Genomic DNA, 102,318 nt, shown 5'->3' with positions numbered 1-102,318 from the left:
TATAAATAGTATCTCGTGTATAGTACTGTAGTGGAGTTAATTTTATTAGTGATTTTTCAACTATGTTAATGGTTATAAGAACAAATTTATGTCCACATAAAATACAGCGTTGCATCATGGCATCTGGGCCGCGTAACCAACTCTAATGTGATGCGAACCTGCCTTTTTGGCTGCTACATTGACTTAAAGTGATGCAGTTCACAGATATCCTCAGTCGAATTCTCAATTTCTAAATGCTCATAGAAGATGGCTGAAAATATTTCTTGGCGTTTCTTTACTTTTTCCCTCTTACCATAATAACATGATGATATTGAAGCATTTATGAAGCATTCAGCCCTTTCATACAAACCTTGTTACATTATGCAAGGATCAGACAAAGAAGAGGTTAAGACCAAGAGTAGTTACAAGTCTTGGGTGCTTTATTTGGTTGAACTATTTCCTGGAACTGGTAGCAGCCAGTCCACCATGGCATTCAGACACGCAGTAATTAGAGAAAGGGCTATTCAGCAGCTCTGAGCTTGGTGTCTGGGGTGCTGAATGTCCAGCGACTACAAAAGACATGCTCTAAAAGCTTCGCCAGTTGCCACTGGTCATTTTTCCAGGAATCAATGTTTTTAGCCACGCATGCAGGATCAGCATAAATAGCATCATCATCAATAGCACCTCTCAGAAGACAGCCTCTTATTCGCGTCTCCATCCCCAGGGACAAGCACAATGCCTGGAATCTAGCAGGTGCTTAATGAACATTTTTATATGAAAAAAAAAACAAAGATCTATAGTGATAATACAGGAATTTTTTTCAAGCCACGCTCTCTTCCATGTTTTCATAGCACTTTTCAATGACTCTGCTATAGCTCTTAGCATGTCATGGAATTGCTAGGCATTTATCTGTTAGTTTCCTCCCCTAGACTGAACTGTTCTGAGACAAGGACTAGTTTTTGTTCATCTCTGGGCCCCCAGGGTCTAGCAATAGATCTATCACAGCAGACACATGGTCAATATTTGTTGATAGAAAAAAAAAACAGTAGCCTTAATTTTCATTGATCTCATATCATCTGAGGAAATTCTTACTCTAGACGGATTATCATTCTGAGAGTGGAAGACTCATTATACTTTAACAATTATATTTAACGAGGATCAGATACTGATGACGACATGGCTGCTTGCTGAATTCATGGTAGTTCTGCCTGAAAAAATGTCACACAGAGCAGTTTAACAATAGCTTTTAAAAGTTCATCACAAAATCAAAGCTCTGCTTATATATGACAGCACATCAAAATGAGGAAAAACAGCAAATCAGTTGTATTCTTGATTCAAGAATAGAGAATAATTCAATTAATTTTGTCCCTGATATGATAAATTATGTTTAGGATTTAGTAAGGCAGAGAACCTTTAAAGATGTCATGATGAATATTTCAATATTAATGTCAGAACCCTGAAGAATATGGCTGTAATTTTAAAAAGCACTTTGAGGCTATTTCTTAATGCATGGCATTTTAGATTATCCAAGATTTCAAGGAGGCTGGCATCGTGGCCATTTTGGTGAAGCAGAGAAAGAGTGACATACAGGGGCACCTGGGTGGCTCAGTCGGTTGAGCGTCTGACTTGGGGTCAGGTCATGATCTCACAGCTCATGGGTTTGAGCTCCGTGTCAGGCTCTGTGCTGACAGCTCAGAGCCTGGAGTCTGCTTCGGATTCTGTGTCTCCCTCTCTCTCTCTGCCCCTAACCCACTTGCATTCTGTCTCTGTCTCTCTCAAAAATAAATAAACATTAAAAAAAATTTAAAAAAAAGAGTGAAATACAGTGACAAAAACCTGAGTAATTTTAGCACTCATTCATTCATTCACCAAATATTTGACTGGCTACCTCATGCTCGGTACAATTCTAGTTTCTACTGATACATCAATGAATAAAAGACAATAAGGACCCTGCCCCCTTGAATTCTACAATGGGGGAGGCAGCCAATAAACACAGAAACAAGTAAAACTCTAGAGTACAGGGAAAGGTGGTTCAAGTAATTGGCAAAAAAATAAAACAGAGTGAAGCAGGTTGGAGAATTTGGGATTTGACTGGAGGAGAGGGTTGCTATTAAGTTTGGATGGTCCAGAAAGGCCTCCCTGAGAAGGTGATGTATGAGCAAAGAACTTGGAGGAGGTGAGGGAGGTAACTACGTGATTCTCCAGGGAGAGGGGCAGGTGGTCCCAGGCCCTGAGACAGGAGTGTGCTTCCTGTCTTTGAGAAAGTGCAAAAGGCCAATCTGGCAGGAGCAGAGGAAGAGGAGTAGGGGATGAGTCACGGAGGCACTTGGGGCCAGAGTGGGTAAGGCTTTATTGGTCATTTGTGGCAACTTCAGCTTTTCTTCTCAGGGAAAAGAGAGCTAGCTGTTGGAGGGCTCTGAGCAGAGGAGACCTGGGCCGACTGTGGCTGTAATGGTCGTTCGGCTGTCTGTTGCCAAGAGACAGAAGTGGGGCAAGGGCAGAAGCAGGAAGGCCAGCTAGGAGGCTATTTCAGTAATCCAGGTGACAGATGATGGTGGTTTGGACAAAGAGGTTGCCCACAGAGGTGGAGGGAAGCGGACTGACTCAGGATACAGTTTGAAGGTAGAGCCATTAGGTTTCCTTTCTATCTCTGTTCTTCAACTCAGCTCTTGAAGGATGCAATGATACAAGAAAGTCCTCAGTGTGTTTTGCAGAGGTAGAAAAATCTACTCACTTTTTTTTTTCCTGTTTCATTCTTGAATAACAGATTTTCGCTCATGAGTATTGTCAGAACAGTTCTTAACGACGTTTGAAAGGACAAGAGTATTTTGATGAATTTGTTTGGCTTGGTTGGTTTAAGGAATGTAAGTGTTGTGCAAATTTTTAGAAATGTATTTCTGAAACAGATTATGCTTCTAAAGTCAATCTTTGTGACAAGGCTTTATTTGTATGCACATTTGGCAGTAATACGCCTCTTGTAGGCAGACATAAAGCAAGAATCTCATGTGGAAGTATAACCTCTACCAAGGAAATATGATTGTAAACTATTACTTTGTGAACTATAGGCTATAATTAGATAGTCATCACACACTTGTTAAATTATACAGAGTAAAAACGTATACTGCATCAACACGACTCATTATAATTACAAGTTACTCTAGAGGGCTTCTTGAAGTTTCCAAGTAGTACACTTTTCATAATAGTAATTTACTATATTGGAATGTGTATTAAAATCACACCTTGAAAAATTAATTTCAACTTTCCCACATTCAGCAAAGAATTGGGAACATCTAGAAAAACATCAGTGGCAAAGAGGCAATTGCAAGGGAAGGAGAGGTTAGGAGGATTCATAGTGACTGATGATGCGTGAGACCGCAACACAGTTTGAAAAGATCTAAATTCTAGAAGCAGGCTCTCACTGAAGCAATATAGCATGGGGATTTGGAGCCTGGACTTCTGAGCTGGATCTGGGTTCACGGCCTGGCAGGACCTCTTTAGCTGTGCGATCGTTGGTAACTTAACCTCCCTGAGCCTCAGATCCCCTGTGCACATTGGTTAAACAGGTAAGTGCCCTTATCTTCCAGGCACTGATTGTGTTTTGAATGTTTGCAAGTTTGCCTTTTCTCCTCTATCCAACTCTTCGTTTCTGTCCTTCCCTCCCTGCCCAGGTTTATCGAGGTGCAAGTGACAAATTAAATTGTATATAAAGTGCACAATGTGATGGTTTGCCATACATGCATTGTGGAATAACTACCATCATCAAGGGGTGTCGGGGTGTTCTTGGGAAGATGAACTGAGCACATGTTCACAAAGAGGCACACGTGCCTCAACTCAAATGCTCCTCGTGCCCACACGAGGCACGCAGTAAACGATAAAGGGAAGCTGCAACAATAATTACTATTGTCGTAGGTCCAACCCAGTCTCCTGTTATGTGTGGGGTGCTACGCCACGAATGTTATTGAGAGAGGCTGGGCTACTTGTTCAAATGAGCCCAGGAGAAAGGCAGGACTGGAAGGGAGGGTCATCCATGGGTAAGTATTCCGTGGGAGCAGAGCGACAATAGGGAAGTCTGTATGTGGACAGCTTGGGTAATTACGTAGGAATTGTGGGCCCAATAGAAACAAACCACAGGGAGAGAGAGTCACGGAAAACAGGCTCATTGGGAAGCATGATGTAGTAGTTAGATACGGTGAAGTGAGGGATGATTGCCGGGTGAGGACATCAGGAAGAAGAGCAACTATGCCCAAGGACAGGGAAGAAGAAGGTGACTTACAGGTTTAGAGCAGAGGGAGGAGACATGATTGGCTTCAGCAGGGATTGAACGTGTTCCTGTGAGACACTTGTTCCATGATCAACAGCATTCCTAACCTTGACTCGTTGTTCCGTCATATACTTATACTCATCACAAGGAAAACCAGAGCCTAAGTAGATCGGCGTAAACCCAGCCCAACACATTTTAAAACAACTCCAATGCTCACCCATCAAAGGACTCACCACGATTTTCAGGGCTCCCTACTGGTATACGCGCTCTCAGGGCCCCTGCCGGGGGATTCACAGCATTTCACCTTTTTGCTAAGGGATCTAGACCCCATTTGCGTAAGTCTCTTTCTACTCTGGCTCCCCTTCTATCGCACTGCCTCTTGCATGGGTGGTGCTGGAGTGACTTGGGCATTTCTGGGGCCCAGTTAAGGGAGATTTAGGGAAACATTTTCTAAGTATCTGACTCCATTGTTTGATGCTTGGTTGCTGACAGCTTTTAAGCCTCACCCTAACCGCCTTCCTTTCTGCCCGCATCTGGTAACCCGATAAGAAAGATAAGGATGCTCCCCCTTTGTGGCATGAGTGAGAAGTCCAAACATGGAATCCCCTGCACATACATGTGTGTGGGAGCCCTTGCCTCGGCCCCACCTCCGAAGCACCGTAAAACCTCCAAGCCAGTCTCCTTTTTCTGGTGATTTTTAGACCAGCATGGGTGTCACCCTCGCTCTCCCCAGTGATGCATAAGGTAAGCAGTATTAGCTCATTTTGTTCTCACGAGTCCCCACAAGGTTGCCATTGTATTGCAGTTTTTCATTCAGATAAGAAAGGTGAAGTTACAGAGGTTAAACAAGTAAACCCCAAGGTAATTATGAAAATTGAGCTAGGAATTGAACCCAGTAAAGCCTCCAAACATCGCCCAAATGGTCAGTACCCCCTGCCCTCTCTGCTGTATTTACTTTTTTCTGGCTCTTGAAACACACCTCCTTATTTTCTGTTTTCCTACCTATTTTTTCTATGGATTCTCTGGTTCCATTGCTGGTGGCTTTTTTCAATTTTTTTTTCTTATTCTTCAAATACAATATTTCCCCCAAATTTTCTCCTTTCCCAACACGGTAGATTCCTAGATGTTTCCACCAGTGGCAAGAGCATCCCCTCCTAGGATTTCACGTTTTGTCTCTATGTGAGAAACTTGCCTCCATCGTCTTTCCGAAGCTTCTGGCCCAGCAAGGCCAACTGTCTTCAGGACCTTTCCAACTGGGTGTTTTGAATGAATCAGAGAGTCATCCCATTAAGCAAAAAACTCTTTTCTCTCCAAGGAACTCTTCCTCACACCTTCCCTGTTTCTATTGTAGGAACTGTTATTCTTTGAGTCATGAGCTGGAAACATCCAAAGCATCTCTGATACTCTCAAGGGTCCTATGGGTTCTTCCTCTGTGGGGTCTCCCTCCTTCATTTCCTGTGAGACTCACCATCACAATCCCCGGTCAGGACTTCATCTCTTGCCTGAAATTTTGCTCTTCTCTCCGCAGTCATGAATTCTAGGTGTTATTTACAGACCCACCATCTTGAATCACATCTCCCATCACATTCTCCTCAACGTCTCTGCTGAACGAAGCTGAAACTATTTAACTTGGATAAAGGACCTCCTTGTCCTCCACTCAATTTAGCTTTTGAGCCTTCAAGTCCACACCCCTCCACACCCATTGCTCCTGTTGACTTGCTGAGGTTTTTGTTCCTGCTCGGTCTTGCACCTTGATGGCCCTTCCCCACCTTCTCTATATGCTGAATCCTCCTCATAATTCAAGGCCCAGTTCAAGTGGGACAGTATATTTCCTGAATATTTCTCCTGATTCCCTCCAGTCATATAAGATTTCTTCAATTTCTGAATACTCACTGTAACTTGTATTATTTTTATTCTTATAACTTTTCATTGTTATTCATAATTTTAATATTGTACCATACCATTGTGTTTTCTTTTTTTTTTCTTTTTTCTGTTTACCTTTGACCCCCAACCCCCTTCACCCATTTCTCCCCTCCTTCATTCTCAATCTCTGGCAACCACCAGTCTGTTATCAGTATCCATGAACTTGATTTTCTTTTTTTTTTCTTTATTCCACATATAAAAGAGACCATAGGTATTTGTCCTTCTCCGTCTGACTTATTTCACTTAAGCATAATGCCCTCTAAGTCCATCCATATTGTTGTAAATGACAAGATTTCATTCCTTTTTTATTGCTGAATATTATGCCATTGTGTGTGTGTGTGTGTGTCTGTGTGTGTGTGCGTGCATATGTGTATACCACAAATTCTTTATTCATTCATTTATCCACTGATGGATACTTGGGCTGTTTCCATATCTTGGCTATTGCAAAACAAAATGCAAATAATTATTTTTATCCTTCTTATAACTTAAAAAAGTCTCCAATTATTTATTTTTTCATCTTCACTATTAAATTGTAATGAACTACGTTGTAATGTAGTAAATTCAAGGCCAGGGATATATATTTGTATGCTTATTATGATACCTGATGAGTACAGTTTTTTTTTTTTTACAACAATGATCTTTTTTTTTTAAGTTTACTTATTTATTTGGGGGAGGGGGGAAGGGCAGGGAGAGAGGCAGAGAGAGAGAGAATCCCAAGCAGGCTCTGAACTGTCAGCACAGAGCCTGATGCAGGGCTCGATCTCACGAACAGCAAGATCATGACCTCAACCAAAATCAAGAGTCAGAAGCTTAACCAACTGAACCACCCAGGCACCCCCACGTTTGATTACTTTATTCCTCTACTTTGTCTAAGTCCAAATTCACCAGCATATGGTGCATGGCCTTTCTTACACTACCCCCTTGGGCTTCTTCCACCATTCCTCACTTTACATGCCCTTCAAACGGAACCACTTAGAGCACTGCAACAAGCTAGCTCTGCCTTCATTTCAGCCATTTTTGCAACACTATTTCCTTCCCTCCTCTACTGGGTAAGATCTTAATCTTTCATCCAAATCCACTTCAGGTATTACCTACTCTCTGAAATCATACTCAACCTTCAAGTTGCATATCATCACTTACTATGGGCTCCCCCATACTTTAGAGACATCTGTAACTCTGACACTATTACATTATAATTAGTGACATGTTGGACTGTCCCACCTGACCCCTCCTTGAAATTAAGGAAATCAATGCCTCATAGTTGTCTTTGTGTTTCTCACTACCATGTAAGGGGCCTGTCACTTGGTGGGCACTCAAAACTTCTAGAACAGATACTTGAATAAATACATGAGTGAAAGAATAAACAAAGGAAGGAAGGAAGGAAAGAAGTGGTCTAAATAAATATTGAACGGGCTCATCCTGATTTTGCTAAACATATCAAAAAAATAGAATTCTTGCCAATGGTCCAAATTTCTATTAGTCTTCAACAACTTTTGGGAAAGGAAGCAACTCTATGAGTTTATTCATTCCATTCTTCATGTTTCTAGTACATGAGGTTCTTAAAAAAAAAATCAACTGCAGGCCTGGTTTCCATTCTCAAGGATCACTGTTATGTATTGCTCTCCTTGATATACTAAATAGGTATGTGTATCCCAATGTAACAAATGTATATATTTCCACAAAAAATAATTCCAAGAATTCAACTTTGGTATTGATGATCATTTGTCGCTAATCAGGCTACATACTGATTATTTCGTTAATTTGATGAATATTATTTATTTATGTTTCCATATTTCCACACTGTCTAGTTGCCATCTTTTTTTTTTGTTTTTAACTTTTAACTTTTATTTAAATCCAAGTTAGTTAACATATAGTGTAATAATGATTTTAGGAGTAGAATTTAGTGATTCATCACTTACATACAACACCTAGTGCTTGCGCCAACAAGAGCCCTCCTTAATACCCACACCTGTTTAGGCCATCTCACCAGCCGATACCCCTGCAGCAACCCTCAATTTGTTCTCTGTATTTAAGAGTCTTTTATGGTTTTCCTCCCTCTCTCTTTTTATCTTATTTTTAATTCCCTGCCCCTGTGTTCATCCGTTGTGTTTCTTAAATTCCACATATTAGTTGCCATCTTAATGAATTTAAATTTTCTGAGACAAAGATGACCTATGGGTAACTTGAAGACAATTGGGCTTTCTCTTTTCACAAGAGACGCAGTATTTGGGCTGTTATAGGGAGAATGGAATGCTGCTATTTGAGGTTTATTGAATACATATATCCTTAAGCTCCTTATGTGATAAATCACAAAACACATTTTAACCAAGTGCTTATTTCCCTCTAGCAGATTTTATATTTAAATTTTACACGACAGTACATGATATAGAAAAGACAACTCAATTTGACATCTGAAGAGAGTTATGTGAGAAAATTCTCTGGATACAGAGGGATACATAGAAAAAAAAGGTCTTGGTCTCTATTTCTGATACATCCTCTAGCTAGCTATGGCCTAGGAAAATAGACACTAGGTCAATAGACATTTTTTTTGGCCATACTTTCTGAGTTTAATTTTCTTCTCTATAAAATGAAGAAGTTAAATGTTGTGATCTAAGCTCCTTTGTAGCTCTCAAGCAGTCTAAGCTTTAAATTCTAAGGATCACATTCTTAGATACTTGAATAACGTCATCTTGTGAGAGAAGGAAAAAATCGACAAATTTGTCTCCCTCTCTCACAGTAATGCTTGTGCTTTAACCATAAGACCAACCTAAAGTATGATTATTTCTTGCTGTCTATGCTGACGCAGTGTTTATACCAATTAGGTAGTGTGACTCTTGCCACCACCCAGACAGGAGCTCCTCTGTTGGGGCAGGATATCGTTAAATAATTTTAAGAATTGGGTGGCTCAGTCAGCTAAGCATCCGACTCTTGATTTCAGCTCAGGTCATGATCTCAGGGTTTGTGGGTTCGAGCCCTGCACTGGGCTCTGTGCTGATGGTGTGGAGCCTGCTTGGGGTTCTTTCTCCCTCTCCCTCTGCCCTTCACCCCACTCACACTCTGTCTCTATCTCTCAAAAATAAGCAAATAAACACTTAAAAAAGTGAAGAATGGGGGCGCCTGGGTGGCGCAGTCGGTTAAGCGTCCGACTTCAGCCAGGTCACGATCTCGCGGTCCGTGAGTTCGAGCCCCGCGTCGGGCTCTGGGCTGATGGCTCAGAGCCTGGAGCCTGTTTCCGATTCTGTGCCTTCCTCTCTCTCTGCCCCTCCCCCGTTCATGCTCTGTCTCTCTCTGTCCCAAAAATAAATAAACGTTGAAAAAAAAATTAAAAAAAAAAGTGAAGAATGAAAGACTTGAATTTCAACTAAAAAAAAAGGAGAAACAAAAACAAAACAAAGAATCAGTATGTCTTGATGAGTAAAGGGACTGATTTAGGTTCAGTCAAACCTGAGACCTTGCAGTGGCATAAGGAAAATTGAAACCACTGTTATTTCAAAGGAACAGGAATTGAGATCAGCTTTTTCCCTTCCCATTGTGGAAGGGGATAACAGGGAGGCAGTAACAAGAAACTAAATACCATTAAGCTCCACTTTAAGGATGAAGCCCCATTCTTGGGCTGAGAGTTTTCTAAGAAAAGAATGGGACCAGTTAACAGAAGATTTCAGGGGGAATTTTCTAAAAAGAATGTGCCCAAACTTGTTCATTAATCACTTCAATAGTATCTTTGAGAACCTTATTGCAGGGAAAGCACTTGTTATAAATAGGATATTAGGGATTTAAATATTGAATCTGCCCTCAAGGAGACTATAGTTTAGTAGAAATCATCTGCCACATACAGTAAAAACTCCAAAACCAGACAGAAGGTAAAATTTATGAACTGAGTAGAAAGGTAATAAATCCAATGTCAGTGACAATGTTCAAGGAGAGGCTGCATGACTGTGTGGGGTGACGTAAGAGAGATTTATACATCCGGTAGGAAGTTAAACCACATGACCTTCAAGATCCTTTCCAACAAATGCTTTGTGGTTTTATTAAGACTGTCACTATAGTAAGGATTTTTTAAAACACAAGATTGTCTGATTTTCTGTTCTAGTCACATCTCAGTTAGACGTTTTCCTCGTACAAATGTATCTCTATTATTTGGTATCTTTTTCCAACATTAGTTTTTAGAACAAACATTCTTAATTAATTTACTTAAAGTATGTCTGAGAATTCAATCAGAAAAAGTCAACAGAGATAGTTAAAACTATTTCTAAAAGGCTAATATAAACATTTTTTCCCAATATCATCACGATGGATTTTTTTAAAGGAAAACTTAATTATTTTATATAATACAAACCAGAAAAACAGGACTAATATAATAATCTGACATACATTCATACTTTCCATTCACTCTTCATACTATTTTAGCTTTAAGATTAATTGTTCAGAATCTTATTTCACAGCCACTCAACTTTTATTGACTTCGATATTGACAGACTTGGTACAAGTTATAAAGCCTTATGTGGCGTGATATATAATTAAAATACTTTGTCTCGTAACTTATATTAATGGGTGCATGGCAGAGAATGCTGATTTGCCTCTGAGAAGAATGTAAACCTCCACTAATGAATTTATTGTGGAAAAGCCTATTAGGGCCATTAACCACCTTGTCTTTGCCTTCCATAGTCAAGTGCTAGCAGCTTAAATTTTTCAGAATGTAAAGCCACTGGATCTGGATTAGATGAAACTTAAAAAAAAAAAAACTAGTAAAAAGGCAATTTGGTTTCTAAATTATTGCGGTAAGGAAGACTCTCACTGCTGTTCCTAAATATTCAGACGTGAATTCGGTTGAATGGCACTGAGTTATATAAATAAATAAGTAGCAGGATATGGTGCGTTGCTTATAGGTCAAGATGCATACTCTGTTCTTATGCCTGAGGGTGATAAGGCTTTAGCAACTAATTTAGCTACCCAAACTGACAAGAGGATGCTATGTTAACCGGAAAGCAAATTTATTAATGTGTAGGAGAGAAATTCACTTTTGAGGAGAAAAGATACTCCGGTGCCTAGTCTGTCCCCCAGGCCAGATCAATAATGTTGCCGTTGCTTGGTGAGCACAGCATCTGATCAAGGATAGCTAGCTGAATGATATTTATGGCTACTGTTATCCATCTAGAAAAAGACCAGCGCATCTATCTCCACAGTAACAATATCCTTGAGGCCCCTGGTTGGGACATTTTTCCCCTAGATAGTGCTGGAGACACTCTGACAAATTCTTGCTATTTGGAATCTCTGCTTATAGATACCATAAAGGTTGTTTTCTTTAATACAGTCTTCCATCAAAGGATGATTGAGCATCATATAGAGGCATAGGTCAAAGCCAGAGTACTCATTCAAATGCCCACAGAGACCAGCTAGTCACAGAAAGAAGTGAGGTAAACAAGATGTGAGAGAAGTCAAGTGTTGGAAAATAACCAAACTTACTTTATTTTCCTTGAATATAGTGCGAACTGGTATGTATGATATTCTTAGAGATATTTGAAATTTTAAAATACAAAAAAAATCACAGAAATAGAAATGTTTCATTACTTGAGTTCTTTCTCATTTGTTACTTCTGGACTTATCATGGAGACATAAGATAATTACCATCAGATCATGTCAACCTACACCACAAGTCCGTCGACTAGGTGTACTCAGTGTCATATGCAAAATGTACTCAGTGTCATATGCAAAAATGGAGTTTACAGGGGCTCCTGGGTGGCTCAGTTGGTTAAGCGTCTGACCCCTCGGTCTTGGCTGAGGTCACGATCTCACAGTTTGTGACATCGGGCTCCGCGTGTCAGTGCAAAGCCTACTTGGGATTCTTTCTCTCTCTCTCTCTCTCTCTCTCTCTCTCTCTCTCTCTCTCTCTCTCTTTCTCTGGCCTCCCCCGCTTCTAATTTCTCTCAATAAATAAATAAACTTTAGGGGTGCCTGGATGGCTCAGTTGGTTAAGCGTCCAACTTTGGCTCAGGTCATGATCTTGCGGTTCCTGAGTTTGAATCCCACGTCAGGCTCTGTGCTGATAGCTCGGAGCCTGGAGCCTGCTTCAGACTCTGTGTCTCCCTCTCTCTCTGCCCCTCCCCTGCTTGCACTCTGTCTCTCTCTCTCTCTCTCTCTCTCTCTCTCTCAAAAATAAATAAACACTAAAAATTTTTTTTTAATAAATAAACTTTAAAAATGTTTTGAAAAATGGAGATTACACACATTGGTGCTACTTAGCATGTATAGACTCTCTTTACACAACGCTTTGGGTCTGGAAATGTGTTTGTTCAGTTCTGGCATTCCAATACTATTGTATTTAACTTTCAGTTATGATATGCAGTTCAATAGTGTTAGTGGGTAGCTCTTGTTTTCATATTATCAGTCAGTCTCAAATTATAAAGGTAAACTTTCTAATGTTTAACTGTTACTTTATTTTCCTAAAGTTTAAAACCCAAAAACCTTTTCGGAATTCCATTTTCAAGCCCCTAGTTTTGGTAATGTAGTTCTAGCCATGATTTTCATTTTAGGCAAGTGATTTCAGTGCAGGATAATGGGCCAGATTATTCTTTGCCAAATTAGTTTCTTAAAGACACAGTTTCACTTCAAGTGAGCAAATTGAATCCTACGTTTGTGTAGCTGTTTGTGAATGCCTTTGTAGAGAACTATTCAAAAATGATAGGTTCTAACATCCACCCGAAAGGCCAAGACTTTAATCCACTTTTCATTGTTAGAGATTGAGTAGAGATTTTCTCTTGAATGACATAAAATTATCCAAAAATATCCTTTAGCCCTCAGCCACATAAGTCCATGTACTGCAACAGGCTACAACCGTATACATCTAACTTATAAAAAGAAGCCCTGGAATATCTGTATTTCATGCTACGGGGATTATCCAGTTCATGGTGTTAATTACAAGCACATTCATGGTATATTACATTTTAAATTCTTTGGCACAAAGAAATTCCTGGAAAATGATGTAATCAGGAGACCTCAATCCTAGGTTTCCTGGGGAATGATCCTTGCCTAAATTTAAGTTTTCACATTAACACTGTCCGTTGCAAGAGCTGAATCACACTGACTTTGACCAACTGCGTTGCCTTTTGCAAATTTCCCTAGACAAAGATCAGTCATTTGCTGAGTCCAATCACAGCCTGTCATCTTCTGACACATAAGCATTCTTGTCAATATCACCAATTCAATATAGCTGACGATGTGATATTATTCAAATCTGTGCTCTCATCATCTTCAATAGAAAATGCTGCAACTGATTTAACTTTTTTTTTTTTGGTACAACTTTTCTGTAACTGCTAAGACATAACTTCAATATTCAGGTCAACAGTACTTCCAGTAAGATTTCAATTTACAAATGCTTGTCTCTGCGCAGAACCCACAATTTCTGCTGTATTCTATGATGCTCTTTCATAAACTTGCCATCCATAAAAGATTTTGTGGTCTGGGTAATTTTTTCACTTAATATATAACCTCATTTATAGGAGTATCAGATATTTTATTCATAATCAAAAACAACCACTGACATTTCAATCCTATTCTCAGGTTAAGTTTTTCATTTCTCATCTTCTCCATACACCAGTCATAAATCTTATTATGATTTGTTTCATAATGGTTTCAGATGGTTTATTTCATATGTCACAGCCTCTTAAGTTGTGGTTCTTTCAATACAGATATCTTTTATTTGCATGTTGTATATGGAATAATATTCTTAAGTTAATCAAAGAGAGATGATATCTTCCACTGTGCCTGAATCAAACATCTTCTCCCATATTTGGTGGAGGTAGGCATATAGAGAAGCAATTCTCTTCTAGAAGAAACAAGCACAAGTGGCAACTGAAATGGGCTTCAACATTAGAGAAGCAATAGAGGGTGATGGTGATTGTGGCTATCAGAAGATCCAATGCTCCATCTAAGGTAAGAGCTGCTGCTTCTCCATATAAAAAAGGTGGCTAATTATTTTCATGCAGGAGGGCAGATCTAGTAATGCCAACATTTATTTTTTAAAGGAGAAGCTCACAATAATTGACTAAATTAAAAAAGGAAAGGAAAGGAAAGGAAAGGAAAGGAAAGGAAAGGAAAGGAAAGGAAAGAAAAGAAAAGAAAAGAAAAGAAAAGAAAAGAAAAGAAAAGAAAAGAAAAGAAAACTACAGGCCAATAGGCCAGACAGAATAGATCAGCAAGTGGAATCAGTCCCATAGGCAATCAGTATACAAACTGCATTGAAGTGTTAGATATTTTCATAGAATTTTACTTTTCGGAGACTATATCAATCACTGTGATTAGGATATTATATATTCCCCAGCATCTCAAACATTTGCAAAATAATTTATAGATATCAGTTCATAGTGTGAATCTCTTATTTTCATCATCCCTCTCTCTACTGGTAGGGATGTCGATCGCATGGACCTGCATTCTCTGCATCCACCGTCATTTAGAGAATGTCATGTGATACGGTCTAGCCATAGTTCTGAGATTTATGAATGGGCACATGACCCAAGCCAGGCCAGTCAGAATCCTCCTTGGGTTTTTGTTTAAACGTTGATATACTCATTTTTCTTGGGGCTCACTACCAGAAAGTGCCATGACATCTAGAATTACTTAAGGTCATTTTTGGCACAACACAAAAAAAGATCATAATTCAAAATTATGCCAATATGGAGAAACCTATCAGAGCCTAAAATCTGAAGAAAAGAGATAAGTAAGTTGATCATAATATCATTTGAACTGTTGAAGCACACCATCTCTAAAACCAGAATTTTCCTTGGTCTTCCTAGTTACCTAAACTTCTTGTCATAGGCTGATTTAGTGTGGGTTATGTAACGAGCAGAGAGTCTTTACTCCGTCTGACTAGCATGGATAACTAATATTACCCATTATGTCTGAGTTGTTTGGCAAGCTATATAATCCATCTAGTCCTAAATTTTCTCTATTACAATATACTATACTTAATTACAATCTGTATTTAACATCAATTTTATGTACTAGATTTGGAAAACTTTATCTGTAAAGAACCAGATTGTCAATATTTTAGTCATTTTGGGCCAGAGGTACACTGCCACAACTAAGTCAACTCTGTCTGTTAGTGCAAAATCATCCATAAACAATCCATAAACAAATGAACCTGGTTAGGTTACAATAAAACTTTATTAATGGCACTGAAATGTGAATTTCATATAATTTCACATGTCATGAAACATTACTCTTCTGTTGATTCTTTTCAACCACTTAAAAAATCATTCTTCACTTGGGAGCCATATTTGGCCTGCAGGCTATGGACTGCTGACCTTGTCATAGATTATAACCTTCCTAAGGTGAGGAGAGAGTCCCATCATCATCGTGTCCCCAGTAGTAAGAGACAGTGCTTGCATAGAGCAGCCTATCACTAAATATTGAATGGGTAAATTAAAACTCAAGGAAGATCAAGATTGTGGAAAATTCAGTTTTCACACACAAAAAAACAGTTACACACTAGAAATCATTAAAGATTTAAGGAACCCAGGGGCGCCTGAGTGGCTCAGTCAGTTAACCATCCGACTTCGGCTCAGGTCATCGTCTCGCAGTCAGTGAGTTCGGGTCCCGCATTGGGCTCTATGCTGACAGCTCAGAGCCTGCAGCCTGCTTCAGATTCTGTGTCTCCCTCTCTCTGCTCCTCCTCTGCTCACGCTCTCTCTCTCTCTCTCTGTCTCTCAAAGATGAATAAATGTTAAAAATTAAAAAATAAAAAAAACTAAAAAAAAAAAAAAAGATTTAAGGAACCCAAAGGAAGGTCATCACTTCTACCCAGTTGTCAGGTCCCTCCTCTCCCCTTCTCAAATCTCTTTACAATCTCCCTCCTGAATTTCCCAGGAACCTCAACTTTTTCGTCTTCTGTTATGCAGATCCATTTTTTTCTCTTTATAACTTTTACCCCTCAGCTTGCATATTGAAACCAAAGTATTCGGCTGAACAGAGGGATCTACTCTATAATACATGACTAACCTTCCAGTTCTATTAGTGACGTCCTCAACAGGTCATTGGTCTCAGGCAACACACTTAAAAACGTACTTTTTTTTTTTCACACATAAAGTGGAGATGGTATCACCTATTGAACCAACTCCATACGTTTTCTTTTTTGGTTGTTTGTTTTTAAGTTTATTTATTTATTTATTTTTGAGAGAGAGAGACAGAGAGAGAGAGCATGAAAGGGGTAGGGGGACAGAGAAAGGGAGAGAGAATTTCAAGCAGGCTCCGTGCTGTCAACGCAGAGCCGGAGGTGGGGCTCGAACCCACGAACCATGAGATCATGACCTGAGCCGAGATCAAGAATCAGACCTTAACCTACTGGGCCACCCAGGCACCCCTGAACTCCATACATTCTCTTAAAAGTTTCACATGAACTAGTAAACATATAGGATTCATAGGTTTTTTTTTTTTAATTCTCAAAAAAAAATTAACACATGAGTAGATTTTAGTAGTTTTCACGATGATCAGTGTTTATAAGGAATGTGATCCTGCCTGCTTAACAAAATAGATCGAATCTGTTACAAAGGGGTGGCCATCGTAATGGAATTTCTTGTCCTAAAAGAAAACAAACTGGACTTCACAGGCTTTCTAAGAAAAAAAAAATCAACTACAACCAGGATAATTTTCATACTATATTTTTTCTTAACTGAAAATCTTGTATTCAACAAATTTCGAACTATTAACGCATAAAAATAAAAAATGACAACATCTAAATTTTAATTGTGTAAAAAAAATTAAAAACTCAGCCAGTCTAATCTCAAAAATATGAAAATTTACACTTTTAGAATGTTATGCCCTAGAAAAATGTGCATATTTCTAAACATCTTTTAAAATGATATTTGATTCTAGTGGAATCTTTTTCTCTTTCATTAAGCTAGAGGATAAATTTAGGATTAAACTGCCTCAGATTCTGTGTCTCCCTCTCTCTCTCCCCCCCTCCCCTGCTCATGCTCTGTCTCTGTCTCTCAAAAATAAATTAAAAAATGTTAAAAAATTTTTTTTTAAAGTTTTAGTCTTTCATACAATAATGAACAAATCTCTTTTCAAAATCACCTTTAATGTTTTGCATAGCTACTGTTGCTAAGATTCTTCCTTGTTTCTTCTTCTTGAAAAAGAGTATTATGTTATGTAGCCTATGGGGCCCTCTTATCTGATCTTAACTTCTGCTATCATAAGTACATAAAACTAAAAATCTACACAGACATATCTTTGTTTAAAATAAAGAATGACACATGGAAGTGGTTAGATTTTAAATTGCTTTAAGTATCTGCATTATTGTCCAAACCATAAATTCTCACAAATGTAGAATTTGGGTTTCTAGTCCATACCCTCCAGTTAATCTGTCCATTTTTGCACTTGTCTGTTTACGAAGTATGAAGCTAAAATATAAAATAACTAATTCTAAACAAATGTGGTTCCATTATTTAAGAATAAGATGAAAATAACTGGTTGCTTTAAAACTAAATAGAATTATAATAGCTCTCACTGGTTATCTCTGTTTGGCTCCACAAAATCAAGTGTGGACCTAGGATGAATATTATTTCTCCTCCTCTATTACTGTAGTAAGTAATATCATTTTCCATAGCTGACATGGAGGAACTTTTCAAAAGAGACTTTACTCTCATCTTTTTTTTTTTCCCCTTGAGGGGGTGGCATGGGGAAAAGAGCAACAGAGGAAGGAAGGAAACTAAACCAAGTCCAGCTGATTTTCCAAAAAAAGATAATGTGTTCTCAGTACCTCTCAGTTGTAGCTCCTAACTGGTAAAAACCAAAGTTGTTCACAAGTCTAACTTCCCCGTTACACTGTGAGTTCTTCAAGGACAGGACCCTGTTTTACTCATCTTTTTTTACCCCCCGTGCCTAGCACACATGATGCAAGAGAAGTAGGAAGAGTTTAGCAAGAGTGTTGAAAGAATTAATGAATGGGCAAAAGGCCAATGGTTAAGATTCTAATGGGTAGCCACGGCCCTATGTCCCTTTAAAAGGTAAATAAAGACAATGTCTCATTAGCTAGGACTGTAGGGTAAGCCCCCCCAAAAGAATAATAGTTATTGTTATTGATATAGAAAATAATTAGTGGAAGCCCCTCAAAACTTTGCATTCATCTACTGAGATCTGAAAGGTTGGGTTGGTTTATGATTGATCACAGGATAGTAGGGATGAAAGAAACGTCATTGGATTAGAAACTAACAAAAATTTTGCATGTCAAAGACCATTTTAATCAATTGTTAGAATTTTCATTCCTTTTGAATTCCTGTGTTGCTTATGACAATATTTTAGAATGAGGCAGGGTTAGAATCACTTTTTCACTAAGTAAAGAGCTGCTAGGAAAAATTGGTTTATCTTCTATATACTTTCTGGAGACAAAGGTGAGATTCTATTGAGAAGAAACAATACAGGAAAAGGCATAAATAACTAACTCATTCTCAGTATTCCTGGTCTCCATCCTGGTATTCAAGTAGATCTTTTGTTTTAAAATGAGCACTTTGGGACACACTGATGAGTTTGACATTGATCAGTATATGTCCTAAGATTTCCTTTGCACGAAAGAAATAGATGTCCCTGGGCAGTTTATGGAATCTGCTCATGTATTTGAATAACGCCTCCCATCATTATTGCTTTACTTAGAATACTACCATTGATTATTACAGCCACAACATCATACATTGCTCAGAGATTATACCTTCAAAAATAGAACCAAAAACTATGCTGCTTATGGTAAAGGCTGGTATATCTATTTCACCATTTAACATTTTTGGATCTCTTTGACAACATAGGACAAAAATCGAATGTGGAGTTACCAATAAAATCCTCCCAAGTTAATTTCTGACTGAACTCAGCCCAATTAAGTTCGCCAGCCAATGAGACCCCATAACCAAACACCACAATAAGTAAAAAACAAAAACAAAAACAAAACAAAACAAAAAAACCCCCCATATCCTGACACTAATGTTGTCCATATCACACAGGCAGAAATCTGTTGCCCACAGAGTCAACAGAATGTAGGAAATTCATGTGTCAGAATGCAAGGAGACAAGCCAAATCTGGCTTTGATTATGCAGGACCTAAAGCTTTATCTGACTAATTCAAGGATACAATGTGTCCATCTTCTCAGGACGTGCCACTTTGAGTAAACCTGCCCTTAGGATGAAGACTTAGCAATATTATAACAAAGTCTGGAACTGGATGTGAATATTCATGTGAACTATAAACTGTTCTTACTCAGAGGTCCTCCACCAGGGCACAGGTTTCAGGACCTATGGCATAGGTTAGCAGTAGCCCTTAGAAATGGCCGTGACTTGTCTACGGCCATATCACCCTGAACGCGCCCAATCTCGTCTGATCTCGGAAGCTAAGCAGGGTCGGGCCTGGTTAGTACTTGGATGGGAGAAATGGCCATGACTTGGAGATGTCCACTGCAGTTCTTGGAGTCAATCAACAGTGAGTACTTCCTCACATGGTCTTTTGCACTGATGAACATCATATCTGACATGGCTAGAGACAGTGCAGAGAGCTGCAAAGGGAGACACAGCTTACAGGGGGGCAAATTACAAAAATGTCTTGGGAAAGACATGATTCATTAAAAATCCAGGTACAATAAAAGGATAGTATGGCCTCAGTTGTTGAACAATTTCCCAAAATATAATCTGGGGAAATGGGCACTTACAAACTGTAATTCTATCTAGGTTCAGATATTAAGCCATTTTACTTAAAAATGTGTATCTTTTTTGGGGGGGGGGACTGAAAACCAATTAAATTAATAAAAAAAGGGGGGTATCAGACTAGTGAAACAACCCCGCAGGCTCTACCCAAGGCCCTACAGAAAGGTTTCAAACCTAAAGCCACAGAACATTTTGAGAGGCCACCAATGATCCATCAAATAAGAATCTAAGCACCCATATTCAGTGCTTCCAAGGTACTCAGTTTTTACCATATTTTCATTCAATAAACATGAATTACTGCAGAATTATTTTACAGCCCACAAGAACAATGTTGTTCCATGATATTAAATTTACCAGCACAGAGATGCTGTTTGGAATATCAAGCAGGTACTGAGTTCTGAATTTGTGCCAGAACATTACAAACACAAACCACAATTTCTTCGGCTTCACATTAAGAAATCAGACGGGGCTGAGGGAGAAAATGTGTATTCTTAAGGGACAATGCCCTCCAAATAAAGGAAGCCCTTGATACTATCTCAGAGTCAAGAAGTTCCAGAATTATGTCTGCAATTATGTCTATATAATTTACATTGATTACAAGCTGTTTTCTGGGCTGCAAGGAGGAAGCCTGGTGGGAGTAGGAAACGGGTGGTTAGATAAATAGGACTTGAACTTTCTGACAGGAATCGCAAGGAGAATCTCAGCCTTATTCCCATGGAGTCAAGTGTCAGTGCCTCGGTAGGAGGAGAGATCCAGAAGAGAATCCTCAGGCCCAGGAATATGTCCTTTAGTGGCCAGGACAGTGTCCAGTGATTGTGTGTGTGTGTGTGTGTGTGTGTGTGTATGTGTGTGTGTGTGTGTTTTCCCAAATAGAAAGGAGACCAGCAGGCTGCATCAGAACCAAGTACTAGAGATTTACAAGGGAGGAAAAACCCACCTGACAGAGGTACATCAGTGTCACCCATACTTCCCCAATTTCCACAATAGCCTACAGAGGAGGGCAACCCAAAGGCGGAAAAAAGAATGATCTTTGGCTCTGAGCCACCGGCAACAAAACAGACCTTGATGCCTCAATTATAGTGACTAGCAACTGACAGATGACTAGATAGGACAGCTTCTGACTCAGAATCTGAGTGAATGAATCAGTTTGTCTGTGTTGGTATTAGACAGTCTGTGAACTAAGGGGTTATTTGAACTGCCTTCATGGTTGCCTCCAGCAAATGGTCAGGCAGAAAGGATGCTGTAGATAACAAAGATTATCACAATGAAGAAGACTGCTGTTAAGACTCACTGGGTTTTGCATCACTCCAGGCTCATGTGTCCCACATTAAAAATCAGAGTCTGTCCAGGGCCGCCTGGGTGGCTCAGTCAGTTAAGCATCCAACTTCAGCTCAGGTCATGATCTCAGGGTTTGTGAGTTCGAGCCCTGCCCACATCATGCACACTCCTGTCAGTAACAGTGCCTGCTTCGGATCCTCTGTCCCCCTCTCTCTCCGCTCCTCCCTCCCCCTCTCTCTGTCAAAAATAAACTAAAAAATAAAATAAAATAAAATAAAATAAAATAAAATAAAATTAAATTAAATTAAATTAAAATAAAAATCAGAGTCTATCCAGTGAAGACAAGGGGATGGTGCCTCACCTGGCTTCATCAGTCTCTGAGTAAACTCTTGAGAATTCACAACACAATCCTAAAGGCTGTTCTACCTGTTGTACCCTCTTTTCAGTCATTTTATAATAGTGGGTTTTGTAGAGAACTCTGGAGTTACCAGGGTTGTTTTCCACCATGGATATTGAGGAATCCAACCTGGAAACACACAGTACAGTATCCATATATCTCTACACATCTTTAGGCATTCTATAATTTCTCAAAATAACACTGCATACTTTTCAATGTAGAAGTTGTGTACATCTTTTGTAATATATCTGTATTTTCCAAAGTATTTGATGTTTTTTGATGCCTTTGTATTTAGTATTATTTAAAATTTAATTTTTTAAAGCTTATTTATTTTGAGAGAGAGAGACTATGAACAGGGGAGGGGCAAAGAGAGAGGGAGAGACAGAAAATCTGAAGCAGGCTCTGCACCATCAGCAGGGAGCTCGATATGAAGCTCGAACTCCTGAACTGTGAAATCATGACCTGAGCAGAAACCAAGAGTTGGATGCTTAACTGACTGAGCCACCCAGCCTTCCCTAAAATTTAATTTTAAATTGCTCATTGCTCTTATACAGAATACAATTAATTTTTGAATACTGCCTGTGTATCTTGTCTTCATGCTAAATTCACTGGTTAGTTCTACTATACTTTTGGATGATTCCATAGAATTTTTTAAATACTCACTGATGTTGTCTTTGAATGAGGATTTTACAACTTTTTTCAAATTTAGATGTCTTTTGGGGTGCGTGGGTGACTCAGTTGGTTGAGCATCCAACTCTTGATTTTGGCTCAGGTCATGATCTCACAGTTTGTGTGTTCAAGCCCTGCCTGGGGCTCTGTGCTGGCAGTGCGGACGGAGCCTGCTTGGGAATCTCTCTCTCCCTGTCTTTCTGCCCTCGTCTGCTCACACACTTGTGCTCTCACTCTCTCTCTCTCTCAAAATAAATAAATATAGAAAAATTAGATGTCTTTTGTTTCTTCTTCTTGCCTTAATGCACTATCAAGAACCTCTAGTACGCTGTTGAATGCAAACGGTGAAAGCAAACTTCCACACCCTGTTTCCAGTCTCAGGAGAAAGGAGTTAGCATTTCACCTTTAAGTATGATGTGACCTGTAGGCTCTTTTGTAATGCCTTTTACCAAACTGAGGAGGCTGTTGTCTATTCGTAGTGTGTCAAGAGGTTTCATCATGATGGAGTATTGAACTTTGCCAAGTGTTTCTCTGCATGCGTTATGAGTTTTTCCCTTTATTCTATTAAGGGGTGTACTCCATTCGCTTGGTGTTCAAGTGTTAAATCAACCTTGTATTTGTGGAATAAACCCCACTTCACCATGATAAATTATCCGTTGTGTATATTACCAGGTTGTTAACAATTTTGTGTTATGTTCGTGAGAGTTATTGATCTATACTTTGCTTTTCTTGTAATATTACTGTTAGGTATCTGGGTTATTCTAGCCTCATGAAAGAAAGTATGAAATATTCTCCCCTATTATACTTTATGAAAGTTTGTGTAGATTGGTTTTATTTCTTCCTCCAATGCTTGGTAGACCTCATAAATGAAGATATCTGGGGTGGTTGTTTTCTTGGTAGGAAGGTTTATGATTACAAATTCAATTTATTTAATAGATACAGGCTATCTAGCTGTTCAAGACGTATATGTTTTGGTAATTTAGTTTTAAAGAAATGTGTCTATTTTATGTTGCAAAATTGATTGGCATAAAGAAGTCTGTAACATTCACATTATTCTCATACTGTATACAAAATCTGTAGTGGTGTCTCATCATTCCAAACATTGGTAACTTGTGTTTCCACTTTTCCTTGATTATATTTGCTGCAATGTATCAATTCTATTCGTCTTTCAAAGTATCACTTTACAGGTTTGTAAAGTATTATTGTATGGTATTTTCTAATTTGTTTTTTGTTTTTTGTTTTTTTTTTTTTTTTTGCTTAAAAATGTATCATGGACATTTTCCAAACTGGTAATATAAATATTCTTCAATTTTTAATAGTTGTATAATATGCCCTTGATTCCAAATTTAAGTCATTTCCAAATTTTTCAAAACTATAAATGTTGCTGAATTCTCATTTACAAACGTTCACACAACCCATGCTTATAATTGGTAGTACCTGCTAGGTTATGAACCACAAATTGAAATGTTGAGATTCCCTGAAAATATCGTAAGAGGATGCTTTTTTCTTCCTAACTTCACCAATACTGCTATAATCATTTTTAAAAAATTTTTGCCAACTTCCTAAGTGAATTTATCTTGTTTTTATTTGCGTTTCTTTAATTATAAATGAGTTTAAGCATCTTTTTATATGAGTACCAGCCTTTGTATCTTTTTCTATTAATTATTGATATTCCTGGCCCATTTCTTTTTTTATTAAATTTTCTAAGTTCTCTCTGCATTATTCATGTTAACCCCCCTACTTATTACCTGTTGCAAATTCATCGTCCTGGTTTTGTGTGTTCATGTGTCTGGGCGTTTGTGTGTGTGTTGGATGTTTTTCGTTACAAGTATCAGAAATGGATGAATGCTTATAAAGCACCTGGCATGGTGAATAGCAGGCATCCAGTGATAGAACTACTGTTATTAATCCCGTCATGTGAATGGTTGATGCCAGGAGCTAACCCTGTTCCTTGTCCTACTGAAGTCTGTTAGGAAGCTAAATGCTTCATTTTCTACACACTTCTGACTTATATCCGACTCCTCCCCCCACACCAGTCACGGAGAACGACTTTCTTACTTCCACATTCTGCTAACCAGCTAACTTTAAATCTTCTACAGGAAACGGAGTTTTAATTAATATAACCCAACTCACACTAAAACACTGATACCGATTTCCATGACAAGCATCAGAAAACAATTTAAATTCTTATGACTCATCCTTGAGAACAAAATGTCCTCAGACAGTGGAACACGGGTGTAACAGGTGTCGGTCAGCCCTGCAGTCTCTGTCTCGTGCTCCCCAGATGAGAAATCATAACATACTCTGGATAAGGGATGAAGAAATGTTGACATAATTTGCTGTATTCCCTGTGTACCTTCTGCCACAGGAAAATATTTTCGTGGACTATCTTGCTCAGCTTGATCTGACAGGTCTCAATGACATAAACTGTTTGTGCAGCTGTTATTAGGTAAGATGGGCATTTACAAAAAAAGAATCACAGGACGCATGTGAACCCAGGTGAAAAAAGTGGTGGTTTCCATGAGCAATCAAGAGAGTGCGAGAGCTGACAGTTAACCACACTTGGAAACAAGACTTTTCAAATGGGAAACACTAATTACTCCTGTATGCTCTACCAGTAAATCCTTTACCTAAGACTGATACCTTCCTTTGGCCCAGATTGATTAAGCCCAAACCAATTTTCTGTCATTGAGATGGTTCAGCTGCTAGGAAATGTTGAAAGCTGGGTGAATATTAGCTTTACAATGATGTGTGTCCTTACATATTTTATCCCATCTTCAAGCAACCTCATCTACATTTTTTTTTAAAGTTTTTTACATTTATTTGTTTTTGAGAAACACAGACAAAGCATGGGAGGGGGAAGGGGCAGAGAGGGAAGGAGACACAGAATCTGAAGCAGGCTCCAGGCTCCGAGCAAGCGGTCAGCACAGAGCCTGAACGAAGCGGGGCTCGAACCCAGGAACTGTGAGACCGTGACCTGAGCCGAAGTCGGACACTCAACCGACTGAGCCACCCAGGCGCCTGACCTCATCTAAATTTTTAACAAAAACAGTTCATTCAGTGACTCATTTATTCAACAAACGTCTTTTAACCACTCACTAAAATATTTTTTCCACTCTTGTATTTTTAGTACCTAGCACTGGCCCTGGCATAATCATTGTTTAATAATCATTTATTTGACAAATAAAATAATAAATGAAATCAGGTGCTGTGCTAGGCAGGATGGGTAGGTTTTCATCCCTACCTTTGTTGACAGCATTTGAAACAGTTGCCTACCCCTTTCTTCCTTAAAGTTCTGTTTCTAGGCACACTCTTTGTCACACTCACCTGTTTCTGCTCCTACCTCTTGGGGAAATCCTCACTGTTCTTCCTCACTGTTCTTCCCCGACTCCTCCTCTACTTGCCCATTACCTTTTGGGAGTTCCTTCAGAGTCTGTCATAAGCCTTCTACTAAGTCTACTAAGTCTACTCCCTCTCCCCCGGTCATTTTATTCACCTCCAAGTCTTCAATTACTGCTTCTATGTGGACAACAAATCTTTATTTCCAATCGGTCTCTCTCTTGAGTGACAGATCATAGATCAAATTGTCTCTGGGTTTCTCCCCTTTGATCGTACAGACACCTCATATTCATCTGCATCAAACTGGAGCTTATCCTTTCCTCTTCACCTTGCTTCAACATGCTTCTAACCCACAACAGCAGTCCCATGCAACCTAGTGTTCAAGCTAGAAAACTGGGAGTCATGTGTGAGTCCTCTGTCTTCTTTACTTCTTTCTACTTCGTTCTATGCAACCAATCATGAAGTCTTCTTAATTCGAGGGCTTAAATTTCCCCCAAATCTGTCTCCTCTTCCCCAATCTTCTTTACAATGATTTTGGTCCAAATTGCTCTCAATGTTGACCTCCTCCTACTACAGTAGGGTCCAATCTCTCTGCCTTCAGTCTCGTGCCTCTTCAATTTCTTACCCATACTGTAGTAGGAAAGAATGATTCAATGTAAATATGGTCATATTCTTCTCCTTCTTGAAACTCCTTGCCCAGTGACCTCTAAGTGAATGCAAACAGCTGAAACAGCTTAATAATGCATTCCAAGATCTGGCCTATGCTGTTTCCGTACTATATGAGGTTCAGTTCCTTGAACACTCATGGTATCGTTTCTTACCTCAGAGCTCTCACCCAGGTCCTTCTGTCTTCCTGAAACAGTCACCTCCCATCTCCACAACACCCTTCATCGTGCTAACTCATTCATTCTCTCCGTGCCTATTACCACAGTGCTCTTACAACTTGTGTCACACAATTTAACACATACTCTGTAATTTTTTTCTTCCCCATTAAAATAAGCTTTGTTAGCGCAGGGACAATATGCTTATTGAAATCCACCATCTTGCTGGCATTAGCATCAGTCATGTCCAGTACATCGTAGCCACTCAATAAATATCTGTTGACTGAATGAATGAAAAAAATGGCATTCAAACAAAAATAAAATACAGTCTCTGCCCTCAAAGAGGCTGGAGGAAACAGAGAGGCAAAATGATTAATTATAACTGAGCCAAAATTATGTGTCATGACATAGATATGTGTAAAAGTTAAACGAGGGGTGAAGGGCTGATTATTTTTGCCTGTATTGAGAAGGACCCAGAAAGGCTTTATTGAGAAAGTGACACCTGAAGCAAACCTAGAAGAATAAGTAGACGTTCACAGTGCTTGGGATACAGAAGAGTACTTTTGCTGGTAATGCCCAACATTAATTCTACCTCCTCGTTGTAACAGCACTACCATTTTCTTTTGGAGAACTAGCTTTCTCTTTCCTCAGTGGACTGATCTCATTCCTTGGAACCCCCCCCCCCACCCCCCGCCAGCCACCCCAGAGTGGCCTGGCCAATCAGAATCGTAGAGAGTGGTTCAGGTGCAGGCACCTAGTCCATGCGGGCCAACGAGAACCAGTTCAGAGACTTGCCAGGACTAGTAGAGAAGGAGCACTCTTTCCATGGGGATAGCTAGACTGCGGATAAAACCCTGAAACTGCTAGTGGCCATCTTTGCCACCATATTGGCAGAGTTCACCGGCAGATGAAGCTGCAAGAGTGGAAAAAGTGGATCTCGCGACGGAGACAGAGTGTGGTCGAATTCCTTTGTTTAAGCCCTTGGACCTAGCTGTGCCGAAGGCTAGTACGTATTCCAGGACTTAACTACTTAAGCATGAGACAGCACATTCCTTCTTTGTTTTTTTAAGCTAGTTTGGGTTGGATATCTGATCTTTTACAAGTAAAAGTGTCCCAACTTACTCAACATTCAGTAATTAACTACTTGAACGTGTACAAAAGTAACAGGCAGAAAACACAAAACAAGGTTTCAGGTCAAAGGAATAAATGGCATTAAGCGAAGGAGGAAATTAAGTTTTAAACAGCTTAATTTAACTTCTCTTAAAAATGGGGGAACGTATATATAGTTCTGTTCTCAGCAGCCCATAGATGCAGGGTATTTCATGCCTCTTAAGGCACCTATCTGAAGGTTCCTTTTCCCCTGTCAAATTGTCATACATAATAATGATACATTATAAAGAAATTGTCCAGTTTTGTTCAAAGAAGGCTATGTATTTTGTTCATGTTCTGAACAAAAAGATTGAAGGCAGGGTTACAGAGCTCATTTATTATCTCTATTTTCAGCTATTACAATCAATCCTTAAACCAACCATTATGATGTCATTCCTCTTGACACGCACCAGGAAACAATTCCTATTCTTAATTTATAACCAAAAGATTTGCATAATCTGTACTATATTCAAACAGCATATATTATGACTAGAGCATTGCCAGCTTATGATGACGTAGTTTCACTACCTTTCCTATATGATCAAATTACACATCTACTGAAGTAGATCTTTTCAACTTGTCTTGTGTAACTTTAGTATCGCAACTTTTCTATACACACAAAACCTCATTTCTCTTTCCTAACATAGTTCAAACATGGTTCTGTTTTAGACAGTCTTATGCCTGGCACACCTTTCTTTTTCTTAATTGGAAATCCAAAATTTATATACTAAAGAATTTATGTAACAAAAAATATTAAAAGGGCCCGGTTGGCTTTTGTATCTCTACAACTCAGGTTCTAAATTAACTTCAGCATTTGCTAAAATGCTCTAGTAGACAGAAGTTCATAGGCTTAATACTAGTGCTGAAAATTATACCTGGAGATCCCACTAACTTTAAACATCATGATCTCTATAATCTTAAGAAGGAAACTAAATGTAATATAAGGGAAAAATAGATATGCCTTACTTTAACCGTAGCCTTGCCTAAACTTCCTCTAGTCATAGTACCCTATGGCCTAAAATATCCCATACTGGGTACAGATGTTCTAACATCTATATATTATATAGTGAGATATCTATATCTATATCTCTATCTATCTATCTATATAAAATAGTGAATAATAAATGAAAACTAGGAAAGTTTTTGGCATTTATAAATTAGCTTGATAAATGAGACCTCATGGATTCCCGGTTAAAATATTTAATTTGTTCCAGCGTACATTAAAACAAAACTTTCAAAGATAGAAACTTATTATATAAAGCCTAATTAATAAAGGACTGATCATCTCACCGCTTCTCCATTTAATAGTCCAATTTTTGCCTGTTTTTACATTTTTACCTGGAAAAAAATAAAGCACATTCTGTGGTGGATTACTATAGACTGTAAGTTATCCATTAAAGCTCTATCCCCAATATCCAATATTCTTAAAATTACTGATTCCATCCAGTCAATAACTATAAATGAAATTGTTCTATCCCTTGCTTTGTGTAGAGATTACATGGGTGCTTCCATAGGTAAACACTTATCAAACTCCACTCAAAATCTGTGCATTTTATTGTATATGAATTACATCTCAAACGGTGACTTAAATTTAAAGAAAAAACAACTGCAAAAAATATATAGAGCCTTGTTTCACATAGCAACAGTGTGCTTTTCACGTAAGCTACAGAGGACTTTTTTCCTTTAAAAACAAAAACAAAAACATGTACTTTTACTGAAGTCATTATAAGCTGATTTATACTGCCTTGCATGAGCCCATTGTTGTATTAGGAACTTTGTGAGCCAGCTGTGAAGCTATTGTCATCTTGAAATTGGCCATGGTGGTAGCCTTTACAACACATTACAAATCAGGGCTCCTCCCACCCCCATCGTCTCAGAGAGCTGGTTTACTAGCACGTCACCGTATTTGATTTATATTAAAATAAAGATCTACTTTGCATGTCATGTTTAGAATTATGGTCCATAAACAAAGCAAACTTCCCAAAAAATAGTTTTATAAAGATTATTTGTATTAACATAGACTATCAATCTCTCCTTGCCTGCTCCCCTTTACTGCTGCCAGGCAGTAACTTCAACTTTTTTGGCTGTTAATTTTTTTTATGTTTGTTTATTTTTGAGAGACACACAGAGAGAGAGCACGAGTAGAGGAGGAGCAGCGAGACAGAGGGAGACACAGAATCTGAAACAGGCTCCAGGCTCTGAGCTGTCAGCACAGAGCCCAACGTGGGGCTCGAACCCACGAACCTTGAGATCATGACCTGAGCCAAAGTGACCCAGGCGGCCCTGTGGCTATTAATTTTTGAATTTGCTTTCATGTCACTAAATAACATGCTTTTTTTTTCCAGTTTTGGCATTATCTGCTGATTTTCTACATGGAGGATATGAATTTAGTCTTTTTTCCCACAAAACATCTACCATCATCACAAACACATTTCTTCCAACCTCTAGCCTTCCAACATTGTGTTATACTTTAGTTAGATCAATAGTCAATGTTTACACTGATATGATTATGAAAATATGTACAGACAAGCTGTGTAGGATTATGATTGGTATTACTCATCCTTCCTTGCACACCTTTTTGTTTTCTCTGGAGTTAGTAATATTCTTGTGATTTATTTTATTTACTGAGTTTTCTATATACTTAGCACTGACCAAAACTCTACTCCAGTTGTTTAAAATTCCTCTCAATATTTCCAACATGTAAGTATCGTAGAAATTCCACTTTGGAAACACCTCTCTAGAGGCTACTCTCATTCAGATCAGTTGCTCTCCAGGCTGATGCACAGCTTTGATCCTGAGAGTTATCGTCTCCTTATCTATAAGATTCTCATTACCTCTCTTGTGAATTGGTAAACCAATTGTTGGATCAGTCATCCTAATATTGTTGAGAAGTTCAAAGCATTCTGACTCCTGATCCCTTAGAGGTGACCTAGTTTTCACTTTGTAAGTTCACAGGATCTTACTTTTGTCTTTCATATTCTAAAATCTTGTGATGATGCCATTTGGACAGCAGGTCTATGCATTGATTCCATTAGGCTCTTAATGGGTTCTTTCAATCTAAAAACTCAGGTCCTTTAATTCTTGAAAAATTTCTCTGCTTTTTCTGTTCTCTTTCCAAACTCCTATTATTTAGATATTGAACAAAATGAACTGATTCTCAAAATTTACCTTTCTCTCCTAGTTTTCCTCTTTTTTGTTTTTATGCTCTACTTTCTGGGACATCTCCTCAACTTTACCTTTTAGCTCTTTTATTTTAAAAATCTTCTGCTAACATTTTAAATTTCATTTATTTGCATCTTATAATGGCAAATATCTTCTTATATCTCAGGATATCAAGGATTTTTTTGAAGTTTTCACTTCCCTGCATACTGTCTTCCAAGTTGCTTTTCCCCCTATTTGTTTGGATACGTCCTCTTCTTGTTAAAGCCATGTCTTGTGGATATTGATTGATTCCATTTAAGAATGAGGCTGTAAAATGTTTTAAAATTTCTGGACACATGGGTGGTACTTGTCAGCTGTGAATTTCACTCTAGAGTGATCTGGCTGGACTGTTTCATTGAAAACTTTCTTTCCTTAAGTCTTTTCTGTTGAGCTTCCTCAGAGAAGGATATTCCAGTCTTTTGCTTGGAGTGGTGTGGTTCTCAAACCTGAATGTATATCAGAATCACATAGGTGGCTTGTTAAAACACAGAATGCTGGGCCCCACCTATAGCTTTTCTGAGAGCCCTAAAATTTGCATTTCTAACATGTTCCTAGATAATACTGATGCTGTTAGTCCTGGGACCATCCTTGGAGAATATTGGCTGGCCCTTTTAAAGGATATACATTTGATTGTCCAAAACAAGACCTAAGTTAAAGAGTTGGACTTACAACATTTAGAATGTAAGCTTTTCTTAATCTCTCTGTTTTCGGTAATTATACTCCATCCTCAACAGCGCCTGGTACTCTCTGTCCAGAGGCCTTCTGTTTTACAGTTTCCAGAAAATAAGCCTAAGATCTTTTGCCAGAGTTGGGGAGGGGCTGTTCCTAGCTGGAATGGCGAAGAGGATCTAAGGGTCTCAGTGTTTCTTAAATACACATTCAACCAACCAATCCCTTTTCTTTTCAATTCTACCTTTACCTCCCTCCCCTTATAAAGGTACATAAGATTGGCAATTTCCAAGTGTTTTGAGAATTCTTGAGGGGAAAATCAAGACGGTTTTCACCTTTCTCTCGCCAGTTTTGGAAACTGGATCTACTTTCTCAAGTTTGCTAAGTCATTGGCTAAGTCATGTCCCACTCATCCATCTACTTCCAGCTTCCAAATTGTGTCACTACCAGCTCTTCTCCATCGTTTTCTCTTTGCCCTTTTATGCTTTTAAAAGAAAATCATTAGGTTAAAGTTTGTGTTTAATCTGCTGCCTTTAACTGGAAGTTAGATAACTCTTTAGTATCCAATAAATGATATTCCCAGACTAATTGTATTTCAGAATATAGACGTGACAAAAGCAGATTGAACCATCCCCTAAAGTTCTGCCAGGCTGGTCAGTTCAGTTGTTGCCGACTTGGCAAAAGCTATAAACTATGTTTGCATGGGAAAATCTGCTTCACAGCTTCAGACTGCACCTCTCCCACAGCCAAATGTGTCATGGGTCTGGGATACAAGCCACACATAGAAATCCTGGTGTCTCAAAGCAAGACATCAACGTGATTGGACTAGAAGGTTCATCTTTGCATACAAAGAACACTAAAAACATTAATACCATGCTAAGGTACTCTATCTGTTCCACATGGTCTTCTGCCCAAGAACAATGAAAATGACTCACTGAGCATAATTATGCTAGCTCCTAAGGTCAGAATTATGCTAGCTCCTTTATACGCTCTGTCTCATAGAATCTTTACAACAACCCCACACAATAGGTATTATTTTACTCTTTTATTACCAGTTAGGTAACTGAATTCCAAAAGGGTTACGTAACTAACCCAAGGCCACATAGGACAGGGCAGAGCCAGAAGAGGAATGCAGGCCTGTCTAATTCAAAAGCTACCACATGACCATTTTGAAATTGAGTGAGTTAAAAGCAAATGCAAATATTTACTTTGGACACAAAACCCAAGTGAATTTCATAAGGCAACACAGTGTACTTGAATTTAAGTTTTTTACAGATTTGGAACACATCTTATTTTGTGTAGGTGTGACCTATACACCATCGGAGCAAAACTTCAAGAAACACTCATTAAATTGAATTGAAGACGGTTATAACATATTTAATAGCTCTATGCATAATACACAAGAACAGGTTCATTCAAGATTATTATATCTATGTCTGGCAAGTCACTAGACAGACTTCTGCCAAGGGAAATCAAAAGGACAGATAACCCCTCAGAGAAGTAATACACAGAAGTAATAAAAGTAATATTACTTTTATTATTTACCATTACTTACTTACCATTACTTTGCAATATCTTCTGTCTTTCTAAATAAAAAGATTCCAAACATTTGAATCAACAAGGTGGTTTTTCCAAAGGGTACTCTGAGGGTGGATAATTTTGCTTTAGTATATAAAGGTCACTCCAAAGTTTTATGTTCTTTGGGGAGTCCTCCAAATGAGGATTTTTACCAGAGAAGAGAGATTAAACTGGGGGTAATGATCACATTTTCCAATCTAAAAAGGGGACCAAACTCCTTTTATTATCCATGAAAGTAATCCAGTAAAACAGATAAACAAGATAAGAGTGGGCAACAAGGGAAGTGAAAAATAAGAGAAAAAAATTTATTAAAACATATTTGGCAGAAACTCAGAAAGACAGAGATGTTAACAATTAGGACAAAAGGAGATGAAGGAAAAAATGCTAACTTAGAACTGCCCATGAAATGTCTTTGTTATAGAACTACAGGACCCACTTGCCTGGGAGGGGGGGAAATCACTCAACTACATTATGTTTTCACTTTATTGCAGGCCAGAAGATGGGCCACAGAATCATAAAAAGTAAAATGCCATTAACTAATATTGAATTTTTCATTCAATTTAAAAGGACTTGCTAAGAAACTGAACACAAAATGTGCCACACAGGTAAGAAGGCGGCTTAGCCTGTTTTAGAGGGCACAAACATTTCATCGATGTGCTAGGCAGAGTAATGCCCCCTTCCAAAGACGTGCACATCCTGATCTCCAAAATCTATGAATATGGTGAGTTATGTGGCAAAGAGAAACTGGCTGACCTTGAGATGGGGAGACAAGACCGGACTGTCCAGGTGGGCCTCATAATCACAAGGGTCCTTGTAAGTTGAAGAGAAGGGCACAAGAGGGAAACCAGGGAGACTCAACGTGAGAAGGACGTGGCTTACTGGGCTGGCTGGAGTAAGGTGCAGGAAGGGGTCATGTGCCACAGAATGTAAGCGGCCCCCAGAAGCTAGAAAAGGCAAGCGTTCTATACATCCTACCCTAGAGCCTCCGAAGGAACGCAGCTCTGACATCTCGCTTTCAGTCCAGTGAGGCCCACGTCACACTTCTGACCTCCAGAACTGTAAGATAACAAATGTGTGTTGTTTTAAGCCACTAAATTTGTGGTAATTGTCACAGCAGCAGTGGGAAACTAATACATCTGGCCAGCCAATGCATGTAAACTCATTGTTAGTCTTCCCTTATTCTTTAAAGCAAGCCAGCAGACCCTCATGTTTTGCACAGCAAAAATAAAACGATCACTTTTTTGTTACAACAAAAATTGACTCTATTTTTCAGTTTCAAATAAATGTATTCCCAGTTAAACTCAATTAATGAGGTTTTATGAAAACAGAAATCAGAACTGAATTAAACATGTATTTGTAGCCTGTTAAGTACATCATCATCATTGCATAGTATCGCTGTAGCGTAGCCAAATCTGCTTCTTTCCTCACTTGCAGAATGGAGTAACCAAACACCCTTCCCTAAGAAGAACTTCCTCCACTGGTTTATATGTAGTTCTTAATGCTTTAATTCTAGTCATCTGTCATCAGCTATGTTTTTCTAGATGCTTCCTCCATTCCTTCTAAAGTGTTCCCATACTGGTGAGTATTCCCAATTTCCCTTTTAACAATATCAAGCTGTGAATGTGAATGGCCAATGGTAATTGGTTGTACTGAGAGCAAATTTGAATTTGGGGGTGGGGGAAATCACCAGAATAAGAATTTGAGAAAGAAAGAATTGTAGGTACCTATTCAAAAGTTAATATTAAGTAGGTTGTTTTTTATTTTGTTTCAAGTTTGTATTTCAATTCCAGTTAGTCAACATATAGTGTAACATTAGTTTCAGGAGAAGTACGTTGTTCAAATCTTCGCATTCACCTCCTTTCACCAAGAGTACTGAAGATGATTAAGTTTCAAGCCAATCTAGAAAACTTAACCCGTTAAGTATGTGAAGTGCAAATTAATCATATGCATGAAGTCTTCCACACCTACTGGGTACCTGCAATGTGCAAGGCACTTTTTTTTTTTTAATTTTTTTTTTCAACGTTTATTTATTTTTGGGACAGAGAGAAACAGAGCATGAACGGGGGAGGGGCAGAGAGAGAGGGAGACACAGAATCGGAAACAGGCTCCAGGCTCCGAGCCATCAGCCCAGAGCCTGACGCGGGGCTCGAACTCAGGGACCGCGAGATCGTGACCTGGGTGAAGTCGGACCCTTAACCGACTGCGCCACCCAGGCGCCCCTGCAAGGCACTTTGATATGAATTCGAAATGCAAAGATAAATGAAAATTCTTGCCCTCATATAGTTCACAATCCAGAGGAGACTAATAATTATACCACTGCTAGATAGTACTATAATGTGCATTTAGCAAAGGTTCAGTGGGGCAGAGAGGGCATGCTTGATTTGCCTGATGGTATAAGGAGACACGTGGCAGAGAAAGAAACACTTGGGCAATATCTGAAAGGAATGAATATTCTTATTCCAATTACCTACACTTGCTGGGAAGGAGGAAGCAGTGGCCACCATTGGAGAAGAGGCAGTTTAAACAGCCCTGGTACCTGGTTAACTTCTCTCTGCATCTACGAAAACAAAACAAAACAAAACAAAACAAAACAAAACAAAACAAAACATCTCTTTGTTGTATTTCTAAACCCAGGCTACGTTTTATGAATTGGGAAAGATAGCACTTATTAGAGAGCATTGAATTTAGGTAGTCCTGGGTTCAAATGTGCCTGGAAACTGTCACTGCATTATCTTGGTAATTTTCTCAGGCTTTCAACCTCTGGTTTCTTGGCTATAAAGCAATCACCAACATCACCATCTTCCAAGATAGTGGTGAAGAGTAGAGATGGTTTATATAAGTCACCTAGCATGAGAGATCAAAAATGGAATTCTGAATTCGGATTCTAACACCAATCCACACATAAGTCAAGCGTTCACGGATCAGGAAATTCACCGAACTCTTCAAGAATCTCTGCCAAGTTTAACCCAGGCCCCTCAGAAAATAAAGCAAAATGCAACACAACTAAATCCATCTCCTATTTAACTGAAGAATAAATCTAGCAGCTCTGAGTCTGAATTGTTTTGTCACTTGACAACAATTGAAGAAGTGTAAGTTCTGTAAGCAAAAAGACCACATCTTCATCACCTTTGGTCCCATACTACAATTATCATGATTTCTCGTGTAGTAGGTGCTAATTTTCCACCTTAAAATGTAGTGATAGTCTGCATGCATGTAAACGATAGAGATTATACTTTCTTGGACATTATAATTTTGAGCTAACAGCAGTGCCAAGAATATATCTCTACTAAATGATTTATAATGTGAGACGAGGAAAATCACTCAAACTAAATCCATTTATTTAAGAAATAAGCTATTTGAGTACATACTATATGTCAGGCACTGTCCTGGGCACTGGGGAGACAGCAGTGAAAGACACAAAAATCTCTAACTTAATGAAGCATATATATTCTAGTCTGAAAGACTGAATATGACAGAATTTATAAGTAATATAAATAATAGGATAAGCACTAAGTGAAAAAGCAGAAAGGAAAGGCAGGTTATCAGGGAGACTACGTCAGGGTGGTAGCCATGTTGTGATGGCAAGAGCTCCCCAGATTCTATAAATATTTTGAAGACAGAAACAACATGATCTGCTGGTGGACCGGTCATATGAAATGCTGTCAAATATTCAACAACTGGGATATTCTTGGAGTCAACAGAGATTCACCCCAATTTCCCTTCATCAACAGAATTGTGCTAGAAACTATTTCAATCACTTAACTCCTGAAACAACATGAATTCTGTAGATAGATGTTCAATGACAAGGAGACAGGAATTTTAAAGTAAAGCTTTAAAGAAAACACATATCTGGTGATAAAGGTGATGGGCAGGTCAATTGCCAAAGATCTTAAACAGAATGACTGCACTTCATTTGGTGGTCCACCAATTCATGAGTGAATCTTTGAAGATTAAAGATCAACACTAAATAACAAAGGTTAACAAACTCAGAGGTTATATAAACAATCAATTTAATTTTACACTAACTTTTCATGCGGTGTCACAGCGCAAGTTTTATGTTTTTTAATTCAAAAATAAAGAAGATGTCTTGATTAAATAAGCTAGGTTCTTTTAATGTTAGCAAAAGTAGAAATAGTAGTATTACTAAAATTTCACTATTACAGCCCTTAAACTTTATATTTTCTGTAGGATCCATGTCATACTAATTTGAAAATTAGTATCAAATACATATTTGAAAATTATATGTGGAACAAATGAAAATTATAGATAGAGATTTAAAATCTATATCTACATAAATGGGGGAAGGAGGGAATAAAGGAAGGAAAGAAAGGAGAAAGGAAGAATCACTTGTTTATAAGGATTTGTCATTCCCAAATTTCCTCCATTTTTAGCTCATCTTGTTCAAGGTAGTACCAAAGAAATCCAGCAGATGGCATTCATACATTTTTCTAAATATGGTGCTGCATAAAACCAAGATTGCTTAAACATTGTATTTCAGACCAGAAAGAGCGAGTAAATCACAGTCAGAAGCAAGTGCATTTCAAAATTTTCTATTACCATGGAGAAATAATGCTTTTAAGCTATTCTAATGCACATTCATAGCTTGCAAGCAACTTACAATTTTCACTTCCTATTCTAGTAGCTGGTGGAAAGTAGGCATTCAAAGCCATTACTTGCCAATCAACAGCTTGATAATAGAAAGCTGTAAGTAAACACCTAGAGACCTACAAACTTTTTCCATGATGGGATATGGAGTCATTATTTTCTTCTAGTTTCTTTTCAACACTTTTATTGGTTGTTCTACAAAGATAGGTTCTGAAATTAGCAAACATTATTACTGCCAATTTTTAGCTAAGTAAACATAAGCTCAGAAAGAGTAAAAAATGAGAGGACAGAGTAAGAATCTATCAGCCCGGAAAGAATCAACAATAAATGAATCTAATTTCTTTAACTAGAGAATCAATAATTTGTGTTCAAATTCTCAATTAATAAATATGGGTTACACGAACAAGTTAATTAAGGAGCCATATTTTCACATACGCTTATTGAACACTTCCTAAATGCCAACACTGTTCCAGGCTTTGAGAAAAAAAAAATGACGTGTAAGTAATACCCCTGCTCTCATGGAACTTGTGTTTCAGTGGTTAGAAACAGAAAAGAAAAAAAAGACAAGAAAGATATCAGAAATGACAAGTAGTATGAAGAGCATTAAACTTGAATGTGAACATGTGACTACTTTAGATGGACTGTTGAAAGGAGGGCTTCTTTGAGGAGGTGACATTTCAGTTGACACCAGAATGATAGAGCAGAAAACCATAAAGAGATCACGAGGAGGAGCATCCCAGGCAAGAGAAACAGTTCCTGAAATGATCCCAAGGCCAGAGTGAGCCTGGCCTATCTGGAGAGCAAAAAACCCAGTGTGTCTGGAGAGGAATGTTCAAGGAGGAGAGTGGCATGATACGAGTTCTGAGAGGTTGCCAGGAGTTGGGATGGATGGATGGGAGAATAGAAGGGGAACAGAAAGAAATGAACAAGAGTGCTAATTTCAGGTTAATCAGAGATTCTTTAATATGTTGCTCTTTTTGGAAGTTTTTCTGTTAGTTCACAATCCTGCCTTAGCAAGTACTGAAACATGAATATAACACTTATTATTTGATATTTTAAGAAGATGCCACCCCTTAGGTTATCACCCTAAATTATCAATGACCACAGGGTAGCACTGAAAAAAATACATCTGTACAAAGTATAATAAAGTGGGATGAATAGGTATTAATTTCAAGCGATATCCGGGAGGTGAATTTTCAGTAATACTTGAATTGAGTCTGTTTTGTACTGATTTGCCCTTTTCTATTCATGGAGTGTAAAAGATATTCTTAGTTAATGATTTAGATTCACAGATTCTGATCGATGTTTTCTGGTCCAAAAAGGTGTTTTAAGGGATTCTCAAATTTCTCTTATATTCTAATATTTACCTGTTGGTTAAGATTTTATTATAAGCAAATTTTCAAAAGCAATGTATTTTTAAGGCTGTTGGAACTGAAGCCCAAGCAATTAAAATGTAAATAAAGAGGCCCACTGCCCTCTGTGACCTCACACAAATCATATTATCAATCAGAATCTCAGTTCCTCATGCAAAAACTGGGATATATGTTTAGTCTCCAACTAGAATCTCAATAAAGAGATTTGATTTTATCGGATAAAATTATTTTTATAAATACAACATTGACATTTTACAAATTTTAATTGGCAATAGATTCTAGAGCTGACATTGCACTGACCTCAGGATTACTCCCATGTCATCCATTCCCAACCAGAAGCTTTCTTGTGTAAAGTCCACAAAAACTGTCAACAACCACACCATGTAATGGTGGTTTGAATTTGCAAATACTTTCTCTCAGCAATCACAAAGCCATATCCAGAAATATTCATTAGTAATTATATTTGCATCTATTAAATGTAGATTAAGAGGATTTTATTTTAACAAGATTTTATTTACCAACTAATTAGAATGACAATTTATTACAAGTATGAAAATAATTAACTTAGAAAAATAGAGTAGTATAGCTTTTCTGGTTGTAAGAGAGAAAATCATTTCTCTCCCACTCTGTGGGCCTTGTTTTGCAGCTACTTGTATCAGTCATTGTTATTAATTTCACATTTTTACTTACTCTTTATTTTCCTAGACATTTGAATTCTGGTGCTGTCAATTTCATAAAGGTCTTTTAAAGATAAATGTGCTATGTATCAAAAGCAGTTGTTTAAATAAGCTTTCAGTTCTGACAGCTTTGCTCTTGATACTTTTCACAGCAGCAGCAAGGAGAGCATTTTACCGTCAGTCATGGCTTTCTTTGTAATGCTTCCTTTTTCTTCCCCCAATCAAAGTAAATATGTCCTTACAACTAGCATTACCCTGCAAAATGTTTCCTCATGTTTAATGAACATGACCCTCAGTATAATGAACAACAACAAATAAACAAATGAAATCCCGATACTCCCTTATAGAACAGGGAGAATTATTACATTATTTCCTTCATACATCAGTCAGTGTCATCTCCATATTATTTGGTCAAATGTCAGTAAGTGAACTTAAAAAAAAAAGTTTCTTTGCTGGCATGATAATTAGACCATTAGTTGGCCAAGCAGAAATTTACTTGACTTGAAAATATAATGTTTAGAAAGCGCAAATGCAAGTAACTATACATTCCTACCTCTGACATTTTCAAATACAACTGCATCTTCCCCTTTCTTCCATCAAAAAAAAAAAAATCTGTTGTCTTAAGATAAAAGGGCCACAAAACTCCAAGACTTAATCCCTGCTTCAGGCTAATGACAAAAAAAATTTTTTCATTTTTTTAGTTCACATCCTGAAAAAAATTCCCTTGACAGAAAATGCTCTGAACTAGACTCCGAAAGGCAAATGCATTTGCTTCATTTCAGTTTTTCAGGATGACAAAGGAGAGAAGAGTCATGAAGAAAGACAGAAGTTGACCTCAACAAAATCTGTGTCAAATATTAATATATTTTTTAGAACATTGGACAACTCCAAATTTCAAATGTTATGCTAGAAATAAATATTTGAATGACAGAACACCTTACCCATGTACACCCAGGATTAAAAATCATATCATATTTATTTCTAATCATGTCACCGAACTGCTACTGTTTTCTAGGCTGCAAATAAATGACTTATTCATAATAATGTGACACAGTTATGTATGATTGATTGGTATGAAATAGAAAGGGACTTTGTCCTCAGTGTAAGCTTAGAACAGGGCCTGTTCAGTGCCCGCTATCCGTCCATCTGCAACCAGCCAGCTGAATTACCCTTCTGGTAAGAGACTCAGTAGATTTTCTCACAGTATAATATCCACTCTACAATAAACTACCAATCCCAATTGCCTCTGTTTTAAGACATTTCTAGATTGCAGTTCATCATAATTCTATACTTGAACCTTATTTAGGACTTTTAACCATCTCATCATAGTTTTTCAAGGTTCAAGGAGAAAAAGACAAGCAGACAAAGTACTCCTCAATTTTTGTTTCTCTTATAAGAGAAAACACTGCTATTGATAAAACAATGAGTAGTATAGAAATCTTCTTGACTCTCCATACCTTAAAGCTTTTCCTTTTCTTTGATTTTTTTCCTTCCGTTTCAATAATTAGGCCAGGGAAGGAAGAAAGGAATTTCTAGTCTAGTGGTCACGCTCCACATACTATAATTTTGTTGCTGTTTTTTCCCCTAGCCAAATAGTGCCATTAATCAGCAGGAAAAATATGCAGCAAAGTATCTATACATCCTCGTATTATCCCCAACAGAGAGCTGAGAATGAAAAAGTTGCTTCTGGAAGAACTTCTGTCACAGTAAAGAACTATGGTGGCGTGCCCAGAACCTTGGAGCAGGATCACTGTTACTCTGGGTTAATTTGAGCTTTGGTTATAGATCAGTACAAGGAAAATTTAGTGAATTCACTTAATGAATGAGCATTCATTTAAAAACTGCCTTTCTGTATAGCCAAAGTCTTGCTTCCAGAATAATTAAAGTCAGTCTGAGACACATTTTTACCCAGAAATTTCAGTTATTTATCCTACTTATGAGGTTTATGAATACTAATTCTTAAAAAAACTAAAAACTGACCAAATCTACTACTGATATTTTACTTTGACAGTACAGTTCAGTTTAGTACACTGTGATTTCTATTGATTGTTGTATTTCCTTTGTTTGCTAAAACTCTTCCTTTGATTACATTGATTCTAGAAGTCCCAGTTATTTTGTCTGGAATCACATGGGTAGTGCTTTGAATTACTCTAACATGTAACACTAAAATATTCATTTGATTGTTTGAAAATTACCTTAAATCTTAAAATATGCATTTTAAGCATTCTGAAATAATAAAAATACTGCATCTTCCATTTTTTCTCAAATTCAGTTCATATGAATCCTGATTCCATTAGTGAATATTTAATCTTGATATTCTGGATGATACACATATGAAAAGATAGTTGTATCAGTAAGAGTTTATTCTGCGTGTATGTCATTGCATGTTAGTTATGCAAATAAGTGGCATATCTGTAGTTTACATTAATATTTAGCTACAAAACCAATAACGAACAAAAATTATTGGTAAGTGTAAGAGGCTTTATGTGTAAGCTCAATCTGCATAGTAATCATAGAATACACATTTAATAAGTAGATATTCATGAGACTTAGAATTTAGATAGCTAAATGGACTAAAAGAAGACAAAACTGAAGCCACGACTAATCCCAATAACCACTTTCCGCTTTATATTTGCATATAAAATAGGAAGCAACTCCCTGGTACCATTAATTTTTTTCTTCTTAAGCAAAAATAATTTACTATCAAATATTTAAGGAATCAAAATAAGAAATCACTTCTGAAAATGCAAATTACTTAAACAGATAGCAACTGCTACACATCTCAAAGGAGAAGTTTAACTTTACTAATTAAAAAAAATAAGAGTACAAAACAACATACACAGAAAACTATACCAAAATAGGACTTGCCCTGAAACTAGCCCACCTCACTGTCGGTAGATAGAAGAAATCTGTAAACATCTCATATTTGATGTTAAACTAATTCAACTACAGCCGCAAAAGAAAACATGATTCTAACATTTGCACTCTGAACTTTGCAATATATCCCCAAATAGGTTTTGTTCCCCTCCCTGATTCACCACAGTTTAGGGCATCGTTGGACAATTTCCATCCACTTTTTTTTTTAGAAACTAGTGAAAAAATACACCTTCCTAGGCGGGATTGCTAACTGTAGGAAGCTACGTGTTGCTGCAAATTTTGTGGAAATACCACGTTTGATCCAAACGTGAGTTTTAGTTGCGATGTTTCAGTCCACCAGCGAAATGAATCCTGATGGCCATAAGGAGATCATGCACCTCCCCAGGTGGATGACTTACTTCATTCTAACCAACACCGGCACTGGGAAGAGGACAGCAGGCACAAAATGCTGGGAAATGGCTGCGGGAGCCCCAGACTTAACTCTACAAAAATATCTAGAGAAAAGGGGAGAAAACTGGCTTTTGCAGATGAAAGGCCTCAGAAGATTTCTGTCAACAGACATTTTAAAGATTAGAGAAGGATTAAAATGAAAGTGAGCATCTTTGTTGAGGGAAATGGCACCGACAAAATGGGATCAATAATCTGATCGTTTCTCCCCACCAGTGTTTGACCAGACCCAAGGTAAACTGCAATAAAGAATGAACATCACAAAGTACAGATCAGCTTAAGGGTCAGGAGAGATAAGAAGCGGAGAGCACAATATCCACCTGTCCCTTTTTCTTCCTTTAGAAACAAAATCAAATCCCATAAGAAGCTTTAAAGTTCAAGCAAGTAACAAGACATTACATTTTATAAATGGTAATATGCCAATTCTAGATATCAACAACTTTGAACATTCAGAACCTCACGTTTTCCACAAAAATCTGTTATAATGGGCACTGTTTGTGTATCCGTCACAGGATTTGATTTTAAGGTGCTTTGATCAAACCTTGGATAGCTTTGGTCAATTGTCCACAAGTTATTTGTTTTCCTGAAGATCTTTCTGTGCCAATGTCTGAAAAGAAAAATATAATAATTTTTCATGAGGAAAAATGAAATTCTTATTGAAGGAATTCCATAAAGTTCATGTAAATTTAGCACAACAATAAATGGGCTTTTCTCAATTTTATTTATTTTTTTTAATTTTTTTTAACGTTTATTTATTTTTGAGACAGAGAGAGACACAGCATGAACGGGGGAGGGGCAGAGAGAGAGGGAAACACAGAATCGGAAGCAGGCTCCAGGCTCTGAGCCATCAGCCCAGAGCCCGACGCGGGGCTCGAACTCACGGACCGCGAGATTGTGACCTGAGCCGAAGTCGGACGCTTAACCGACTGAGCCACCCAGGCGCCCCTCAATTTTATTTTTGAAAATTTTCATAAAAAATTTAAATCTTAACATAAGCTATTGGAACACTTTTAAAAGAAATGTTTACAGAAAATAAATATGAAACAAAATGTAATGTAATAAATTAAAATGACATTTTAACATATTCTAAAGTTAGCTATATATGTCTTCCATTAAAATAGAGCATGGCAAATAATGCATTCATTTTATAAACAACCAAAGAGGTTAAAAGCAATTTAAAGTGCTCCCACACAATCCGAAAATAAGTTTCCAATAATTGAATCCAAAGTTCTTGAGATCATAAAAATCTGTAATAAAAAAGTTTTAAGATCAAATATAATAAAAGTATAATTTGTGCCTATCAAAAACAGAAAGCTTTTAAGCATTATGATAGTTAAAATCCTTCAGTGCATTAATCCTCTAACAACTGTTTCAGTCAAGGGAATGTTGTGAGGTCAAGTTTGAATTTTTTTGAAACTTAGTTTGAAATTGTATGTATTCGCTTTGAAGAGAACTTGCTTTATGTAGCACCTACCTCTCCAGGAACTCAAAAGACTTCACTGACTTAGATCCTGACTTTAGCCTGGTTCGTTGGTGCAGTTTTAATTTTTGTATCTAGTGAAAATCCATGTGAAGGGCAAACCACTAGATTGACGATATGTCTCCCGGCAAACCCATTCTCGCCAATGGGTACAATAATACTGGACAGAAGTTAAAGAATCACTTGGTGGCTTACCAACTCCAGAAATTCTATTTCTGTTTGGAGAGCTTCATAAGCACTTTGCATGTCGTCTTCCTTACAAAGTTCTAATTCTTTCTTAAGTCTGTTTTAAAGGAAAAATTCACTCTATGAGTTCAGCAATAAACTTTTACAGTAAGTTTTGGTTATATGGATAGTGGCAGATTTGAGTTTAACACTAAAGAGTTTGGAAAGAAATTTTAATTCTCTAAAGACTATATAAAATTTGCAGAAGAAAAAAAAGCTTCCATAAAGAAAAAGGCAGACTAAATGCATAATAGGCAATTTTATGTTAGTTAAAAGAGCATCGCAGCTTAGTGGGAAAAATATGGTACTGTCTGAAGAGCTCTGTATTAGTCCTGGCCACTAACAAGCTGAATAACTTGGCTAACTCATTTCGCCTCTCTGAACCTAACCTGAAAAATTTAATTACAGAAAAAATTGACCTCTGAGATTTCTTCTTGCACTAAAATTAAACATTAACTTTATAGTACACACATGTAATTAGAATATATTTTAATTTTAGAGTAAGAAAGCAATACTTCTTTCTTCCAGTTAAGTCTTTAATCCTTAGAATATTCTGAAATTAAAAAAATATTTTATGTCTGTATTTCATGTAAAAAATAGTGAAAAGTCTTCTATTTCTAGCATTACAGACTTCCAAAAAGAAAAACATAAGCAAAAGCCATGAATGGCAGTTGGAGAGGTAGAGAGCAAGGGCAGCCAGGCAGGTGAGGCCAACCTAAGGGCGGATACCAAGAGCAATCCTGATCTCACAAACCTAAGCCAGTTGGGCCAGCCCCAAGGTGCAGAGACTAGATCAACTCGAACCTCTGCTGAGCTCCAACCCTTAAGGAAAGTCTGAAGGGGTCCTAGGCCAGTGGCATTCCCTGTATGCTAGGAGAAGCAAAAGAAAATCCTTTTGGAAGGAAAGTTGAACATATTTAGACCTACAGGCCTCCCACAGATTAAGAGGAAACCATGAGCTCAAAATCAGAGATCACCCAGCGTCCAAGAAGGCAAGTAAAAGTTAGAAGACACAATAAATAATACAGTATATCCATAATACATGAAGAAGTACAAGTCAATAAGAAAAAGACAACACAATGGAAAATGGGCATACAAGCGCGCGCGCGCGCGCACACACACCCATACACACACCTCTACCAGATTATCCACAAAATGTGCTCAACTTTGTTAGTTATCAAAGAAACAGAAAAGAAAAACACAATGAAATGCTTGACACACATCAGAATAGCTAAAATGTAAAACAAGCAACAAGTATTGACAAAGATTATGACCATATGCCATAGGGGCTGCTTCTTCATATTTGGTTGCAGAATGAAGATGAGGAGAAGTGTGGCTAACTCCCAATGAACATGTAGTGTGATTAAGAAATAAACACTCACTGCACATCACTGAGATTTAAGGGTTGTTTGCTTCTGAAGCATAATTTAGTCTAGGCCGTTGGGGGTGGGGTGGGGGGCGGAATTAGAAAGTCTGGAGAAACTGAACATTGATGGCCACTAACACTCAAAAAACAAGAGGCACAAGGCCTCCTGATGGGAAAACATTCCATCTATGCTATAGCTTTGCCAAAAAATTTCAACCTAAATTTGATCAAGCTTTTAGATCCAATTACCAATTTCCAAAAAATATATTAGGTCAAACAAATACATTTAACCATACAATGGGAACATAATCAACTACATCCAAATTGTGGGAAACTCTACAGGATAAAAAAATGTAATTTCCTTAGGGTGCCTGGGTGGCTCAGTCGGATAAGCATCGGACTTCAGCTCAGGTCATGATCTCACAGCTCATGGGTTCAAGCCCCACATCAAGCTCTGACATCTCAGAGCCTGGAGCCTGCTTCAGATTCTGTGTCTGCCTCTCTCTCTGACCCTCCCCCACCCATGCTCTGTCTCTATCTCTCAAAAATAAATAAATGTTAAAAAATGTGTTTAAATCTTAATTTCCTCAACAAATAAATTACAAGTTTAAAAAATAAAAGAAAATAGGGGAGCTTCAAGATTAAAAGAGATTTAAAAGACATCAGGTCACTGTCATATGTAGACCTTATCTAGAACATAATACAGACAAACAAAAAACTGACACCTATAAATTGTAAGTGTGAATACTGACTAGATATTTGATATCAGTTAATTATTATTTGTTCAATTGCTATTAATTATTTTATGTGTAATAATGGACTCCATGGTTTTTAAAAGTTATTTCTTAAGAGACATACTAAGATAAATATATAATAATGATATGATGTATATGATTTGCTTCAAGTAATAAGAAAAACAAGTGGAGACATAGATGAAACATGACTGGCCATAAATTGATAACTGTTAAAGTTGAGTGATCAGTACATAAGATTCATTATATTTTTCTTTTTTACCTTTGTATGTGCTTTAAATCTTCTAAAATAATTCTCTTAAGAAACAGAGCTTAGCAAAGATAGCGGTCATAAAGTCAAAACACAAAAATCTGTTATATTTCCATGCACCAGCAATAAACAATTAGAACATGTCACTTAAACTAAAACCACCATTTTCAACAGCATCCAACACTGCAAGGTACCCAAAATTAAAACTTACAAATGATGTGCAAGATCGACAAACAGAAAATTCTAAAGTTTTATTAAAAGATATTAGAAAAACAAATTGAGGTATCCTAAGTTCATAGACAGGAAGTCTCAGTTTAATAAAGACATACAGTCTCTCAAAAGTAACTATGATAGTAAATACAACTGTAACCAAAATCACAACAGATTTTCATGGATATGATAAGTTGATTCAGAACTGTATATAAGGACACCTGGGCTGGGTGGCTCAGTCTGTTAAATGTCCTACTTTTTTTTTTTTTAAGTTTTTTATTTATTTGGAGAGAAAATGGGCAAGCAGGGGAGGGGGAGAGAGAGAGAGAGAGAGAGAGAGAGGAAATCCCACACAAGGCAAGGCTCAATCTCAGGAACTGCGATCATCATGACCCGAGCCAATGGGACACTTAATCGAATGAACCACCTAGGAGCCCCGTAGCATCCTACTCTTGATTTCAGCTCAGGTCATGATCTCAAGGTTCCTGGGGAGAAGCCCTATGTCAGGCCCCACACTCTCAGCACAGAGCCTGATTGGAATTCTTTGTCTTTCTCTCTCTTTACCCCTCTCCCGCTGACACATGCACACTCTCTCAAAATAAATAATAAAATAAAAACATTAAAAAAAAGAAATGTACATAAAAAGTAAACAGCCAAGTATAGCCAACATGCTCCTGATGAAGACCAAAAAAGACAAAGGGGGTGTCATACCTTGTATCATGACTCCTTATCAAGTAATTAAATAGTTAAAATGGAATAGTATGCATTTAGTAGTAATTAACACAGTCTTACGCAGAAATCAACAAACTGACCAATGAAACAGAAGAGAAAGTATAATATGAAATATATCCATGTTATTTTATTATTTTTAATAAAAGATGTGACACTGTAGATCACTAGAGGAAGAAGAAACCATCCAATAAATGTTGCTGGGACAAGTGGTTATCCATGTGCAAAAAAATAAAAATGGATCTTGTTATACACATAAAATCAATTTCATATAAACTAAAGACTTAAATGTGAAAGGCAAACCTTACAAATTGTTAGAAAAAATATAGGACAATATCCTTCTGACCTCAGACGGGGAAAGAGTTCTAGAACAAGACACAAAAATGCTAACCACAACAAAAAATGACTGATTAATTTAAACCACAGCAAAAGTAGGAACTCCAGTAAAGCACAACAATATAAAGAACTCCAAAACACAAAGCAAAAACAAAAAGCTTCATAAGTTGGGAGAAGATATCTTCAATGTGTAATAGACAAAATCCAAAATTATTAAAAAATATAAAAATAAAAAACGTCTAGAAACCAGTAAAAGACAAATACTCAAAAACCCAGTAGCAAAATAAGTATGAAGCATTTTCCAGAAAAGAAAACACATGGTCTATTAACATACGAAAAGAAGCCCAATCACATAGATGGTAGGGCAATGCAGATCAAGACCACAAAATGCCATCTTATGTCCCTGAGATTGGCAAAAGTTAGTAAGTCTGAAAATAAAGTATTGAAGAAGTTGGAGATCAGTGGGAAATTTTATCATGTGCTAATGGAAATAGAAACGAGTTTAATCACTTTGGAAAAATAGTTTGTTGTTATCATGTAAAGTTCAACATTCATGTGCCTTATATGCAGCAGTTCTGCCAGGAGTAAAACTTTAACTCTTACGCGTGTGCACCAGGATGATCACCTGAGCACTGCCAGTGAAAACAAAAACTGGAAGCAACCCAAATGTGCATTGAAAAGAGAAAAGAGTGGCGCCTGGGTGGCTCGGTCGGTTAAGCGTCTGACTTCGGCTGTCATGGTCTTGAGTTTGTGAGTTTGAGCCCCGCATCAGGCTCTGTGTTGACAGCTCGGAGCCTGGAGCCTGCTTCGGATTCTGTGTCTCCTTCTCTCTCTGCCCCTCCCCCACTGGTGCTCTGTCTGTCTCTACCAAAAATAAATAAAGTATTAAAAAACAAAAAAAAAGAGAAAAGAAAGTTGTGATATATTCACATATCTACACTCAACAACATAGGTGAGCTTTAGAAACTAAGTTGAATAAAAACAGTATCATACCATTTTTACATAACTCAAATATAAACAAAAATAAACAATATGCAGACATATATATAAATGTATGGCATAAATTTAAATAAATCATAAGGTAACAAAGAAAATTATATATAAGAAAATGGACTAAATGCCATCACACACACACACACACACACACACACACACACACAAGGAAATGAAACACAGTGTAGGACAGCAATTACATGTGGAGTAAGGAAGGGTATGGAATAAAGGAGGAGCCATGGCTAAATGCAACGTCTAGTTTAGTTCACAGGCGCCTATTATATTATTATACTTCATAACTTACACATAGTTAGGGAAGAAAAACATAATTGTAGGGATGGAAAAGGAAACAATACCCTATATATGTGAACTTCATTGTGTTCTGAACTTCTATGAATTTAATAGTAAATAGGAATCCTGAAGGAATGCTTACATAGGAAAGATAGAACAAGTTATTAATTTTTGAGCATTAGATGTTTACACAAGCATAAAAGCCTTATAATGAATATTTTTAAAAAGTGGAAAACTGAATGGAGAGTTACAATGTACTGTGGAGGCTGCTCTAAAATGTACTTCAGACCTCATTTGAATATATTTATCTTTTCAAATAAAATAGTAGAGATCTTTCTTCCCATCATACCATCCATACTTGCTCCTCCCTCTTTTCAGTTCAAACGGACTGCAGGTTCCCTAAGACTGTTTATGCCCATCAGAACTGGGCAGTGACCACTTTCCCTTCCAGTTAGCTAACAATAAAAATGAGAGACTACTGAAATTAAGGAGGGCAGTTAGAGCAAATTATAGGAAGTATTTCACTATTCAGCATATAATCAAGCTGTAGAATTTAGATCTGCACTTAAAGAAAAAATTGCTGTTGCTAGCTTTAAAAGAGGCTAGATAATAATGGTATGAATATTAATACATTTGCAGCTAGCCAAAGCCATATAATGGTAAGCAGATCTCATGCTTCAGTGCATAGACTGATTGCCTATAGGAGTCAAGAAGGACTTCCTTCACCTGCTGCACAATAACTAAGGGCAGTTTGCATTGGTTATTGTCACCTTTCTCTGAATCATCAAATAATGACAAGGATGGGCCAATATTGCTAGTTAGCTTTGCAAAACTTATGTTCCATGTATTTTTATGATTTCCTGCACCATTCCAATTTTTGTGTTACTTCTGAGTGCTAAAGAAAAGCCTTTACTGGAAGAACACTCTTTTAAGCTATAGAACTGTACACAAGTACTATTAAAGTGGAAAGAAGGAAGAACTTCACCCAAAGTCCTAGTACACAAAATCAAACAACACTAAAATTTAGGTATATTTCATCACGGTCTTTTGTTTCCCTATAATAGGGACTATGTACACTTACTTCCTAGTTTTTTCTTTTGCTCAATGTTATTACTTACATTTCCACCAGTTAATTACACATGCCATTTCATACCATATAAGAAAAACATGTAGTGATCCAAGTGACTACATCAGAGTTAACTTAATCATTCATTTATAAGTTGTTTTCTATGTTTTTCTACCATAAATGACATTTCTATGCACACCTTTGTACATAAAGTTTCTTCTGTACTTAGAATTGTTTTCCTTAAGACAGAGCTCAGAGGTGGACTCTTAGATTAAATGGCATAAATATTTTTAAGTGCTTACAATGATTTATTTTATGTACATAAAATTGCATTCCAAACATATGCAATGAACACTGCCACAGCAATGTATTATCTCCATACCATACTCTTGTCAATTTTGATATGGTCATTTAAGAATGGCTTTCAAAATTTGATAGAAAAATTGTATTTACTGGTTTCAATTTGCATTTAATTGGTAAGCAGTATAACTGCATTACTATTTGACTTACTTGCCCTGTTATCCCTACTAACTTGTATAGTGTATGATACAAAGTATGCCTTCTATGCATATTTGTTGGATAAATACATGAATAAAACTATCGACTTTAGTGTTTTCTGACTGATTTTTCATCAGCTGATTATGTGGTAAGCTGTTATCTGTTGTTTGTCATAATTACTATAAATTTCTCCCAGTTTATCATCCCATGATGCTGACTTTTTTGACACATGAAATTTTAAATCTTACATGCTAAGTCTATTAATCTTACACATTTTGGTTTCCTTGATCACACCAGAGGTTTAACAAGTAGTTCTGTCTACTTTTTGCTAGTGTTTCCTTGGCTTGACTGTCTTAGTATTCCTTCTGTATATTAACCATATGAAAATTATATTAGCGCCACTTAAACACATACTATTTTTTAAGACATGTAGGTCATCCTCTCTCATGTACAATTTATTTCTGAAAATAGGCTTCAAAGTTGAATGTGTGAAATCAGGGTTTTGGTGTCCTAATTATCCTTTCTTCAGTCCAGGCCACAAGCAGACAGTTATGAACCTTCACAGGTGTGTCAGTCTGAACCAGAGAGATCTGTTGAGGAGGAGGTAAAAGAGAGTGGGGTCCTGCCAACAGCTATTATTGCAAATCCTGGGCGAGCTGAATTAGGCATCTTCTTTAACCACATACTTTCTATCACCTTCCTTACCCCCATGCCAAAAGGGGTTATTCGTAAAAGTAACATATGAAAACGGAAAAAAAAATCTGTTTTCCTTCAAAGACACCAATGATTTTTGAAAATGATTACTGTAACATTATACATGGCTTGTACAATAAATAGGCAAAATTATTTCAAAGTTTAGGAACATTTACGAATAGTCACATTTATATCAGAATATAATGTTTAAAATAATCAATTGACTCTGTCATCAAAGTTTCCCTTGTATTTACTTAGAAGCTTTAATAACTATAGAATGTGCCAAGAGTTCACAAAACAGGAGATTTCTATTAGCTTGAAGGCTACATAATCAATGCTGTAGAGACACTTCTGTTAGTGAATAAATGATGAAGTTTTACTAGAAAAGATGCAGAGTCAACAGAAATATTCAACATGGCTAAGAATAATCCTGGAATTAAATGGAGATTTTCATTTTTTTATAAATGCTAAAGAGAGAGAGAGAAAGAGAGAGAGAGGGATGGTATGGATTGGCTATAGATATATAATTATTTGACTAGTATTTTCCAGAAACTTTACTGTTGAGATCTTGTTATACTTACCCACATAGAGTTCATTTTTATTGATAACACAGAGTACTGCAAAATACATGTGCATTATTTTCTCAGTGTCACCTGAATAACAATTCCTGTTACTCTACTAAATAATGCTTATTCTGTTTTTTTTAATGTTTATTTTTGAGAGAGAGAGAATGATCAGGGAGCAGCAGAGAGAGAGAGAGAGAGAGAGAGAGAGGAACAGATCCCAAGCAGGCTCTGTGCTTGTCAGCATAGAGCCCAATGAGGGGCTTGAGCTCATAAACTGTGAGATCATGACCTGAGCTGAAATCAAGAGCCAGTCGCTTTATGAACTAAGCCATCCAGGTGCCCCAATAATGCTTATCCTAAATAATGCTATAGAAACACCCCCATAAGTATTTAGGGATACATGTATAAAAATGTTTTCAACTATGAAACTTTAAAAACTCTTGTTACATCCATCAGAGGGAGAAAGGCTACATAAATATGGCATCTCCATGCATTAGCAGTAAAAAAGAATGACACTGATCAGTACAAACCAACATGGGAAACGTCCATAATATTTTGCTAAGTAATAAAGCAAATTGCAGCCCAGTAAGTGCTAAACACACACACACACACACACACACACACACACACAGATACATAAACCCTGAAAGGATGCATGTCAAACTTTCAACAATGGTTACGTTGGGGGGGGGGGGGGGTTCTGGAGTAAGGTGATAAGAGAGGAGACTTTGATGTTTTACGTTTTTGTAGTGTTTGAATTTTGGATTCAGTCAACATAACCTACTCTCAAAATTTAAAAACACCTCTACACATTTGGTAAAACAAAAAATATAAATGTGTGTAAATATACACATTTATCTGTGTATCTTTCAGAGAGGTTGGGAGTGTCTGAATACCATCCTGTATTTATGCCTTCTTATAAATTGAAGGACCATCAATGTGACCTCTACATCCAACTTAACTGGATGGCTTTTTCACTGAAAAGGCAACAGCACTGATTTACTACTTCATATAAATGCATTTAGAGTCTCTCAGTAGGAGGTGTATATTAACTTTTGTGCAGTTTCCATTGCAAATATCTCTTCACAAAGCCTCACTATCTTCAAATGTTCAGAAGGACAGCCCCATGCTGTTGACTCTGCAGCTTTGTTTCTGAAATAAACTTCCTGTTGTATTAAACAGGCACAAATATTGGTTATAAAAAAATGTAAAACCTTCTAGAAAGATGTTTTGCGGGTAAGAAAAATGCCTGAAATGCTTCAAGTTGTCTGGCATGTCACTATTTGGAGCAAATAAAAAGTCATGATCAAGAGCTGTATTTTGTTGACCCTGGTGTTGGGTAATAATAAAAAAAATATTTTCTGTTGGGAGTTTGAAAGGGCCCAATATATAACATTCTTCTTTCCTCGCTGAATTCTGCCCTATTGAGAAATAAGCAAAGCAGAAGATATCGCATTTACTACGAATATGGCAGGTACTGGAGAATGTGGCTTATATCTGCAAGCAAAGGACTGACTAATATTGAGCCCCAGAATTAGACTAAGGTAATACACACACCATTAAAGGCACAACTGGATGCCATAAGCTTTCTCTTATGTAGTCCTATCACTGTGAAGCTTATGGGACAGAGGAGCAGAGTGGAACATACACTATGTGAGGTAGGCCACCTTCCAAAGAGACAGGCCAAAGAAAGGGGCTAGCTCCAGCTTACCTTGCCAAACTCACCAGTCAGACTGAGTTGCTCGTCCTCACCTTCGAAAAAGAAAGGAGGGTGTTGGGGAAAGGCTGGGGGGGTTAAACCTGTAAAAGTCAGGAGTGAAGAAAAGAATTCCATGGGGCTCTCCCAGTGGTGGGAATATACCATGCCTTTGTAAATAACATTCAAAATAGGTGAAGGACTTTATCTTCTTTGTAGTGAAAATAAAATTATATGTAGACTCAATCGCTGGAACATTTATTGAACACCATGTGCCCTTGATTGTGCCAGATGTGAGACTGATCGAAAAATGAACAGGAAGTAGAGGGAATCCTCAGTCAAGTGGGATAGGTTGACACACATAACTATCATAGAATATGATTAATGATATAACAGAATTACAAACATATTCTCTATGAACACAGAGAAAGGAAAAGTAGAGGAGAGTTTTCATAATTTATTAGAATCATTTATTCATTTATTTATTTAATGCCTACTATATGCCAAGCTCTGTACCAATGTCTTGGATTCTGAGTATGCAATGGTAAACTGAGTAGACAAGATCCCTCTTCTTGTTGAGCACATGGCAGAGAGAGATACTAACAAGATAAATCACATAAATATGTAATTACAAAATAGAATTCGTGCTATAAAGGAAAAATACAGGTTGTTATTTTTAAAAAATAACAGAGGGAGGGCTTCTCTGAGCAAACATTTCAACCGAGATCTAAAGGACAGGGTATGTTCCACCTAGGCAGGAGACAGGCAGGCAGAAGGGCTGGCAGACAACTTGGGGAGAAGGAAAGGTAGAGACAGAGGTCCTCAAATGGAAAAAAAAAAGCTTGGATTGCTTGAGGCAGCATAGTGAAGAGGGGACCATGGCTGAAAATAACATCAAGGAGATGGTCAGAGGCTATATTGTGACAAGGCCACACTAAGGACTTTAGGTTTTATTATGTTCATTATGAAGTCATTGAATGATTTTAATAAGGGGATGACATGATTCAATTTACAATGGATCAGCCTGTGCAAGAGTGGATGAGTGGGAGAGAAGAAGTAGAGAAGAAGAGAGACTTACTGTGATCCAGGTGAGAGAGGGTAGTGGCTAGAACTAGGATGTTAGCAACGGGGAGAGAAAATTGGAAGGATTCAAGAAATATTTTGCAGACAAATCAATAAAACTTGGTAATGGATTAGGGTAGGGTGAGAATGATGAGGTTTGTAAATATGTCAAAAATGCCTGCTACATTTTAGGTTTGAACAAAACCCATAAAAAATGACACGTGAGCTGGGCCTTAAGGACTAAGTTAGATTTTAGCTCATGGAGAAGAAAGATACTGAGGTGTGAAGAAGTCCTGTGGCATATTTGGAATTCCTTAAATGGTATTCTGATGCAATAGTAGTATAGGGCACAGATTACGAAGACCTTTGAACTCCACTTCCAAGTACTAACCAGGCCCAACACTGCTTAGCTTCTGAGACCAGACTAGAACAGGCATGTTTGCAGTAGTATGGTCATAGACAAAACCTTTGAACTTCTGATAAAACTTCTGTGTTTGCTTTTTTGCTTATTTAATCAGGGCAGCATCACTTCAGATCTATGATTATATCAAACTGTTGGGTATTCAGGACCGGAACTTAGGAAAGAGAGATTCAGGACAAATATTTGGAAATTATATGTGATCATTAAAACAATTACAACATACGAGCCACCCATAAAGAATACAAAGGAAGAAGACAATCAATGATTAAGCTTTAGGGATCCCCTGCATTTAAAGGACAGGTGGAAGGAAAAATGAGAAAGAAGCTTGAAAGTCACGAAATCCACATGGATAATATGAAGTCAAAATGTAATCGTAAGTAATTATATAATTATACCTAATTATAGCGCATTTCTATGTTCCAAACACTGTTCTTAATTTTTACTATACCCTTGTGAGGTAGGTGCTATTATGAACCTCATTTTATAGATCTAGAGACTGAGGTACAGACAAGTTAAATTGTTTGTCCAAGACTACTCACTTAGTAAACAGCAGAGCTGAGATTCCAAGGGGTTTGTAATCTTAATCTCTATGGTTACTGTCTCTTAAGCACCTGAGATTTATCATTTCTATCCTCCCTGAACTATATGAAAAAACAAAACAAAACAAAAGAAACAAAAATCACAACAACTAGATCAGTCATTATTGTACAACCTTCTGGGAGCTTCTTAGGGATTAACCCAACCTTTGATTTAAGTGTTAATCACAGCAATATTCTACAAGTTAGCTGACTTAACATGATCCCACACTCTTCAAAATAGAACCTTTTAAATAAATAAGCATCTTGGTATTTACAAAGAGGAAAAGATTACCTAAAGCAGAGACCATCAAACCACTGTGAATGTAAGTACCGAGTCTCTACAATAATGGATGACATCACGATAGTGTCCAACAAATAACCTGAACATGGCAGATTGACTTAAAAAAATAATTATAAAAGAATTCCAATAATGTAGACAGAATAAAATATGTATAAAAATTTCCAATTACTAAAAGTAGAAACAATAAGCTCATACAAATAAACTAACAGTAATTTTTTTTTATAATTGCTTTCTTACTGGTTCAAGTTTAATAAAAGTAGAAGTACAATTATAATAACCTTAAAATAAAACTGGTTCTCAACTGGGGACAATTTTACCCACCCCTCTCTGCCCAGGGGACATCTGGCAATATCTGGAGACATTTTTAATTGTCAAGGCTGGGGGTGGAAGGTGCTAGTGGCATCCAGTGGGCAGAGGCCAGGGATGCTATTAAACGTCTTAAATTGCATAGGACTGCCCTCTCACAACAAAGAATAACCTGGTGCAAAATGTCAACAGTGTGAAGTTTGAGAAACCCTGCCATAAATATAGCATCTATACCCATAGAAGTTAAACCTGAAAATTTAGGAAAAAGGCAACAGAATTCAGTATACATTTGAACAGAATGTTCAAATGGAACAGAATATTCCAAAGTTAGGGATAAAACCAACTTAATTTTGGCCTTCATAGTATGGAATAAATGTCATATCATTTCTTGCCATCATAAGACTCTTGTTATACTAATTATGAGACTTATGGCCTTATTTCCTAAAATCTTTACACTCAGTACTTTGACTTGGTTCTTTATACTTGAAATAACTTTTATAGAACATACCAGTTGGCAAAATAAGCTACACATATCAAACAATTTAAAGTGGGAACTGGTAAATAACTGCTAAAATGCAGAAAATGGACAGTGTATACAGACTGATGTTTCTTTCTATTCAAATTTCCTGTCACCATCTGTGAAGGAAAAAAACACTCTAACAGACTTTGTGTGTTTAATTTTAACCCAGGGCAAATTTTTATGACTGAGTGATAAACCCACAAAACTGGAGTTCACATCGGAAGTCCTTACACTACTAACCATAATGATACCAGTGGGCATTATCATTTTTAAAAGTGCAAAAAAAAAATCAATGAGCAGATTGTCATTACAGAAACGCATTCTGCATCACACATATCACCCAAGAGATTGATATTTCATGCTTATAAAACTTAACATAAAATTAAATTGCAAATATTTTCTCACAATCTACTACAAGTATGGCCTAAAGCAATACACTGCTAATATGAAGCATTTGTTCAGCTCTAGTGGACATATTTCTATATGATTTACGTAAAAGAAGACTTCATTTGCTTCTCATAGATTCAGTAATGAGGTTTCTTTCCTTATATTTAGCCTAGAAAGTATATGAACTTCTTTGAAATTAAGCCAGAAAATATAACATTGAATTATTAATAAATAATAGTAAAATTAATAAACCGAAGGTTTTCTCCTTGTGTGTATGACTGTGTTATTTCAAACGCCAGCCTTTCTTTCATTATCCAAATGCATAAAAAGCATCTAAACGTTCCATACAAAAAATACATTTCGTTCTTTCAGCACCAAACCGGTAGTAATAAATTTCAAGAAAAATAGGAATTTGTGATTTTCCCCCCTTATATCTAAAAAGATAAAAAATAATTTCAATACTTTTTTAAAAAGTTATGAATAGGGGCACCTGGGTGGCTCAGTCGGTTAAAGCGTCCAACTTCGGCTCAGGTCATGATCTCCTGGTTTGTGGGTTTGAGCCCCGCATCTGGCTCTGTGCTGACAGCTCAGAGCCTGGAACCTGCTTCAAATTGTGTGTCTCCATCTCTCTCTGCCCCTCCCGTGCTCACCTCTCTCTCTCTCTCTCTCTCAAAAATAAATGAACATAAAAAAACTAAATAAAAATAAAAAGTTACAAATAACAAAAAGGGGGGTTGTGGAACCAATACTTTGTCTTAATCTATTGGTATGTGAATAGCACTGAGTCCATGAGGCAGAAAGATAAAACTGATTTCAGGATTATCAACCTGATACCCTGTGAAACTTACATATAGTTCTTTTTAGCTAGTGAAGCGTTTTCTCATTAGCATGTTTCATAATACACATAGAAGGAATTAATGTCTTTATTTGGAACTTAAATTACACATTCAGTTTTATGCTCAAATCTCTTTGACAACTTGAAAAATTACTAGATTTTATACCAAAATGTAATAGGCAATTCTTACCTTAAGCATTCAGCATCATTTTGAGGCTTTTCATTGATTTTTACTTTTTCTGCCTCTAGGTATTTGGTAGTACAAATGGCTTCATTCTTTTTATCTTCAAAAACTAAACAGTTAAGAAAATGCTTACAATCTTTAAAAAATAAACAGAAGAGCTACCTTCATTCATTCATAAGAACAATACTCTAATTTTTGGTGCTTCATATAAAATGTATGTACTAATGATTTTTATTTTTCTACTTTAACATAGCAACTAAAGGCACAAAAAAGATCTTAACAAAATTTATGACATTAAAAATACCAGATCTAACACTAATCATTTCAGTATTTTACCTATTCTTTTTTTATACCAATAATAATACTATATCCCAATAAATTAGTACAATCTGAAAGAATATTATGACCCTGTTATGTGTATATAACTATATTAATCAGCAAAATAAACTAGCTCATAAAGATAATACCTTTAAGTTTTCTCTGCAGAGTAAATAATTCTTGTATTAATTCATCCTTTTGTGTTTGAAGTTCACTTAACTGGCCACTATTGTGTTCCATTGTCTTCATTTCTAGAAACAAATAGACAAATAAAAATCACATTTTAACTATTTAGGCTTTGCCTTAAATATGTCAGCAGGTATTAACATTGTGTGTGCGTGCACACACGTGTGTGTGTGTGTGTGTGTGCGTGTGTGTGTAGTAATAATAATAATTTAAGCATTATATGGTCAATTCTAGGCCCCAAAAGGCTTCCTCTGGCCATCTAGATACTGTTTCTAGTAAACTGACCAGGATTCATTAAGCAACAACCAGGTACAAAAGAATTCGTTGGTGGTTGGACCACCAAGAGATAATTCCAAAGAATGTAATATCACTAAGTAAAACAAGATTCCAAATAGGATAGTAAGAAAACTCTACCCTTCATAACTAAAGCATATTTAAAATAGCATTCCCCAGTACTCACTATATGGCTATAAACCTCCATAGTATTGGTAATACTATTTTTTCTACCTAGAATGCCTTTCCTCTCTCTTTTTTTTTTTCCAACGTTTATTTATTTTTGGGACAGAGAGAGACAGAGCATGAACGGGGGAGGGGCAGAGAGAGAGGGAGACACAGAATCGGAAACAGGCTCCAGGCTCTGAGCCATCAGCCCAGAGCCCGACGCGGGGCTCGAACTCACGGACCGCGAGATCGTGACCTGGCTGAAGTCGGACGCTTAACCGACTGCGCCACCCAGGCGCCCCAGCCTTTCCTCTCTTTATTCCCACAGTAAATTCCAATTCATTCTTTAAGATTCACCTAATTTTTCAAAAGGTAAACAATAAATCAGGACACAAAATTTCTAGCACACGACACTAAATTAGTAGCCAACTTCCTCAATGTACTAAGAGCTCATATAAATCAGTAAGAACAAAAGTGCAGAAAAATGAACAAAGAATATGAGCAGACTGTTCACAGGACAATAAAAATATAAGCAGTCAATAAATTCAGAGAAAGAAATTCAACATCATGCAAAAATCAAGGAAATGCTAATTAAACCAACACATAAAATAATATTTTTACCTGTCAGATTGGCAAAGATTAAGGTCAGCGATAATGCCCAGACTGGTAACGGTATAGGATAATAATATAGGAAAACAGGCACTCACTTATAGACTTGGTAGGAAAATTAATTAATTCAGTGCTTTAAGGAGTATAATTTGGCTTGAGTCCCTTAATATTTTCTTCTGATCTAGCAGTTTCTTCAGTAGATTTTGCCACACAAATATAGTCACAGAAGTATAGGGAGATATATACTCAGATAGTGAGAGGCCCTTATTGATGGTCATGCTGGTTGTTTCTTGATTTTTATTTTTATTTTGTTTTGTTTTCTTCTGAAATCACCACCAGTCCTTCTACCTGTGCACTTTCCCATCTTCTCTGGGAACTGAGACGTGCACACTGACGATGCGGAGACTGCTTGGGATTCTGTCTCTGTCTCTCTCTCTCTCTCTGTCCCTCCTGCACTCTCTGTCTCTCTGTCTCAATCAATCAATAAACGAACAAATGAATAAACAAACCTGAAAAAAAAAAGAAGTTGAGTCTAATCCCCTCCACTTGAGTGTGGGCCGACCTCAGTGATCTGTTTTGAATAAACGGAATGAGGTAGAAGTGATGCTACCCAATTCCTGAGTCTAGATCATACGATGATAGAGCTTCTCTCTTGAATTTTCAACTCTACTTCTCCATGGGTTTTGATCCATCAGCATTTAATATATTCAAATATCTCCCGTCTCCAAAAAACACTTCCCCAGTAAAAACCCTCCATTGACCTCATACCCCTCTGGGTTACTGGAGACTCTGTCTTCTCCAGAGAAACTTCGCTTCAAGGACTTGTGTGCGCTCATGATCGCCATTTCCTCTGCTGCCACTGCTCAACCCGTCTTACGACCTGGTTCTTTCTTTCTTTTTTTTTTCTTTCCTTTTCTTTCTTTCTTTCTTTCCTTTCTTTTCTTTTTCTTTCTTTCTCTTTTTCTTTCTCTTTCTTTCTTTTTCTTTCTTTTTTCTTCTTTCCTTCCTTCCTTCCTTCCTTCCTTCCTTCCTTCCTTCCTTCCTTCCTTCCTTTCTCTTTCTTTCTTTTTATGAAATTTATTGTCAAACTGGTTTCCATACAACACCCAGTGCTCATCCCAACAGGGTTTCTGCCCTTTCTTACTTCCTCCATCTGTTGCTTTCTCTAAAGCTCACCAGGGACCTCCTCTTGCTGCTTCTTAGTCCTTATGAGTGACAGTTTGGCAGCAAGTAATGTGGGTCGATCACTCCCTCAAACACTCCCTCCTGTAGGTGAATTCGTTGTCACACAGTAATGTTTCCTGCCTACCTCTCACATTGTTCTTTGCCGTTTCCTTTTCCTTGCTTTGAAAATCCTGGGTTCTATTATTTTCTTTCAATACATTTTTCCTGGGTGACGCTCAAATTTAACAGTTCCAGCCAAACCTCTCTCAGCACTTTTGACTTATAGACACAACTTTTCAACATTTACACTCAGATCTGTCACTTGGCTAATCTCTATCGGCCTCAGACTTCAGTCTGGACGTCACTTGCTCGGAGAGATCTTCCTCAACTCCTAGTTCACATTAAGTTCCCTTATTATATGTTCTCACACCATTTTGTACTTCTCCTTTTGAAGCAGTCATTAATTCATAATTATCTCTTTCATAGTGTTGGAGACAGAGCATTAAATAAAACAAAGTCCTGCCATTACAGAGTTTAAAGTCTCATGTAAAAATGTTAAAAAATACTTAGAGACAGGCTTTGTGAAAGTACAAAGACCAACAGCCTTGGTCTTTGGTCCAGGTACCATGGAGGCAAATCTATAAAATAAATTCATATTTCTGGAAGAAAGGATACAAAATACAGGGCTCCTACAGTATTTGTGGTATCAAGGACTTTTTTCTTCATCATTTTTATAGACGAATAATTTACAGAAAGTACATCCATTTACAGCATACAATTCTATGAGTTTTGGCTGTCACAATACACTCATGAAACCACCGCCACAATCAAGAAATTGTATATACACTTCCTATCAATTCCTAAAGCTTCCTCTGCTGCTTTGAAATTTATTCATTCTCACCCAGGCAACCACTGGTTGACTTGTCACATGCCTGCTTGTGTCACACACAGTTTGCATTGTACGTAGTGTGTGTTCTTCCGTATCTAGCTTCTTTCACTAACAATATCATTTTGAGATGCATCCATGATGTCTATGAGCAGATTTGTTATTTTTTACATCACTGAGTATTCCTACGGCATGGATATACCAATTTTGTTTATCCATTTACCTCCTAATGGACATTTAAGTTATGTTAAGTTTTTGGCTATTGTGAATAAAGTTACTAAAAAGTTAGTGTGGACATATGTTTCAATTTGTTGGTGTATCTAGTTGTAGGATGACCGGGTCATACAGTAAATGTATGCTTAATGTTTTAAGAAACTGCAAAATAATTTTTCAAAGTGTGTACCATTTATTTCACATTCCCATCACTACTATACGAATTCCAGATGCTCCACATTCTTGCCAACACTTGATATGACCAGTCTTTTTAATTTTAATTAAATGAATGTACAGTGATATTGCATCGTGGTTTAAATTTGTATTTTCCTGAAGACTAAAGATATTGAATATCTTTCCATATGTCATTGGTTATCAGTGTATGCCCTTTTGTGAAGTTCAAATCTCTTCCCGCTTTCATAATCAGTTGTGTTACCTTATTAACTTGTACGGGTTCATTATATTCTAGATAACAGTACAATGGCAGATATACATATTGCAAATATTTTATCCAAGCCTGTGGTTTGTCTTTTGATTTTCTTAATAGTGTTTTTTCAAATTTAAATTCAATGTAATTGTTTTTTCTTTTATGGTTCACGTTTCTGTGTCTCATCTCATTGCCTATCCCAAGATGGCAAAGATTTCCTATTATGTTTTCTTCTAGAAGTTTCATAATTTTCGCTTTCATCTTTAGGTGTATGCTCATTCTGAGTTAATTTAATATGGCGTGAAGATTTAAGAATAATTGTTTCACAACGGATGTCCAATAGTCTCAGCACCATTTACTGAAAAGACTGTCCTTTCTCCCTGGAATTGCCATGCTACCTTTGTTGAAAATCAATTGACCCTACATGCAGAAGGCTATTTCTGGACTCCTTCATTCCAGTGGTACATATGTGCCTATTTTTAAGCCAATGACACATTATCTTGGTTACTATACCTTTTTAGCAAAATTTGAAATCAGGGAGTATAGATCCCTAAATTTTGTTCTTTTAAAAAATTGTTTTGGCTCTCCTAAGTAATTTGCATTTCCATATAAACATTAGAATCAGCATTCAAGGCATAATAAAATTTGATGGGATTTTTACTGAGATTCTCTTGAACCTATGATCAATTTGAAGAGAACTGTTCTATTAACAAAATTGAGTTTTCTAATCCATGAACATGATAGATGTATTTATTTAGGTCTTCCTTAATTTCTATCAGCAGTGCTCTGTGGTTTACAGTGTAGAAATCCCTGATGTCTTTTGTTAAATTTGTTTCTATTTTGTTTTCTTGATTCTGTTTAAATGGTATTTTTATTCCACTTTTCAATTGTTTGCTGTTAGTATGTAAAAATTCAAGTGATTTAAAAACATATACCTTGTAGTCTATAACCTTATTATATTAACTTACTAATTTTGGTAATTATTTTGTAAATTCCTTATAATTTTCTATATAATCATGTAACCTTAAATAGAGGCAATTTTATTTTTATATTTTCTGATCTTTATACCTTTCCTTCTTCTTGCCTCATTGAAATGGTTAAAATTATTAGGACATCCAGGGCCATATTGAATAGAAGTGATAAGAATGGGCATCCTCACTTTATTCTCAATCTTTGTGGAAAAGTATTTAATATGTCACCATTATGTATAATATTGGTGTTCAATATTTCATCATTAAGTGTAATAGTAGCTGTAGGCTTTTCATACAGGTTCTTTATTAGGTTGAGAAAGTTCCCTTCTATTCCTGGTTTTCTTAGAGTTATAAAGGACTGTAATGATCCATTTACCAGTCCCCCTTTCCAGTCCTTTGCTATAGCTGTCACATATGCAAGTGACACACATGTATACAAATCGTCTCTACATACATTATAAATTCCACAAGATGATATATTATTTGCTTTAAGCAATCATATGCATTTTTTAAAATCAAGAGAAAAAATAGGTATTTATATTTATCTTTATATTTGCAATTTCTGATTATTTTAATTCATTATGATCTGAGTTTCTCTCTAGTGTCATTTTTGCTTCTACTTAGAGGACTTCCTTTAGCATATCTTGTTGAATCATGATGGCATTGGATTCCCTTAATTTTTATTTATCTGAAAATGTCTTTATTGTAACTTCACTTTTGAAGGATATTTTCACTGGATAGAGAAAATTTTCTTTCAATATTTTCAAGATGTTATTCCACTGTCTGCTTGACTTCATCATTTCTACTGACAGGTACATAGTCATTAGATTTATTGTTCTCTGTTTTCAAGATTTTCTCTTTATCTTTGGCTTTTGAACTGTTTGACTATTATTATGTGACCAGGCCTGGATTTCTTTGAATTTATCCAGTTTGGGTTTGCTATTTTCTCGAATATGTAAATTACTGTCTGTTAGAAAATTTAAGAAATTTTCTGCCATGATTTCTTCAAATATATTTTCTGCTAATTCTCTCTCTTCTCCTTCAGAGACTCCAATTACATGAATGTTAGACCTTTTAAAACTGTCCCACAGGTCCCTAAGTTTCTATTTTTTTTTGTTTCATTTTAATTTTTCTTTGCTTTTCCAGATTGGACAATTTCTATCAATCTATCTTCATGTTCACTGGTTCTTCTATAAGCTCCATTCTGCTATTAAGCTCATTTAGAGACATTTTTTTAGGTAATATTATCCTCATTATATCATTTTTATTTTCTATTTTTATTTTTTAAATTAATTTATTGAAATTCAAGTTAGCTAACATGCCATGTAGTATTGGTTTCAGGGGTAGAACCTGTGATTCATCATTTACATTTAACACCCAGTGCTCATCCCAACAAGTGCCCTCCTTCATGCCCATCACCCATTTAGCTCATCCACCCACCCACCTCCCTCCAGCAACCCTCAGTTTGTTCTGTGTATTTAAGGCTCTGGTATGGTTTGCCTCCCTCTTTCTTTTTTTTTTTTTTCAAGTTTATTTATTTATCCTGGGGGGGAGGGGCAGAGACAGAAAGGGAGAGAGAGAGAATCTTAGGCAGGCTTTGCACTGCCAGCACAGAGCCCAGCACAGGGCTCAAACCATGAACCCTGAGATCATGAACTGAGCCAAAATCAAGAGTCAGATGCTTAACCAACTGAGTCTCCCAGGCGCCCCCTTCCTCACTACTTTTATCTTATTTTTCTTTTCTCTCTCCTATGTTCACCTGTTTTGTTTCTTAAATTCCACATATGAGTGCAATCATATGATGTTTGTCTTTCTCTGACTTAATTTCACTTAGCATAATTTGTTCTAGTTCCATCCATGCTGTTGAAAATGGCAAGATTTCATTTTTTTTATATATGAGTAATATTCCATTGTACATACATAACATGTCTTCTTTATTGATTCATCAGTCAATGTATATTTGGGCTTTTCACATAATTTGGCTATTGTTGATACTGCTGCTATAAATATTGAGGTGCATGTGCCCTTTCGAATCAGCACTTTTGTATCCATTGTATACCTCGTAGTGCAATTGCTGTGTCATAGGGTATTTCTATTTTTAACTTTTTGAGGAACATTCATAATGTTTTCCAGAGTGGCTGCACCACTTTGCATTCCCACCAAAAGTGCAAAAATGTTCCCCTTTCTCTGCATCCTGGCCAACGTCTGTTGTTTCCTGAGTTCCTGATGTGAGCCATTCTGACAGGTGTGAGGTGGTATCTCATTGTGATTTTGATTTGTATTTCCCTGATGATGAGTAATGTTGAGCACCTTTTCATGTGTCTGTTAGCTATCTGGATTTCTTCTTTGGGAAAGTGTCTATTCATGTCGTCTGTTCTTTACTGGATTATTTGTTCTTTGGGTGTTGAGTTTGATACGTTCTTTATAGATTTTGGATACTAACCCTTTACCCAATATGTCATTTGCAAATATCTCCTCCCATCCTGTCAGTTGCATGTTAGTTTTGTTGATTGTTTTCTTCACTGTGCATTAGCTTTTAATCTTGAGGAGGTCCCAATAACTCAGTTTTGCTTCTTGAGACATGACTAGTAAGAAGTTACTGTGCCAAGGTCAGAGAGGTTGCTGCCTGTTTTCTCCTGCATGATTTTGATGATTTCCTGTCTTACAGTTAGGACTTTTATCCATTTTTAATTTATTTTTGTGTATGGTGTAAAAAAGTTGTCTAGTTTCATTATTCTGCATGTCACTGTCCAGTTTTCCCAGCATAATTTGCTGAAGAGACCATCTTTTTTCCATTGGCTATCTTTCCTGCTTTGTCAAAGATTAGTTGGCCATACATTTATGGGTCTATTTCTGGGTTCTCGCTTCTGTTCTATTGATTTATTTGTCTGTTCTTGTGCCAGTACCATACTATCTTGATGATTACAGCTTTGTAATACAGCTTGACGTCTGGAATTATGATGCGTCCAGCTTTGGTTTTCTTTTTCAACAATACTCTGACTATTCAGGTCTTTTCTGGTTCCATACAAATTTTAGAATTGTTTGTTCTAGTTCTGTGAAGAATTCTGGTGTTATTTTGATAGGGATTTCACTGAATGTATAGATTACTTTGGATAGTATAGACATTTTACCAATACTTGTTCTTCCAATCCATGAGTATGTAATGTTTTTCTACTTCTTTGTGTCTTCTTCAATTTCTTTCACAAGCTTTCTATAGTTTTCAGCATACAAATCTTTTACCTCTTTGATTAGGTTTATTCCTAGTTATCTTATGGTTTTAGTGCAATTGTAAATGGGATCGATTCCTTAATTTCTGTTTCTGCTGCTTCATTATTGGTGTATAGAAACGCAACCAATTTCTGTACATTAATTTTGTATCCTGAGACTTTGGTGAATTCATGTATCAGTTCTAGCAGTTTTTTGGTGGTCTTTTGGGTTTCCCATGTAGAGTATCATGTCATCTGCAAAAAGTGAAAGTTTGACTTCTTCTTTGCCAATTTGTATGTCTTTTATTTCTTTTTGTGGTCTGACTGCTGAGGCTAGGACTGCCAGTACTATGTTGAAAAAGACTGGTGAGAGTGGACATCCTTGTTGTGTTCCTGACCTTAGGGGGAAAGCTCTCAATCTTCTCCACTGAGGATGATATTAGCTGTGGGTCTTTCATATATGGCCTTTATGATGTGGATACATGTTTCTTCTATCCTTTCTTGAAGTTTTTTATCAAGAAAGGATGCTGTATTTTGTCAAATGTTTTTTCTGCATCTATTGAGAGGTTCCTATGGTTCTTATCCTTTCTTATTAACGTAGTACATCATGTTGATTGATTTGTGAATATTGAATGAGCTCTGCAGCCCAGGAATGAATCCCACTTGATCATGGTGAATAATTCTTTTAATGCACTGTGGAATTTGATTTGCTGGTATCTTGTTGAGAATTTTTTCATACAGATTCATCAGGGATATTGGCCTGTAATTCTCTTTTTAGTGGAGTCTTTATCTAGTTTTGGAATCGAGGAAAAGCTGGCTTTATAGAATCAGTTTGGAAACTTTCTTTCCATTTCTTTTTTCTTTTCTTTTCTTTCTTTCTTTCTTTCTTTCATTCTTTCTTTCTTCTTCTTTTTTTTTTTTGGAACAGTTTGAGAAGAATAGGTATTAACTCTTCTTTAAATGTCCGGTAAAATTCCCCTGGGAAGCCATCTGGTCCAGGACTCTTGTTTATTGGGAGATCTTTGAATTTTGATTGAATTTCTTTGTTGGGTATGGGTCTGTTCAAATTTTCCATTTCTTCCTGTTTGTTTTAGTAGTTTGTATGTTTCTAGGAATGTGTCCATTTCTTCCAGATTGCCCAGTTTGTTTGCATATAATTTTTCACAGTATTCTCTTAAAATTGTGTTTCTGTGGTGTTGGTTGTGATCTCTCCTCTTTCAGTCATGATTTTATCTATTTAGGTCCTTGCTTTTTGATAAGTCTGGCTAGGGGTTTATCAATTTTGTTTACTTTTCAAAGAACCAGCTCATAGTTTCATGACCTGTTTTGCTAGTTGTTTTTGTTTGTTTGTTTCTATCATTTATTTCTGCTCTGATCTTTATTATTCCCCCCCCCTTTTTTTTGCTGTATTTAGGCTTTAGTTGCTGTTCCTTTCTGAGCTCCTATAGGTGTAAGGTTAGATTTTGTATTTGGGACCTTTCTTGCTTCTTGAGATAGGCCTGAATTGCAATATACTTTCCTCTGAGGACTGTCTTTGCTGCATCCCAAAGTGTTTAAACTGTCATTTTTCATTTTCATTTGCTTCCAGGTATTTTTTTTTTAATTTCTTTAATTTCCTGGTTAACACCTTCATTCTTTAGTAGGATGTTCTTTAACCTCTGTGTATTTGAGGGCTTTCTAAATTATTTCTTGTGGTTGATTTCAAGTTTCATAGTGTTGTGATCTGAAAATATGCATAGTGTGATCTCAATCTTTTTGTACCTGTTGAGGGCTGATTTGTGATCCAGTATGTGATCTATTTTGGAGAATGTTCCATGGGCACTCAAGAAGAATGTGTATTCTGCTGCTTTAGAATGAAATGGTTTGAATACCTGTTAAGTCAATCTGGTCTGGTGTGTCATTCAAAGTCATTGTTTGGCTTGGATGATCGGTCCATTGTTGTAAATGGGACATTAAAGTCTCCTACTATTATGGTGTTATTATCAATGCCCTTATGTTTGTTGTTAACTGATTTATGTATTTGGGTTCTCTAAGTTGGAGGCATAAATACTTAAAATTGTGAGATCTTCTTGATGGATAGATGCCTTAATTATATAATGCCCTTCTTCATCTTTTGTTACAGTCTTTAATATATAGTTGACTGGTAGATGTTTTTCCATCCCTTCACTTTCCATCTGCACATGTCTTTAGGTCTAAAATGAATCTCTTGTAGGCAGCATATAGATGGATCTTATTTATTGTTTGTTTGTTTTTGTTTTTTTACATTCTGATATCCTATGTCTTTTCACTGCAGCATTTAGTCTATTTATATTCAGAGTGATAATGAAAGATAAGAATTTAGTGCCATTGTGTTACCTGTAGAGTTGGTGTTTCTGGTGATGTTCTCTGGTCCTTTGAAGTATCTGTTGCTTTGGTCTTTTTTTTCTCCACTCAAAGAGTCCCCCCCAAAATTTCTTGTAGGGCTGGTTTAGTGGTCATGAACTCCTTTAGTTTTTGTTTGTTTGGGAAACTCTTTATCTCTCCTTCTATTCTGAATGACAGCCTTGCTGAGTTAAGAATTCTTGGCTGCGTATTTTCCTAATTTAGCACATTTAATGTTTCCTGCCACTCCCTTCTGGCCTGACAAGTTTCAGTGGTCTGCTAACTTTATGGGTCTACCCTTGTAGGTTAAGGACCTTTTGTCCTTAGCTGCTTTCAGACTTCTCTCTTTATCTTTGTATTTTGCAAGTTTCACTATGATATATCATGGTGTTGACTTGTTTTTGTTGGTTTTGGGGGTAGTTCTCTGTGTCTCTTGGACCTGAATACCTGTTTCCTCCCCCAGATTAGGAAAGTTCTCAGCTATAATTTGTTCAAATAAACCTTATGCCTCCTTTTACCACCATTCCTCTTTTGGGATTCCTATGATATGGATATTGTTTAATTTTATGGAATCACTAAGTTCTCTAAATCACCCCTCATGGTAATAGTTTCCTTTCCCTTTTCTTTTTAGCTCCATTATTTTCCACAATTTTATCTTCTGTATCACTTATTCTCTGCTGTTTCTTCAACCCTCATTGTGACTGTATCCAGTTGGTTTTGCATCTCAGCTATAGCATTTCTGATTTCAGCTATTAGGTCTGTGATCTCTGCAGCAAGGGTTTCTCTGGTGTCTTCTATGTTTTTTTTTTCTCAAGCCCAGCTAGTAGTTATGAGTATTGTTCTAAATTCTTGTTCAGATATATTGCTTATGTCTGTTCTGAGCAAGTCTCTCGCTGTAATTTCTTCTTGACCTTTCTTTTGGGGAGACTTCTTCTGTCTTGTCATTTGGCTACGTTTCTGTCTTCTACATGTTTTAAATGCTTGTTGTATTTCCTGAACCTGAGAGTAATGCTATATTCAAAAGGGCTCATACACTTCAGGACCTGGCACTTCAGGAAGTGTTTCTGATGTAAGCTGTGTGCACTGTGCTGTTGTGCTTTGCCTGCTTTTTCCCACTGGCCAGTACTCCACAGAGTTCTTCCTTACTTGCTGTGTGGGGTGTTTGGACCTTTAGGTGAGCTTTGATTTGGTCATTAAAATGTGCTTTAATTTGTGTGGAAAAAAACAGAAAGAAAACCCTGATCCCCAAAAAAGACAAAAGGAAAGGGAACAACAACAACAACAAAACGTAAAAACAACAACAACAACAACAACAACAAACTATAAGGCTGATTCCAAAGAAAAAGAAGGGGGGGGGGTAAGAAAAGAAGAAAAGAAAAAAAGAAAGAAAAAAAAAGCTTGATCCTAAAAAAAGAGAAGGAAATTTAAAAAACAAACAAGACACATGAACCTGATTCCAAATGAAAAAAAAAGAAGAAGAAAGAATAAAAGTAAGTCTGATCCTGTTTCCACCAGAACTGCAGATGCTGTTTTGAAGCATTCGATTTTCAGTATACTTGGTTCACACAGGGTGCTGGCTGCTCTGGTCTTCTGGAAGAGAAGCCTGCTGCATTGGCTCAGCATCAGTCTTACCTCAGTGAATAAGTGGTTGCCAGGCATAGGGGGACAGGGTTTGGTGTAAGTGGGTCCCACCTCCACTGGGGGCCACTGTGTTGCACTCTGAAGTCCCATCTTGTTGATAATGGGGGCGGGGGGAATGGCACCACCTCAATCTCTCATCCCTTGGCTGGAGATGTCACACCCCCTACTGTTCAGGCAGCCCTCACAGAATTGTGAGGGCAGTCGACTCACCCTGCACCACAACTCTCCTGCATCTTTTCTTTGGTGTGAGGCTGGGATTCAAAACTCAAGTCTTAAAGTCCCTGGCTCTTCAGACCCAGCCCCCTTCTCTAGAATAGAGTTTCTCCACACTCTGAAGTTCTTTGCCCCTGAAAATCAGGCCCACACCTGTGCAATCTGTGGAATCTATGGCATAGCACTGCTAAAAGCAGCAAAGGTTGTATTCCCTCTGGGTGCACCTCTGTCCCCTACTGTTAAAAGGCCTTTTGCTGGCACCTTCAGGGTCTTTTGTCCTTGGGGAGGCAATATACCCTCTTCCAAAAGTACTCCAGGAAGGGAAAGTTCTCTCTTAATGCACCCCAGAGATCTCTACACCATGCTTTGCAGTCTGGGGCCGGCTCCCTCCCCGCAGGAGCTTGCACCACAGCTCCACTCTGGAGAAAGGCACTTCCAAAGCCTCAGAGTTTGAGCTCTGAAGACCGTTTGCAAAAAGAACCCTGCAACACTCAGTACTTCTCACTCCCCAGTCTGTTGTCCACAGAGGTTTTCCTCTTGTGCAAACTGATGCCGCACTCTCTTAACCCCTCTTAGTCTCCCTTTTGTCTCTCCATGAAAAGGGTTCAGGACTGCTGTTTTCCTCTCCCCCCAATTCACTTCTATGTACCTCGCAACTACCACACTGTCTCCCTCCAACCTTGGAGATCCTTCTGCCAGTCTGCAGATCGACTTCCTGGGTGTTCTAAGTGATCTGACCTCAACACAGCTGAATTTGAGGGACTAGGAAAGTCCAGGGTCCCCCTACTTCTCCACCATCTTAACTCCTCATTTATCAGTGACATTTTTATTTCAGATAATGTATTGTGACATTCTAAAATGTTCTTTTTTTTACATTTTCTATTTCTCCACTGAGATTACCTGTCTTTTCATCTATTGCAAGTACATTTTCCTTTATTCATTGAGCATAGCTCAATAATAGCTGCTATAAAATATTTGATAATTCCAATATCTAGATCACTGTGAGTTTGGCATCTCATGGTTTTCTTCTGATACTAGGTCACATTTCACTGATTCTTCAGAGGTCGAGTGATTTTGGATTGCATCCTGAACATTGTGAATATCATATTGTGGAGACTTCTGATTTGTTTTGATAATAGCCATCCTAATAGGCGTGAAGTGGTATCTCATTATGGTTTTGATTTCCATTTCTCTAATGACTAGTCATGTTGAGCATCTTTTCATGTGTGTATTGGCCATATCTTTGGAGAAATGTTTATTCAAGTCCTGTGCCCATTTTTTAATTGAGTTATTTTCCTAGTGTTGAGCTGTAGTTCTTCATATATTCTGGACACTAGGGGCACCTGGCAGACTCAGTTGATACAGCATGTAACTCTTGATCTCGGGGTCAGGAGTTTGAGCCCCACATTGGGTGCAGAGACTACTTAAAAATATTCTGGATGTTGATCCCTTATCAAAGATGGGATTTGCAAATATTTTCTTCCATAAGGAAACACAACCCATTATTTCGGAGAGCTTTGTTTTTATTCTCTTGATAGTGTCTTCTGATATACAAAAGATCTTTATTTTAATGAAATACAACCTATGTATTTTTTTCTTTTGTTGCCTGTATTTTTGGTATCCAAGAAATCATCTCCAATTCCAATATGACGAAGTGTTTCCTATATGATTTCTTCTAAAACGTTTATTGTTTTACTTCATAAGCTTAAGACTTTGGTCCATTTTAGCTAATTTTTGTATATTGTGTAAGGAAAGGGCCTAACTTCATCTTTTGCATGGGGTATCTAGTTTTCCCTGTACCATTTCTTGAAAAGACTGTACTTTTCCATTGAATAGTCTTGGCACTCTTATTAAAAGTAATTTCACCACATACATGAGGGTTGATATTTGAGTTCTCTATTCTATCCCGTTTTTCTATATGTCTGTCCTTATTCTAGTACCACCGTTTTGATTGCTGCAGCACTTTAGTAAGTTGTGAAATCAGAAAGTGTGAATCCTCCAACTTTATTCTTCATTTTTCTTTTTCAAGACAGTTTTGGCTTTTTGGGATTCTTTAGGAATCTATATGAATTTTACAATGGGTTTTTCTATTCACGAAAATAATGCTGTTGGAATTTTGCTAGGGATTACATTGAATCTATACATCAGTTTGGGTAATAATGTCATTTAACAATGTTAAGTTTTCCGATCCATGATATGGGATGTCTTTCCATTTACTTAGGACTTAATTCCTTTGAGCAAAGTTTTATATGGTTTTCAGCGCACAAGTCTTTCACCTCTTTGGTTAAATTTCACCTCCTAAGTATTTATTCTTTTGGATTTATTATAAATGGAATTTTAAAAAATTGTCCTTTTTGGATCATTTATTGCTCAAACATAGAAATGCAACTTACTTTTCTGTGTTGATTTTGCATACTTCAACTTTGCTGTATTTATTTATTAGCTCTAGCAGGTTTTTTTTTTTGTGTGTGTGTGGTATCCCTAGTTGTTCTATATATACGAGCATATCATCTGGGCACAGACAACATTTTACTTCTTGCTTTCCAATTTGGATGCCTTTCATTTCCTTTTCTTGCCTAGTTGATTCGGCTAAAATTCCTAGTATTATGTTGAATAGAACTGGCGATATCTATTACTTCTCACAGAAAGTTAGAGTATGTATCTATTTAACTTTATATTCTACACTTGTAGTTATTGAATAGTACACATCAATATCACCTAAGGGACTTATAAAAAAGTTATATTCCCTATCCTCTCCCACAAAGATTCTGAATCAATAGGTCTGGGATGAGATTCAAACATTTAATATTTTTTAAAGCTTCCCAGATGTGTGCCTCTGTCTCTACCCAAAGTAATTCATCTCTGAGAACCTTATTTCCTTCATCTATAAAATGAGATTAAAAAGTATAATCACCACATTTTCTGAGGGCTTAACTATGTGCCAGGCAGCATTCTATGTGCTTCAGTATTATTTCATTGAATTCTCACAACAATCTTTGTTAAAGTCATTACTACTAACCCCCATCTTTACAGATGAGGAGGCTGAGCCAAAGAAATGTTAAATATGTTGCCCCAAATCACACAATTATTAAATGGTGAAATTAAGATTTAAATTAAATCAACATAACATTAGCATTTATAATCTTTAGGATGATGATGATTGTTATATAGTATAAGCCCAATAAATAGTAATTAAAATAATAGTTATCACATGCAAAGAAAATAATAAATTATTCATACTGATAGCTCCAAGTCAATAAAAAAGTTAAATGTGTTTATTATTCTCCACCTACTAAAGCCATCAAAGTAAGAGTACATTTTAGAAAGGCTTCCATTAAAAACTAATTTCCCATTGAATATCATTTATATTTTCATTCTCTATTTCCTCAATTCCCATTGACTCCAATCTCTTACTACCAGTCTTCCTCTACTGCTCTACTCCACGATACTGCTCTTGACATCTGATCGTCAGATTAACATCCTATTTTGATTTCCACTAATTTGAGGAAAACATTTTTTGCTTTTGGTTTCCAAAATATTACTCTCTGCTGGTTCTCCTCTTGCCGTCTTTGACTACTCTGTCTCATTCTTCTTTCTTTTCCTAAATGTTATGCTTTCCCAGTTTCTGGCTTTGGTCTTCACTCCTCATCTATGTTCTCTCTACATACTTTCTCTGAATGAGGTCACAAACTCCTCTGGATTCAGTCCCAAGCCTAATACTCTAGCTCTGATCTTTTACTAGCTTCACAACCAAATTTTCCCTTGCCACTTGGGCATCTCCCCCTGTATATTTCATAGATATCTCCAACTAAAAATGCCTGAAACAAAACTCAATCTTTTTGTCCAGAAAAGGCTATAGTTCCAACAGGCTTCTTTCTCTACCTCTGCTCTTCCTCCTGGTACCATATTGTACCCAATCTCTGAAGTTTGAAAACTATGATTCATCCCTGACTTCCTCTATTTCTATTCACATTTATCAGTGATAAAGTCCTGTCATTATTCCTACACATCTCTTTAATTCACACTCTCTTCTCCTTGGCAATGACTTTAGCTCAGAATCTTATCACAGACTGCAATAACCATATAATGTTCCTGAAATGAAATTCTCCCCACTCCACTGTGTCACCTTGTTTCCTAGTTTAAATTGTACTGATGGTAAATGAGGATCACTGCACCAGTCCTATCCCTATGATAGCGTCTATCACATTGCACTATAAATATCTGCTTCCATATTTGATTGTTCCACTTTTTAGTTTTATATCCTGATGACCTAGAACAGTGCCTATCACGCAACAGAGAGTAAATAGATATTTGCTTCTTGAATGAATGACTAAATGCTCTTGTCACACTTACTTCTAAAGAACGTGGGACTGCGCGATAAAAGATACACTTTCATTAGGAGAATTAAGAAAAAGGTAAAGGAACAGCTATGAAATAACCCAAATTGCTTGTGAAAAAGTTAAATTTCTAGAAAATCCGTTGATGCAAAATAACTTAGTTTCGTTAGTGGCAGATAGATAAATGAGGTGGTACTTTGTACTCTTACCTCTTTTCAAAATGTTTGCCTGGTTTTCTAAGTCAGATATTTCAATCTGGACATTTTCTTTTATCAACAGCTCTCTTTTCTTTGTTACTTCATACTCATTATTGAAGTCTGTAATTTCCTTAATAAATTTTTCCTCCTCTTCTATCACTTTTTTCTTTGTAGCCTCCTAAAAAACAGAAACAAAAGACCAAATATAGATGTTAATTTGTAACAATATTTTCTTTAGTGATTTACAGTGCAGTCATTTGGAATTATTAACAACAAAAATATATAATTGTATATCCTGGTATTATTACAAAGTGCTTTACTCCTCTAGCAATATTAATAAAAGAGCTGAAGCTATTACATAATGACAACCAACTATTCCCATGTGGAAGTTTTATCCTTAATGTTTTGGGAGTATTACTGATGTAGAAATTCTACTATTTATCTTTGTATCTGTGTTTGTGTATTAAGCTTAGAGCCGTACGTGCCATTCTGTCACTGCAATGTGAAATTGGGTAAAATAACTAAATGTCCAAACTTGAAAATAAAAATCTATACTCAAAGGAATAACCGCTAAAGAAAAAAGACAAATAAACAAACAAGGAAATCCAAAGAACCCTTTTAAAATATAGGTAAAGAAGGTAAAATTCTATATTTATTTCCAATTCAGTTCTATGAAATAGCTTACATTCTATGAAACATCAACATGAAGAAGAAGTAAGAATTTCCAAGAACTCTGGGCAATGCTAGAACCTAAATATTATTGTATTTTTCTATTTTTTTCAAAGAAATGTCCACTGATTGTGAACTGCATTGAGAAACTGGCCATATCATATGTAACCACCAAGTCTGTTGATTATGAAATCAGATAAATATTTTTAGTATTTCTAAAATATTTTCTTTTGAAATGTCAATTAACTATAAGTCACATTCCTAAACTGGCCCTGTCATTTAAAACTACTGAGTCTATTGGTTCTGACTTAAGATAAAAAGATAAAAACTATCTTTTCACCAACATCCGTAATATGACTAAAGTGTGAACCTCTCTGTCTTTCAAAAGCATTAAAACCAAGGTCTCAAAGCCTGAGCAATTCAAATCAGTTTCACCGTTTTTTAAATGCTTATTATAATTGCAAATAATATCTATATTGCATCCCTGCCAATAGAACTCTTTCAAACTGTATTACTCTACCAACTGGTTTTAAATAGCACTTAATACTTTCCATATCTGAACAGGACTATCTGCCAATATGCGTACAGATAATTTTCTAAAAGTACACCTAAGTATATTTAAATACTTTTCAATACAGTTAGTGAAATAGACATTTCTTAGCGGCTGAAGGCTTACAAAGGTTTGGAGAAGCATATTCCTCTGGTTTATAATTTCACTATACTGTCTTTCTAAGGCATTTTCATGAATCTTCCAAAGCTGTAAGAGGAAAGTTTTTTCAGAAAATTGCTGAACCTTTAAAATGAAAAAACAGAAATCAGAATGAAACAATTAGTCAGACATTTTAGGTGCCTTAGTTAATAGAACAGATCTGTATAGTGTAAGATATTTTCTGTATTAAACTTAAATACAAAATAAAATTCACATTAAACATCGTATTTTATAGGTACTGTTACATATTTTTTATAAGTGTTCTATAATTACAAGTTTTATAATCTTTCCCCCCAATTAGACTATAGGCCCCTCAAGGGCAGAGAACGTGTTTTCTTTTTTCTTTCCAATACCTAGCACATTTCTTAGCTTAGGTACCAAAGTTTTTTGACTACACACACTGAAATCTGTTGCAAGACAGCTTGTGTTAAAGAACAAGTTTCTATTCTCATCATTTATAAGGAAGATATGGATGAATTAAACATGTATACAGTATGACTAATAAAATGAGATAAAATCTACAAACCACAGGCAAAAACCTAGTCCCATGACTACAGTTATACTAAAAAAACACAAATCTGCTAAAGCCTTCAAATGGTTTTGTGAAATCATTTTTTATTTTAGTACCTCATTTGGTTCTAGTTAGCAAAAGACATAATAACATTAATATTAGATATGTAACTATTATTTCATTTGAGCCATAAAGAATAGCATCTCCTGAGACCATGAATATTGAAGTGAAAGTCAGGAAGTTTTAATATATAAAAGCTAAAAATGATGCCAGACTGGAAATAATCTTTCCTCTATATTCAGTACTGGCCTTCATAAGAAAGCATCACTTTTAGTTTGGGGCTGTTCCCATCTCCACAGTGAAAAGAAAAAGGAAATAAATTCAATTTAAATTGCAGAAAGCAAGATTTACGGTAGCCATAAGAATTTCCTGAAGGTGAGAGACAGGGTGTGAAATCTCTGTCCCAGAAGATATTGAATAGTAAAGAGCTTAGGAATAGTCTAGTCCAGAGGCAAAGGGTTGGCCTGAAAGATATTTTGAAATGATATGGCTAAAATGTCCTGGAAATATTGGCACTAAAAAAGTAGCAGAAAAAAAGTAACAGGAATAAAACAGAAAATATGATGTCGCATATATGTAATATCATGGCACGTCTGCTCACACCTTCAGTACTTGGTACCGTTCTCATCAGCTCTATCTTAAGAAAGACATCAACCAAAAATGATGAAAGAGATGTAATTTTCATGACCAAAGAAACTCAGAAAAAATTGTTTTAAAACTGGGGGCAGGAAGAATGGGGCAGTTAGTTATTTTACTGTCTAGAAAGACAGAAATTAGAAAACATAAGGCCAGATCTATAAAATCATCTAGAAATTGGTCATAATAGCAAGCAAGAATACGATCATGAATTCTATTACATTTATTTAGAATAAGAAAATACTTCAGAGCCACTTACTATTTATTAGTAAATGAGAATAAAATGAGTTCCAGAAAAGTGAAATTCTTTAATAAAGGTAATATATTAATTATGGGCAAACTCAGGATTGAAAACCCAGATCTTTTGACTTCCTTTCTTCTAAATTATGACTAGAACTATTTCAAAGTAATAGAGATACTTCTGGAACTAAAAGGGACTTCAGTCTCTGACAATAGCAGAAGTTCAAAGTATGGAAGTTTGAGAAAGAGAAAAATTATCAGACCCTAATGAAAGAAGATTGCTTGCAGTCTACACCTACCTCCCAGAGCTGCTATTTTGGACAGTAACCATGAATGCCTGAAAAACTGCTAGGACCAAATACTGGGCTGGATAAATTTTGGCTTAAGCCAATAAGGTGTGTCAGGTATTATGCCCTTCAGAATCAAAATTCCTGAATTCAGGTTGTTTCTGCCACTGATCTGTTGTGAAAGACTTATGGTAAAACCCAAAGATGAAGAAAATATTACTTACGAGGTTAAAAAGTTTTTTAAATATGACATAACCAAATTTATTATTCAAGTTCAGAAAAGCCTTATGTTGAGAACTAAGAAATTAATATATTAAAGTGAGCTATTAGATAAGTTGGCATTTAATTGGAATATTTTACCACAATCTGAAAAATGAAACCTATGTACCCCAAATGAAAAGTAAACAGCTATTCAAAAGCTTTGTAAGAAAGATGTATCTATACATTTCCTCTTCCCCTAAACTCCTATGGGAATTATCATTTTGAGGTCTTTTCAGCTTCTTTGATATATTTTTTTTAATTATTGGCCTGCTTCTCCTCATCATTCCCCTTTTCTGTCTTACACTCTGTCTTTATCTTTTACTTCCACATTTTCCTCCTTAAATTAACCTTAAAAAGTCCTAGAATCAATAACTACAGAAAAATTACAGTAACACTAATTTTTAAATTTACTAGGGCCTGTGATTAAAACATTTAATACAAAAAGGAATTGGCAGGTAGAGGAAAGAGCCTAATAGAAAAAGAGGCAAAGAGTCTGAGAAAGCTCAAATCAGTAAGGTTAAAGAGGAGATGCCCACAATATGCTGATTCAAATGGTGAAGACAGCAATAAGTTAAGGTTGCAGAAGCTACACAGGTTTATTAATAATAGAGTTCTTCATATTTTAACGAAACCAAAAGGACAAAGACTTTCGGATCTTCCCAGTTCCTCTTGGCCAAGTATGTTGTTACTCTTAAAAGCTGAAATAGCTTTTCAAGGCCACCTATTTGCAGAATGCGTTTCTCATTATTCCTTTTGTTCTTTCTGTTATCATAACCAATCTCTTAAACCATTTTTCACATTCTTGTGTTTGAAAGCCAGACTTACTGAGGTGTAAAATTTAGGTAAATAAATCCAAATATAACCCCACACATATTGCTATGATCACAAGGTCATTTCACAGAATAAACCATCATCACAAACATCTCTTTCATTATAAAAGTGATGGGTGGAGATCAAAACTTGAAAGATGCTGGAAGAAATGTGAAACTGTGACTTAAAAATAATTTTAACTAAGGTATAATTGACATATTATATTAGTTTTGAATGTACAACAAAATGATCTGATATTTATATACATTGCCAAATGATCATCAGAGAAAGCCTAGTTACCATTTGTCACCAAAGTTATAAAATCTTATTTTTTTTTCTTATGAGGAGAACTTTTTAAGATTTATTCTCTTAGCAACTGTCAAATATGCAATACAATATCACTGAGTATAGTCACCACGCTGTACATTATGACCCGATGACTATTTATTTTATAACTGGAAGTTTGTACCTCTTGACCTTCTTCACCCATTTTGCCCACCCTGCAAACTCCTCCCAGCTGGTAACTACCAATCTATTCTCTGTATCTCTTAGTTTGGTTTTGCTTTGTTTGTTAGTTTGTTTTGTGTTTAGCATATAAGTGAAAGCATATGGTATTTGTCTTTCTTTGTCTGATTTATTTCACTTAGCATAATACTCTTCAAGGTCCATCCATGTTGTTGCAAATGGAAACATTTCATTCTTTCTAATGGCTGAATAGTATTCCATTATAGATATATATTCACATACACACACACACACACACACACACACACACACACAGTAAAACCTTGGACTGAGAGTAACTTGTTCTGCAAGTGTTCTGCAAGATGAGCAAACATTTCTAATAAATTTTAACTTGATAAATGAGCCATGTCTTGCAGTATGAGTAATACGTGATGCCAAACGTCACATGATCACAACGGAACCAATGGTTCTTCTCTCTCTCTCTTGCTGCAGAGGAGGAGGAGAAAAAGGCAGAGGAGTATCCTCACTTCAGATGAGATTAGGGATATGTGTAAAATGCGGGAAAGTGCAAAATCCTGTAGAAAAGCACCACCTGAATAAGGCTGAAGCAGTGTGAGCAATGAATCTGTTTCAGGACAATGCAATGTCACATTTCTATGAAATCCTCAAAAGGAGTCAAAAGCAAGTGTCATTGGATAGGCTCCTTGTTAAAGTTGCACAAAAAGAAAAAGATTCCATTGAGCCAACAGATAGCAGTGATTTCATTAGTGATAGTGAAAGTCACCCTACACAACAACCCTCCTCTCTCTTGTCTCCCTCACACCAGCCACGAAGGTTTTCAAAGGTAAGTGCAGATTTATGTTTATTTTTCTTTATGTCTTTTATTTTCTTTATTATTTTGTATTATATTAGAGTAATGTAATCATTCTTATATGAATACTGTTGGGTTGTGGAACAAATCATCTGAATTTCCATTAATTCTTATGGGGACATTCACTTTGATATACAAATGCTTTGGATTACAAGTTATGTTTCTGGAATGAAATACGTAGGTATATATATACATATACATATACATATACATATACATATACATATACATATATATACATACACACATACATGTGTACATATATGCATATATATACACACACATATATATATATATATATACATACACACACACACACACACACACACACACACATACACACCACATCTTCTTTATCCATTCATCCACTGATGGACACTAAGGTTGTTTCCCTATCTTGGCTATTGTAAATAGTGCTGCAATGAACACAGGGGTACCCCTATCTTTTTGAATTAGTGTTCCCATTTTCTTTGGGTAAATGCCCAGAAGTAGAATTGCTGGATCATATGGAAGTTCTATTTTTAATTTTTTGAGGAACCACCATACTGTTTTCCATACAGTTGCACCAGTTTACATGCCTACCAACAGTGCATGAGGGTTCCCTTTTCACCACATCCTTGTCAACACTTGTTATTTCTTGTCTTTTTTATTACAACCATTCTAACGGGTATGAGTTGATATCTCATTGTGGTATTTGATATGCATTTCCCTGATAATTAGTAATGTTGAGCATATTTTCATATGCCTGTTGGCCATCTGTATGTCTTCTTTGGAAAAATATTTACTCAGATCCTCCGTCCATTTAAAAAAAAAACTTTTTTTAACATTTATTTTTGAGAGACAGAGACAGAGCAGAGTGGGGGAGGGGCAGAGAGAGGGGGGTACACAAAATCTAAAGCAGGCTCCAGGCTCTGAGCTGTCAGCACAGAGCCGTACGCAGTGCTCGAACTCACGGACCACGAGGTCATGACCTGAGCCGAAGTCAGACGCTTAACCGACTGAGCCACCCAGGAGCCCCTCCTCTGTCCATTTTTTAATCAGATTGTTTTGTGTGTGTGTGTGTGTGTGTGTGTGTGCAGGTCTATCAGCTTTAGCAAAGCAGCAGGAGACTGCAGAGGTGGGCATGCCCACTGGCATTAGAAGGCCAGTTGGAGACTGCTGTGACTATGTGCACCCACCAGTGCTAGCAAGGTAGAGGGAGAGTGCAAAAGTGGCTCCCGCCAGCACTGGTGCTAGCAAGGCAGCAAAATGGCACAAGGTAGAGGAAGAGCGCAAAAATGGCGCCCACCTCCACCTCCATCTCTGGAGAGAGTCCCAACAGGCCCCTGTCCCTCTGGCAGATGCTTTATGATTAGCAAATAAATTTCTCCTTCGCATATCTATAGTCTAGGTTCTTTTCAAACTGCTGTTTTGCACCGGGTTCCGGGGCAAATGATTGTGTAGATGAGCCCTTTAAGAACAGAATCCCAGTTCCCTACAGCCCTTTGGATCTCTTGGATGTAAGCACCATTGGTTTTCAAAGCCAGACGTTTTGCAGATTCATCTCTCCTGTGCAGGTCCCGAGGGTTGGTGTGTCTGACGCTGACGTGCTCCTCAGGGAGAAGCTCGTATTTGTGAACTTCCTCCTGATCAGGGGTTGCTGTGCCAGGGTGGGGTTTCTGGTGAGACTATGTCTCTGCCTCTCCCACCCTCCCGGTGTGGCCCTGTCTAGTATCCTTTGCCGTGGAGGCATTTTTCAGCTAGTTTTCAGGTCTTTTTCAGAGAGAATTTTTCCGTACGTGGCTGTGGATTTGGTGTGTATGTGGGAAGTGAGTTCAGATATTCCTATATGGCCATCTTGAACCACCTCCCAAAATAGTTTTGAACATGTCTTATGGGGGCAGGTTTGAATTGAAGCACCACCTCATATCCATGGTAGCTTGAACATCTTACGATAAACACTTAAGATGCTACTGACTCTATCTCCTGAGTTACCCAAGAATATCAAGAGGCCACAACAATAAAAAGGGTAGAAGGTTCCTAGCAGCAGTAATACAAATTTCTCTTTGTCATCTCTCTTCTTCCTCTGACTACAAACGAAGAGAAAAGATTTGCATGCCTCCTTAAAGTTACATTCTAGAATCAGATAGCCAAGCTTTGTGAGAAAATATTGCTGTTTTGGAAATTTTTAATTTATAGCACTGCCAACACTCTGGTTAATTCTGCTTCCCTCAGCAATAAAGGTCTTTCTTTCTTTCCCTGTTTTATTCCTCTTGGGATATTTGATTTTTCAACAGAGCTTATAGTTTTCCCAGTGAGCTGACTTATCTGGTCAACTAGGTCAGTTTTCAGCATAGCCATGATTTGTGACTCTTCACTATTCTTGCTGCCTGGGTGCCTTAAGGTATTTTTCTACCAGAAGAACTTGAAAACTGAAAATGACTGAGAATTCTAAATTAATGTTTAGGTCCACGTAAGCAAAGTACAAAGCTACTCTGTTGTGATTGCTATTGCTTAAAATATTCTCAGACTTTAGGAACCGACGTTTTGCTGATTAAACGGTCTGCCCAATAGTGTAATAGGCAACTCTACATAAGAAAACATAGTTAATGTACATTTCACATTTGTAACATCATAGCAATTGGGGGAAAGAATGTGTTATGACTATTACGGCAAAGACATTTTAAATGTTAGAGTACATCAATGAATATTGTATCAACAGCAGATATTAAGGTTTTATAAAAAAAATCTATTTTTTATAAGTGCATTTCTTAACCACGATGCAGTACTTAAAGAGAAACTCTCCATGACACAGTGATCCTAGTTTCAATGTTAGGAAATATTAGTTCTTACAATGGCTTATAAGGCTTTTCATGATCTGCGCTCCCTTATTCCCTTTCCAACCTTATCTTCTACCATTCTCCACTTCAGTCGCTCTCTCCAGCCACACTGGCCTCCTTGATATTCCTCTGACATACCAGGCACACTCGCTCCTTACGGCCTTTGTATAGGCTCTTCTCTATGCCTGAAAATCTCTTTCCCCAGATTCCTCCTGGTTCGTTCCTTTACCTCAATCAAGCCTTTGCTCATCTCTCATCTTTTCACTGAAGGTTATTAGGATGCCAGAGAAAACCACTGCAATTTAAGTTTCTTCTGGAAGTTCTTATGAATGCAATGTGGCGAGAAGAAGGAATAAGAGATATAACTATCCAAAAAGCCGGCACAAAATTCTCTTTCATTTGTTTAGGCAAATGCCATTATTATATACCTAATAAGTCCAAGAAAATCTACTGAGAAACTGTTGGAAATAACAAAAATTCAGGAAAGAGATTAGTAACAAATAAATACCAAAACTAAGTATCTTTTCTAATTACCAACAATAAACAGAAAAAAAAGCATGGAAACAATCTCATTTATAACAGCAAAAACCAAATAAAGAAAACACAAATAAGCTTTAAAAATATCTGAAAGCTATATGAAAAAAATTTCTACTGAGGAATATGAAAGATCTATAGCATTTAAAAAGCTACATATCAGTAAGAAAAAGACAAGGAAGGATATGAGTAGGTAAAACACATAGTAAATATGAGCAATCTATGAACAAATAATAAATATAATTAAACAGGAAATTCAAATTAAAACTATAAAAAGACATTTGTCTTATATTTGCCAAAAGAATAGATAATTTCAATTATATGAGTAGTGAAATTACTAGGAAAATAAACTGGAACAACTTTTCTGGAGGACAATTTGGAAATTATCAAAAGCCTTAAAAGTATATACCCAATTGGTGTAGTCGGTTAAGCGTCTGACTCTTGATCTCAGCTCAAGTCATAATCTCACGGTTCATGAGTTTGAGCCCCACATCGGGCTCTATGCTGATGGCACAGAGCCTGCTTGGGATTCTGTCTCTCCTCTCTGCCCCTCCCCAGCTTGTGCGCATGCTCTCTCTCTCTCTCTCTCAAAATAAATAAACTTAAAAAAAATTTAAAAAGTATATACCCACTGATAGAGCAATTTGATTTCTAGAATTTTATCCTAAAAAAATAAGTGCACAAAGATGTATGTCCAAAATTATCACCACAGTGATATTAATAATGGTAATTTATTAACAGTAATAATAAATGTTTGTCAGTAGGAAAGTAGTTAACTAAAATACGGTATAGCCATTGAATGGAATACTATGCAGTTACTAAAAACTGCTTATCTAGATATATATTTACTGACATATGCAGGATACATCAAATTGAAAAAAAACCAAATCATTTAAGAAAAAAATATATGCACTTAAATAATTCTGAAAGAAAACCTATGAAAATATTAACTATATATTGGAACTATGTGGTAGTTTTCAGTCTGCTTTTGGCTTATCTCTATTCGTGGAATAAATTGCAATGAACACATGTTACTTTTATGAAGAACTCAAACAATTAAAGCCAGTTTGATTCAGGAAAAACAAAATGTCTACTGCATGTTCATCAAATATCATGGCACGAGGTAGCCTACCTCCTGAGACTACAACCCACTCTTCCAGTGGCAACATAAGCTAGGGCTCCTAATAAAGATGGAGAGGAACAGGATCTCGTAATAAAGAGAAAAAGACCATTGTAGAGTAATAATCAAATCCATTTTCCTACCGTGGCAGTCACATATCTCCCATTCCTTCCTCTTTTCTGTCTTCTCTTAGGAGGAATTAATAGAATTTTAACCACGACAAACTGGGCTGTAGTTAAAGCCATGGAACTAGACTGAATCAAAGAAGCTGAGGTAGGCAACTTTTCAACTTATCCTGAGATATTAATTCAGGCAATTACCACTCCTAAGGCCACATGGGTACCAATGGGTACATGAGAAATTCTCCCCAGAAATATCAAGATCACAGGCACAGCTGCAATAGCCAGTTTGCTCTTGACCTCTTCCATTCACCTTTTTTTGAACCCATCTGGTATTACAAAGTCCAACCTAAATCTAATCTTCTCAAAATAACCCCCATACTCCAAAATTATTCTTCCCCTTTTCCTCAAATAAAACTCCCATTTCCAAAGAACTGCTGATTCAGCTAGATATTAATCTGATTAGGGAAAGAGCAGTAATGCACAAATACTGATAGGCCAAGAACACCTTGTAACGATACTTCTTAATCTGAAAGGCTCATGGGGGAGATACTCTGAAATAAGGTGATTTCTATGCCATTTGACAATTCAGGAGGCAGTACCTTATCTTACCTATCGCTACATCTTCCTATTCTGTCAGGATATAAAACAATGGAATGCTGAAGGCAGTGATTTTTCATGTACTGCTTTTAATGGAAGAACTATAAAATGTCACAGGTTCTTTAAAACATACATTTTCCTCCTCATAATAAGAAAATTTGGCACATGAGCAAGAAAAGATCATACCTCAGTCAAGTATACTACAAGAAAGCGGGTTGGGGATATTCACATCAACTTGTCAACCATCAGCTTTGGCTTTAAGAAGACAGTTCGTTCTTTAAGAATTCGAGAAAACAAGAATGGGATTAAGAACAATGCATACACTGTATCTCTTGGCAAACTGTAAATCTGAACAGTTCTCACATAATGACAGCATGAATCCCACCCCCAAAAAAAACAAATACTGTAATGGAAGATAAGAGAATTACCCAAAAGCTTACAGAGCAAGAGTACTGTAAATCTCTGTAATATAGTAGTACAGGGTACAAAAAGATACATTCTGTTAATCAAGTCTGTGATGTCCTCAAAAGGATACAAAGGTATGTTCCCTTAAAAAAAAACAAGAGCAAGTAAGTACATAAGAGAGTAATATACAAATACAAGCTGAGATTAAAAGGAAGACAGATAGTTAAAGAAATAAAAAAGTAAGGACATAACAGGATTTACATTTGCAGAGTATTCAATAACAGAAACAACACTGCAAAAGATGGAATCAGTAATATAAAGTATAAAGAGTTCTCCAAGGCTGCTGAGAAGTAGCAAATAACAGAAGATCATGGGTTCAGAGAACAGAGAACAAAGATCTAAGCTCATCGGGAATAGGGGTACTTGAAAAAGAAATCACAAGTAATAGTTGAGGTTCAAATGGGAGGCTCACCCATGGTTTAGACAAAACAAACAGATGCATCTGTGAACAAATTTGGAGTTGTTAAGATAAAAAAAAATCTGTACAACCAACCAAGGTAGAAAAATGAAAATGGTTACTTAAAAGGAATTGTGAAAGACCAGACTGATTTCAGCATTTCTCTTCTGCATTAAAAATTTCAAAAATCAGGGGCGCCTGGGTGGCGCAGTCGGTTAAGCGTCCGACTTCAGCCAGGTCACGATCTCGCGGTCCGTGAGTTCGAGCCCCGCGTCGGGCTCTGGGCTGATGGCTCAGAGCCTGGAGCCTGTTTCCGATTCTGTGTCTCCCTCTCTCTCTGCCCCTCCCCCGTTCATGCTCTGTCTCTCTCTGTCCCAAAAATAAATAAACGTTGAAAAAAAAATTAAAAAAAAAAATTTCAAAAATCAGTAGTGCTACTTGTTTTGATGATTATCAGGTGTTGTATGTAAGTACTGAATCACTAAAATGTACACGCGAAACTAGTATTACACTGTATGTTAACTAACTGGAATATAGATAAAAACTTTAAAAAATCAGTGGTGCTAGATCTACATAATTTTCTAAAAATAGGTGTGAGCCAAGAATTTTGTATGCAAACTAATACTCATTCAAGTGTGAAAACAACAGGAAGAAATTTAGGACCTTAGGGGCTTAGAAAATCCATGGGACACACATTTTTCCTGAAAAATTACCTGAACAGTTATACAGATTGACCAAAAGGTAAGTAAGAAATAAGAATTCAAGAATGAGGAGGTTGAGGCATTAAGATATTGTAAAGTGAAAAATTCTGGTTAATATGGCAGTCTAAGCAGATGTGAGCAGGACCCACTTTCTACTCAAATATAGAGAAATGCTATATAAAATAGAACTACGTTTAAAATAGACATTGTTTACATAGTCAACCCGGAATCAAGAATGAGAAATCGTCATGCCAGAAACAAAGAGGTGACTCAGGGTAAAATGGTGTGGTAGAATTTAAGCCCCATAGATCTCTTTGAGACTGGGTTACAGGTATTAGGGACTAATGTTTCCAATGCCCACATAAGACCAAAGTCGGGACCACAGGGAGCTGGAACTGGGATCACTGGATAAAGTCAGGAATTGAGAAGTGTCTTTGCCAGCTATGCAGGTGGAGTAACAAAGCCGCCTTCATTGTAGAGACACAGCAGATAAAGGAGCTGCCGCCATTGAGCCATGAGTGGAAGAAGTCATCCCTGAGAAGCCCAACCCCAAGCTTGAACTCTTCATAAATACGAGATTCGTATATCTCCTATTCATGTAGTGCAGAAACCCTAAGTTCAGAAATTAACATCAAAACTGGTCCTGAACAGGTGAAATATTTAAGGCTATGAAACTGCTTCACAGGGAGACCTTCCTTATGAAGGGAATATTTGGTACTCCCAGGAATGATAGGCTCCGCTAAAGGTACGTTCACAATAGAAAACTTTGAAGCTCATAAGAAAATATATCATTACACAAGTCATGAGATGAAACAAACAGAATTCACAGGAGAGAACAGAATTCTATGAGAAAAGGTTTATTTTTTTTTTTTTTAGAGAGAGAGAGTGCAAGAGCAGGGGAGAAGGGCAGAGAGAGAGAGAGAGAGAGGGAGGGAGGGAGAGAGAGAGAGGATCTTAAGCAGCTTCCACACTCAATGTGGGGCTCCATCCCATGACCCTGGGATCATAAACTGAGGTGAAATCAAGGGTTGGATGCTCAACCAATTGAGCCACCTAGGCACCCCTACGAGAAAAACTTTAAATTAACTTACTCAATAATATTTATTTAACACTCACTACAATTCAGACACTGTTCTATACTGGGAATAACAGTAACAGACAAACTAGATGAATTTGTATTCTTTGTGGAGCTTACATCCCATTGTGGGAAAACAAATAATACACAGATCTATATAAAATATGTCAAGAGGCAGTAAGTGTTACAAAATAAAGGATAATGAATAGAGAGGGGGGGAATGGGGGGATGCTATTTTATATACTGGAGGTCAGGGTGGGTCCTCTACAGCAACCATTACCAAACTTTTTAGTTTCATGATTTTTCTTGTCTTTAAGACTTTATAGTCTTAAAAAATTATTGTAAACATTTTGGTTTTTTTTTTTTGCAAGCTAGACCTATCAATATTTTCTGTATCAAATATTAAAACTGAGGAATGTTAAGAAACATTTATTAAGAATAACAATAGTAAACCCATTGCGTGTTTAAAAATATGTATTTATGAAAACAGTATTTCCGAAAAAATAGTAAGAAGAGTTGCGTTCACATTTTTTGCAAATCTCTTTAATGTCTGGCCTAAAGAAGACAACTGGATTCTCGCATCTACCTGTTTATTCAATCTTTTGCAGTATGTTTTTTTTGTCGTTGTTGAAATAAATGAAGAAAATGTGGCCTCACACAGTATATTTTAATACCCTTTCAAATGATTGTGGGTATGCTTTATACTGCACCCAAACTAAACTGCTGGTAGTCCGTAAAGGTTAGTTGCAATGTGGAATCTGAAACTATTCCAAAGACCTTTTCCTCTTCTGTTACAATAAAATTTATTGGTCTATCTTGTGCTTTGAGAGGATCTTTTATCCATGCATGGTTTCCTAACATTATGTGCTGGTCATTTGGAAAATACCGTTTCACTCAACTATTCAAATCCTCCAGATGTTGTTACATTTCAAAATATGATACTAAGAAATAACATTCATTAATATCATCACCAAACTCATCAGAAAAATCTTTAAGTATTGGGAAACTGTCAAACTTATAGGGACAGGTAAGAGTCTTCCAAAATTCTAATTTTTGCTTGGAAGGTTGAATATTATCAATGGCAAAATATTATTAATACTACTACTACAACTACTTAACTATTCGTTGTTTGCCTTGAAATGTCAGGGTTACTTCATTTTTGAAAAAAAATTGCCAAGTACTCAAGTTCAAATAACTACAGCCTGTCAGTTATTCAAGTAAAAATGGTGTTCCAGAAAAAAAAGAGAGCTATTTCATACTGCAACTCATCACACACAGTATTGAAAACTCATATACACAGTGGTCAACTTCAAAACAGTCATGGCATATAGTGAAACTGGTGGGTTTTATTTTTTACTGCGAGTTTATGACAGTGAAAAATACAATGACTGCTAGCACAGTTTGGTGTCACTGCCTTGATTTGTGCCAAGGCACCAACACTTTTACTCACTGCCTTTACCCACCATCAATGCGCATGCAAGCATAGTGAAAATGGCAAATGATGTCTTTGCGTTATTAAGAAAATAGTTTGACATCACAAGACCTCCTGAAAGAGTCTTGGGGATGCCTTTGGCTACAGATCACATTTTGCAAATCATAGCTCTAAAGTGGCAAATGCACCCTAAGATTTTCATGGGACTGTCCTTTTCAAAAGTCTCACATTCCAGTGGAATGGTTGGCCACCCTCCAGAAAGAGACCTAAAAGAAATGAGTGTACACAAAATACCACTAGCTGAGGGAAGATGCATTTCGGGAAGAGGAGACACCAAGTGCAAAAGCCCTGAAGTCAAAGAACGGCAGAAAATTAGATTATCCTCAGGCAGGTACGCTACTAGAAAATGCCCAGTACTCAAAGACTCAAAGGACATCCAGTGACCTCATGCATTTTCATGTTTTAGATAATTACTCATGACAAATATGAAAAGTTTTTCTTTATAGAACTCCACAGAAAAAAATTAAAAGTAATTACACACTTTTTTTTTTAGAAAAGAAAACATCAAGAATTTTAAGTTTTAGGACACCTGGGTGGCTCAGTTGGTTAAGCGTCCGACTTCAGCTCAGGTCATGATCTCACAGTTTGTGGGTTCAAGCCCCGTGTGAGGCTCTGTGCTGACAGCTCAAGCCTGGAGCCTACTTCGGATTCTGTGTTTCCTTCTCTCTCTGACCCTCTCCCACTCATGCCCTGTCTCTCTCTCTCTCTGTGTCTCAAAAATGAATAAAAGTAATTTTTTTAATTTTAAGTTTACAGTTAAGTTTATATACTTGAAGCTGTTTGATGTCAACTCTCAAATTAAGGTAGAGAGTCATTGTGTAATTGATTTCCAATTATTCATAGTGTGATTTAGAAGTTGCTTAATGAATGTTTGTTGAATGAATAATTCTCCAATGAGTGATCAGAGATATTTATAAATGAGGAACACAGTTAACTGATTTTCTAAGAAATCACAAATCAAAAGATAAACTATTGAAAAAGGATTCTTTTCTGCTGTATAAGGAGGTCAGCAAACTAAATTTAATCTCACGCTTTCGGCATACTGAGCCACAAACTTACCATTCTTTAATTAGAGAACGATTCTCTCAGTTCCTGGAAAGGAAACTTTTTTTTCTTCCTGTTGAGAACATTTCTCACATTTCAAGCTAAACAATTCACTTAGAGTAGCTCTTGAAAGAAAACAAAGAAAGAAAGAAAAGAAGAGAAAGAAATAGAGGCACATGTGGTAAATTTTACAATTAGAAACAGTGCAGTAGATTTTCCACTTTGTGAATCCAAGCCAGGAAGTGTGCAACTTTTGTGATTTATAAGCACTTGCAAATAGAAAGGCTATCTGGCATACTGTTATAGAGTTTGCTCTACACTGCTATTATCATGAAATATTCTTTGGATTTTAAGATCGTGAAAACAAAGTTGAGAAAAAGGAGTTCAATAAATGCTATACGTAATATTTTTCATTTCATTTATAAATGTAATCATTCCAGTTCTATCAATATGAAGAGAGATCACTGCTTTTCAGAGACCAGCTCTCCACACCTTACAAGAATTGGAACCGTGCAAATGACCATTAATCAAGCAGCTCATCTTACGAATAGATGTGCCAAATGGCCAATAAGCACCTGAAAAGATGTTCAGCATTAATGCCATTAAGAAACTTGAAATACAAACCAAAACTAAAGTATAAACCAGATACCATCCCACACCCGCTGAGAGGGCTATAAAACAAAAACAAAACAAATTAAAAACCCAGGAAACATCAAGTGTTGGTGAGGATATACAGAAATTGGAACCCTGCTATATTGCTGGTGGTAAAGTAAAATGGTGCTGTTGCTACGGAAATAGTGTGGCATTTCCTCAAAAAGTTAAACCTGTACTTACCATATGACCCAGAAATTCCACTCCTGGATGGACTACTCAGGAGAACTGAAAATGTGTGTTCATACAAAAACTTGTGGACAAACATTCATAGCGGTATTATTCTTAACAGCTAAAAGTGGAAACAACCCAACCTTTTACCCAGGTCTGATGAATGGATAAACAAATGTGGTAGATCTATCCATACGATGGACTATTATTCAGCCACAAAAAGGAACAAAGTGGTGATACATGCTCCCATATGGATGAACCTTGAACACATGCTAAGTGAAAGAAGCCAGGCAGCAAAGGCCACCTATCATATAAATCCACTTACATGCAATATCTAGAGACAGAAAGTAGATTAGTGGTGACCTAGGGTTGGTGGGGTATGAGGGGGATGCTAAAGGTATAGGGTTTCTTTGGGGGGGGGAGGTGATGAAAATGGTTTGTGATTAGTCACGGTTGCACAACTTTTTGAATAGGCTTAAAAACACGGTTTTGCTACTTTTAAAATGTATCTTTATTTTTAAAAGTAACATAACAGCTATGTCCCCACCCCCAGCTTAAGGAAGTAAACATTATGTGTACAGCTAAAATGCCCTGTATACCCTTCCCTGATTACGTTTATCTTCTACCCCCATCAGAGATAATCACTATCTTGATGTTGCTACTTATCATTCCACGCATGTCATTATACTTTCACTATATATTTATAATCCCTCATAAGATCTATTATTGTTTTGTGTGGTTTTAAATGGTATCATACTTATGTACTTCTATAGGTTGCTCTTTTTTTTTTATCACAGTATTATGTTTTAGAGCTTTGTTGATTTGGTGGTGGGGGGTCATTATTAAGTGGCTTTTTCACAATGACATTTAGTCCTTAGAATTCTGAGGTCATACTCCCTGGAATAATAACTAAATCTGTTAAATGTCTTTGCCTAATTTTTTTTTTAAATCAATTCAATCAGGTGATTTCTTCAAGCATCTCAAACCATCATTGAGTTCTTGTCCAAAATAAAGGAATTTTAAGGCTGTGTTAATAACATAAAGGCTTTATAAGGACCCCAACATAAAACAAGTCTTACTGGACAGAGGGATAACTTACAGAAGAAAACCTGGCATTATATGCTTTCATATATGATAAATAATACCAAGATTAAATGACAAACAATCAATTAGCCTTACATATTTCAACCAACCACAGGGACTCTCTACATGGGCCTTCTGGCTTCAACCACTGAAATATTTGTTGTAGAAACTGCAGGTGCCTCAAATACACATTCTTCCTTTCCTCGGTTAAGCATCACTTCTCAGAAACTTGTACCATTCCTAAGCTGTCCACTGAATTTGGGAGAATTTTCTACTCTTGACTACAATTATTGAGTTAGGGATAGTCATATGTCACAATTTGTAGAAATGACAGGAAAGGAGGTATCTGATGAGGCTAATTTACTTGTTTTTCAGAGAAAGCTCCTGCAAACTTCCTTGTCTCTCCCCCTGATTCAGAGCAAGAAACCATGCGACTCTAGGAATTGTTAGTTACTTTTCCGGGGAACACAAGGACAACCAGCATTCTACCATTCTTCTTTATTAACAAAATTACAATTTTATTCAGAGGAGGAATGCATCCCCTTAAAAGGATCTACATTCCCAGGCTCCATTTTCCAGGCTTGACCATGTGACCATCTAATCCTTGAGATGCAGGTCTAAGTCCTTAGAGAGGCCTTCCCTTCCACCAAAGCAATGATAAAGCCACATGAGGAGAAGTCTTTTGATTTTCATGTTCTCCTCTTCTTCCAGCTAGAATTCAGATATAATGCCTGGGTATGGAACAGTACTTTGACTGTAAGGATGAAAGCCACATGCTAAGGATAGTGCAACAGAAAGAATGTTTTAATCCTTAAATCTTCCAGGATTTCCTTGAGCACCTTAATAAATGGCTTTGGATTTCCAACCTCCACACTTCCCATTACACGGAAAAAAAATAAACCTTTATTTGGTAAAGCCACCATGGTTAGATCTTTGCTATAGGGAAGCTGATGCGATTCCAACCGACATAACTTCTGAATCCAATGTTTGGTTTTCAAATACGTAAGAAAGTAGTTTCTCAAAATTGTTTAAGCTCTTTTGAGTTGGATTCTGTTTTTTGCCACCAAGAGCACCCTAAACTGATGGAGCCCTCTAAGGAAGGCGTAGTACCTCTGACTTGACTCTAAACTCTCAAGGGCAAAGACTGTATATTACTCATCCTACCCTGCTGCCTGACTGAAATGGATCTCCGCTAATGAGTAGCCCATATGATTACAGGGAAACCTTTGTAAACTCACAGTATTACCTTGCTTGCATAAGGCCACCCAACTGGAAAAGCAGAGGAACAAAGAAATGAAACATTCTTATTAATAATTTCATTAGACACATAGGACACATATTCATCAAAATTGCTGAAATACCAAAGCAAGGAGGCTTTTAATGAATCATGCCTTTGGTTTGCTTTATGTCTCCAAACTTTTCTACATCCTCATCCTGTCCTTATTCCCTTCTTTATACTATACTACAGTGGTTAAGAGCAAGACCTCTCTAGTTAACCCCACACAGATTCAAATCTTTTATCTATTACCTCTTACGTGACCTCGTGTTAGTTACTTCATTTCTGAGTCTCAACTGTCTCAAATGAATAAGGGTGGAATAATTCTACCAACCTCGCCGAGTTCTTGTGAGAATTAATTGAGATAGTGTTTGTAAAATGCTTACCATAAGGCGTGATATACAGCAACAGTTTGCTCAATATTACCTCTTATTTTTTTTTTTAATTATTTTTTTTTCAACGTTCATTTATTTTTGGGACAGAGAGAGACAGAGCATGAACGGGCGAGGGGCAGAGAGAGAGGGAGACACAGAATTGGAAACAGGCTCCAGGCTCTGAGCCATCAGCCCAGAGCCCGACGCGGGGCTCGAACTCACGGACCGCGAGATCGTGACCTGGCTGAAGTCGGACGCTTAACGGACTGCGCCACCCAGGCGCCCCTACCTCTTATTTTTAGTTTGTACAACAGAGGAGGTATCCCTCCTTTTGTCTAAGGCTAATTCTTACCTTATGCTCTGGGTCCCATCCTCCTTTGACTTCCTCAGAGACTTTTAACTATTGATTATCTTTACTCTCTAGTCTTTTTTTTTTAAGTTTATTTATTTTTGAGAAGAGAAAGAAAGAGGAAAAAAAAAAAAACAAACACCTGAGTGAGAGAAGGGCAGAGAGACAGGGAGAGAATCCCAAGCAGGCTACACCAGCTCAAACCCACGAACCATGAGATCGTGATCTGAGCCAAAATCAAGAGTAGGGTGTTTAACTGACTGAGCCACCCAGGGGCCCCTCTCTAGTCTTTATCTTTAATCTCTCTCTGTAGAGCCCTTCCCAAGAATATGCATAACAATGATGATGGTAAGGATAATGATGAAACAGGAGATGATAGGATCTGAAGATAGAAGAATTGTCCTTTGTCAGAAGGAAGGGCACTCCTTCATAACAGGAAGAAAAGGGGAGAAAACGGGTCTTCACATAGGCAGGTTTGGAGAACTGTAGGTGGGAAAATAAAAAAATCTCCTGTTGGATGGTTTCTATTTTCCCTGAAACAAAAGGCAAAGTTATCTATCGCCTAAGTGTTAAACAGTTCAGAAGAGACAATAAAATGTATAAAAATAGTGAAGGTTTAAATAGCCACTACAGAGGGTGAGAAAGACATGTAGTAGTATTTCCAGGCAGTGTGGAGGTCTCAGTTGAAGCTGAGGCCAACATTCATGAATACTGGATCCAATCTCCCCTGGAATTGTCCAAGTGCTGACACAGCAGCAGCTAATTGGTTCACTTAGAGTCGGGAGTCTTGCAAGGGGGCGGGGTGTGAAAGAAGAGGAGAGAGAGGAGTCAGGAGGAAGAGTGGAGTGACCAACCATGAAATCTAAGAATAAAGAGGGAAATGAACGAACAGACAAGTACTAGTGGAGAAAGACAGAAATGGATTCAAGGTTCAGATGAAATTGAAAAATATAATGGAAAAAAATGAAATATTTTATTGATTTTGAAAGTGAAGTGGTTTTAAGGTGATGGCAAAGTCCAGAGTATGATTATGGAAATAGGTGGCTGAGGTGGAGTGAGGAAAAAGGTCACTGAAAATGTGGCAACCAAAGAACTAACAGGCCAGGGTGGTAGCTGAATAGTCCATATGGACAATGACATTCATAATGACGGGGAGAGTGGAGACAGAGTGGAAGCCTGGGACCAGGTACCAAATTCTAAAGAACAAGTGAGTGAGTAGGGTAACAGAAAAGAAAGAGGGGAAAATATGGTAGAACACAGTATGAGCCACCATAAGGGGGTGGAGAAATATTCTGGCAGTAGCATGGGGGAGTGAAGAAAACATCTGCCAAACCTCTATGAGGTATCTTCAGTGTGAAAGAAAAATACTCTGTAGAATAGATTCCAGACTCAAAAATATATTGACTGGCTATGGAATTATACACACGACCAAGGTGAATGCAAAAGACATAATGTACCTAAAGTTTTACACTACAGTTTTAGAAAATCAGCTGTGCATGTTCAGGACAGGAGGTATTTTGCTTAAAGGACTTTCATGTAAAGAAGTCAGAGAGACTGTAAGCAACTAAGTGTAACTACCCCCAAAAGTGTCTTGGTCACAATTAATGAAACTATAGGAATATATTAAATTGTGATAAGCAGAATTTCCATGTTACTTGCTAAAATTGAGATTAAACGATCCTCATGTACTGCTTTTTAAACACTGTTGATTAGAGGGAAGAAATAATGCCCTTCTTTTATTTATGTTTTTAAGTAACTTTTAATCAACAATAAAATTAAGAAGGATTTGAATTTTTCATTGTTCAACTTTTACAAAATGAAAAAATCTTAGTAACAAAACTCCCTTTCAATATCATAAAGAACAATTTGTGATTTTGTTCGTTTCATACTTAGGTAATAGAGTACTAACAGACATGACTTTTACCTACTGTTTTGGGTGGGTCCCTGGAGGGAAGGGTTTTTATCAACTTAAAAAAAAAGAATATGTACATTTTGAAGAAAAGTAAAAGAAGCCCCCTTAAGTGACTTGTTTATTTAAATATAATTTTCTTTTAAAAAGTCATTAAATATTATCTTATTATTGTTATAATGTTTATACAGTAAGTTAAAATTGGGAGAAGAAAAATTAAGCAAAATAGCCTCAGACTTTCCTCCAGTGATTTTCTCTTGAGGCAGTATGGCATTATGTTAGGTTTTATGTAGTATGTGTATAAAGATTAGGGGCGCCTGGGTGGCACAGTCGGTTAAGCGTCCGACTTCAGCCAGGTCACGATCTTGTGGTCCGTGAGTTCGAGCCCCGCGTCAGGCTCTGGGCTGATGGCTCGGAGCCTGGAGCCTGTTTCTGATTCTGTGTCTCCCTCTCTCTCTGCCCCTCCCCCGTTCATGCTCTGTCTCTCTCTGTCCCAAAAATAAATAAACGTTGAAAAAAAAAAATTAAAAAAAAAAAAAAGATTAAATGCCCAAATTTTAACTATATACCATTTTTAAAACAAACAAACAAACAAACAAACAAACAAGATATCTTTCAAATGCTTAGAAGAAACTACAAATGTTCTGTGAGTCCTTTATTTTGATTTGCTCAGTCTTTTGATTTGCTCTGTCCTCAATACTATAAAACCTTTCCTTGACTATCAGAAGCTTTAGGTATATCGGTAAGCATTAATGCAAATCCAGGGCATGTTCTTGTCTTTCTGTTTTCATATTACCAAACCTAGCCAGCCATACTGTAGCCCTCCAATTCACAAAGTACTCATACTATATAATCTTGAGACTTTTGCAACCATATATTTTAAAGGACTCATCGAGCCCTGAAAGGCAAATGCTATCATTCAAGTTCTAATTACATGCTACCTGGGTTTTACAGAACAGAAAAAAAAAATGAGTACTGTACTTCGTAAATACATTTTTTGACCACAAGCCACTTCCAAAATAAATGCCCCAAATATTTTCTGAATGTATCACTGTACAAATAGCTCAAGCACTGGCCTATTCAAATTATGTTCTGGTTTCTCCCTATGCTGCTTCCACTTGATAAATTGGTCAATAAATGCCAAGTCAAATATTCAAGTAAATATATTTTCATTGTTATTGGCAGACATATAATTAACTCTGAGAATAAAAGATACAAGAAATCAATTTATGATTACTTCTTCAGTTGTTCCCATTAGTCATTTACATTATAATTGTGGTTCCACTTTTAAAATCTTTATCCATACACATACACACACACACACACACACACACACACACACACCACTTTGACTATATTATAAATCAAATTATTTCCACTACAAATTAGTATTGTATGAACTGTGAACCTCTATGTTAATTTTATTAGTAAGATACAATTGTACTATTACCCACGTACATGAGCGGATTAAAAAACAATGCACATTTAAGAGCCTATATTAATTAGTAATTTCAGCAGATGTTTCTAAACAATGTTAAGGATTTGCTCTGTCTTTTCTCAAGTATAAATATTTGAGCCAACATTGTTTAAGAATGTGTATTTAGCCACAAATTACATTTCCATTTCAACAAAATAGGCTGCTAAAAAAGAAAACAGTACAAAGAGCAAACCTACTTTTTTTTTCAAAGAAGATATACAAAGAGCAATTTTTTTTTAACATTTGTTATCTGTCAGGTCAATATCTTCACCAATCCAGGAAAAATACATTTTGTATAAAAACTTACATAAGTGACCTTTTAAAAATTTGTCCTAAACTCAATGCAAAAGCTTCAGATACATTATTATATGTGAATTTTATGAAGAATAAAACTTAAGATGAGCTCAAGAAATCTGTTTCTTTCTTTTTTATATTTCAAAAAATTTTTTAATGTTTATTTATTTTTGACAGAGAGACAGAGAGAGAGTGCACGCACAAGTGGGAGACACAGAATCCAAAGCAGGCTCCAGGCTCTGAGCTGTCAGTAGACAGCCTGACGCGGGGCTCAGACTCACCAACCATGAGATCATGACCTGAGCCAAAGTCGCACACTTAACCGACTGAGCCACCCAGGCGCCCCAAGAAATCTGTTTTAACAAAATATGCTATCATTACTCAATTGTTACTTTCATTGTGGTAGCTTAATTGCTTTTAATTCTATATCATGAACAAGTCATTTAACCTCTGTGTTTCCTCACCCATAGAGGGGGATTCGTTATGGTGCCTCATCACAGGATTCCTGGGAGGGGTAAAGGAGTTAATGTAGGTAAAGCATTTAGAACACTGCCCAGCACACAGTAAGTGCTCAGTAAGTGTTAGCTAAGCATTACCTAATTGCATGTTTTGCCTATTACTTTCATTAGCTTCCAGTTACCAATCTTGAAAGTATCTTAATTCTTTTTAAAGAAAAAGAAAGCTACATCACGGCATTCTTAATGCGCTACCCGCTGCATCAGTTCACAGTATTGTTGTTAGTAGCTACTTCGTCCGCTACTCACAAGCAAAGCAGGACCTAGGGTCTCACTGAATAACAGTTCGAAATTCTACTTTGAAAGACAGCACTCTATAATCCTACTATTAGTTCTCATCAATTCATTCAAACGCCAAAACAAACTATGTGCTGGGCACTGGATACAAGTTGTGGGAACAAAAGACAGGTAAGAAAAAAAATGCCAGATGTGTCGTTCCCCAAACAGTGAGGGATACAAACACAAATACAAGTATGTACTGTTGTTTAATTGTAACGTGGTACAATGAATGCTATAATAAAGAAATTTTCTAAGCTGTCCAAGGGCAGGCTTCGCAGGTCACCAGGTAAATAAGGGATCTAGGATTACTTTGTTGAGAAAGAGAACTGGAAATCCCTTGCACTGGTTAAAATAGACATATTTTAAGCAAACAGACTTCCTCAAACAGATTTGCCATTGCACACAGCTTGTTTAGTTTATCTCTAGGTGTTGAACAAATATTTTTGAATGAATGTCTCTCTCCCCCACGTCCCCCATAGCAAGGCCTTCATTAGGGCATACTTGGATGATGTTCGTAGCTCCCTTCCTCCCACAGCTCAGAGAAATCTTCCTAAAACCACTTTTATCACACCACTCCCTGCTCAAAAGCCTGGAATGGTTTCCTCCTATTCCCAGATATCAGCTCTCTGCTTTGACTAGATTTCTCTCCCAATATGCCTTGGGCATGATTCCCTTTTGTTCATATCCTCTCTCTGCCCCAAATGCTTTTCTCCTATTACTTATTTCTGCCTTTCCAAAATCCTACCCACCCTTCAAAATCCTCCTTCAAGAAGCCGTCAGATTTCCTTGCTTCTATTTAAAATAACAGAACTTTTCAAATGACGCAGAAAACAGAGAGATGCTAGTGAAAAAATTACACTTTTGGATGAAAGAAATGTCCAACATGTGGTAGGGAACTGAACAACAAATGGCAGAGGCTGGTTCGAAAGCTACATTCAATTGTTATATCAACACAGCCCATTTCCTAAATTATTTACTATTCAAAATTTATACACTGCACCAACTACTTATTGAACAACTTTTTTTTTTTTTTTCCCCAGTGACATCGGGCTCTTTTAGAAGTTAACCATCCTACAACAGGGACAATCAATTCTTCATTACTTTTAAACTGGTTTCTTTAGGGCAAGTTCATATCAGAATGAGCCTCACGGGACTCAGTGCTTGAAATACTACCCGGCAACATGCAACTCCACTAACCAGCCTAGTAATGTGCCTCCTACTGGAAGGACAACTAGTTACAGGGTAAAATATCCTCAAGAACCCAAGTTAAAACAGATTTTTTGTATCCCAAGCGACAATGAGCCATGCTCCACCGGTCAATCTACCTTGGATTCCAACTTGATTTTCTCTTCATTCAGCATCTCAGTTGCTTTCTTAATGTCTTCACGACATCTGTTAATTTCCGACCTTACTGTAACACAAATTAAATCCTTAAACACCTCCACCTTTCTCAAGCCCCCATGTCTCTTGATGTAGACAGCAGACCCCCCCCCCACCCCCACCCGCTCTGACTTCGCCTGCGGGGCTGCCTTGAGCTCCAAGCCCCCACCTCGAGGAGCCAGAGACCCCCCGTAGGAGACAGAAACACCCACCTTCTCGGATCAAGCGGCGACTCTCCTCCGCCTGATGCTCCGAGAAGATGATGTGCTGAAACAAGGACTCTAAACTCATCTCAGGCCCGGGCTGCCACGGATCCTTCCTGGGCCCTTCAGTATTCGGTAGCCGCGGGTCCTGGAAAGCACAACAGGGACAAGGCTTGTTCAGGGCTGTTCTTCCTGCATCGGCCTCAGCCCGGGTCTCCCGAAGCGGGACGCGAGCCCGGCTCCAGGCCTTTGTTTCCCCTGTTCACTAAGGACTCACAACCGTTTTTCCCCCACGCTCTTCCCCGGGACAGCAACTCTGCTCTCCTTCCCTGGCTGAACGCAGCGCCCTTTCCTTCAAGGCCCTTCTCGGAGTTTCTTTTCTGTGCTGGTGGCAAATAAAAATGGAGGCTCCGAGAGCCGAGGCTTTGGGGCCTGCCGGGGCAGCAGCCCTTTGTGGCCGGCCTTTTCCTCTCCGTCCCCTCCTCTCTTTTAAGGAGAAGGGCCACATAATGCTCCCTCCCTCAGCAAAACGCGTACTTGCCCACAATACCATGGCCCGGAGACCTTCCTGCAGGCGGCCGCCAGCGCCTAGCCTTGGCCTCGCCTGCTGTGGACGTAAACTACGGCGTCTCGTT

The 102,318-nt window shown here is 37.1% G+C and overlaps 1 protein-coding gene across 1 annotated transcript; it reads right to left on the bottom strand.

Moving 5' to 3' along the window:
- Positions 1-42,380: 42,380 nt before the first annotated feature.
- Positions 42,381-101,829, bottom strand: CCDC172 (coiled-coil domain containing 172). The gene is made up of 8 exons (XM_043597651.1): positions 101,693-101,829; positions 101,426-101,511; positions 77,183-77,299; positions 75,850-76,015; positions 59,135-59,236; positions 58,674-58,776; positions 44,598-44,685; positions 42,381-43,529 (listed from the first exon to the last, which is right to left on the bottom strand). The coding sequence occupies exons 1-8, from the start codon at positions 101,769-101,771 to the stop codon at positions 43,494-43,496; spliced, it is 777 nt and encodes a 258-aa protein (XP_043453586.1). The 5' UTR covers positions 101,772-101,829; the 3' UTR covers positions 42,381-43,493.
- Between the last annotated feature and the right edge of the window lie 489 nt (positions 101,830-102,318).

The sequence above is a fragment of the Prionailurus bengalensis genome, chromosome D2 (genome assembly GCF_016509475.1).
Source record: "Prionailurus bengalensis isolate Pbe53 chromosome D2, Fcat_Pben_1.1_paternal_pri, whole genome shotgun sequence".
In the NCBI taxonomy this organism is placed as follows: domain Eukaryota; kingdom Metazoa; phylum Chordata; class Mammalia; order Carnivora; family Felidae; genus Prionailurus; species Prionailurus bengalensis.
This window is presented reverse-complemented; position numbering and strand designations above follow the sequence as displayed.

Bases quoted from the DNA above. Each gene is read 5' to 3' on its own strand.
- CCDC172 (XM_043597651.1), bottom strand. From the start codon at position 101,771: ATGAGTTTAGAGTCCTTGTTTCAGCACATCATCTTCTCGGAGCATCAG. The intron at 101,512-101,692 runs GTGGGTGTTTCT...TTTGTGTTACAG, and splicing joins TCGCCGCTTGATCCGAGAAG to TAAGGTCGGAAATTAACAGA. The intron at 58,777-59,134 runs GTATTATCTTTA...TTAACTGTTTAG, and splicing joins TCTGCAGAGAAAACTTAAAG to TTTTTGAAGATAAAAAGAAT.